This window comes from Phycodurus eques, chromosome 9 (genome assembly GCF_024500275.1).
Source record: "Phycodurus eques isolate BA_2022a chromosome 9, UOR_Pequ_1.1, whole genome shotgun sequence".
Taxonomy (NCBI): domain Eukaryota; kingdom Metazoa; phylum Chordata; class Actinopteri; order Syngnathiformes; family Syngnathidae; genus Phycodurus; species Phycodurus eques.
The window spans coordinates 17,461,051-17,605,229 of NC_084533.1; the positions used below are offsets into that span (position 1 = coordinate 17,461,051).

Consider the following 144,179-nt stretch of genomic DNA (forward strand, 5'->3'; position numbering starts at 1 on the left):
CACATTCTGTACAAATATAATGCAACAAACAATTTGTGCATTATGTATTTACATTTTATCATCTTTTGTTATAGTTTATTATTTGTCTAAAGAACAAATATGTGGTTAATTCCAAATAGTTACAAGATAATTACATTTTTAAATTGTAATTATAACCAACTACATTTCAAAAGAAATATATCCCCAACAATTGAGTAATAGGCGAAAAATTCTATACTCTATCCATCAATTTTCTTCCGCTTATCCTGGGTCAGGTCACTGATGATGATGGTCATTAACAAGGGGAGAAAATATACAATAGATACATTATTAAAAAAATGGTTTAAATCGTATTGATTAATGATTATACAACTTAATGGGAGACAACAACAGGTGACACCATAGAAGCTCTGGGGCACACTGACAAATGCAGGAACACACCTTTGCTTCTGTAAATATGAATATTTATCAAAATGTGAGCACTGACCCTGGAAATAAAGGGATCCCAGAGGGGGAACATTCAAAGTCTTGTCAAATATAATCTACTATCACCTTGCCTGTATATATATATATATATATATATATATATATATTTGTCTTGATTTCGAGAATATTGCGTGCTGAGGCAATCAATAGATTTTCTCACACCACCCTCAGTCTCAACCTGCTTTCTCCCACACACCTCCTCGCTTGTTGAGCATCAGCCTCGCTCAAGCAAGCCATTTGTTTTTACATTTCTCTACATGTACTTGGTGCTTTTTTTCTGTTTTTTTACGCTTTTCTGCAGCTCCGGTCTCTTTGCTCTTGTATCTCTCCCCACGCCTCCTCTCCTGCTTCCTCATCTATTATGTTGCTGCTTTGCTGTGTTTGCAGCCTATGCATTTTCTGGGCATGAATTCATTTACTGCCATTAGATGCCTCTCCACAGACCCTGCCCAGAACTCATAAAGAAGAGAAGACATTAAAACGGCATCGTTCAAAACACAGTGAGTAACGATGGAGCAGTAATGTGCTTTAATGCTGTCAACTATCAGTAGACAGTCTGGAAAGTGTGGACGCTCCAGTGTTGTTATCATTTCCACAGAATGTTCCAGTAAGCACTGCATTCTTGACATCAAAGTATTCCCCCGGCTAAAATGACACGTTCTGTGGGATTTAGGCTCCAACGTATGCTGCTGCTGCCTCCAAATGCAAATTCCCTCAGCGTTTAAACCTTTTTATCCAACTTCCCTTGATTTCCTGGCTTGCGTTTGACATCAGCATATTTCTGAAGTCACTGATCCAGCTTTCTATTTTATTTACACCCTCCTCTGTCCTCCAGTCTATCGCTCTTCCATCCGACTTCCCACACCCTCTGTCCTTCCTTTGTTATTTGCTGGTAAGACAAGCAATACATTGCACAGTGATTTCCTCCAGCCAAGGCATCAGATAGCTTTGTCACCTCAGTTAAGTCTTCATATCAGGTATCGCACACAGGTCTACTCATAAATATTAATTGGAAAATCAAACTGAAGGGCCTCCTCAGCTAGCCGTTAAGTTTGGCAGCGGTATTAATGGAAAGTCATTAACCTGCTAATGAATGCCATGGTGTAACAGTCAGTGAACTATCTTCTGCATGCATTTACTCATTTTGTGAGGTAGACATTTTTAAAAACATTTGAGAGACCTGAAACCTGCAAATTAGGAATGGGATTAAGAATTTGTTGAGCATTTTACAAAGTGTGCATAATTAATTGCAATTGTAAGTACTTTAATTTTGTTTTATGTGGCTGGTATTATGTGAAACGGTTTAGTTGTGTTTAGTGTTGTTTCTGTGGTGTTTTTTTTTTCAACAACAAAAATATTCCTTAGTATTTTCTGCAGTGTTGAAATCATATAGGCCACTTGTGTTTCCCAAAAACCAAACACCACATGCTTCATTCCTTCAGGGAGGAATGAAAATGAAACCGTTAAGATTTGTCCCTGGTTGTCATCGCTTCAAACTGCCTGGTCATTACTGCACCACAAGCTGCTTGGCTTAATGTCTTTTGACTTAACACTAATGACCAACTCTGCATCTGTCTCCGCAGGGAGGAGAGCAGACGAACACACAGCGACAAGTCACGCCAATGCTTATTTGCAACAATTAAGGCGGCGATTCTCATATCATCAGTTTTCCAAACGGATTTTCACTAGGAGGTTTCAGGTTCCATATGGCCCATTTCTAAGACATCATGTCCAATTAGAGTAGAGGAGACAGCCCTCTATTCCTTTTCTCATCCTCCCATCCCTATCGCTGCCCCTCTCCCTTCTTTCTTCAGCCCTTTCCTTCTCGATGTGCTGCAATGGATGGCTCCTGCATATTTAACATAGCTGCATCTTCAAAGCTAGGAACTTATTCATTAGCATTTAGACTGCTAATGAAAGCACACAGTGTGCTAGCACCCTTGCTGTTCCGCACACCTCCTCTTGACTCGTCTCATCCAACCCAATGCTGCATGCTACGACACTTCTTCCCCAACATGTCCAACCCCCTCTGTCTTCTTATCTGTTTTCCAGAGCACTCAGCACAATTACAGTAGATGAGCACATTTGAAACAAAGAAGAAGAATGTGTGGGAGAGCCACCTGCGTTTTCTCACTCCCGTTCTGACATCTATTGCCACCGCAAACATCCAAGGTACCTCTTCTTACCCTTATCTGTCTTTCCTTATTGATGTCTTCCTTCTTCTCCCGCTTCCATTGCTCCATCCAGATGCTTGAAAGGGGGTGTAAAGAGTTCCCCTGGGTCATGAAGATATGTTGTTTATTTCGTCTGTCTCCTTGATGCTTTAATATCGTCAGCTGAGCCTCCTGTTACACACTTAAAGAATAGACAGGAAGTGGTCAGACGCTTGGCAAACGGACCAGAAGGCAGTGTTTTCCCAGTGTTTTCTGGCTCAGTGTGTGAAAGAAGTGAGAAGTAGACGCCATTTCTTACAACGGTGCGAGCCAGATGGAGTGAAGCCTGTGGACTCAACACAATGTCAGAACAAAAAGGATGGTGGGACTTTGTTTCTGGCCCTCGATCAAGTCAAAACAAATATAACTATTGGACTGCAAATTAATTGTAACTTTTGCAGACTTTTTTGAAACAATTAGTTCTCAAACTAAAGTATCAATGGAACAAAAGCAGTACAGTAAACACCCGCCTATTCATGATTTACCTTTAACCTAACCAGCAGCTACTGTATTTGCTAAAAAAGATGTCCTATTCACGCTTTCTCTAATGCCCTAAAATGATGCCCATACACCCAAGTTACCATGTTAGCAGAGGAGTAGCAAGCGTTGGTCACCAACTGATAGCCAGCCATCTTGACAGCGAACAGCAGCATGATGGAACATTCCAGTAGAAGTCCGACACCTTGTGGGGTGGACCCGGAAAAGGCAGTGGTAGACGTCTCAAGATTACGCAGAGAAAGACCTGGATCGATATTGATGCTGCAGTAGTGAACAACAATCAAATCTGCCATTCTTAAGCAAAATCCTCGAAAAATAATTGTGTCCCAACCAGGATTATAATAGTTTGGGATTTGCCATTATACATTCGTTTTGACTTTTTTATTTTTTTTTTCAAATAATAATTAAAGTTTTTATTTTTCAAAAATGCTTTGTTTTAGTTTCGTTTTTATTAGTTTCAGTATTTTAGTTTTTTTATATTGGGTATTTGTTGGTGTGAGATAAAATAAATATCACAATAAGTATTGTGTAATAAACACTCAACCAAAAATACCGTTTCAAAATGTCTTACCCGACTAGCATATGAACAACCATCCACAAATCAAATACAGGTACTGTATAACAGTCAACAGAATTTGAACTGCAATAAGTGCAGTGCATAATACTGCTTTCTTAGGTTAAATAGCCTTCTGTCCGTTTTGTAAAAAAAAATTATTAATTAAATAAAAATAATTTAAAAAAGTGTTTATTTGCATATTTTATTTGCATAGCAGCCAGGACAGAGAGGCTTACAATCTAAGTGACAAGCCATTCTAACCTCAAAGGTACAATGATATCCCATTTTTTTCCCGACAGCTCACAACAGTCTCTGTCTTTGCTTTAGCAGCTTTCTGCTGCAACAACTTTCTACAATGCGAAACTACGGCGGTAATAACGCCGAAATCACACCTAAAGATTAATTGCCTTCACGATGAAATTCAGGGGTTGAGGCAGGCCTAATTGACGGTGAGCAGGAAGAGAGGACCTTGAGGGGTGGGGTTAATGATGTGAGGCAGTGGATGAATGAGCGAGAAGACAGACGCTAGAGATAGTGGGTGTTGTGTTTGACAAACTTGGTCTTGGATGAGAGAGTTAATCTGCAGAGGAGCAGATTGGCTACCCATTCCTTCAAAGCAAAGCACAAATTCAGCACTCCAGCACACACATGCCCATAAAAATACGTACGTACACAAAAATCTCATGGTCAATCCTCGGGCAAGTCTCTACTGAGAATAAACATGTTGAATGCACCCAATTTAATTGTCTGCTTCTACATCTCACATAGACATATGTATTCTTTTAATTGCTTGTTGCTACCCTTCCTTTTTGTCACAAACACAATTTAGGTGACCAGAGAATAGTCTTGGCCACTTGAGAGATATGGGTCAATAAAAACACAAGGGATGTTTTAACTTGAAAGAAAATTGATTTTGAGGCAGACTAAATGTGCTTTGACCTTCACAAAAACACGTAAACACTTCTCTTGAGGTTTTATGGGAATCGAGAAGTATTTGCTCCACAAGGTGTTTCAAATAAGTGCTGCTGCACACCTGAAAATAATCCGGACTCATTCACTCACAGGAGTTCAGTTGGCTTTACTGTAATGTAATGTATATGTATTTAAGGAGAGTATTAAATTGCATATTTTTGATTCAACCCAAGAGTATTTCATATTTTCAGGGTTGGCGAGTGGTTAGCAAAGGGGTTCAAGAGGAGCATGTGGCTCTTTCATCCTTCTGCTGTGGCTTTCTGTGACATTTTTAAAAACAGAGTACTAAAAAATAAACGACAACTTACCAAAATTACTAAAAGAACTTAGCCTCCAGTGCAATAAAGTTAAAATGAAAATACACTAAAATGCTTAGTCTTAAGGATGAGAAAAACAGAAAAGTTTTTAACCTGGATTTAAAAACATCCTGACTTTACTTCTGTTGGCAACCTATTCCATGTGTGTGCAGCATAACAGCTAAACGCTGCTTCACCATATTTGGTTTGGACCCTGTGCTCCACTATATCTGACCTGAGTCTTTAGAGCTCAGAGCCCAACTTGGTTTATATCCCATTAGCATTTCTTTAATGTATTCAGGACCTCAACTATTTAGTGATGCATAGAACTTTAAGTAGCAGAACTTTAATGTCTTTTCTATAGCTAGACTTAGTAGTCTATAGCATAGTGGTCAACAAATTTTTGTCCATCATGGACCGGTTAATATGTATGGGGAGGTGCTGACAGACATGTGGCCCAGTCCCAAAGGGCCTAGTGGTTGGTGAATGAGCAGCTGCAGCTGTTTAATGCTCTTTTGGGAAAATTCTGTCAGACGACCATTGCAATAGTCAAGTCTACTTGTGATACAAGCATGGATGAATTTTTCTGGTGTGCTTTGAACATGCAACCATTTACTCTGAATATGTTCTGCAGCAGGTAAAAGGCTGTGATTGATTTGATGTCACTTTGGAAAGTCAGATCGGAATCTATCAGCACAGCAAGGTTTCCAACTTGGTCTTTGGTATTTCAAGAGAGTGACTCTAGGTATTTACTGGGAGCAATTCTATTTTCTTTACTGCCCCCGGTTTTGTGGTAGTTTGATTGACGGATATTTTGGTTCATCCAGTTATTTGATTCAGATAGTGAGACAACACCCCGATTGAACTGTATTCATCTGGAGACACTGCTAAATATAACTGTGTCATCTGCATAGCTAAGATAGTCAACATTAAAAACCCAATGATCAGATAATCTGAGTGATTATCCTGTGCCGGCACGGTGGGCGACTGGTTAGCACATCTGCCTCACAGTTCTGGGGACCGGGGTTCCAATGGAGTTTGCTTGTTCTCCCCGTGCCTGGGTTGGTTTTCTCCGGGCACTCTGGTTTCCTCCCACATCTCAAAAACATGCGTGGTAGGTTGACTGAGGACTCTAAATTGCCCGTAGGTGTGAATGTGAGTGCGAATAGGTTGTTTGTTTCTATGTGCTCTGCGATTGGCTGGCGACCGGTTCACGGTGTACCCCGCCTCCCGCACGAAGATAGGTGGGATAGGCTCCAGCAGCCCGCAACCCTAGTGAGGATAAGCGGTAAAGAAAATGGATGGATGGATGGATGGAGGATTATCCTGTGGTGTGGTGTGTGTTAAAATGTTATTTTTTTCCTCCTAAACCTGCTCGGAAAAGAGTTGGGCCAACAATCCAAAATTTTAAACCTCAATATCTACAATTGTGAATACGTGTTTGGCCGACCCACAGGCTCCAAGATTATGATGTGAAACAGAGTGATAGCCAATAATAAAGTGACCTGAAGCTTGCACTGTTGCTGGACACAAATACAGTACAGGAGTGACTGGCTATGTTGAGTGTTTGTATAACATGTCTCCAAAGTCATTCACCACAATAAATTTGGCAAATAGTTACCAGATGAGCTAAATGTTAGCCTAGCTTCTTATATTTCTTCTTCTGGATGATTTGTTCCTGTTGTTCCATCTGTCTCGATGCTCTGTGGCACCATACTGCCTCTCACAGCTCAGTCTTGGTACTATGGCCGACATCTCATTCGTGGGAAGGGACTCGGTTGTTGTTGGACGGATCATTATCTGTGGATTGTGCTGGGTGATCATCTCGAGTACACCACAGAACGGAAGAGCAGTAAGAACATGCATGCAGATATTTTTTTGTCATGTGTGGGGTTTCCATTAAAATTGAATTAAATTTGCACGTGTATTTGCTTTACACTCAGTGTATGATGACTTCAGAGGTTACAGTGTTTGTTCTGTAATGGACAATTGACATTGCTGCGATTTATTTTGCATTGTTACTGGAAGACCACATTATACACAATATACACAAGCATAAACTAACAATATGACGAGTTCGTTACATTCTACTTTTACTGACCATCCTCATCAATTTAATGGAAAAGGATATTCTTAGATTGTAATTCAAGTATCATACATATCTGCTCTGTGTGGCATATCGATTATTAAAGGAAGGAAAGCAATGTCCAACAGAGCCACTGGAGTCATGCAGAAAATGGCTTTTAAACCTACGTGAAGAGTCAGTCCCAACGAAAGTTGTTTGTATTTGTTTACACTTTTGTTCCAGCTGCACTTGTACCATTGTATTATCCTGTATTTTTGGTGTGTGTTTTTTGTTCTGGTGTTACAGTAAATGTAAGCACAGTGATATTGGCTATTGGAAACTTGAAAATACATATATGAATTATACACAATTTGCCATACAAATGTACAACTACTGGTTTAGATAAAACGACCTGAGCCAAGACAGTCCTGTTTTCTCTATGGGTCATCAAATCTCCACAGCATCAGTTGTAGAATTTGATGAGGGTGTGCAGCCTCCCCTGGACAAGGCCCTATTTATTTGCCGAGATTTTTTTCATTTTACACCGGCCATTGTGAGGTTCTGTGGAATCTGTCCTCTGATGTTATCCTTCCTTTGAGCATACAGTTAAGTGGAACCTTGATGGACTAATATCCATCCATCCATTTTCTGTACCGCTTATGCTCACGATGGGCCGCGGGCATGCTGGAGCCTATCCCAGCTATCTTCGGCCGATAGGCAGGGCACACCCTGAAATGGTCGCCAGCCAATAGCAGGGGACATATAAACAAACAACCATTCACACTCACATTCATACCTACGGGCAATTTAGAGTCTTCAATCAACCTACCATGCATGTTTTTGGGATGCGGGAGGAAACCAGAGTGCCCGGAGAAAACCCATGCAGGCACGGGGAGAACATGCAAACTCCACACAGGCGGGCTGGGGATTTGAACCCCAGTCCTCAGAACTGTGAGGCAGATGTGCGAACCAGTCGTTTTCTCCGGGCACTCCGGTTTCCTCCCACATCCCAAAAATCATGCATGAATTGAAGACTCTAAATTGCCCGTAGGTGTGAATGTGAGTGCGAATGGTTGTTTGTTTGTATGTGCCCTGCGATTGGCTGGCAACCAGTTCAGGGTGTACCCGCCTCCTGCCCGATGATAGCTGGGATAGGCTCCAGCACGCCCGCGACCCTAGTGAGGAGAAGCGGCTCAGAAAATGGATGGATGGATTACCTCGTTTGCAAATTAAACTCCTGACCCAAGGTTCCACTGTACCAGCATATCTTTCCTGACTACCTGCCCGATTATGTGTGGTTGCAGAATAACCCTGGCATTATTGGACTATGAGGAAGGTGAACTTGGAGTGCTGGCTGCCTGTCATGATGAATGGGTGTGTAATAAAAGTGTCACAAATGTGTCTCACTCAATTTTTAGTATATTAAACTGTATCAAATGTGTAAAATTAACCAGCAATGTACTATAAAAATGGTAAAACAAGCTACATTTTGATAAGTGACAAGTATTGTATAATACAGTAGCAGCATACCATACGTGACCACCTACCTGTTAGTGCGAGCATCAGCTAACGTTATGGTGATCAGATGACTGGGTGTACACAAACACATCCACTTCTGCTGCATTTAATGTGAACATAATTTTTTTTTTAGCATTAAGGCCTTTGAGAGTGGAGATTACACCATATACATGAAATAAACATGATAAACCTTGAAACAAATAGCCCTGCAAAAAAGACACTGTTAACAATTTGCAGACATCCCCGTCCGTTTGCATACACCGTGTCGTGTCCTTTTCTTTGTTCTTCTTTTATATGTGTGTGACCTGGTTTGCTGACCCACAAACTGGTACCATGTTCACCTGCATTACTCATGCTTATGCAGCAGGACAGCTCAACAGTTCCTTTGCTGTCTCTTTTGCAAACCTCATCTCATTACCAGTTTTTACTGGAGACCTATGTCCAAGTTATTTTTAGTTACGAATGAGTCAGCTTGTGTAAGGGATGGTTATTCCATCTATCCATCATTTCTGTACACTGCTTTAACCTTAGCATGGTAGACTATCCCAGCAGCCAAAGAAAAGGTACAACTGCAGACAAATGCCCAGTCACTGCAAGACAGGGCTAAGTTAGGCGTTCGTCCTTGCTGAAATGTTCATTCACGGATCCATGCTCTTCCTTAGCAGTGGTGGGAAGTAATGAAGTATAAATATTTAATTACTGTACTAAAGTAGATTTTTCAGCTACAGTGTGTCTGTACTTTACTTGAGTATTTATTGTTCCATCCATCCATCCATTTTCTGAGTCGCTTATCCTCACTCGGGTCGCGGCAGTGCCGGAGCCTATCCCAGCTATCATCGGGCAAGAGGTGGGTACACCCTGAACTGGTTGCCAGCCAATCGCAGGGCACATATAAACCAACAACCATTCGCACTCACATTCACACCTACGGGCAATTTAGAGTTGTCAATTAACCTACCATGGTTTTTGGGATGTGGGAGGAAACCGGAGTGCCCGGATAAAACCCACGCAGGCACAGGGAGACCATGCAAACTCCACACAGGCGGGGCCGGGGATTGAACCCCGGTCCTCAGAACTGTGAGGCAGACGCTCTAACCAGTAGTCCACCGTGCCGCGTATTTATTGTTCTGACAAATATTTACTTTAATCCCTACATTTGAAAACAAATCTGTACTACCCCTTTGTCAAAATAATAATCTGCAAGTGACGACACGACAAAACAGAGTGGTAAAGTCAACCGCGCTTGAGAGCTTGATTGATTGATATCTTGGGGTCTGATAAAAACAGTTGCAGCAGCAACATGTAGGATCATAAACCAGGGAGCATTAACTATAATGATGCAATGGAGTTATAGAACCAAAAAAGACACCGTTTAAAATATGCCTAATCTGAAAAAACACACGCTCCTATTTTCAGAGACAGCGCAACATGCTCCGGAGCGCAAATGGTGGCGTACAGTATTTGGATTTTCTTACAACCTCAAGCCTCACTGGCATGTTTGCCAATTTGGCAGACCAGTCTGGGCCAAGATGGGCATACCGAGGCAACCAGGGTGTGTCCTTTCATATCAGCTAGGCGCATGTGACAATTTGGTGACTGGAAGTCGGCAGAAATGTACGGCTGTTCAGACCACTTATAACTTTTGGTACAGCTAGTCTAACGCGATCTTGGTGAATTTGATCGAGGTGCAAGCAGACAGATACGCATGCTGCGCGGACACGTGTGATGAATCAAACGTATTTCATTCATGAATATGTGAACAGCGGAAATCGAACCCTCTGAAATTTAGAAAGCAATGCATTGAAAACATTATTATGATTATCATCGTCATTATTATTTATTAAAACATTCCATTGGCCGGCAGGAAACTGTGGGAGGCAGGGTTGGGGGGTGAACAGGCTTGTTGGAGGGGATATAGATACATGAGGTCCAAGGACTCGTATTTAAGTCTCCAGCGGTTTTCACCAGCTCATCCTGTTTTGAATAAAGATACCCGCTAATTTACAATTCTTCACACACGGATCGCTGTATCTTCTTCTGCATATAGAGATGTCTGCTTTGATTCGACGGGATTGAAGTCGGTTGTGAGGACACCCACACCATTGCAGACAACCCACTTTCAACTGCGTTGGAGGTACGCTGGTCCACGAAAATACCAAAACCAGATCTTGCCCATCTCCTCGCAAAGTTACACCAAGCGCAGTGCTGGATTTGTGCTAGTCACGAAAATCGAGCCAAAAGAGGTAAGGTGTATTTTTTCATCCATCCATCCATTCTCTGTACCGCTTATCCTCACTAGGGTTGTAGGGGTGTCTATCCCAGCTGACTTTGGGCAAGAAGCAGGGTACACCCTGAATTGATCTCCAGCCAATCGCACATCACACTCACATTGAGACCTAAGGACAATTTAAAGTCTTCCCATCCATGTTTTTGGAATGTGGGAGGAAACCGGAGTACCCAGAGAAAACCCACTGCACGCACTGGGAGAACATGCAAACTTCACACAGGAAGTCCAGATTTGAACCAACAACATCTCAACTGTGAGGCGGATGTGCTAACCAGTCAACCACCGCGCGGCCTGTATTAGTTTTTTTTTCAGTACTTGCTAATTAATTATTCTTTTACTAATCATTTCATAACATCAAAGCAAGGGAACACATTTTGATAGCATAAAAGCCAGAGTTAAGGGGAAACTGTTGTGTGCAGATGCAGTTTTCGTTGAGCCAAGTTATCAAAATGAGTATGTATACAGTATAATTGATAGTAAAAATTAACTTTTACTTTTGTGGTTAAGTGCATTTTAGTGTCAGTACATTTTTGCCTTTACTTAAGCAAAAGGGTTGAATCAGTAATTTTACTTTTTTACACAAATATCTGTGCTCTACCTAAATACAGAATGTCCATGCTTTTGCCACCTCTGCCCCTTGACCTTTTCATCTCCTCTCTATCCTCATTTTCAGTGACTCCCTGTAAGTACAGAGTCAGTCAGGCGACGACTGAGCTTATTAAAGTTCTTGATTAAATGAGCTCATAGTGCTCATTGCAGCTGCAGCGGGAATGGTTTGTGGTGACATTAACATACATTCTCGCATCCAAATTGATCAACCACAATGATTTCCCAGGGCAAATATTTGATGCGTGGTTGCCTTCTTGGTGCTGCCAGCTCTAATACCAGCAAGGTACTGTATACTGTGACACATGAGCCATTATCTTTAACCATCTATGTATGTGTGAAGAAAAGCTTTTCAAATCAGATTCCAGAGTTCGGGTTATTGTGACAATAAATATTTAATGCCATAATTGGGCACATCTCTTCAGTCATCGGTTGTCAGCAATGTGTAAAGAAAATCAGCCAACGTTCACCAAGCATATAAAGGAGGGTTGACAGGTTGAGGTCCTGTTTACAGTATCATTGATTCTGCTTTGACTGCCCCATAAGTGTGTCTGAGCTCGTTTGCAGTGGCCTCGTTTGCCCCACAGAACTAATGTATTTACGTATACGATTGATTATTACTGAGATGCTTTTTTGAGGCAAAATTTTCAGACAGCTGTTGTACTGAAAAACACTACAACCCCAATACCAATGAAGTTGGGACATTGTGATAAACAAATAAAAACAGAATACAATGATTTGCAAATCGACCTATATTTAATTGAATACACGACAAAGACAATATATTTAATGTTCAAACTGATAAACTTTATTGTTTTTAGCAAATAATCATTAACTTAGAATTTAATGACTGCAACACGTTCCAAAAAAGCTGGGACAAGTGGCAAAAAAGACTGAGAAAGTCGAGGAATGCTCATCAAACACCTGTTTGGAACATCCCACGGGTGAACAGGCTAATTGGGAACAGGTGGATGCCATGATTGGGTATAAAAGCAGCTTCCCTGAATTGCTCAGTCATTCACAAGGAAAGATGGGGTGAGGTTCACTTCTTTGTGAACAAGTGTGTGAGAAAATAGCCGAACAGTTTAAGGACACTGTTCCTCAACGTACAATTGAAAGCAATTTAGGGATTTCATAATCTACGGTCCATCCGTAAGTGCAACTTGAAACTCTACAATGCAAAGCAAAAGCTATTTATCAACAACAATCAGAAATGCCGCCAACATTGATAAAAAAAAAAAAAAAAAAAAACTGATAACAAAAGTTTATCAGTTTGTACATTAAATGTCTTGTCTTTATAGTGTATTCAATTAAATATAGGTTGAACATGACTTGCAAATCATTGTATTCTGTTTTTATTTATGTTTTACACAGCGTCCCAATTTAATTGGAATTGGGATTGTAGATAAAGCGGCAGTAAAACATAATAATCAACTTACACAATCATAAAAGAAAAAGCTTTTGAGAAGTAACACAAATATAAATCTGTATTATGAAAACATTGTGATATTTGGGGCAGATTTAAATAAACAGCTGCTTTGATTCCTAATCATTTAACTTGATAAAAGATCGAAATATGTTTTTTTTTTTTTTTTTGGGGGGGCGGGGGGGGGGGGGGTGTTTGTAACACAAAACACTTATTTATTGACATAAAATTATATATTCAATTACTTTATGTACAGAATCAGATATGAAGGCATTACCTCTCAGCACTAGCAAAGCATCCAATGACATTGCTCTGATATCATGACTATATCGCTCACAGCATAGTATCTAGGGATTAATATTAACCAGCATTAAGCATTCACATTGGATTTGTAATTTTAATTTGCAATTTATTAATTACTTAAGCAAAACATCAAGGTGCCTATAAAGTGTTTACTTTCTCTTGAAAGTAAAAACAATTATATGCCTTAAGTCGTAAACAACACATAAGGGGACACTGGTTGACCTCCAATTTGTTCAGATGTTTCTTTTTTTTTTTTAATGAGTCCATGAATCAGTTAATGCTTTTATGCTGGGTTCCATTTATTTTATGTGGTCTATAACAGGTGAATGGGGTTCATTACTGTATTTGTTTTTTTGTTGTGGTTGTGTTGTTGTTAACAACAGTCAATTACCTGCCTCTAAATTGAGGCATTAGTTACTTACTTATGGAGTAATACAGCCGACTGTAAAACATTGTCCTTGCTGGAGTGACAAAAAAATCTCACTCTTCACTATTAAGTAGTCCAAATGACTTTGGTCTAATTTAAATTCACTTCTCTGACACAATTTGACATGGTACCACAAGTTCCATCTGTGTCATTCCCTCTGTCTCTCTATATTGTGAAGCAATTGATGCAAAAGGCTCTGTCTGGTTATATTGTATTGCCTGATGTTCTTTGCGGGTTCACAGGTATTCACAATATTTCCATTTTCCGTCAGGGATTAATCATGATGCCGACCGTTATAATTTGCTCAATGGTCTGGAACTGCACAAGTATCGACTCCATCAATCAGTATTACCCCAGTAACATTGTAAGAGGTCCACTTCCCCTGCGGCTTGTGGACGGGCAAGGCAATTATGCAGGAAGCACATGAAAGAGAACAGAGAATAGCCCTAAAAGGACAGTGAGGACAAAAACATGTTTATTCGTCACAGTATTCAAATTTTTTGAATACCTGATTTTGTGGGTTTTATGAGCTGGAATTCCCAAATTAGGTAAAAATTTACAAATATGTACTTGAAATTGTATTATTCAATTGTGGGCCCTGAATCTATAAACTAATAAAGTTTAAGTTTTTCAATGGAATTATGGAAATATATAAACTTTTCCATCATATAAATTTTTTTGGAAAGGGCCTGTAGAGTCCTTTTTTTTTTTTTTTTTTTCCGCAGGACATTGAGTATGTATAGTGGGAATGGGGTATTCTGAGGCAGGCTCTTCTATCTCTGGCATTGAAGTTAACGAGGTGGTTAAAAAGCTCCTCAGTGGCAGGATCCCTGGGTGGTTGAGATCTTCCTAGAATTCCTAAAGGCTCTGGATGTTGTGGGTCTGTCCTGGTTGACACGCCTCTGCATTATTACGGGACATTGAGCACAGTGCCTCTGGATTGGGAGACCGGGCTGGTGGTCCCCCTTTTTAAGAAAGTGTGTTCCAACTACTGTAAAGGGGATCACACTTCTCAGCCTCCCTGGCAAGGTCTTTTTGGGGGTATTGGAAAGGATGGTCCATCAGGAAGTCAAATCTCAGATTCAGGAGGAGCAGTGCGGTTTTCGTCCTGGCCATGGAACAGTGGACCCACTCTACACTGAGGCATTGTTTTGAAGGGTGCATGGGAGTTTGCCCAACCAGTTTACATGTGCTTTGTGGACTTGGAGAAGTCATTCGATTGTGTCCCTTGGGGTTGAAAAGGGTGGAGCGCTCTGTCCAAGTCAGGGATGAGATCCAGCCCCAAGTGGACGAGTTCAAGTATCTTGGGGTCTTGTTCGCGAGTGAGGGATGAATGGAGCAGGAACTCACCAGGCAAATTGGTACAGCTTCTACAATGATGGGGACTCAACATCAGTCTGTCGTGGTGAAGGAGTTGAGCCAAAAGCTTAAAAGCTCTTGATTTGGTGGTCGATCTACGTTCCAACCCTCACCCTTGGTCATGCGCTGTGGGTTGTGACGAAAAGAACAAGATCACGGATACAAGCGGCCAAAATTTGTTTTCTCCACAGGTTGTCTGGACTCTCCCTTAGTGAAGGGGTGAGAAACTTGGTCATCCGGGAAGGGCTCAGAGTAGAGCTCCGCCACATTGAGAGGAGCCAGATGAGGTGGCTTGGGCATCTGGTTAGAATGCCTCCTTGACACTTCTCCTGGTGACTTTTGCAGTTCCAGACCATGAACATTCAACAACTTTAGTGATGAGAAGCTTGTGATTTTATGCCAAATGGAAATTGTTTAAAAATACATCCGTCCATCTATTTTCTGTACCGCTTATCCTCACTAGTGTCACAGGTGTGCTGACTTTGGGCGAGAGGTGGGGTACACCCTGAACTGGTCACCAACCTATCATAGTGCACAAATAAAGTTTAACCATTCACACTCACATTCTCTATTGACAATTTAGTGTCTTCAATTAACCTACCATGCATGTTTTTGGAATGTGGGAGGAAACAGATCACACAGAAAAAAAAACATGCAGGCAAGGGGAGAAGCAAACTCCACACAGGAAGGTAGGATATGAACCCACAACGTCTGAACTGTGAGATGGACGTGTTAACCATTCGTCCACCGTGCCGATTGTAAAAAAGGAAAAATAAAGTTAGTCAAGCAGCACACTCTAAAAGATGAGCAGCTCCTTGCTCTGTTTTAAACAACTGTGCTATTAACGTTCTAAATACCTCAAGACATAGTCATTCTATCTTCCCAAACTTCCAAAAGACAGGCACCCTCACTGAAAAGAACTTCTGAATCAATTATAGGCATGACTAAATACTGTAAGAATGTCAATAACTCATGCCAATTAAGGTGCTGAGCAGAAATCAGACAAATCCACTGAGTCCAGGGCAGTCTGCTTCTTATTGATTTTGTGCTAATGTAGGGCATTTCTCCAAGACTGGTTTACGTCCACAATGTCTGTCAGTCAGGGAATGAGTGTTTGAGTCTGCAGATAAAGCACGTAATAAGCCCAAAGTGTTAAATCATTGCATATGGAAATGGATTTTCCTCATGTGATTGCTACATCACAAAGACACAGCAAAGAATTCTGAATAGGTAATGGCATAAAAAAATGGCCTGCTATAGCATCATTGGTTTCAGAGAATTGCTTGAAACCTGTGACATTTTTTTTGTCAAGAGTGAGCTGACTTTCGGTGGGAGGCAGGGTATACTATGGACAGGTCAGCAGCCAATCACAGGATATTAATTTTGTTGTTTTCTCTTTTATTTTTATTGCTTTTCATTTTCTGCAATTGTTCCAAAATGGTCAAGAAAATGTCAGAAAAAGGTCCACAAAAAGTTACAAAAGAGTCATCACATAATTTTAATTGCAAAAATATAGTTTTTAATTTTGGAATTGAAAAGTCTGGCACAAACAAAATACCAGTACTCATTCATTCCTTAATTTTCCGTACCGCATATCCTCAGTAGGGTCACGGGCATGCTGGAGCCTATCCCAGCTATCTTCGGGCGAGAGGTGGTTATCCTGTTCAAGGGGGAATGGTGAGAAAACCCACACAAGCACGGAGAAAACATGTAAACTACAAACAGATTAGCTAGAGCCAAGAAACATTTATTTTGAAGCAGACAACAGGGCCTAGTTGCAATTTTCCCCACATAATCTCATTGTTCTGATCAGTCATCAACTTACAACAATTTTCAATATAATGTTACTTTAACGCATACTTTGCGGTGCTTACAAGAACTACTTGTACTTTACTTTATTCCCTCAAGTATTTGCGTTGAATACCCCTGAAAATTACATGCAGTCCTCTGATCCTGATCTGCTTAAAGGTCCTGTAGAATAACTGAGCAAACCTTTGACAGTCATCTTGAATTGGATTGTAGCAAGTCGCTTCTTTTTCCTTCCACATGCTTACATTTGGTCTTCACCAGGTCAAATTCAGCAGGATCATCTGCTGTGATGTTTCTGACATCAGAATAATATTAGGCCTGAGTAGAGTGCACCAATATGGTTTCTAGAAATTTGAGCTGTCTTCCTAGCTTGACCTTCAGCTGCCAGTCCTGGGCTGATGCCATAAGCCCACCTGATGGGTTTGTGTGCCCTGTTGTGTGCTTCTCTATAACCTTGACCAAGATAATGAATAGCTTCACTGGATGTTACTGCCTACGCCGAGACATCCCAGTGGTCATGGTTTCCGCAGTACTTGGTTATACCACCACCACTAATGCCCTTCTCCTGGAGTTTTCAAGCATTAGTTTAATATGTGTGCCAGAGATCTGCTTCCATGGCACAGTGGGCATGTTAGATTTTCTGCTGTCCGCAGGAGATGAGTGTGGTTGAGCTCAGGAGAATGAGTGACTAAATGTTATCAACCTTAAGTCTGTGCTGGGCAGCAGAGTGGATGAGTCGTTAACACATCTACCTCACAGTTCTGAATTTGGGGTTCAAATCTGGGCTCTGGCCTTGTGCTTGCATTGGCTGCCTCTGGGTACTCCATCTTCATATGACATTCTACAAGCATGCGTGTTAGATTAATTGAAGGCTCTAGCTTGTCCTTAGGTGTGAATGTGAGTATGAATGCTTATTTTGCTGTTTTGTCTATGTTGCCCTGGGGTTGGCTGGCGACCAGTCCAGAGTGTGGCCTGCCTCTCACCTGAAGTCAAATGGGCTAGTGTCTATCTCACCCGGGACTCAAAAGTCTAAAGAGGGTGGACAGTATATAAAAAGGGTTGGAAGTCCATGCTGCTTGGTATTGTACTGCAAGCATTCTGACATTGGTTTCCTCCAACCCTGACTTGTTGCTGGATCACGTGGTGTCTCTCCTCTTCCTGGGCCTTGTTGTTATGCAGTCTTGGAAGCTGCCAAGTCCTGCTTGTCCTGGTGATACTACCCTCATCAGCAAATAATGCTGCAAACACGCTTCAGCCTGGTCAACAGTCTCCTCAGACCTCCACTTTTTAATGGCCCTCACCTCAATGCCAGCTGAAGAGATATTAATGTAACTTCAGTCACATAACCACCTAATCAAGAAGTGGTCAGAGAACTTGTTCCTGGATCCAGGCTTTGAACTTACCAAGAAATTGGATTTCACCACTCTAAGCCAGCCTCCACTAACTCTCTGCCAGTTTCTTCCCTCTTGGCTTCATTCCTTTGCGTGCCGTTGAAGACTTTCCTCCAGCTTTTGACTGACCTCTATGTAATTTAGACTCCTAATGGGGAGAAACAGAACCTGTTGATTTTCAACACAACCGGAGATCAGTACTTGGCCTTAAAGTCCGCCTGTGCCCCATTAATTCAAATACTGTACAGTGAACCCTTGCTATTCGCAGAGGATGTAGACTGAGCCCTGCCACAAAAACTGCTAAACTGCAAATAATTGATATAAATTCTCAACCAAGACAGCCCCACAACAACTTTATTGTCATTATTTCCATCATCACCTCCACCAGTTTGTTTTCCTCCAATTTTTTTCGGTTTTATGTCTTAGCCTATCTGATCAACACTTTTGTCCTGTACGATGTACATATTCTGAGAGCATGGGTCTAGTAATGGCTCAAATTAAAAGGAATAACATGTTTACGAGTTACTCTTACCCCCACTGGAGTGGAACCACAGGAAGTATTTTGATGGATTGGTTCATTATTTGCTTCACACAGACTTCTATTAAAAACCTCAGACAGACACTCACCTTGTGATCAATGACAAAGATATCGTTTGGTACTTTCCTTTCTGTCTTCTTGAGAAATTCTTAATGTAGAATAACAAGCAATTGCCAGTATTCTACCTCAGAATAGTTTGCCATCATTACTACTGTTATTCTAAGAGCTATTTGCATTAATTAGGCTTTAAAAAGCGGTTTCGTGGTGCTTGGCACACTCAGAAATAAACACTATGAAACCAGAATGTTTACATATGCATTATGCAAGCGTCTTGCATACAAAGAACAAAGCTAAACCCTTGTTTTTAGTACCCATCCCGCCACCATTCATCTACCTATCCATTGTCCGTACTGCTTATCTTCAGTAGGGTCGCGGGCGTGCTGGAGCCTATAAAAGCTAACTCTGGGCGAGAGGCAGGGTACATCCTGAACTGGTCGCATGCCAATCGCAGGCCACATATAGACAAACAACCATTCGCACACATATTCACACCTACGGGCAATTTAGAGTCTTCAGTTAACCTACCCTGCATGTTTTAGGGATGTGGGAGGAAACCGGAGTACCTGGAGAAAACATGTAAACTCCACACAGAGGAGACCAGATTTGCACCTGGATCCTCAGAACTGTTAGGCAGATGTGCTAGCCAGTCAGTTCAGCGTGCCGCTCCACTCGTCATAAAAAAAAAAAAATAATAATTAAAAAAAAAAAATATATATATATATATATATATATATATATACTTGCCACTTTGCTCCTGCATTATTATGCAGGAGGCCAGAGGTTAAGTTTTCTACTCATCTGGAAACAATAGAAATTCGCTTTAGGATATACGATTTAAATATTTTTATGTAAGTGTTGTCGTATCGCCGCTGTTGTGCAAGTAATAAGACAGGAAACCGATTCTAGATAAAGAAACCGTTCTACCTTTCTCTGACAAATCTTGCTTGTCTAACGCTCATTTTGTCTAAGTCACAATTTAAAACTTCGTTTTCCAAATAAGGACCAAGATATCACACCGCAGTGCAGTTTGCAATCAATCCCATGGGATGTTGACTCATTTTCCCGAGTGTACAAAAGCATGGGGGGCATGTACCTTTTCTTTCGGAGGTAATTGGCTGTAGCTGTCTGTAAATACATGGTTTAAATCATAAACCTTCCCTTATCAGCAGCTCACCAGTCCTGCTTGCTGCAAAGGGGAGGGGAGCATGCAGAGCAAAAGTCAGTATTTTAATATGTTGTATTTAAAAAGCACCAGTTTAAAGAGTGGACTCTTGCAATATTAAATCAATTCCTCCAGGGAATGTTTTCACCCCCCAAAAATCGTCTAAACCGGATTTACTTGCAATTCAAATGTTTCCAGGATATAAAATCTGTTTTCATTTCGGTGGCTTTTGATTTATTATGTTTAGCCTGCTGACCAAGCCATGGCAAGAATTACTCTTGTTTTTATTAGTGTCTTTAATTGCTGTTTTATCATGCAACAACTTTCACACCTTGAACCTCAAGGGATTTATGGGTTTTAACCCTTTAAGGCAATAGCAGTGATTCCCTTACTCTGCCGTGAGACATCATCAGGTATGCTGTCCTGAAAATGAATTATTTATTGACTACAGATGATGTATATTTGTTCAAAATATCTATACCAGCAGCGTATAGTGATTGGCAGAAGAATTAAATGCTCTCCCACTAGATGGCAGAAGGTACAATTAAACTTTGTATCCGTCTGTCGCCATTCAGAAAACTGAATACTGTCAGTCATGGCTTCCCTCAGTATATCAACTTTGTATTCAATCAAATAAGTCGAGTGTCATCATTATTTCAGTGTCAAGTTATATACTTTTTTTTTGACATTTTTTTTCTGGAGGTGTTTTCTGATGTAAAATATGTGCCTTGAGTTGACTCAATAAAGGTTAGCGGCATGGGAAAACATTGCTACATAGGACACTAATTGAAATATTTGTAACTTTAATTTAATTTCTTGCCAAATATGGGCTCCCTACGGAAAATACGTTATTCAAGCTTGAAGTCTGAAAAGCATAAGCTCCCCTTTCAAGATTGCCATTTGTTGATAGCCTTTCAACTCTGAATCCAAAAGCATTTAAAGTCCCAGCCGGGCAGTGTGAGCTCCTTATGATCAGAGTAAACAATTTTTTTTTTTGTCCCTGGGCGTGCACATTTTTTTGCAGCGCGCCCGGACGCTGAAGACATTCTCCATCACTACAACAGCAGCCAAGGACAAGAGAGCATCGGCAGATCGAGGGAGAGCAGGAGAGAGGAAGGTACCTCCTCTCGCCATTGCCACCGCCTTCATCCTCATCATCGTCGTCTCTGTCTCTCTCTTTGAGTCCATGGCGGTGAAGATGATGTTGCGCTAACGAGCAGCGGGTGGAGTGCTGGCGCACGGGAGGTGTTTTGAAGTTGAATACGCGGAGGAAACCTATGTATGCTCGGATTTCGGCTCTCTTCCCTTCGCCAATGCTAAAGGAAATATGCAGCGAAGCTTCACTATCCTCTTCACCAGTTTCCTGGGGATGTGCTCGGCTTCCAGCGCAAGTTTCCCAAGTAACATCAATATAGGTAAGAACGGTCCCGCAAACCCTTTTGTCTCCCCCTTAAAATGATCGCGCTGTCGCTCTCTTCCGGAGTAGCTCTTATGATTTCAGATTGGATTCCTAATAACGATTTGTGTTTGGTGCTCAACAGGAGGATTGTTCCCTACCGATTCCCATGAATATGAAGTGTTTCGCTTCGCCCTCTCGCACCACCAGGACATCCCCAAACTGGTGCCGCAGGTCGATATGGTCAAGATGGGAAATAGTTTTTCCATGACATATGCCTGTAAGTATGAATGCATTGTTGTCTTCTTCTTGTTTGCGGGTTGTCTGCAAAACTCTTTGCGTTGAGCCATAAAGGGATCGAGGCCGGATGAGTGTGTGTCTCGGAACTGTTGCGTGGGGACTTATTTTTCTCAATCTCTTGCTGCGCGTGAACACGGAGCGCTTTTTTTGCGCTCTGCGGGGGAACAGGCGTGCATGCGTGCTGCACATGTCTCAATGCTTTGTGAATCCTCTGACAGGCTGTCCCCAGAGCAAAATGGACCAGGAAAGGGGGGACAAAATGAACCAGCGTTTTAAAATGTAACCCTATAATATCATGTAAATGCAGAAATATACCAACTTTTCGCTCTGATCTTTATTAAAATAAATACATTCATTTAAAATAAAAGACACAACAACAATCTGAGCGATTTGGACTAGTCTGAAAGGGTGCGGAATTATTCCGGTGCCATTTTTATCACGATAATAGCAGGCCAGTCAGAGCAGTGGGGATGCTATTCTCCCGTGGCTCATAATGTGTGTCATAATGCCAGTCAGGGAACAAGTGCATGCCTCAAAGATACAAAGGAAATGTGTCACTAAATAGTTTCCTCTTTGTTACCCTATACTTAGCCACCCTTTGTTTTCTGACATGATTGCTTTGTTTTTTAGGCTTTTTGACAGAGTATCAAATTCTGTCCCACACACTCAACAGTGTTTTTTTTTTTTTTCTATTTTAACTATTCTGCATGTTTCCATGCATCAAGTAGGTTAGCTCAGAAGGTTACATGAACTTATACGTTTCCATACATTGCATTGACGACCTTGAGATATGCTCTGATATTATCTTAACAATGACAATAAATTGTTTTAATCACATCATATGTATGTAGCTGGGAAGCTGTATCCACTACATAAAGTGCATAAACAGAGTGACATCATATCATTGCGACACACTCTCACTGCAGAATTCAACAACAGCAACAAAAAGTGAAATATAGCAGTCTGGAATAATATGATAAATGATATGATAATATAATGCATTGTTTGATCTTTTTGGAAAGAAAACAAGTATTCTAAAGATGCAACAATTAATTGATTAATCAACAACTAATTCATTATCAAATTAATCAACATCTATTTTAATCAACGATTAATCATTGAGAGACCTTGTTTAACTTAAAATTGTCCAAATCCTTGGAATTTCAGCCTTTCAACAGTAAGTATTCTCAGATTTCTGCATGAAAGCAGACTGGTTATCATTGTGTTTAATCAGAACATGACATTGACTAACATCTGCATTTACTATAGAAACCGATGAACCGTTTTCCCTATTTTTATGACATGTTCCAGACCAAACCAGTTACTGAATCATAATCATTTTATGTTTGTGCATTTTTTTGCACTGTTAATTTGAAATAATATCCTGTTTGGGAAAAAAGAGATGGAATTTTAAAAGAAAGTATTGATTGAATTCATTGATTTATTGAAAAATAATCAACAGATTCATTAATTATTAAAGTAATTATTAGTTGCAGCCTGACAATCTTCCTTCAAGGGAAATGTGCATTTTGTTTTTATGGAGTCAGTTCTTATTATGGTACGACAATGACAAATATGGAGCTCATGGAACTTGGGGATAGGTGTGCAATTAAAAGTAGACAAACAAAACACTACCTCACTTATGGACATGTTTTTCCTCGCAGAATGGAATGCGATTTGAATTGGAAAGTCATGATGCGGACGACTTTCCGAAAGGTGCTCGTAGATCAAACACATCGTAATGCTTGTATGCAAGGCCTCAGTCTAGTTTTGACAGGGACATGTTGTTCAATTCAGCTTGCCATGTCTTTGTTTGGAATGCTAAACCCTGATCTGCCTTGTGTTTCAACTGCAGGGTGAGTACGCGGGACATTGTAGCTACCGTACTGCTTGCACGCATTATACTAATAACTTCCATCAAATATACTTTTTGTCTGAATGGTGCTTTTCGTGTTTATCGTATTTTGTTTCCCAGATCACTGATGGTGTAGCAGTATATTTGCCTGACTTCTGTGCAGGCCGCGTGCAGGGCCTGTCACCCATTAGGCGAGCTAAGCAGATGAGGGCGCCGTGGACTCTCGAGGGTGCCAGAAAATTATGTGAAAAATTATATTTAAAAAAATTATTACTCATAATTTCAAGTCAAAATGTTTCCACTTTAAGGAAAGGAAAGAGGAATAAATTGAAATTAATTCAAACAATTAAATTAAAGAAGAGTAGCAATGTGAACTATGGGCTGAAATATGTGCTTCCAGAAACTGAATCTGAATCATTTATATTTGTATTTGAATTGCTAAACTTTAATAATTGCATTAAAAAACTTATATAATATCACAATTTCAATTTATATTGTTTAGTTTCAATCATTGCATTGTAAAAACTCAATCTGAATAGTCCATCCATCCATCCATCCATTTTCTGAGACGCTTATACTCACAAGGGTCGCGGGAGTGCTGGAGCATATCCCAGCCATCATCGGGCAGGTGGCGGGGTACACCCTGAACAGGTTGCCAGCACACATAAACAAACAACATTTCACAATCACATTCACACCTATGGACAATTTAGAGCCTTCAATTAACCTGGCATGCATGTTTTTGGGATGTGGGAGGAAACCGGAGTGCCCGGAGAAAACCCACGCAGGCACGGGGAGAACATGCAAACTCCACACAGGCGGGCCCGGGGTTGAACCCCAGTCCTCAGAACTGTGAGGCAGACACTCTAACCAGTCATCCACCCTGCCGCCAATCTGAATAGTATACTTTGAAATGGAATTGATCAGCTATTCGACTTTTTTTGTACGCTTATGTAAATACCCTATAGAGGGGCGCAGCATGTAAAACCTTGCCTAGGGCGTCACATTGGCTACATGGGTTCAGTTCCACTCAGGTTTGTGTTTGACGAGCGACCAAGCCAGGGTGTCTTCTTTTTTTCTTATGTCAGTTGGAATAGGCTCAAGCTCTCTGCGGTCCTGAAACTGATAGAAAATGGATAGATGAATGGATCGATATTTTGTTTCCCCTGTCACACAGAAGTAATAATAAACAGAGTGCAGTGTCTTGATCCATCCTACCATTGTGTTACACCCCTGTGGCTGATATCCCAATGGATGGCTTCAGATTTGTATGGTACTGATTTGACCTCTTTACAATTTTTAATGCCCCCGAAAACTAGTACCATACCAAACTGAACAAAAGTAGTACTGCCCTTGTGGAAACAGGTGATTAAGTTAAATACTATTCATCAGATCCAAAATCCTGAAGACCAAATTTTGGAGCGTTCTAAGGAAGCTGCTTATTGCATTGTTTTATCCATGAGGACAGAAGAATAAGCCATTTGTCCTGTTTTAAACCTCTGTGCACCGCCATCAAATCTAACACATTTTCTTTATGGTGTCACGCTTGAGTCCATCACCATAAACTCGACCGGCTCAAGTGTGTCGCAGAAAGAAAAACTACATCTCTTCCTGTCTAAAATCTCTCAGTGAAGGCTGTAGAGACAGACATGTTTACGTCATAAGTCAGTGGCAAAAAGCAGCCTCTTCCTGGGTTCCTATTTAGTATGCCTAAGTAGATGAGCACGTGTGTGTTTGCATCTGGGTGCCCATTCTGACATCTGTGTAGGATGTCGTGAGTGAGTGACAGTTCACAGTGGAAAAGTGCCTGGGGGCTCTCAGGGTGCATGAGCGTGAAAAGCGCTGCTTGAATGAGCCCTTGTGCATAGGGCATGAATAGCGCTCCGGATGAGGGTGATACTCATCAGCTGGCTCTTATGACTAGCAACTTCCTCGAGAGGCGATCCCTCCCGTTGCGCGCACACACACACACACACACACACACACACGCACACACACACGTCCACCCGCTGGCACCTGCCCTGAAGGGCCTTGAATTTATCCTTACAATACCACTATTTGGCAACCTTTTGTTCTTCTGTAGTATGGTTTAAAAACTGGCCTTCAACACACTGCAGTCCATCAATTGGAGAATTGTCCCCTCCGTGCAAAACTGTCGAGAATGAGAGGAACATAAAGCCACATGCCATGAGGCAATAATACAAATTGTTGGATGTCTTCCATTGGTGTCCTTTGTTAACTGTGCCATTGTCCACTTTTTTGTTGAATTAATTACCACGTTGCACTGATGTGACAATACTGTTAACACAGCATATGCACATCCATAACACATACGCGCACACGCACACACACACACACACACACACACACACACACACGCACACACACACACACACACAAAATAGTAAACAAGTGAAAACATACAGTGCCTTTGTTTAATTGTTAAGGCTTCTCTCTCTCTCTCTCTCTCTTTCTCTCTCTCTCTCTCTCTTTCTTTCTCACTCTCTCTCACACACACACACACACACACACACACACACACACACACGCGTTAAACATTAAGCGTTACAGAAAGGTATGCAAAGAAAGGCATAACAGGTAAATTAAACACATCGCTTAGCTTTAGAAGAGTTGTAAGTGGTGAGTGGGAGATCGATATGCCTTCCAGTCTCACGATGGAACATATTACGTACCGTACAGGTTTAGTTGCGTGCACCCCTCTTTATTATGGCCGATTAGGTTTCTCGTCCGCACCGTTACTGCCGTGGTAAATTTTTTGACAGTTTAGAAATCTTGTCGGGCATTCACAGCAATCACGACCTGTCACTTTTGCCCATCCCATCTACCGTGTAGTCTCACGCCGTTCCTGTTTTGTCCACAGTGGCATGAAATGGGGCCGAAACATAGTGTTGAAAAAAAAATCACATGTATGTTTAGTTCATTGAGGACTCTAAATTGTCCTTAGGTTTGAATATGAGTGTGAATTGTTATTTGTTTATACAGTATGTGGCCTGCAAAGGGTTGATGACCTGTTTGTTCAAGGTGTACCTTGCCTCTACCAATTGTACAAATAATTAAAAACTTACTATGTTGAGATTAAATTGTGTCTTAACTGTACATAACTGATAAACAGATCACAAAGCCAAATTATTATTTACTTTTCCAGACCATACCACCTGGTGTTTAATATGGAGGTCAAGTGGGTATACATTTCAAAAGTCTGTCTGTGTATTCATCTGAAAAATAAAGATGGCAACGCCACTTCCATGTGATATTCAGCATTGCGGCTGATTTAGATTTCACTGTCTTCTTCCACCAAGTCATAAAGTGACACCAAGTAGTTGTATACGCATTTCAGCCTACTGGAAAGGCTTATTACATAGATGCTACTTCAGTGGGTCAAAATAACTGCCAGGGTTGCTGTATGTACATGGTGAATATTAGTCACTGTTCCCCTCAGTTAGATATCACATTACCATAATCTGCTATTGACTCGGTTTATAATAAGGACGAACTGAGTCGCAAGCTTCAAATCCTCTGCAGGCTCCTGCTTTCATGATCGACTTTTCTCTTTGATATCAGTGTGTGTGTGCGTGTGTGTGTGTGTGTGTGTGTCTGTGTGTGTGCAAGTGTGTGTGAGTGAGTGGGGGTTGGGGGATTTACTCCAGTCTTTAGCTATTTTAGGTAATATATCCTGCTTTTAAATGACAGAATATTGCGCCAGGTGCCAAGCCATAACGACGCTATTTAAATTGTACATCCAGCTTCAGGGTTACTAATGTGACTTTGATTTTGTGTCCAGTTCAGTCATTGTGGAAATAAACCTTTTGTTAAGACTAATTAGTGGTCATGGAAAAGACTATTTGTTTTGTCGCTGTGATGCAGGGAAATGTGTTTCATTGGGTCTCTGAGGCTAGCTCAAAGGGTGCTGGAAACGGGCCTACGAGGCAGCCATGATCAACGAGACCTGCCCAGCCAATCAATACAGAATAAGGGGGAGGGGTAGGGTCTGCCCCTCCTGGAAAACACCTGTCAAGTATTGGGGAAAGATAGGCTCCCTCTACACAAGATAGCAACTAATAGTAATGCCTCCTTTCTTGAATCATCACCATTAAACAATCATACAAAACCTGGAAAACCACTAACATTGAGAGCAAAATATGTTCATAGAACAAGAACTGGTGAGTCAATATCTATTACTATTGATCAAGAGTAATACTATAAATTTTAACAAGGTATAACCATGATGATAAGAACATTATTATTATCATTGCTTTGGAGGAGGCTTTAAGGAAAAGTGAAGTATTTGTCCACTGTTTGTTAGAAAAAGGGGAAGGGCAAATCAGCATCTTTTTGTTCAGGTGATCTACAACTTAGACAATCGCAGCAAACAAGGAATTGAACACGTTTAAGATATGGTTTGATTATAATAAAGTATCGCTAAATGTGAACGAAAAAAGTATGTTATTTGTAATTTACACTGTAAATACACAGATATATATAAAAATATTTATGGTTAAAATTGAAAGGGTGAAGGATAATAGCCTGTAGGGGCAGTGTTGTATCTGAACGAGTTCAGTGAATGAAAGTTCGAACATGGAATGAACATAGTTTATTGCTGCCCAATGAACATTTTTGAGAGCACGCTCATTCTGGCTCATTGTGGCTCATTTTGGCTCATTCTGGCGTCTTTGAAATTTTTTTTAACTGCAGTTCATTTTTTGTTCCAGAATGCCAGGTTTCCTTTCAACTCTGAACGGCGCAGCATTGCAGGGTTTACGGTAGTGACCAAACGTACAGACCAATTACATGCGAGTTAAGCCATCCCACGTGACCAGATGCGTCGAACAGGATAAAAACTTGACAATGACAAAGGACCCTGACAATTTTGGGGCCCCAGACCATCACACTACCAACACCATGTTTGACTGTTGGTGTGATGTACTTTTTCTGAAATGTTGTGTTACATTTACGCCAGATTAAACGAAACACACGCCTTCCAAAAAGTTTTACTTTTGTTTGTCATATTCTCCGAAATATCATAGGAATCATTCATAGATAGATAGATAGATAGATAGATAGATAGATAGATAGATAGAAACGGTAAAATGAGCATTTTTTTTCGGCTTGGTCGCTGCTGTGGGAGAGCCTTGGGGTGATGTACTATATTATGTTGGTTGTCTGTCAGATAGTGAGGTGCAACTTGGGTGACTGACATCTGCAGTCCTTTCATGATCAGAGGCATTACTTGGATGTGATATTGAAAAAGAATAGCAGGTCAGTGTTCCTACATGATGGTTATTTGTTCAGGGGAAAACAAAGAATTGAATGAGAAATAATAACATAAGAAGCTGGCAACGATTCTCTCAGGAGTGAGATTATGGCAGGTGCTGGTTTGATGAATGAGTAGCCAACATCGGGGATAGTGAATGGCCCATAGCAATCAATGTAGATCGGCCAAAAGTGCTCCCCAAGCAGCAGAGTGATGGAGCGCAGAGCAGGCGGAGGACACAGATTGTTTCTGTGTGCTGTGTCCATTTGTGTTGCTTTCTGCAAGAAAGGCAGAGGAATGTGCACATGGGGCAATAGAGGAGGAAAGAAATTGTTAGGCGGGAAGAACTACCCCACCTGTCATTTCATTTATTTTCTGATACTGTACAAGTAAAAAAAATAAAATAAAAAAATTGTGTAACCTCACTAAACCTTTGCTTCTTGCATAAGTGGATTCTCTAAATTCAACTTCAATTAATCTTGGGAGGTTGTAGGAAGGGGTGGGCTTTAATAATAATAATAATAATAATAACAGTGAATTTATTGAGGTTTTTTTGGGAGGTGGGGATTAACAAACTGTGAATTTTCTGAACTCCTGTCTTGATGCCAGTGCTGTACTGATAAATGCTTGCTTCACTTGCTTCACAATTATTAACTAATCAACTCGTCAATTCCACACAATCATCGATCATTTAATGGTCTGTTAATAATTCCCATAACAAATAATATAAATGTAATTAATAAAATGTTGCCATTTTTTTCTACCACCTTTACTAACAGTACAGATAATGTTTTAAGTTAATTGTCAAGTAACTGTGGTTGACAGTAAAACCTTAGAAAAATAAGAATAATAAATGGGTTACCATTCATGAGTACCCTATGAGTCCCCCTACCTTTTTTTGTTTTTTTATCTCTATTGCTACCATGATCAAGTTCTTTTTGACATAAAGCTAATCGCTGATACCCTTGCGGAAGGCTGTATACACACAAAAAAGACACAAATATGGACTGGTAAGCCTGGAACCAGTCCTGTCTAGTCTTTCCTTTAGTGGATTTTTGTTCATCTTTTGGATTTTATTTTCCTTTAACTTTTATGTGGAGTTTGGACATGTTTGTATTTGGATCGTCCACTGTAGCTGATGTCAGCTTCCTTGTCACTTCCCCTCATTGTATGCCAAAGGACTCTCGATGCTCATGCTGCTTTTTTGTATTCAAACATCCTTCCCAGTATTTAAAAGAAATCTTTCACCTCTGGAGGTACTGGCAGCTGGGATGTGGAGGTCTGAGCTTGTGATGTGTTGGGCGGGCAATTAGAAAACAATGTGCTCGGGGATGCAGAGTGAGCGCTCCATAATGGCAGCTGTCATGTTTTTGGTGGCAAAGACAGCAGTGAAGTTGTTCCTTTGTCATTGACTGCACATCTCAGGAGCCTTTGCGTAGTCTAATAAAGATCAAATTCTACAAGTATATTAAACAGTGTGACACACTGCAGCTGCTTTCGCCGCACAGGGACGTTCTCAGCCAAGACAAGATGCCTACTCCTGTGACAATGGATCACAGCCACGCCGTGTCGTCAGGCCTGAAACAGTTGAGGATTGTTGGAGCAGTGGAATACACATCCCACACACAAATTAGGTGTTACACACATGCAATATAATTTCTCTGCTTGAATGAGACTCCAGTGACTAGTAAGCAGCCAAGCCCATAAGCACTAACACATTGTAATTTGTGAATGCTAAAAAACGGCAACAAAGAAAAAGCGCTGAATGTCAAACACTTTTGACAATATTTGACAGCGGTGTGCGACTTTTCTCAGCAAAGTCTTATGAGTGCGGAATAACTTTTTCTGAATGACAATGGTGGCAATTGTTGCATTTACCAGAAGATACGTAGTGGATCGTTGTGATGCCATTCTCCTATTGGGCTACATTTGCATGGCTTCTGAAGTTTCATATTCTGTTATTTTGTGCTGTCTACACGAGTGTAATAGTCTTAAATTATATATATATTTTTTCTTTGGTATCTTTGGACACAATGGATAGTAATATGAAAAAGAATATCTGGAAGTATACATTCCATACATTCATCCATCCATGTTCTATCCCACTTTGTCCTCATGTTTGTCGATGAGCTGGAGACTATCCCAGCTCATTTTGGGCGAGAGTGGGGGTACATCCTGGACTGGTTGCCAATAAATCGCAGGGCAATTAAAAACAAACAGCCATTCACACTCACATTTACACCAATGGACAATTCAACCTAACATGCATTTTTTTGGAATGTGGGTGGAAGTCATAGTATCCACAAAAACCCTTGCAAGCACAGGAGGGGCATGCAAATTCCACACAAGAAGGCCCGATTGAAGATTCAAATCAAGAATGCCAGAAACGTGTGGCATTCTGTGTACCGTATATGCCCGGCAATTGGCTGGCGAACACTTCAGGCCATTAGCTCACCCTGCGAACCTAGTGAGGATAAGTTCCGATGGATGGATGAAACTTCCCAAAATCTATCTATCGTATTTATCCTGCCACTGTTTAAAAGGGAAACTGTACAAAAGGAAAAAGATTGTTTTGAGGTTTTTTTTAAGGTGGTTATAGATTTTATACTCTTATTTGAAAATAAACTGTCACCATCATTACTTACCTTCACATGTATCTACTCTACGCTCCTCTCCGAGCATGTCCACCGTAGGAAGCGTAGATGCCACTTCTTATAGTGTGTATATAGTACAGTTAAATTAAGGAGAGGTGGTGGTGGGCCACCTTTAGTCACTTGTGGGTGCCTGTAGTACACAGAAATTTTATTCTTTGACAGAGGTCCGTAAGCCTGCTTTAGTGGCAGTATGTGTACACCTCCCCATAGCAAAGATATCCTGGGCAATCTTGAGACTGATCATAGCCTTTAGGCAAGAGTTATCCTTCAACGCTTGCTGACCAAACAATATTGCATTGTGCCTTTTGACACACTGTACCAGCATCTCCACCCCTTCCTACTTTATAGTTGGCTTCTTCATCCGGCAAAAATCTTTTATATTCCTATACTTGAATCTGACTATACATGTCCAGTAACAAAGTATTACTAAGTTTTTAATCAGTTAAATTCAATCTAATGTGTGTGTGTATATTGATTTGTGACAAGTGAAGGTAATTAATTTTAATCCCAAACATGCATTTGGTCATAAGCATTGTGTTCTGATTGAATTACTTTTATTAGATTTATTTCATACAGAAAAAAAAACATTCTCTCCTTCTTAGTGTAAGGCTTTTTCAAATTAAAGTGTGCTTTATCTTTTTCCATGGAATTTAATGATATTCACAAGTCCAGGTAAACCCCTTGTTTAATGAATTCCAGACAGCCTTCAACGTCAGCAAATCATGCCTCTTTCGTAAGGCCGCCTTCATTCATAACTTATGTTTATTGGGTGTGTCTGAAGTCTGGATGGGAGAATCTGCGTAAATGGAAATTGCATATGTCCAGGAATTTAAAAAGGATTAGTGTGTGAACGAGGGAATTGTGCCCTTAGTGACTTTTATGTTTTTATTTATTTATTTATTTTTGGGCAATTTAAAAGAATTGTGATGAATGCTTCATCTAATAATTCCAAATGTCTGTAGTGTAGTGAAACTGAGGCTCAAATGGAAAATTATGGTATGGTATTGTCCATTGTATTACACAGTACTTAGTCATTTTGATGTTTGAATCGGTAATGACAAATGTATATCAGTTGTGTCTTTGTTTTCAGATAACTTTGGGTCTTAACACAAGTATAGTGCAATGGCCGGTCACTGACAAAAAAAAAGAGGAAACTTCCTCTTTTTTATGTTTTAAAGAGACTGAGAATTAAAATAAATAACAAAGGGTGCAGGACTTTTGCACAGGAGTGTACTATTGGATACAAATTCCTTAACATACCAGTCCATGAGTACCTACAACATTTGTCCACATGCCATTTTCTGAATGAATTAGCATGCTGCTCGTATGTTTACCTCCATCATTTCTTCTGTCAGAGAATTGAATCTGTAACATAAATTCCCCCCTCCCCCAACCCCACCCCTGCAAAAGGATTATTGTTAAGGACATAATTGGTACGTTTGTATTTCCGTACCCCATGATGGGAGATGGTCTCGGCTGGGGTTCTGACCTGCTGTCCAGGTATTTATTTAGCAGGTGGCAGGGCTGGGCTGCACACGACAGGGAATCAGTGAGGAGGAGAGACAATAGCCGAGCAGGGGCGGGTTAGAGAAGAAGGGAGCGAAACACCCGGTGCTGAGGCGAGTGTTCTTGCACTCTCGATTACCTGTCTAATGAGGCGATGCAGCACCATTGTTTTATTACTTAGAGGAAATGGGAGAAATCGAGATTTCATCCAGCAATCCCTATTTCCCACTGCTAGGCCGACATTTGTTTTCTCTGCGTGGTGCAGTCTCCCCCATTATCTCCTCTCACAAGCAATAACACATTAGTTTTTTCCCCTCTCCTACCCACCACTTTTGCACTTCCAGCATATAGTGTTGACACCTCAAGTATTAAGACATTCCTTCTTATTATTAACTACCCATTAGCCTAGTTAAACTGATGCAATCACCCATCTTACTACAAATTACAAAAGCTTGGCTGTAATTGCTGCTTTTTCTAAGCTTTTAGACATGTATTTTTTCCACCGTACCTTATGTACTTCATCTTTTCTTTTGATCGCCCCTCTTTTTTTCATCCATCTTTTTTGTGAAACACACACACGTACTGTACATACTCACACACAAATACCCATACAGAGATCAGGTACAGTAGTGTCATAAACACTGCTTCATTGCTCTTGCATAAGCTGCAAATCTCCCTTGAGCCAGAGGAGCTAAAGCAGTTTATACGGGGGACTAGCAAGCACACCTCCCTGGAGCACAACACTCCAGCGGGCATGCAGGACCTCGAGAGACTTGGGAAGGGCCAAATCATCAAACTCTTAAAAAATAGCACAACAGAAGCATGGATGGAATTTTTTTTTTCCCTCACACACTGAGAGGTGCTCTGAATCATTTTCTCTAAAAGACATCCCAACTCACCCACCCAGTCACTGATAGAGACATTCATGCAGAACCACGCTGGTGTTGTGTCCCTGTCCCTTGGGTCCCAGTCGAGTGCACACAGGGAGATTGATTGCATTGTGTGAGTCACGCTGTGTCAGAAGGCCGCCCATCACCTGAGGGTTTCTTCAACGGCTGGGTGTGTGAGATGCTCTGTGAATAAGGTATTGACTTCCTTTATTAGGCCTCTCATTAATGTAACTTATTATTCTCCACAAGAAGGGGGGGGGGGGGGGGTTATCATGCTCAGTTTTTATCACGCACTTCATCTGACAGTTTTCAGCCATGGGTGGCTGAGCGGAGCGTACGTCTTCTGGTGTCTGGTGTCAGATGTGTTTATCTCCCCTCAAAGTGCTCTGTGGTGGATTGAGTGACCCTTCACCCTTGTGGAGGTGGTATGTTTTGCCGACTGATGTGACAGGAGATGGCCTGCCCATGTCATTGTCTCCCCCTTAACCCTCAAACAAAAATTAAAACAATACAGCATCAATATGACTTTCAGCAATGGACAGACTGAATGTAGTTCAAAATGAACTAGCTATTTTACATGAATATCCACTTTAAAAAGCTATAATTAATCAATGCAATAACATTCTACAAAGTAATTTGGCAACTCAAAGATACTGATTGCTTTACCCAGTAATGTAAGAGCAAGTGACATTACAGGGTTTTCCTTGTCAGTTTTTGTTTTGCATTTTGCAACCTCTGGAGACTGAAAAAGAAATTAAGACTGGACATTTTCCGGCTTGAAAACATAATTATCTTTGGAATAGAGCATGACTATTAATGGAGAGACTGACCAAATTGTAGGCTAATGTGGAAGAATGTTGGCCATGGATTTAATATTACTGGTCCTTCTCTGGGCCTTTGTTCTCTTTTGTCTTGTTTCATTTTTTCCCACAACATAAAATACATAAGGAGTGATGTTGTAGCATCCTCATCAAACGCCCTATTTTGCGCGGTCACCTAGCATGTCAGTCTTCTGTCGAGAGGCCCCATAAAAAAAGGACCATTTTGGATGACTGAATAGGAGCTTTCCAATCAGTATTCTCTCTTTCCAGATGAACCTGACTTCTTTCGACTGTGAAATTTCCTCAGCTATTCTAACTTTAATGGTGCACATGATAATGGCAGGCAAGCCCTAGGGTAGGAAAATAGTCACGTGTTTCATCAGTGCATGTTCTGAGAAGGCATACTGTACAAAATGTTGGCTGTTTTGAGGAAATATACAGTAGATTGCATGTGGCTACAGTGAGTATGAGAGTCAACAGTGCGCATGATTTCACTGAGACTGCATCAGAGAAAAACATCCTTGTCGTGATTCTTCCCAATTATATTTATTTATTTATTTTATATTTATATATTGAATGTTCAAACTGATAAACGTGTTTGTTTTTAGCAAATAATCATTAACTAAAAATTTTATGGCTGCAACACGTTCCAAAAAAAGCTGGGACAGGTGGCAAAAAAGACTGAGAAAGTTGAGGAATGCTCATCAAACACCTGTTTGGAACATCCCACAGGTGAACAGGCTAATTGGGAACAGGTGGGTGCCATGATTGGGTATAACAGGAGCTTCCCTGAATTGCTCAGTTGTTCACAAGCAAAGATGGGGCGAGGTACACCTCTTTGTGAACATGATCCCTCAGGCGGCACTGCATCAAAAACCGACATCAATGTTTAAGGACAATGTTCCTCAACGTACAATTGCAAGCAATTTAGGGATTTCATAATCTACAGTCCATAATATCATCAGAAGGTTCAAAGAATCTGGAGAGATCACTGAATGTAAGTGGCAAGGCCGAAAACCAACATTGAATGCCCGTGACCTTCGATCCCTCACGCGGCACTGCATCAAAAACCGACTTCAATGTCCACATTTCAAATTGTTTTTGGAAATTGTGGACGTCGTGTCCTCTGGGCCAAAGAGTAAAAGAACCATCCGGACTTTTATGGACGCAAAGTTCAAAAGCCAGCATCTGTGATGGTATGGGGCTGTGTTAGTGCCAATGGCATGGGTAACTTGCACATCTGTGAATGCACCATTAATGCTGAAAGGTACATACAGGTTCTGGAGAAACATATGCTGTACATCAAGCAAGAATGGGTAAAAATTCCACCTACAAAGCTTCAACAATTAGTTTCCTCAGTTCCCAAACGTTTATTGAATGTTGTTAAAAGAAAAAGTGATGAAACACAGTGGGAATCATGACCCTGTCCCAACTTTTTTTGAACGTGTTGCAGCCATATAGTTCTAAGTTAATGATTATTTGCTAAAAACAATGTTCATCAGTTTGAACATTAAATATGTTGTCCTTGTAGTGTATTCAATTAAATATAGGTTGAACATGATTTGCAAATCATTGTATTCTGTTTTTATTTATGTTTATTCATTGGAATTGGGGTTGTATTGAAATGAATAATTACACACCTAATGGATGAGAATGTGAGACATTGATAGCCATGATGCCTCATGACACTTTATTGGTTGGCCGGATCTGCTATACATTAAATAATGTGTTGTTAAACAGACTGAATTTTTACATTTGACAGTGGTTAACGTCTTTTTAGACTTGTTTAAAATGACAAGAAATTACATGTATGACCATTAAAAAATATTCAAGTACTACAGGGTGAGGTTCCACTTGCGTTTTCAGGGCAGCATACCATCAGCATGTCTGGAATGTTTGTGGCGTACGTTGACAACCATTTTTGGGGAGGTGTCGTTACAGGGGAGGTACAGTGTTATCATAGACAGTTCAAGTCATCGTTACATTATTTTAGAGTAATTTATCACAGGACATTCTGGTTAATTTTAACAGAGCTAAAACAACTATTTAACTGAATAGTCAAATTTATGTTATTTTCCCCTCAATATTATTAATTAAATGAATTACTGTTCATGGTTTCAACTTTTTAGGTTTAGGTTAGAATTTTAGGTTTATTGCTGACCTGTCTACCATCTCCTAGCTAACGTCCTCCATGTATGAAATGAGATGCACTGGAAAAAAGAAAACAAAAAAAACTGTCACTAGCATGCCCTCCTTGTGCAGCCGACACAGACATTTCTGTCATTTTATATTGTGCAGCCGACACAGACATTTCTGTCATTTGATATTTGGCTCATGCTAAGGAGATGGACAGCTGAAGGCCTCAGGCAATCCTGAATAGGCAAGAACGTAACTTTGTGACTTGTTTTTGACGCACCTCCTGTTGTGTCCCTCTCTGATTTAAGAATTGGAACTCTTTGGCCTCAGCTGTTGCAAATCAATGTGCTGTTCCCTCATTGGAAATGGCTGGGAGGTGTTAGAAGTGCAAACACTCCATAAAGCATCTTTCTGCATAAAGCTGATGTTTTTGGGCGATGTTTGTTTGAAGTGGAAATGAAAATGTGACGCAGAAGTATTGTGAGTCAAATCATCTATTATTTCAGATATTTTCTCTGGATTTTGTGAAGCCAAGTCAGTTTGGCAATTTCACAAATTTCTGGAGATGAATCCTAATTATGACAAAACACTCAATTTTCAATCCTTCTTTCAAAGGTTTTAGTAACTGTGATTCCTCCCAGAGAAACCTAGTGGTGTTGCCATGACAGCTAACTGTGATTAGGAGACAGGTTGCTAGGACCATTTTTGGTCTCTGAGCCCCGCTTCTTCTGTTTTTACACATAAGGAACATCACTACGCTCCTCCTTTAAAAAGTCATATAAAGATTGTTGCTCATGTTGCACTGCTCAGGTAGTAGAGTGGTCGTTTCCCCAACCTGAACGTTGCAGGTTCAATCGTCACTGTCCCCCGTCACCATGTTGAAGTGTGTTACTGAACCCTCAGGTAATAATGATGACATCGGTATGTGAATGAGGAAACAGTCCTAAAGTACTTTCAGTATCTTTTACCCAATCCATTTACATGATTTCATTGTGTTCAGTTTTCCCCAAAAAAATCCCAGGTGGAGTGTTACTACTTAGCATGTTTTCAGTGTACATTCTTCACGTTCTTTTTTTTAAAGATGTGCTAGACCATCTTTTGGAATACGTGTTGCAAAAATAGTCAAAGAAAAGCTGAAAGAGGATATAGTGAAGACTTGTGAAATGTTGAAATCACACACGGTGACAGTTTGCCCGCACAGTTTTACGTGCAACTTTTGAGGCATCGTTTTCAGAATTGTATGAGCTTTAGTTTGTTCAAAATTGAAGGACCAGTGCCGCTGTATCGTCTGTGGTATGCTCACATCAGATTGAGACAACTTCATGCTTCTCTTACCAGCCTGAAACAGGTGGTCCGTACCAAATGGTTGCAGCTTTTTTTCTCTAGTCATACTTCAAAAAAGAATCATAAGAGACATTGTAGCAAGGAGAAATGAGTCATTTTTAAAGGTAATAGGCTAACAGGCTGTATTGTAAAGTAATGTTGCAGTGTAGAAAAAGTCAAACTGGCTTTCATTACCTTTCATACAGGCAGAACATTGAGGCTACCACAAAAATTGCATCTTGGTGAAAAGGCAACATATAGTAGTAAAATAGCTCAGAATGTGCATTTACAAGCCAGAGCATGTGCAGGCCATGAAGAAAAGAGTCAATGTGTTGAGGTGCAAAATGTCTATTTCAGGGCTTGCTTTAAGTAGGGTGAGTCACTGGGCTTTTGAGCACTCTAGGTTATGTGTGTGTGTGTGTGTGTGTGTGTGTGTGTGTGTGGACATGTATTTTCATGTGTATATCCCCTCACCCCTCCCAGCAGCACCCTCTGTCTTCGTCATTGGCATGAGCACACATTTGCCTGCCTGGAGGGTGCAGGTCTGTGACAGGTTAGGCGTTTTGGATACAGGCCATCCTCACTGTCTTTTCCCCGGCTTCTGGTTGTGAACTGGCTCTGGTGCAGGGGACATGCAGCAATATCAATCTGTTTGGTAAATACTAAGATCAGGGCCACCAATTGCCACAGCAGAACTGGCCCAGACAAAAAACTGCATGTGTGAATCTAGTACGCTACTAACGATGAGACTGTGAACATAAATTAGCTATTTTGGGATATTAGGGTGTGAATGAATTCAGCTTGACAGACAGAAAATGAGCGAAAGAGAGGTGGAGAGAGTGAGGGATAAAAGCAAATGATAGATGGAAGCCGCCCACTGCTGCCAGTGAAATGTCAGTGGAACCCCGGGGATACATTGATTAACCTCTCTACTCCTAATCTCCTTCAGCTCCTGCAGCTTTCACTGACGGTAAACAGACAGGCTGGTGGAAAACAAATGGATATGGTTCTGGTACGGTGCACACTTGCCCAACTGGAGCACCTGGTTTGGATGAATAGAAACCGTTTCAGTTTGAATACAAATATCTTCTGTTGCTCTCAAAAAGTCCAGCCATGTGCTGTGAACATGGTCTACCTTTTATCTTGCATGAGAAACCATCATTTTGTCTTGTACAATCACTAATCAAATCATGAATTGTACCTCAAACACTTTCTGTTCCCAAGAGGACATGATAGGATTTCATACAAAATATTAGACAACCAATGTATTAAGAAATGCTTTTATTTTTACATAAAATTTGTGCCTCTTTGTCCTTCTGTCTGTTCTGCGCCGCAGTCAGTGATTATTGCCTGAAATGCAGACTTGATGGGCTGAGTAAGGTAATGTGGGATGTTTTCGCATGTAATATGTGCGTTTTGTCACTCGCCTAACCACAACCGTAAAGTCTACAAGGGCGGCTTAAAATAGAATCTTTTTGGGCCGTATGTCTGGGTCCATATGGGACTGTTTCTGGGTCCACACCCGGACCGCGGTCCGCCCGTTAGTGAGTGTATCGTTTAAATCATCTATCCATCCATCCATTTTCTTCCGCTTATCCGAGGTCGGGTCACAGGGGCAGTAGCTTCAATAGGGTAGCCCAGACTTCCCTCTCCCCAGCCACTTCCTCCAGTTCTTCCGGGGGGATCCCGAGGCTTTCCCAGGCCAGCCGAAAGACATAGTCTCTCCAGCGTGTCCTGGGTCATCCCCGGTGTCTCCTCCCGGTGGGATGTGCCCGGAACACCTCACCAGGGTTGCATCCAGGAGGCATCCTAATCAGATGCCCGAGCCACCTCATCTGGCTCCTCTCAATGCGGAGGAGGAGCTGCTCGACTCTGAGCCCCTCCCGGATGACCGAGCTTCTCACCCTATCTCTAAGGGAGAGCCCGGACATCCTGCGGAGGAAATTCATTTCAGCCGCTTGTATCTGGGATCTTGTTCTTTCGGGCATGACCCACAGCTTGTGACCATAGGTGAGGGTAGGAATGTAGATCGACCGGTGAATTTAGAGCTTCGCCTTTCGGCTTAGCTCCTTTTTCACCACAACGGACCTATACAAAGTCCACATCACTGCAGATGCTGCACCGATCCGATGCTGCACCGATCTACTTGTCGAGCTCTCATTCCATTCTCCTCTTCACCTGTGAACAACTGAGCCTTTCTGGCAACCTCATTTTATTCCCAGTCATGACATTCACCTGTTTCCAATTAACCTGTTCACCTGTGAAATGTTCCAAACAAGTGCTTTTAGAGCATTCCTCAACTTTTCCAGTCTTTTGTTGCCCCTGAATATAAATATTTTAAAAAAGCTTGAAAATGTTTGAAAGTTTCACATTTTATAAATAAATTTACCACACCAGTGTGCTTGGTCATGGTGACATTGTTGAAGTACCGTACTCATTGTAGGTGAGTGGCTTTTATGGGCCACGAGGAATTACCGTGCTTTCTAGATCCAAATATGTTGCCAAAGGTCAACGGCTTGACAAAAAAAGCTGTTACTGTACCAAAAACAGCATGTTCCAGACTCCAAAGACTTGTTTTGTACTCCTCAGCTCTGCAGCCATGATGCGCTCTCTCTTCTCTATGCACAATAGACAACAGATATACCATCTTCACATGGCCGCCACATCAATGCACCACATTCAATATGGCCGCCACATAGGCCCGGGAGGAGCTAGTATTGTTGTATATCTGACCTGGAAATACGTCAGTCCCAATCTCTGCCTGCATTACGGCACAGCGCCAGTAAACGACAGCGGCCAATTCTGTAACTAACAGACTTTGTCAACGCCATTTTAGTGACAAATGGAAACTATTTTTGGACACACAGTTCAATCCCGACGGTCCGTTTCATCCAATATCCGTTTAACAAGGTTCCACTGTATACTAGTATTTTGTACACCTACATTTTGCTTGGGTAGTTTTGTTCATAACAAGGGATTATTAGAATTTTAAAAACATTGCTTTAAAAAACAAAACAACAACAACACAAAAGATTATTATTCATAATTTTTTTTTTTTTTTTTTTCTGCAGTCTGCTCCCAGTTCTCAAAGGGCGTGTATGCCATCATCGGCTTGTATGACAGGAAGACAGTCAACATGCTCATGTCGTTCTGCGGCGCTCTGCACGTCTGCTTCGTTACGCCGTCCTTCCCGATTGAGACGGCTAACCAGTTTGTCATCCAGCTGAGGCCCGAGCTGCAGGACGCTCTCGTGGGTGTGATCGAGTACTATGGCTGGAACAAGTTTGTCTACATGTACAGTTCAGACTCTGGTATGTATCTATCTATCTATCTATCTATCTCTCCATCCATCCATCTATTTATCCATTAATCATTACTCTGGACTCTTTATTAATAGATGATTGGGGGTGATGAATGACTGAAAAAAATATAAAGATGCAATAAGGGATGAAATTAATAGACACTTTGCTGGAATAATGATAAGTTTTGTAATTATTGACCACAAAATATGTGTATGTCGGCAATTGGTTAGTGAACAGTCCATGGCCCCCTTTGCCTTTCGCCCAAAGTAAACTGGGAAAGGCTCCAGCTCACCCACAACCTGAATGATGACAAGAAGTGTAGAAAGTGGATCGATGGAGCTTGTGTGTGTAGGTGTATAGCTAAATACTGTGGAGGCTCGCATAACTTGATTAGTATCCAACTGCATTAGACAATAACAGAGCATCCTAATTTCATATGAATTCACGAGCTTAACAGTATATGTTTTAATAAAGACATCTTTACGGACAGAGGCCACATCGGTCGTGCAGCCTGCTTGGTCTTCACATCATCATGGAGACGGCAATGGGGTGTATGAATGAGGAACTGTCTGGCCATTTTAAACTGTGTAATTGTCTTTATACTGGGCTAGAAAACTGAAAAGAAAAAAATCCCCAGCACTGACTGGCAGATAAATCACTCAATATAACTAAAGATTCAGCTTTTCATTGTGCTCATCTCAGCAGGCATTTCTGATGCTTGAAAACACACAGACAGAACGAAAGAAGTCATCCTCATGTTTCCTGATTTTCTTCCATGTTGCTAGAGCCTGTCTCAGGTGTTTTGTTGCATGACCACAAATCGGGGGCTTTGTGTGGCCAAAGCATCCATGCACTATTTTGTATGTACGTATGAGAAAATGCACCTGTAAACAAGCTTACCGTAACTTTAAAGGGGCGAGATTATGTCTCTTTTGCACAATTGAAAACATTCCTCAGGTGTATCTTCAGGATCAAGACTTATGGACTCTTTACACCATCCCATATGTTGTCTTACTAAATTCAATCAATCAATCAAACTTTATTTATATACAACCAGTCAAACTTTATTTATATAGCGATTTTCATACATAAAATGCAACTCAAAGTCCTTTACATGGATTAGAATAAACCCCTCCTCCCACTTGTCCATAAAGACACCGACACACACACACACACACAGACACAAACATATATACACTTAATTTAGCCCATTTTAGGGTTTGGCCCTGTTTAATGCAAGTGAGTGACTGGACACCCCGCCCTATACAGTATACTGCTGGGCCAATGGCGAGTAGCAATCAGAATCAGAATCATCTTTATTTTGCCAAGTATGTCCAAAAAAAAACCACACAAGGAATTTGTCTCCCGTAGTTGGAGCTGCTCTTGTATGACAACAGACAGTCAATTGACAGGGAATACTTTTGAGACATAAAGACATTGAGAAAAACAGTCGCTGAGCAATAAAGGGTTGCTAGTAATCTGGTAATGCTGGTACAATTTATTTATTGTTTTGACAATTATGCAAAAAGATGCAGATGATTTCATTATTCTGACAACTGAGGGCAGAGCTGAGTGGTTGAATGATGGAAAAATGGCTGCTATTTGTGGATTTGGAGCCCAGAGTGTGGAAAACAAGTTATGAAGACAACAAAAGCATTTTCATTCGTGGAGTCACCACTTCATCGCCGAGCTGGTAAATAACTTGACTATTATTGTTCCCATACTGCATTTTGTGATGTCACCGAACACCAAAAATACCACCTCTCCCAGCCTCACCATATCAATCTTGACTCTGATCCCCTCCCAGATGACCGAGCTTCTCAGCCTAGAATGGCTCACTCACAGACACAAAATAGGCAGATAACAAAAGGTGGACTTGGTTGTTTAATTTCACACTGGTGGGCAGGCACTCCATTCAGCCAACTATTTGAATACAAGCAAATAAAAAGTCAATTTTCACAATACAGCATGTACCCTTTAAAAGACAGATTCCACGATACTACACTGCTAAGCTTCCTGATGAGCAGTGACAGTAAAAATGTCATCCTCTTCTTTTGCCCTCTTGATGCATGATGGCCTTTGTGCTACGCATGTCGCTAAAGATTGTTTTGAATGTCTTGTGATCCCTTCATCATCCATTCACTGTGTGTTCATGTTTGTTCACTGTATGAATACTTGGTCACCCCCGTGCAATGGACTGGTAGGATTGAGTTGGTGAAATCCATATCAGAAGTCATCTGTCTGCCTGGATACAACATTGCAGTCACCTACATCTGCAAGGTTATTTTAAGACTTTGATGTTAGATCTAATTTACTGAGTTACAACTAGTTTGACGTGTGTGGTTTTGTATTTCATCACATCTAATCTGAGCATTTATATTAAATATGTGTCGGTCATTAACTTTTCAAAGTATTTTCTTCAGGAAATAAAATACAAGTTTACTGTGTGCATTCAAAGGTGTCAATTCTGAAATATGGTCCCGTCATTTCACAAAGCAGCAGCAACAAATACATATTGTTTTCTTTTACAAAAGCTAAGATTAGTGAAAACAGATTTGATAGGCCATTAAACTAAAAATATCAATGGTTTCCTCAAGGGTTATTTCTCTATTCTCAATTGCCTGGTGCTCAATGGTGCTTGTGGGAGCTACAGTAGATTCCATTAAGATATTATTCTCATTTATGATGCCTTGAAAGGACCGTTTTACTTTGGCTTGTCCTATGAGGCCCTTTGTCAGCCTCTTTCTAAATCATTGGGGTGCATCAGGTTCTTTTCTTCATCTAAAATAGGATTTTCACAGAAGGGAACATGAGCGAAAATGGAGGGGAGGGGAATAAATATGAATAAAATTAACAAAAACAATTGGACTGTGTAATAGACAAAAACACTTTGAAACTCATCAGAAAAACAAATGTATTTATATAGAGCATTTCATACACAAGGTAACAATGTGCTTTACATGATCAGAAGCATTTTAAAAATAAAGAGGGGGAAAAAAAGCAGTTTAAAAACATTTTAAAAACAAAGAGAACAAATAAAATTAAAAACAACGTTCAGTGCAGGAAAGATTATGAAGCATGAGAAAAAAGAAGACTTAACCTAGACCTAAAGACATTGACTCTTGGGGCTGATTTCATTTGTATTGGCAACTTACTCCATTTGCCTGCAGCTTAGCAGCTAAAAGCTGCTTCACCATGTTTGCTTTGGACTCTGTGCTTCATTATCTAATCTGAGTCAGCAGATATCAGAGCCCTACTGGGTTTCTATTCCATTAGCATGTCTGTAATGTATTCAGGACCTAAACCATTTATAGACCAGGAGCTGAAGTTTAAAGTCAATTCTAAAGCTGACTGGGAGCCAGTGTAGAGACTTTAGAATTCAAGTAATATGTTCTGATCTGGGCCGCACGGTGAAAAATGATGATCAAAAATAGCCAATTCCTTAATGTCAACTGATGAAATTTCAACATCCGTATAGATGGCCATGTCTAATATGTGGGCTTGGGTGTGGGTTGGACTCTTTATATGTTGAGAGAGGTCAAATGTGTGCAGTAAAGCAGAGAGGTTTTTTTTCCCCCATGCTATTGTTAACATGAATGTTAAAGTCTCCCGTTATGACAGAATAGTTGTAGACAGTACAGATCACTGACACCAGCTCTCAAAATTCCTTCATACATTTTCCATTGTACCTTGGAGGTCTGTAATATATTAAAGCAATAACCATTGGATCACCTTTTACAAAAAAAAATGACATTAAAAAGAGCTAAATCACCCAGTATCATTTCTTTTACACTGAAATAATGATTTTAAAATTAGCAATTAATATGATTAAAACACTGCCTTTACCATTTTCATGAGTAATGTAAGAGCTAATTCTGTGGAACAAATGAAAAACTGTAACAACAAAAAACTCCCAAAATAAAAATGCAAAATACAAATGAAAAATTATAAGACAATGTATTATTGGTCTCTTTGTAATTTTTACTGTATATATAGTATGCTGCATTTACATTTACAGGAGTTAGACCACACTGAAAACAACAACAAAAAGCAGTTATATGTATTGACTTGTAATCATATGAGCAAAAAAGAAAGCCTAAAGTTAAATCCAACTGAGACCAGGAACCACTGCCTTTTTCTTGAAATATTCCATATGTTTATTGAGTAATCATTAAATATTTGTGATAAACATTTTTTTTTTGGGATGATACAGCAAATGTGTGTTCACTGTGTTTAGTTCTTTCATTCATTTCATTTCATTTTCATATTTTATTAAACTTACACCAAAGTGTCACAAGCTACTCAACTGTCCACGTTAATGCAGTTAGGAATGCGTTGTGTGGTGAAAGACCATCAGGGGTGCCGTTGGAAATTATTTCATTTGTCCGAAAATTATTATTATTAATTACAAATATGTGTTTGTTCATCTATCAATGCCAACGACATATAGTGATAGGAGGAACAATTAAATGGTCTGAGATCATCAATATTTAAGTATTCATGGTTTATGTGAAATTTTTGTTTGGTGGTGTGCCATGAGAGTTTTCGGATGTAAAATGGGGGCCTTTGCTGAATAAAGGCTGCAAAACACTAAAAACTAGTGTAGCAGTTACAACAAAGTCTGATGATGGCCAAAGGCCTGGAAATTCGTATATAGTATTAGTTATTGCATTTTACTTTTACACAGTTAATACACTAGTTCCTTCAAATGTAAACTGCATGGCTCCTGTCCTTGGTGCTTCACGGTGACTTTGGAGGGTAATGTTTTTCTTCGCAAGCCTTGATCGACAGCATCCTATGTCACCATTGCACACATCAGTTTCAGTGTTGAATCTGTTAGTAAAAAGCTCGATTAGATTTCCCTTTGCTTCGGTTTGCAAGGTCTCCCCGCTGAAGTGCATCGCTTCTCATCTATGCCTTCCGCTTTCCTGGCTGTCTTATTTATTTACTCATATTGTGATTATTTATGGCGGTCGAACGTCATCCATCCTTTTGTTACTTAATGACTTGGCGTCAAATAGGCAGCATAAATTGCCTGGAGAGCAGCTGGTGTGCATTGAAATATAGCCAAGGCATCATTTTGCAGAGGCAGTGACTGCCTTTCTCATTTTTCTTTGACAGATTGTTTTTGTTGATGTGGATAAGCCATTTTTACATTTCCTAAAAGTGTATCAAATGCCTGAACGGACATGGCCAACTGAGCATGGGGGTATGCAGAAACATCGTCTGTAGGCCCCAAAAACAGCTATATATTTGATCACATTTCTAAATGTCATATGTATTATTATTATCATTATTTGGGTAACAGCTGCCAGCCTATTGCTACAGTGAAATAATTACATTTTCTCACTGGAATGTTTGTGGCTCCCAGCTTGAGTGGCTGACTTCCAAGCAAAGAGGAGCAAAAAGCAATGAATTAGAGCGTTGTGTGTTTTCATATCACATTTTATTTCCTGTTTTACCAAGAGTTCTTCTCTCACTGGCTGCTCTTGCTCTCCATCCATGGTGCTCCAGTGTCCAGGCAACAGTGTACTGTGGCAGTGTCACTTGTAATTGGTGCTTGGAGGATGTAAACCGGGGTGTGATGCTGTCTTTGTGCTGTGATGCATGGGCTTACTGTTTGTTGGTGTAGAAGTGGTCATTATTTAGGCCGGCACACTTGGAAGTGTCAACGTACTGAATGGACTCAACCACTCATTACACTTTATCACTGAAGCTACAGGGGAAGTTCTGATGGATGGGCTTCATTCCTTGCCCTTGTTTCTTTCCTTAAATGTTTCTACTACTGTTAAGGAAAAGCAGAGGAACCAATGATATGACTGGACAATAACTATGCAATATTCGGTATATTGGAGCAAAATCACCTGCAATTAACCACTGTCCTGTAGATGTGCCACAATCTTGGTGGATACCTAACAACTAATTCATTTCAATGAGTGAACATAAAAATACACTTTAGCTCATAATAGTTTCCATTGTAATAGTCTGAAATGTTTAACTTTTTTTTTTCTGTGCAAGAAAAAAGTACTCACAGCCAAGTATTTTATGAAAATACAACACAAACAGTTAATTCTCTCTCATCATTGTATAATTGAATGATATAATATGATTTCATCAAACGGTTATCAAAATGCATGTGTGTTTTGTCTAAACAACAATAAGCTCTTGTCTTGTCCTCAAAACTAAGTGAAACTAACATTTAGTAGCGGAGCAAGCGACTATTAAAAAGCACAACATACCGAGGCATTTTCTTATGCAGTGTGGACAGTACAAAAAGAACAATAGCGAGATTCTCTATTAAAAAGTAAAAGCTGTCACTGAGTGCACAAATTCTTGTGTGTATTGATATCGTATAGTGACAAATATTGATCGCGATCAGCTTGAAATCTATATTCTGTCCCACACTTTAGTTTTTCTAGACAATGTATACAATCAACATGCCTCATCCTTAAGGCCATTCTGAATAATATTAGCATGTTTAGATGACTCTTCTTCCAAATTTGTCACATTTTTCTTTTGTTTCTCCACCTCTGTCCAGGGCTGTCTGTGCTCCAGAAGGTTTTGGACACAGCAGCAGAAAGGAACTGGCTGGTGACCTCGGTCAATGTGGAGACCATGACGGAGGCGTCTTTCTTGAAAGTGTTCCAGGATTTGGACAAGAGGAAGGAGGGGCAAATTATCATCGATTGTGAGACAGAGAGGCTCACTGGCATCCTTAAAAAGGTAAAGAGCTTTTCACTCCAATACAATTACGATCCATTGTGTGCTTTAATGATGTTAAAACCTTAAAGGAAAATCAAGTCCATCTGTTTGGTTGTATTCCCTTTGGGCACATGAGATTTATTTTGAGCAATTAGCTTCCTCGAAGGAGTTAGGAAGAAGTGATTTTGTATACTCGGGCTTTGCATGGTTTAACAAGATGAAGAGAAGCGGCGATGCAGAACAGAAAAGGATGTGCAGGTAGTGACAGCATTTGTTGGTCTCCTGTTATGTGCAGTCTCCAAGCATCAAAGACAAATATGATAAACAACACATGTTATGCATTTAGATCCAGCAATTCTCCTGTGACAGGATGAGCTCTCACAGCAGCGTTGCTCAAACAAAAATGATCCCGGAATCATAATTGACAGTTCAAAAGATATACTTTCACGGCTCACACTTCCCTTTAAAATCAGAACTGTTTGTTTTGTCATCGACAACCAACATTTGGCCAGTCTTCTTCCAAAGTATCTCGTTGCTAGAGTCAGCTGTTTAAAAATGATAAAACCCTTTTAGATGTAAGAGTACATCCAGTTGCTTTCTTGCAACACTTGAAATGTACATCAGTAGAGATGGATTGTAATACATACCTAATTATACTTATTAAATATACTGTATGTTGGTCTCCAAAAATTAAATGCGTAATAAAAACTGTATAATGATCCTAACTAGATTGTCAATACCCTTTAACCAAATGCATATTTCCTTCATTCACAGAGCAAGGAAGGGAGGATAAATAGGTTTATCCTAGGTGTGAAGTGTGTCTACAATATGGAACACTAATAAAATACTTTGTATTGACATTATCAGATTTTTTTTTCTTTTTTATATAACTGCCAATATATTTTATGGGAATCTACCTTTTATATCATTAGGGTTGGGCATCAAGAATCGAGAACCGATTGGAACCAGGACTAACATTCCGGTTAGCTTAAAGCTTAACATTGAGCTAAAACTTCACCGTAGCAACTTTACATCACAATGAATTGGAACAAAATTCACATAAACATTGTCTCATAGTATCACAAACAGTAACCTTGTGCCTCATCGGTGGGTAGGGAAAGGAATCAGCGTTTTATAGTATTTTGTTCCATCCATAATAAAAAAAAATAAAAATAAATCACCAGTGTCGTATGAAGTTACTTATCGTGCCAAAATGCTGAGTTTCGGTGCATACCCTTCAAAATAAAAGGCTACAAGCTTCAAACAGGAAGTCAAGTTAAAACTTGCACATATAAACCATTTGACATGATAAAACAGTCCCAAATAATTTGAACAATGCTACATTTAACTTTTAGCTGAAACATTAATTAATGAATATTAAGTCAATTGGGTTATTTCCGCACACATTGCCTTTTAGTTCATAGGTTTGGTGTTGATACTTTTAAAGAACCCCGAGTCAAATGTTAATTTTAGTCTATGCTGCGGGCTGCTAAGAAAATGGATGTTCATAATTTGGGCACCCTTTATTTAAACCATGCAGACTTTTTTGACCGAGCCCTCTTAAAGAATCGAAATCGAGAATCGTTTGGAACCGGGATCGAAATAAGGAACCATAATCGGGACCGTAATCGCTCAGATTCAAACGATGCCCAACCCTATACACTGTATATCAGACAAGGTTTGTACAGTTTACAATTTGGACAGTAAACACGTTTGTAATGTTAATTTTTGCAGCAACAACCCATGAATCATACGTTCACACCCACACTCATACACACACATAGAGTGGAGACTATTTTAGCTTGACGTGAATGTTATTGATGGCCTGGTCAACATTTAAGGTTATTGCATCAGCTCTCACAGCGTTCCAGGAGCCCGTACTAAGAAGTTTTCCATTCAGACAGCTACCATCAATCACCCACATCTGCTCCCCGTATCCACGCTGACCTGCTTGTGCACCCACACAGTATCTGACACTCGTATGCGGCTGTGCGCACACATATGCACGAATACACACCAGTCTGCCTTTCGCCCTTTAAACTCCCGTATTCGTCTCACTCATCTCTTGCAGTACACAGATTCGCTTACGATAATGTCACTGGCAGTAACCTAAGGGTGACTTCTCAGCGAAGCTAAATGTTAACGTAGTCTCCTTGGAGAACATCTGTGGTGACAGAGGTGTTACAAGAAAAATATTACGGCGCTCATTTTCATGCAGAGACGTGAGAAGTGGCCCTTTCTCTTGGGGGCTAAAGTCCGAATGGCACAAATTTGCATGTGTAATTAATGGGCACTCATATCCAAATCATTTGCATTTTGTGGCCCACTGTGGTGGCGGTGCATTGGTAGTAGTGTGTGTGTGTGTGTGTGTGTGTGTGTGTGTGATTTTACGAGTGTATTCCTCTTGCTTTTCCTTGCCAGAGGCTTGACCGCAGGGCCTGTCTTGTGCTCGGGTCACCATTAATAACAAATGCCACCTTCTGCTGTGACCAGCAGCATTATTACGCACACACAACATACACACAGAAAACATAAAACAAATGCTCATGCCTTCGGGAGAAAATGCTGAGAGGGCGAGGGGAGCAACAATGTGTGATCTCCTGTACACTGGCTGAGCATAGACCCATGAATGAGCTGCCTATCCACTGTTAAGCATATTAATAGGATGTTGCGTGACTTTAGACCAGTTCTTCCCGCTCAGGCTTAATTTATGTGACTTCTCAGAGTGCTTTGTTGACAAAGTTTACACTCAGTTGTTGTACAGTAAAATTATGTCTTTATTTAGGCAAGAGAGTTGCCTTAAGCGCTACAATGAGGCGTGTGGGGAGAGGGCAGCCAATTTAAATGTCAGTCAAAGTGGGGCCAAAGTACATTTTTTATTTATGAATAAATTGATGCTGGCACTTTACTCCACACCTCTTGACATTTTACTCCATCCGGCCTGACCCTTGGGGGTGGGCTGACCGGTCAGCAGTCAAGACAAGATAGTCATTATACTGTGTCTTGCTATGGCAATGAGCAATGAATACTGTGCTTTCTTATATTTTGTGTTATTGTAGGTTATTTTTTATTTATTTTTATTTATTTTTGGGATGTTCCACTGATTTTTATCTGATTCATATACACATCAGAGATCAAAAGAGAGCTCTCAGTGAAACAATATTAAAAGAAATAGGAAGAGGGTTGTTTTTTTTGTTGTTGTAAAACTTCACAAAACAGTTCCACACATTTCAGTTTTTCATGATTGAGCAAAATAATTGTTTATTTTCTACGTGAAGCAACTTGATTTGGGGGCACCATCACTGTTAGGTAACAGCTATCAAAGAGTCAAAGTCAAATTACGAGTTAGAGTGGTGAGATTGTGTTAATGATCTCAGATCCTAAGCATATCAAGGTTGTACTGGTGAATTCAACAAAAATGATTTAAAAAAATGTAGAAAGTTGACCTTGCTTTTCATTTAGTGCCATTGCTCTAATTTCTATGGACCTACTGACTTGTACTGTTTTTTCTAGGTATAGTTTACTGCTTTGAAAGTGTCTCACACTCTCACTCACGCACACACACACGCACACAGCACATTGTTGTGTCAAGGTCAATTTATGCTTTATTCTTCCTTTTCTCTTCTCTAGATCGTTGAACAAGGAAAGAATGCAAAGAGTTACCACTACATCTTGGCTAACCTGGTAAGCATTTATCTTCTTCTACTTTCCCAAATGAATGTTCTAATTCAGCACTTTCGAATGTTAAACCTTACTGGACATCATCATTTAACATCAACCAACTGACAGATTGAAGTGTGTCTGTATGTCGGCCAAAATGTTGGGCAATACAGATCATTCTGAAACCCTTCACAAAACATTTAACACTGGAAACAAAATGGAGCTTGGCCTCGAAATGTGTCTCAGAATGTCACTCATCTGAGTCAAATAAACATTCGGGAACGATTTAGCCTCATCAAGTGACATAGCGAGACACTGTGAGCAGATCGACAGTGACAAAGGTCAGACAGTCAATGTACTCTAAGATTAGATCCATTAGCTCAATTTGACTACTGCCATTTTCTACATGAAATTTCTCTGCAACCTACACTACAGTATTCTTCACATTCACTCAGTGACGCAGAAGAAGAGGACTTTGACATTGTAGTAATAACAGCATTAATATGCTGCAGCTTGAACATTTCTCTCACCGCTGTGGTTATTAGAGTGACTCAATCTTGCTTGTCTGCCCCGAATGGATGAGTTCATTTTAAATGATAACGCTGGGACATTTTTTTCAATAGGCACGCAAGGGTATAAAAGTCATTTTCAAATACAGGCCATTAAAAAGTTCATATGTTACTTCTGTTTTCCATATACTTGTACTGACAAGAATTATATGAGCCAGTCTCTTGGGTATTGGAGATAGTGAACTGTGTGTTTCACCACCATTTGTGGGAGGTGTTTAATGAATTTTGAAAATGTAGCATATATATATATATATATATATATATATATACAACCCCAATTCCAATGAAGTTGGGACGTTGTGTTAAACAAAAATAAAAAGAGAATACAATGATTTGCAAATCATGTTCAACCTACACTTAATTGAATACACGACAAAGACAAGATATTTAATGTTCAAACTGATAAACTGATAGTCACGTGTTTCATCAGTGCATGTTCTGAGAAGGCATACTGTACAAAATGTTGGCTGTTTTGAGGACATATACAGTAGATTGCATGTGGCTACAGTGAGTATGAGAGTCAACAGTGCGGATGATTTCGCTGAGACTGCATCAGAGAAAAACATCCTTGTCGTGATTCTTCCCAATTATATTTATTTATTTATTTTATATTTATATATTTAATGTTCAAACTGATAAACTTGATTGTTTTTATCAAATAATCATTAACTTAGAATTTCATGGCTGCAACACGTTCCAAAAAAGCTGGGACAGGTGGCAAAAAAGACTGAGAAAGTTGAGGAATGTTCATCAAACACCTGTTTGGAACATCCCACAGGTGAACAGGCTAATTGGGAACAGGTGGGTGCCATGATTGGGTATAAAAGGAGCTTCCCTGAATTGCTCAGTCATTCACAAACAAAGATGGGGCGAGGTTCACCCCTTTGTGAACAAGTGCGTGAGAAAATAGTCGAACAGTTTAAGGACAATGTTCCTCAATGTACAATTGCAAGCAATTAAGGGATTTCATAATCTACAGTCCATAATATCATCAAAAGGTTCAAAGAATCTGGAGAGATCACTGCATGTAAGTGGCAAGGCCGAAAACCAACATTGAATGCCCGTGACCTTCGATCCCTCAGGCGGCACTGCATCAAAAACCGACTTCAATGTGTAAAGGATATCACCACATGGGCTCAGGAACACTTCAGAAAACCAATGCCAGTAAATACATTTCGGCGCTACATCTGTAAGTGCAACTTGAAACTCTACTATACAAAGCAAAAGCCATTTATCAACAACACCCAGAAACGCCGCCGGCTTCTCTGGGCCCAAGGTCATCGAAGATGGACTGATGCAAAGTGGAAAAGTGTTCTGTGGTCCAACGAGTCCACATTTCAAATTGTTTTTGGAAATTGTGGACGTTGTGTCCTCCGGGCCAAAGAGGAAAAGAACCATCCGGACTGTTATGGACGTGAAGTTCAAAAAGCCAGCATTTGTGATGGTATGGGGTTGTGTTAGTGCCAATGGCATGGGTAACTTACACATCTGTGAATGCACCATTAATGCTGAAAGGTACATACAGGTTTTGGAGAAACATATGCTGTCATCCAAGCAACGTCTTTTTCATGGACGCCCCTGCTTATTTCAGCAAGACAATGCCAAACCACATTCTGCATGTGTTGCAACAGCATGGCTTTGTAGTAAAGGAGTGCGGGTACTAGACTGGCCTGCCTGCAGTCCAGACCTGTCTCTCATTGAAAATGTGTGGCGCATTATGAAGCATAAAATACGACAACGGAGACCCCGGACTGTTGAACAGCTGAAGCTGTACATCAAGCAAGAATGGGAAAGAATTCCACCGACAAAGTTTCAACAATTAGTGTTCTCAGTTCCCAAATGTTTATTGAATGTTGTTAAAAGAAAAGGTGATATAAGACAGTGGTAAACATGACCTTGTCCCAGCTGTTTTGGAACGTGTTGCAGCCATAAAATTCAAAGTTAATGATTATTTGCTAAAAACAAATTTTATCAGTTTGAACATTAAATATCTTGTCTTTGTAGTGTATTCAATGAAATATAAATCGAACATGATTTGCAAATCATTGTATTATGTTTTTATGTTTAACACAACATCCCAACTTCATTGGAATTGGGGTTGTGTGTGTGTGTATATATATATATATATATATATATATATATATATATATATATATATATATATATATATATAGTAGCACATTTTAACAAAGATTAGGTTTATTAGCAACTTTGTCACAGTAAAGTTTTATTGTAAAATCTCTTCACCAGGAAAACAACAGTATTTTCATTAATGTCTGGTTTGACATGCTTTTTTTTTTAATTGCAATTTGTGTTATACGTAATAAACATCAGAAATCGAGGCGGATTCACGATAAATACTGCAAACCATCATTATATGTAAATACACAAGTATACAGTGCATTAGGTTGGTCGTTATATAGACGTGGTTCTTTTAACCTTGTTGGAGGTACTGAACATTGCAAGTTTCATATGCTTTGTAATTGGAAAAATAAAATGCGGTTTATTTTAAATCCAAAACAAGTGTTTATTTTATTCATGCACAAAAAGAACTATGCATCATTTGCACGCAAAATCAATGTGTTCAAAGAACAAAACCAACAAAACATGAATTTCACGCAAAAACGTAATTGAATTCAATGAAACTCTACTGTATTAATGTGAATTTAGCTGTCGCCTTTCACCTTGGCAAGTGCTACTCTAATATTGTTTTCACAACAAAGAATTTACTTTTTCTTTGTTTTGATGTGTATACAATCCTCGAAAAAAAATTGTTCGCCAAGATACATCTGGTGCAAGCGTGCCCAAAGTGGTTGAAGTAGCATGGATGATTTTCCTGCTTTTTGGTCTGTTGCTGTCAAAGATATGAACAATAGATGAATACAACACACCCTTTTGAACTGTGTGCCTCTGGCGACTTTAAGCTAATAAGGGAAAAGTGCATTTCATGATTGTGGACGGCACGAAAACCAAAATAACAAGGATTGCTCGGTAGCTGCTTGAGCTCAAAGCTATTTTACTATAGCATGATGATAAAATACTGTTTTGGTGATCAGCATCAGGGATCTGCGCCAGTGGTCCTGGGAAACTTGCAGTATTGTTTCTGTTCCTCGTTATCGGTCAACAAGGAGTAACTCCTTATTGAGAGTGACACCACTCTTAGCCGAATCACAGCATCATTGACAACCTTCAGGCTGTGTGTGAGTGAGCATGCAATCTCATAGGCTTCTCAGGAGTCCCACAGACTGTATCAGAGTCAGCCTGGCGAAAGTCTGTGGTTAAGCCCAAACATCTGCATGAAGTCTCGGGTGTTTTTGGTCACATACTGTGTCAGAGACGCTTGTTGGAAAGATTTGATGGCGATTTGTATGTCCTTTGCGCCTATTGGTGAACTGGTGACTCCTTTCGCTGCAACAATCGCTTGATTCATTTGGTGATGCAGATAAACCACTACACTGGTCCACAATAATAAATGCACATTGACTGCTTGGTTAAACAAGTCCACTGCTGGAATGAACACACATTTTTTTAATGATGATACATTTTAGCACAATGTGTCACATAACACGGAAAAACTCCTGAATAATATGCATAGTATACATGTGTAAAATTCCAAAGGTCTTGAGCAACCTCTTAATATTGATTATAATTGATGAAATTTTCCCCATTTTCCATCCATCAACCCATTTTCTGTACCACTTATCCTCACTAGGGTCTCAAGTATGCTGGAGCTTATCCTAGCTATCTGCGGCGAATAATATATATATATATATATATATATATATATATATATATATATATATATATATATATATATATATATATATATATATATATATGTATATATATATATATAAGGTGGCACTGTGGGTGACTGGTTAGCACATCTGCCTCACAGTTCTGAGGACCTGTGTGGAGTTTGGATGTTCTACCCGTGGGTTTTCTCCGGGCACTCCGGTTTCCTCCCACATCCCAAAAACACGCATGGTAGATTGATTGAAGACTCTAAATTGCCCGTGGGTGTGAATGTGAGTGCGAATGTTTGTTTGTTTATATGTGCCCTGCGATTGGCTGGCGACCAGTTCAGAGTGTACCCCGCCTCCCGCCCGATCATAACTGGGATAGGCTACAGCATGCCCGCGACCCTAGTGAGGATAAGCGGTTCGGAAAATGAATGAATATATATATATGTATATATATAGGTGAGCTGAGAGCATGAACCTTTAAAATTAAAATAAGGATCACCCTAGTATACATCCACGCATTAATGACACCTTCAAATCACTGCTCACTGTTCTGCATTAAATACATAGATGGCATCAAAATCACGCTGTTCACAGGTGCCCATTTAATATATTCAACCATATTTTAAGATCACTTATCTGTTTTAAATGTGAAAGACTGACTTGCCACTGGTTCTTAAGCTGATTGTGTTTCCCCAGTCTTCTTTTTAAAGTAGCACCATGGTAGGTAGCAGGTGGTGACATTTGCTTCTATTGAAGCAGGAACTGGCTTTTATGTTGCAGTTGTTGCCATGCCAACATTCACGAGACCCAGACGTTTGTGGGAAATCAAAAATCTAATCAGTAAGCCAGCTCTACTGGCTTAAGGACAATGATCAATCGTTTACTTACTGTCTGGACTGGGAAGTAGTTATGTTAGGCATGTGGCCATGTGACAGGAAGAGCCAAGGAAAGCTTTACATGATATTTGGGGAAAAAAAAAAAATAAGATCACAGTATAGAGGGAAAATGGAAATATTTTCTGTCAGATTATCCAGAGAAGCACCGTCTCCTCTCATCATCAAAATTCTTGTCTCTTGCTGTCTGGACTTCCCACCCAATCACAACTGCCTGCCTCTTTGTGACAGGCACACTGCCTTGCCTTTGTCCCTTTTGCTAAAATAGCCTTCTTCACATAAAAGGGAGGAAGTACAAGTTGGACATATCATTATGTTCTGACTGAAAACACTGCTTACTTTTTGTGCACTTTTTGTGTCCTGTAAGGTTTGGATCTTTTTTAAAAGTTGCTAACTCTGTCAGTTCCTCTTGAGGACTCTGATTTTTAATTGTATTTTCTCACGACTTTTGTCCCTCAGGAGAGACAATGAGTCTCTTACATGAGCTTGCAAGGGTAAAACAGGTGTGTGTCATTTTCAGGATGCTATTAATGATAGCTTTGATGCAATGAGGTATTGCAATATTGAACTCCATCTTCTATTTTACAGTTTTAGCTTTCCAAGACACACTGCATTTGCTCTTTTTCAACTTTTTTTTTTTTTTTACTGATTTTAATGTATTTTGTTTTATCATCTACACACAGTTCAGGTTTAACAAGGTTGGTGTAGTCTGTGTGTAAAAGTTTGTCCCAGGATGACTGTTTAGCAACACAAGATGATTACGTTGATAAAGGAGACGTTTGTATTTTCAATAGTGCACAGTGTGGACAGCAACATACGTAAAATGCACATGGAATGTTGGTGTTGACCCCTTATTTAACCATCTGATCAACTTTAGCTTACAGGATGACTTATTACAGATTTCGGAATTTAAATGGCATATATGGGTAATTTTCATATACTTCATGAATAATGGTAAAGACATTTTTTTTAAATTGCGGCCTTGATTTGATATATATAAATGACTTCCGTCCTGAAACACAGCCATGCTTCAAGTCCTCCTTTCAAAAAGTTGTTGATGAGTTAAAATATTAGGCCATAATAGTAAAGACAATCAAGAGCTCAATACAATAATTTCATTGCAGTCCAATTTTGGCGGTTGACTGTGTTTATATGGAGCATTTTTCTTAGGTTTGGGCTTTATTGGAATACAAGGCTCCATGTAAAACAGGCTACTGATGCTAGTGATTCATGAACGTCTTGTTTGTGATCGAAAGAAGACCAACACGAAGTACTGTACAGCATACGGGAATTTGCACTACATCCACTTAGACTTCAGCGATAGTACAACTCCTCAATACACCACTGGTATCGAAGTAGGAGTCCAGGACATTCAGTTAAATCTCCTCCATACTATTCAAACAAATTAACTGATTAAATGATCGCTAATGTTTGACCTAGTGATTCAAGGGATTCAACTCCAATGCCCATTCCTAATGTATACATTTACCAAATATTGGGCCCTTCTGCACATTGGATGCAAACTACAAAGAAATTACTGAACACACATACGTACCTTTACCGTACATATAGTACATAATTAATTACCACCCTGACAAGAGCTGAATTATCAGTTTTGAGGTGGCAGAATTGTTAGTACAGCTATTCCATGACTGAATTGTGGAGGTGTATATAATATTGCGGCCAGTGAGCGTACAGTCTCTTGCCTGTGGCTCTCACTCTCCCTGCCTGTCCACCTCCTCTCACAGGGTTTCCTGGACATTGACCTGACAGACCTGCGGAAGGGTGGAGCGAATATTACCGGCTTCCAGCTCGTCAACAATTCAGAGCCCAGCATTAGTAGAGTCGTCCAGCAATGGATGGAATTTGACAACAAAGATTCCAAAATGCCCAAGAGTGGACTCAAAGTAATTACATTTCTTACAATGTTTACATTTGTTCGCCATCTGCAATTGGAGTGCTGGTGTATTATAATCCACTGATGATAATGAAGAGGGTCCTCAGGATTCTATGTGATTATGCAGGAGATTTGTAATCTTCGCTACTTTTTGTGGCTGTCGAGAAGTCGTGAAACAGTCAAACTGGGTGTCAGGTTACATTTGTATGATCCTATCACATTTTGATAATTAAAATGCTGCTGTTTTACAATACAGTTACCTGATAATGGATCTATCCAGCAAGTAAAGTAAGTGTGAAGCAATTAACTCGGGTTGCAAATGGAAGAATAGATATGATAGTGATCATCTAGTTACTTCAGGTGCATAATTCGACAAATATTTTTGATATTCTGAACACTGTTCACTCTCATATCACAGTCAATAACATTGTCTGCCTTTATTTCTCTATGTTTGCAGTACACTGGCGCTTTGACATATGATGGTGTAAAAGTCATGTCAACAGCGTTCCAGAATTTAAGGAGACAAAGGATAGACATCTCACGCAGGGGCAACGCTGGGGAATGTCTTGCCAACCCACCAGCTCCATGGGGTCAGGGCATAGACATACAAAGAGCCTTGCAGCAGGTCTGTGCACACACAGAGAAGCCTTGTATCCAAACACACGAACATCGAGTGTCGTACAGCCATGCCTGGGTGGCGCATGGATAACAGCTCCTGAGTTGGGGCTGGCTGAGCAAATTAGGTCTCGTTCTGTCATGTAAAGTTCACATGAAGTCGTAAGAAAGTCCCCAATATCAAAAGTGACATCCAGGCTGGTAAACAATGTCTGCAGGCAATAACACTCAGCTGTGATCATCATGGAAAATGACATCAGCAATTGAGTTTAGAAATCTGGCAATAGGAAGCAATGCACTTTCTATGAGACTTCTTGAAGCCTGAAACAGACACACACACATACACCCGAGTATTATTTAGTCTTATCAAGAAGCAGAGACAATTCCTCAAATAAACAACAACTGACTAAAAATGTCTTTTGAAATTATCCATCCATCCATCCATTTTCTGAGCCGCTTCACCCCACTAGGGTCGTGGGCGTGCTGGAGCCTATCCCAGCTATCATCGGGCAGAAGGCGGGGTACACCCTGAACTGGTTGCCAGCCAATCGCAGGGCACATATAAACAAACAACCATTCGCACTCACATTCACACCTACGGGCAATTTAGAGTCTTCAATTAACCTACCATGCATGTTTTTGGGATGTGGGATGAAAACGGAGTGCCCGGAGAAAACATGCAAACTCCACACAGGTGGGGCCGGTCCTCAGAACTGTGAGGCAGACGCTCTAACCAGTCGCCCTCCGTGCCGCCCTTTTGAAATTAATTGCTTAATTTTCTCCGGAACTCATAATGGATTTGATTATCATGTAGAACATAATAATGTAATAGCATGGATGTACACAGGCACCCCGAGGCTCCGTCTGCAGGATGGCTGTGCAGAGGCCCACTCGGTGTCAATCTAGCCATCTGCCTTCAGATAGACTGTGGAATGAAGCTGTGTTCGCTCAATTAACTCCATCTTGCTGCCAATACAAACACTGCATTGTATATGGACACACGCCCCATATGTCAGTTACCTCCGTAGGGATGTCGACACCGCGGTCTCAAGTGTATGCTACACAAACACAAAGAACTATGCGACATACTGTACATCAAGTGCACGTGTGATAAACAAATAATTGTGTAGTATTGTTCGTGGAGAAAATGGCTCATATATAGTTTTGTGCTTCTATCTACATCTAACAATTTTTTTATGCCAATTACTGACTCAATATATCCAACTTAGGTACGTATCGATGGACTGACTGGTCACATTCAATTCAATGAGAAAGGCCGCAGAACTAACTACACTGTTAGCGTCATGGAACTTGCTCCATCGGGACCCAAAAAGGTGAGAAAGATGTGTTCAGTTTGTTGGCTTGCTTATTTTTGCTCCAAGAACAAGGCTCCAGAACTGTTCTGCAAGTTTAAAACCCTAAGGACTAATATTGGCAGGGGTGCCCATAACAATTTTGGTCTGGTACTCAAAGGAGCACCAGAGGTTGTTGGTTTTTTTGGGGGGTTTTTTTCATGACGTACCGACCTCACTGGATGGGCTTATGTCCGTCTGTAGAAAAACACCCTATTTGTTACTTACTTATTTTCTGTACAAATAAAGGAATACAACTTGATTTTTTTGTTTGTTTAATGACCCTGTAACATTTTTCTTTCCTTTTAGGTCTTATTGCATGTGCTTTACATTTTTTTAGTCTTAGTCTGAGCCAGTTCACAGCCTGTACATACATACCCATTGCAATAGATATTCATTGAGACACATTGCATATTATTTAATACACATTCCCATTCTGTATATACCCGAAGTTATAGATAGATATTTTATAATCCTGTGAGGATTTTTTCATGTTATTTCTTTCTAATTTATGGCAATAGGGGGATGGCTGTGGTTGTGCCAGCCCACAAATGGCATTAGTAATGATGATGAAGATGAAGATGATTGACGGGGATCGCGTAGGGTGCCATTCAAGCTATCACCCCTACTGCTTACAACATGAGACCGCGTGATCAGCTGATTTGGCGCAGTTCTCTAAAGCAGTGATCCCCAATCTTTTTTTCATCACAATCCAGTTTCACGTAAAGACATAATTTGATGGACCGTCGTAAATGCTTTGCCATGAGACCGATACGTCCACACCCCACAGAGCCCGCCGCTTCATTGGCAGCCAATGCGAGCACTCAGCCACCATCACCGCCCACGAGTGGCACCGGTTGCGAGCAACTTTCTTGTGCAGCACAGGCTCGCCGCTGATCTCAACTAAACTGAGAAAGGAACAAATTAGTTTATGAAGTGATTCCATTCCATATGTTTACTGTTCGTGAATGACAACACTACTCGAGCCCTGTCTACCGCTGTGCCCCCCTCCCCTGGTTATAGGACAACGTTTTCTATACTTTTCAAAATGTGCAGTAATTCACCATCCTTTTTATAGGTTGGCTACTGGAATGAAGATGAAAAGTATGTGACCACTGCAAGCTTCATGAGAGGCAGCAATGATACCTATGGCCTTCAGAACCGAACTTACATTGTCACTACTATCTTGGTGAGTCTGTGTAAAATATAAACAGAACTTGCATTTTTACCTTCAAGAACCTGGGCTTACAGGCATGTCGATGCCGAACAGACATGCACTACTGTGATTATTGTAGCAACATCCTGAAAGGATCAACTGCTGCCTCTGTGAATACATGCATTGGGAAAATTGGTGATTATACAGAAGAAAGAATGATATTACTCCTAACCCACCAGCAGCCAAAAGTGGTATTTCCCTGTGTGATGTCCTGAGAAGGATATGTTGCAACATTGTAACTCTATCTATCATGTCAACTTGGAGCAAAATCTCTGAGGAAAGCTTCCAGCAACTTGTTGATTCAGTATCACAAAGATTTAAGATAGTTCTAGAGGAAAGTGTGCATCCAACAATATCTAGTAAAGATGTCAGCTAGTGTACAAACTGTCTAGAATTATGTTCTTGACATGCATTCTGTAATTTTGGATTGGTATCAGCTTGTTCATTGCAACTTGGTAGTTTTGATTGTCCTTGTCTATGTAAGAGATAAAGCTGCAGCTGGTGTCATTCTAGTAGTTTGGTTTGTGAATAAAGCACCCAATTCATCTAACAGCAAAGGTATTAAATTTAAGAGCATTACTGAGAACACCTGGTTTATATACAGAAGAGAGCAATTAAGATATCATTCTATCTTTGCAGGCACAGGATGTTCTCAGGTTCTGCCTTGTGTGGAAAATTTGATATCAGAGAATAAATTCATTGTTGAAGTTTTTTTTTTAATCTCTGGGCATCAGTGCATGTATTATCATTGGACTAGGATGGATCTAACCTTCCATTTTCAGCTTTGCATCTGATCTCTGCTGTGCAGGTTGATGGATTGAATGATTTTGAGTTTACCTTAAGAGAAATTTGACAGAATGAAATCGTGATGTACAGTCGTGCTCACCATTACTGGCACCCATGAAGTTTAAAGTACTAAATATGGAATATCTCCTGAAGAAAATTAATCAAGTGAAACTGCATTTTCTATAGAGAACTTGTAAAACAAAAGATCAAATGATAAACAATATTTTATGGAAAGATGGAACTAAAATACAACCGGTCAGGGTGTACCCCGCCTCCTGCCCGCTGATAGCTGGGATAGGCAGGCTCCGGCACTGCCGCAACCCCTGTGCGGATAAGCAGCTCAGAAAATGTATGTATGGATGGATGGATGGCTGGATGGAACTAAAATAGAGCTTTTTAGCAATGTACACAAACAGAATGTTAACAAACAGTGGAATGAAACCTTTTAAGGAAAATAACACCCTGCCAACAGTCAAGCATGGTGGAGGATCCATAATGCTGTGGGGCTGCTTTTCTACATCTGGTATTGGAGGCCTTGACTGTGTCACAGGCATCATGAAATAAGAAAATTATCAAGAGATTTTAGAGCCAAATGTCTTACCCAATGTAAGAAAACTTGGTTTGAGTCGAAGATTATGGGTCCTCCAGCAAGACAAAGACCCAAAGCACCAGAGGTGGGTTGTAACACTTACATTTACTCAAGTAACATTTTCCATATACTGTACTTGTCAGAGTACTTTAAATGCACCGTACTTTTTACTTTTATTTGAGTATTTATGTGAAGAAGGATCGATACTTTTACTCCGTTACAATGATCGACATGCCGTTCGCTACTTTTATTTATTCATTCTTGTGTGTGCATGTCGTCTTTTAGACTCCATCTTCGACTTCCGCATAGGGTGCTTGTTGCGCCAATCAAACGCGATCACCAATGTCATTTGACTCCAATTCACCAATCAGATGACACAAGGCAGTCACATGACCTCACAAATAGCCTTCGCGAGCCAATCAAAATGACTCATTGTGGGGGGAAAACAGCTTTTATTTTACAGACTCCAAAAAACAACAGCTTTATCGTGCAGCTCTTCAATTGTGACTGCCCAAACTTGGATATTTCAGGCCACTTCAAACAAGCAAACAGCTACTTCATGAAGTCATCAAAGCAAATGAAGCGAATAATGTTTCTGTAGTGTATGTGTTGTTGGTTTTTGGGCAGTTAAAAATTTAAATGGTGTCGACTCCCATACATTATATATATTTTTTTAAATTTGATGTTATTATTATTATTTGTATTATTATTATTATTCAGCCATCCATCCATTTTCTGAGCCGCTTCTCCTCACTAGGGTCGCAGGCGTGCTGGAGCCTGTCCCAGCTGTCATCGGGCAGGGGGCTGGGTACACCCTGAACTGATTGCCAGCCTATCGCAGGGCACATACAAACAAACAAACAACCAGTCGCACTCACAGTCACACCTACAGGCAATTTAGAGTCTCCAATTAATGCATGTTTTTGGGATGTGGGAGGAAGCCGGAGTGCCCGGAGAAGACCCACGTAGGCACGGGGAGAACATGCAAACTCCACACAGGTGGGGCCGGGGATTGAACCCGGGTCCTCAGACCTGTGAGGCTGACGCTCTAACCAGTCGCCCACCGTGCCGCCCATCCATCCATCCATCCATTTTCTGAGGCGCTTCTCCTCACGGGTCGCGGGCGTGCTGGAGCCTATCCCAGCTATTATCGGCAAATCTGCCATTGGTGCCATTGGAACCCTGCAAATGTTCCATAGCTTGAGCAAATTGCAAAGTGGAAGGAAATACTGTACCACCTGAGAAGTGCAAAAAGCCTATAGATGGATACAAGAAACATTTGGAGGCTGTCATCACTGCCAAAGGGTGTGCAACCAAATATTGAGGGGTGCCAATATTGCCATACATGCTGTGTTCATTTTTTTTAATTTTTTTTTAATTACAATATCTAAATTGAAAAAAGAAATTCTCTTATAATTACTTTGGACCTCCAATTCAAAGATCCTGATGATATAGGTTTGGTACATTTCTATTTATATCTGAAGATATACAAATTATGCAAAAAATGAAAGGGTGCCAAATAATTCTGAGCACAACTGTAGGTGTAGGGAGCTACGAGGCAATATGAATTAACTAGAAAACAGAAGCGCATTTGAAAGATGCTGTGTTGTTTCAGGCAGCAATTGAACACATTTATTATGACACATGCATGTGTTATCTATTGTCTTACAGTTGGGGAGACAAAAGATTTGTGCTTAAAATGCTACAAAGTTTCTTATGCTACAAAAATAGTTCAACCTATTTCGCTTAATCACAGGGAACTTAGTTACATAGGAAAACCCTCTTTAAAGCACAAAGAGTCACTCAAGAGTACAGACCCAAAATAAGTCTCTTTGACATAATCTCCTATCAGTGTACCATTTTCTGGAAAGATAAATTGGTTCTCTGCCTCGAAACCAAAGAGAGGATATTATGTGTTAACATTTATTAGGCTGAGGGGGGTTGCAGCGCGGAGCTTTTACACCTTTTAACTTTTTTGCTGGCTGAGCTGTTGCTTGAGGCAGGTGTAACTTTGTGCCTGACTACAATGCGGCAGGTTGCAGCCAGAGCAAACAGGCTGTGCGAGCAGGAGATCTGGAGGAGGGAAGCAGACTGACTTTTAATGCAACACCAGCACTCGGCCTCTTTATGAGTTTGCTTCCACTCTGAAGTTGCACCATGGATTTTTGTTTGTTTGTTTTTGTTTTGTTATTTGTGTTGTTCAAGAGTTGATCTTTAGTAATAAATAGCCGGAGCCACACATAGATTTGGTGGATAGTTGGTGACAAAAGTCGCTAAATGTATCACTAGAAGCTTTTAAAAAAATATTCACTCAAGGATTTAGAAAAGTTGCAAAATATAATCACTAAGTTGGCAACACTGACTGTACTGTATGTGTTTATACAGGTGTATTCTCAAGAGTGCCATGTCTGTCATTCCAAGTGCACTTGACCATGGCCTGCTTTATTTTCTTCCTCGAGTGCTGATATGTTACCAGTAGGCTAACGATGATCACCTCATCCATAAAGAACAGGAGAAGCCAGCCAACATACAAAGGAATACCACCTTCCTTCTTTATGTGAAATATGACAGCAGCATTTTTTTTTCATCTCAGTGCAATAACTTATGGGAATTGTGGTCATTGCAATCCTAAGTGACAATACCTCTCATATCTGGAAATCTATGTGAAATGCATTTTTTGGGAAAGGCGAAGTGGGGCCCCAGGTGTAAAGGCAGCAGTAGAATCTCATGTCACCCAATCAGTGTGAGGTGCACAAATGTGGTTATGATATAGTTACTAGTACAGACAGATGTAGGAACAGGGGTCAGGCAGGCTGCACACACCCATACATACACGCACACACACACACACACACAAATACATGCTGACACACACATACCTGCTCAGACTCTAACCTTTTTTTTTCAAAGTCCAAGGCTAATCATCTATGTCGTCTTCCTCCCCTTCCTCACTGTCCCCTCTGGTCTATGTGTCAATGTTGTCATACTAATCGTTTGCAGCTGAATTACACACCTTATCGTCAAAGGATACAGCCCAATTGACATTATGTAATCTCATCTATGTTGCTTTCAAATTCTTGCAGTACAACAAATGCATTTTCATCTCAGTAATATGCTTTTCCAAACAACAAGATTTCAGATGGATTATTGTGCTGCGTAAACAGCACCCAGCTTTAATATGAACCATAATGCTGTCACTGCTTTAATTAACTTGACAAACTGTCCTGCTGTACAGAACCTAAAGTGTGCTCACAGTAGCTTGGGTCATAGCCATACATCTAGCGACTTTTTTGTATGGGTATTGGGTTTTTATTTTTATGTTTTTCATACACATTTCAGTCATATTTCATTGGTTTTTATTCTCTATATTTTTCAGGAATCACCATATGTGATGCTTAAGAAGAATCATGAGCAGCTTGTTGGAAATGATAAGTACGAAGGCTACATTGTCGAGCTGGCTGCAGAGATAGCCAAACATGTCGGCTACCAGTACAAACTGAAAATTGTTTCAGATGGCAAGTATGGAGCCAGAGACTCTGACACCAAAATGTGGAATGGCATGGTTGGAGAACTTGTGTATGGGGTGAGTGTACTGCTTTGTATGGGGTTTTATCTGTTTCTCGAGACAAAGGGGGTTACAGCTGGAAGTGTGTTGTGTTGAATTGAGGAAACATATTTTGTAAACTTGTTTTTTTCTGTTATTTTAGTAATGTGACTGGATGCACAGCAGGTATCATCACTGACAAAGATTTTTTTTTAAATAACAATAATTGCAAGATACAAGTTAATAATGGGTGGCACGCTGGCCAACTGGTTAGAGCGTCTGCCTCACAGTTCTGAGGACTGGGGTTCAATCCCCGGCCCCACCTGTGTGGAGTTTGCATGTTTTCTCCGTGCACTCCGGTTTCCTCCCACATCCCAAAAACATGCATGGTAGGTTCATTGAAGACTCTAAATTGCCCGTAGGTGTGAATGTGAGTGCGAATGGTTGTTTGTTTATATGTGCCCTGCGATTGTCTGGCAACCAGTTCAGGGTGTACCCCGCCTCCTGCCCGATGATAGCTCGGATTGGCTCCAGCACTCCCACGACCCTTGCGAGGATAAGCGGCTCAGAAAATGGATGGATGGATGGATGGAAATTAATAATGCTCTCTAATGCTAATAACGCACAGAACAAGCACTTTAGCAAATGTTTATACCCTTCTATTAAAGAAATAAAAACCCACAGTGGTCATTGATAGGTATAACTTGAAACTGACAAAAATCATAACAATAAAATATTGAAACAAAATATAGAAAATTAGTTCATGAAAATCAGGCATTGATTTTGAATTGTCATTGAAAAAAAATAACAAAACAACAACAACAACAAATGAAACTGGTCTGTAAAAAAAAAATGCAGCTAGCCTTACCTTAAACGACCTCTCCACTGCTGGGAACATTGGCAGTTCTTCCATAGTTTTGGACCTAAAAACAATGTCTGCAGAAAAGAAGTGCCCCAAAATAGACTAATGTACTAATTTTAGGCTCATTTTCTTGTGAAATACAGTATTTGATTTTGAGCCAGATTTTGGCCCACGGATATTTAGATCAAAATCCTGCGAGTGAAAATAATGAGGTTAGATACATTTTAATAGGCTTGTTTTTTTTAAAATCGATCGCTGTTATGCTTCATTGCAGAAGGAAGGCAGACACATGGGGTGAGTCCATACACATTCATTTCCATGCAATACATGGGTTTTGCCAGCTCAATGTTTTATTGATTTCATCCCTCATGGTTTAGACCTTTGAAAATGAGTTTGGGTGGATAATGCAACACAAGCCTTTGCTTTAAAAGGCTTTTTGTAAGGTGGTGGGGTCATGTGACACAGGCAGACTTTGATGGCCACAACTTGCTGGCCCCATGTTTGTACAAAGTTTAATCAATGACATTTAAATAAATTTGCATTTTTTAAAGCATATTACATTTGTGATTGAACATAATTTTGGGTTGCTGTTATGTTCATGTGAGAGTGCAACAGTATATGGCAGCAATATTAGGTATAACACAACTTGAATAAAAGCGGTGTTTGGAAATTCAAGCAAGGTGTTTATTATTTGTTTGTTTGTTTTTTTAATTTCCTGAAAATTGTCATTTTGGTTTTGTGGATTACGTCCGACAGCGACAATATATAAATCCATAAATTTTCCTTACCGCTTTATCCTCATTAGGGTCGCGGGCGTGCTGGAGCGTATCCCAGCTGACTCTCGGTGATAGGCGGGGTACACCCTGAACTGGTCGCCAGCAAATTGCAGGTCACAGATAGACAAACAACCATTCACACTCACATTCACACCTACGGGCAATTTTGAGACTTCGATACACCTAACACGTGTGTTTTGGGGATTTCGGAGGAAACTGGAGTACCCGGAGAAAACCCATATGCAGGCATGAGGAGAACATGCACACTCCACACAGGCAAGGCTGGAATTGAACCCGGGTCCTCAGAACTGTGAGGCAGATGTGCTAACCAGTCTTTCACCGTGCCACCACGATCTACTGAATAAAATATGACTAAATACTGTCACTTTATAGTATAGTACATTTGCACACAAGGGAGCCAGTGAATTTGGTCTCCTGCTCCATCACTGATGTCACACCAAGACATGGTGGCGTATCAATTTCTGTGATGAAAAAGGAGCATTCCCAGTGCAATTACTCATTTAATTATGATTGCCCTGAAACTGAATGATATTATTGGAAATGTTTCATTTTCCTGAGAAATAAATACATAAAAATAACTTGTTTGGGAAATCTGGATGCTATAGGTCCTTTAATATTTTATTACGCGCCCTTTTGTGGCAATTAAACCATTTCTGCAACTGTATGTAATTGGCAGACTCCTCGTGAAGAAATTACAACAGCTGTCTCAGGTTTGAAGTCTAACCTTTCCAGACTGCATGGTCCAACTACTTCCACAAATGTTCAATAGGATTTAAATAAGGGTTAGGACGACTGGTTATCACATCTGCCTCACAGGACCTGGGTTCAAATCCGGCCTCGCTTGTGTGGAGTTTGCATGTTCTCCCCGTGCCTGCGTGGGTTTTCTCCGGGTACTCCGGTTTCCTCCCACATCCCAAAAACATGCATGATAGGTTAATTGAAGACTCTAATTTGTCCATAGGTGTGAATGTGAGTGTGACTGCTTGTTTGTTTATATGTGCCCTGCGATTGGCTGGCGACCAGTTTAGGGTGTATCCCGCCTCTGTCCACTTATAGGCTCCAGCACGCCCGCGACCCTTGTGAGGATAAGTGCTGTGGAAAATGAATGGATGGATGGAAATAGGTGTATAATCTCTCTCTCTAGCTCTATATATATATATATATATATATATATATATATATATATATATATATATATAAAACATAACATGACAAATACAAAAGTATTGTAATGTTGCCCATATTATCTTGTAATTCATGAAATTAAATAAGTATGCAGTTTGTATTTTCTCTCCCTTAGAAAGCAGACGTGGCTGTGGCTCCTTTGACCATCACACTCGTCCGAGAGGAGGTTATCGACTTCTCAAAGCCCTTCATGTCACTGGGTATTTCCATCATGATCAAGAAACCTACCAAATCCAAACCCGGAGTGTTCTCCTTCCTGGACCCCCTCGCTTACGAGATCTGGATGTGCATTGTGTTTGCTTACATTGGCGTCAGCGTCGTACTGTTCCTTGTGAGTCGCTTCAGCCCATACGAGTGGCATGCTGACGACTACGAGGAAGGAGGCGAGCCACAGAGCCCCACTCAGGCGTCGGCCTCCAATGGATTGCAGCAGGGCCAGACAACGAACCAGCAGAACACAAACCAGCAAAGTCTGGAGCAGACCAATGAGTTTGGTATCTTCAACTCCCTGTGGTTCTCACTGGGGGCATTCATGCAGCAAGGATGTGATATCTCACCACGGTAAGAGCACTCTTTTAGATCAGTGTATGTGTTAGCTGGATCCAAATCTGTCTTTCACTTAAACTAATCAACCGCTCAATTGAGCTTTTGCTTTTCTGTAAATCTTTGAAAGGTGATCATGAAAGATCCCGATGGGAGTATTGAATGTTCTGTCTGCTCCCATTAGTGCTCTCATATGCAGCGCCAAGAAACCATTCTCAAAAGGTCACCAATTAAAAATCTCATTAAGTGTCTGAAATTAGAGACACTGAGGTCAACTTTCTGAGCTTTCCAGAGATACCCAAAGGAGAAAATGAAAGTATTGTTAATATTATCACTGTTTTTATGACTGACCTAGGTCAAGGCCTTCGTGTCTCTTTAAACATTAACACACGTGCATTATTTATAAATGAAAAATTGGATATATGTACTTGTACATATAATTTATCTATAATGCAGCCCTGTTCTGAGCAAAAGGGCCACGCTGTTGCTTTGAGTGTTTCTAAGGTTTGCATGAAATATTGCTCTTCTAGACATTGTTCAACTTAGCAATGTAGGGAAAGTATTAATTAAAGGTAGTTTTAAAAAAACTTCCATGATCTGTTAACATATTCTATTTTTGTTTGAGACTTATGAATTTAACTATCCATATATTTGATCTGTGAGCTTAAGCTCATAACAAAACAAAAAAATCTAGTTCGTTAAATGGCATCTCATTAAATTTCACACCATGCATCGTCTCAGCTGTAAATAGTGACAGTAGAAGCCAGTGGTTTTCATCTCAAACCGTCAAGCTATATATAGAAGAATTTTGTGCAACATTTTCTGACTTTCATCTTGTGCTGCACTTTGCAAATAGTTTTGGGAGGGTGAGACAGGGTATCTGTGTACCTGTATAATTGTCTGGAGACTTCTGTTCGTCATGCTTGATGTAGTTTATTGTCTGACTGTTGACAGTGAATGTGTCAGATTTCTCTGCCATGTGTTTTGCGAGGACAGTTTCACCATCCTCTCTCAGTCCCTTTCATTTCTGGTTACATGCACAAAAACATGCGTCTGTCTGTTTCTGACTGCGCACTCGCTTGGTCCCCTTTTGCAAAGTGTTAGTGTGTCTTTGATTTTAACAAGAAGTATGAAATCCACTAAAACACACTGGGATCAAGCAGGTGCAATACAGTGGAGTCCAATATAAGAGGGTGGCCACTGCTATGTGTGCTCGAATATCAGCACAGTGAATGTTTCACCCCATTCAGTATTGCCCTGAGGGAATCGCCCTCCCCTTAAACATTTGGGTGACCCAGTTACTGCAGTTAGCACGGCTCTTATTCACACAGAGGTGAGTGTAGTTGGAGCCCCTAAAGTGCTATGAGCACTCCTACATGATTTCAAGTGTTTTTTTTTTGGTTTTGTCTGTAGTTATACAAACTTGCATATTCATTTCTCAAAGCTTTTCCTCAACAGGCCCACGAAGTGTGTGAACTAATGGGGAAGTGCTATAGTTTATTTTCACAGCAATATTCTTTGTAAGATCTCGTAAGGTGCTGCATGTTTTTTTTTTATTTTTTTATTTATTTAAGGACTACTTTTTGGAAGGTTGACAATGTCATGTTGGCTGTGGTAGGTTGGGTTAAAGGTTAGATAATAAAAATATTGTCACCTCTTTACTGGTCAGTTTTGAATCGTATGTTAATGATATCAATAATTCTTTGGTTTAGCTAGGGTTAAAGGTTTGATTGACATTATTTTCTGTGAGCACTTATGACTTTCAACCAAAATGTAGTCACTTTTCCCGTTTTCTGTTATGTTACTTGAATATATGTAATATCCTATGCAGTTTGTAATGTCCTAGTTTAATTAACAATAAATAATGTGGATCTATAAATACATCTAGTTTCATTTCTACAATGGTATATTGCTGGCATCGTTTCCAAATTTGATGAGTTTAATATTTTTCAACAAATCGATACGATCGGTCAGTGCCCACGTGGGTATATTATTTGACCGATATAAAGTGTTGAGAATGGCATGCTTTCTTTGATGATGCAATATCAACAGCTCAACAAACATGCTGGTTTTTTTGGTTTTCCGAAACGTGATGGTTTTGGAGATGCAAGGTTTCAGCGCGATGCCAACGATATAACGTAAGTAGGCAAATGTGAAAAGCAGCACACGTCCCTGTTCCAGCTAATTTACTCATTGTTTACAGTAAGCTTGTTTAATTGATAATATATGCACTCCGAATTGAAATAATGTACAGAGCTTTCTATCAGAAGCCTGACTGCAATTTCGAACTGTTCATAATTCCTTCCACCCCATTTCCAGTTCATTTGGTAAAAAGCATAGGTGTGTTTTTTTATTTTTATTTTTTTCGCCAAAACTAACTTTTGGAATTATGGCCAAGATCAACCTTGATAATATCGGACTAAAACACATTTTCCCACATGTATTTGGAAGATTTTGTTGGTGGAAAAAAAGTGGAAAAAAAGTTTTTTTATATCATCAAAATTTTTTATATCATCAAAATCTGACATTTGAACAGGGGTTTTTCTGCTTTTTATAGCCTATTAATGGCACTAATATTTCCCTCATAAATATAATAAATGACAATTACAAAATCTTACATAATCACAATGTTTGAGTAAGTTCTTTCCACCACTAATTATGGCCATGTGATGTTACAGTACATCTTGCACAGCATAAAAAATTAACACATTTAATGTCAGAGGCAGTGTGCGTGTAGGTGCACGCAAAGCACTGTTCTTTTGGCTCTAATAGGCAATGACAGAATGTTCTGGAGGTGCACTGAGCTCAGAATAAGCCTTTCACTGTTCCATCTAATCAGAAACAAAAGGACAATAAACAGTATTGGGCATCTTCTCTGTTTTAGAGCGATAGTGGTGTGTTGAATTCCCTCGACCGCTCACGTGTGGGTGCGTGCGGGTGCATGTGTGTATGTATGTGTGTGTTTGCATGCATACATACTTGTGTGTGTGTAGATGTGTGTGGTGTGTGTGGTGTGTGTGTATATACTCATACTCTATGATGAGTGTGTTTACACATGCTTGTAACGGTGTTGCATAGTCATACACTAAGGTGATACAGGAATGTGTACAGTGTGTATGCATGTGTTTTTATTAGACACTGCTCCTATTGCTATTTATTCTCAGTCAACTGTGCTCTTTCTAAATGTCAGCATTGTCAGTCAGGCCTCCCATAGGCCGCGGTCCACGCTGGTGGGTCCTCCTATTTATCTCTCCAGATGGCTGAATTCTCTCCACAAAAACACAACGCCATCCATCCATCAATCTGTCTTTCAAAATCAGTCTGTAGATCCCTTTTTCTGTCAGTCTATCCAACCATCAATTTCTCTGACTTACACCAGTTGTGATAGGTTTTTAATTGTTTAAGTAGGCTTTCCATCTGCCCCTCATGCCTGACTCACTTTCTTGTTGAACCTGTTCACCTCTGCGTGCCAAGAGAATTACTTTATTATTTTCATGCAGGCTTATGCATTATGCATGATTTGTCAACAAAGTGAAGCTCAGCTGAGTCGAAAAACCAAACTGCACACAGACGATTACCCCATGTGCCCCTTTTGGCCTTTGTGTTTACAGGAACATGGCCATGTTAAAGACCTTCACAAAGAGATGTTGTAATATACAGTACATGGTGCTTGTCATACATTCATGACAACTGTTCCCGCTTCCTTTTACCATATTCTCCCAGGAGGCAGTGAGATCCTATTATGCTTTCTCCTCATACGTTGTCTGTATTGCTCCACTTTTATGACTCGAGACTGAAATTAATGAGTTATGTCACTCACACTCCAGCCCGGTGGTAAAGGATTTATCAGATATAATATGGTAACCGTGGGAGGATGGTGTATGTGATATGTTAGTTAGTTTGATGTTTTCTCTTTGAACGTACCTACCACAAGAAGGTAAAAAGAAAAGAAAAAAACACTTACCACCCTCAGCTTCTACATTCATATTCTTGTGTTAAACTGTAACTTGAACCCAGCATGTCGAGCATATATATATGTATATATATATTTTTAAATGAGCAGTACTTTTGCCTTCAAGGACGAGCTGAAATCAGCTCAGCTGAATTAATTTGAGTAGGTGGCTCCAGCCATAATCAAATCCAAATGTTTGAATAATAATGTTCCACTACATACATACACCAACTACAACAGTAGGTACACTTGCATAATCTAGTTTGGATTTTTTTATTTTTTTTTTGTTTGGTTTTTTTTGTTGGGGGAGGGGGGGTTCCAACCAACTTGTAATATGTTGCAGTGCAATTACACATCACTGCGAACTACAACCATCATAATCAAAATATTGGTCTATCAATTCAACTATGACACGCCAGCATTATTTTATTTTTGAATTTATTTTTTTAAAGCCAGCATTATCATTGTTGTAAAGGATGTGTTCAGTGACTGCATCAAACTTATTTGTCATTCACATACTGCTGAAACATTCCAGTAATAAACAAAAACGTTTGTGTTTGTGTTTGTGTTTCTCTATTTTAACAATACTTTTTTTCATTTTTGCTATAAACCCTGTAAAATTTGCCATACCTTAACTAGTTAAGAGTCACTGATGGTGTAGTGGTACACTCGTCTGACTTTGGTGCAGGCAGTGTGGGTTCAGTTCCCACTCAGTGACGTTGTGAATGTGAGTGTGAATGGTTGTCTGTGTCTATATGTGCCCTGCGACTGACTGGCGACCAGTTCAGGGTGTAGTCCGCCTTTCGCCTGAAGTCAGCTGGGATAGGCTCCAGCGTCCCGTGACCCTAACCAGGATAAGCTGGTGTTGAAAATGGATGGATTAACTAGTTAAGCCAAACATTTATTCTGATGTTGCTGTTGACTCCTGTTTATTGTTTTTTGGTGAACTTGTTGACTGAACTCATATAACAGTAACAAGGTAGAAACAAGACATATTGGCAAATTTGTAATTTATTCTTGTAACAAAAGATTAGCAGTCTCAGTAGTAAGCTATTTGGAAAAACCAGACAGAGCTGAAAAAGCCAGGCACCTCCGCCTCATACTGGTCACCAGCCTTATAACACTCAAACAGGAATTATTGTAAAGTCTGGTTCACACATTATGATTTTTTTTTTAAAACAGATCTTTTGAATGTGAAAGACCCCACACGTCACAAGGAAAAATCGACGTGTGCTTACTGCTCTTATAGTGTGTGGTGTACTCGAGATGCCCAAACATAGCACACAGTAAAAATACATCCACCAACAACTACGATTACCAAGACTGACCTCAGAGAGGCAGCACAGTGCCAAAGAGCATCCCTTTAAAAAAAAAGTTATTCTTATTATCCAGACAAAAACAGTAGCAATAGAAGAAGAAATAGAAGAAGCTAAGTTAACTGTGAGCTTATCTAGTACCTACAGTACATTGCAGTTGCAAACTCCTCCTTCTAATTTTTTATGTTGGTGAATTACTGTACGTGGGGGAGAAAGTTATATAAACACTTAACACAACCAGTTGCTTCTTTATTTGTGTCGAGCTACAATCCAAGCTTCAGGTCACTCTCTAAGTCTATGTTCATGACAAGTATCTACATTTTTTCTTCATGTCAGTGTGAACAGTGGCAAAAACAAGATGCTTTAGAACTAATGAATATAATACATAATCCTTGAAATTGGCACAAATGCGTCAGGACTGAAACTTACACGCGGGCCATATTTACTTCCTAAACACACTGCGCCTCATGTTTGTGCGCATATGCAACATGATGTTGTGTTATGTGCGCATGCATGTCTCTTCACCAACTCATTCTGTTCACATTAGAAGTTGCGTTTGTTTTTGTAATTTGAACGACTATATAAAAAGATTGGATTTAACAGAAAATCTGAATTGGGTGTGATGCCCTGCAGTGTGAATGTAGCCAAACTGATTATCATTCGGTTTCCAGTCACAATCACAGAGACCGTGGAGAGTCAACTCAGAGTCAACCACACACATGAGGATTTGCAATTAAAAATGTACTCATTAATTTATTCAAACCTTTATTTAAATCTCCAGCGATCATTGAGGCCAAGCCCACATTTTCAGTGAGGTTGAAACGACATAGGACAGAACCAAAATAACAATAGAGCAAACATTATTAAAAGGTGTAACGTTAAAAAGCCGAAACCTCCTGTGTCTAAATTAGGTTAATTTCATATTTGTTCACAAATCAATATATATTGGTCACTCCCCATGTAGTTACCGTAATTTCTCGTGTATAATCCGCACCCATGTATAATACGCACCCGCAAAATTGACCTCAAAATTCTGGAAAACCCTTCTTCCCATGTGTTATGCATTTTTACAATGCATGATTTTGCTTCTACACATATGATCAAAACATGAAGTATTATCTGCATTTTGTTAGTTTTTTCAAATAATTATTCTGAAGTTAACCACTTTATGTGAACACATAATACTTTATTTACTTGCTCTTATTTTGAAATTCACAGCCTTACTTTTATTTCGTAAATGAGAAAACACACAGTTGTGCTCATATGTTTGATTGCCCAGGCAGAATTTGTAAGATGGGCACAATTCTTTGAAGAAAACATGAAGGGCCAGGCGAAACACATTTAATTTTATTGTAATGGGATTCAAATCAAACTGTCATCCATTTCAGAAAACCATTATCATTAAACAATACATGACAATAAAGAAATTAATAATGGTTGTTGTTCAGTCATCAGTCATATTTAAAAAAAAAAAAACAACATTTCACAAATTCTGCCATGGTATGTAAACTCATGAGCACAACTGTACATATATGTAGTTATACGGACCCCTGTCATATTCGAATGAAAGTGTAGGTTACACCTTTTTCATAAGCTCTAGGTGGCGGTGGCATATTAGAATGAAAGTATACACCTTTCTCGTAACCTCAAGGTGGCGGTGGCGTATTGCAATGAAAGTGTACACCTTACTGATAGCCTCTAGGTGGTGGTGGCATATTGGAATGAAAGTGTACAGCTTTTTCATAACCTGTAGATGGCAACATACATTTATAAAATCTACTTTTGACAATATTTGGGGTGTAAAAATGCACATTATACACGGGAAATTACGGTATGTATACAAATCACTGACCAATGTAAGGTGTTGAAAATGGCTTACTGTCTTACCGCCAAAGGATAATCGATCAAGATGATTATTTAGAGACATCCAACTATCGGGCCTTTGGGTGACTTCATTCTAAAAAGAGGGCATCGGGATCAAAATCATCCAGATTATAGGCATGTGTGTACCAGGCTTCACAAGGCCAACGCTTTAGTGTTGGTCCCCCAGCACAAACAGCACACTCTAGCTGATCCCATAAGTGTGCAGTTGGCTTGAGGTAGTAGTAGTCTCTGATGATCTCCACTCTGTGGGGGCAAGGGCCGAGCGGCGTCATTTTGTTTTTTTCACAGAAAACATCATTGCAACAACGAAATTTCCCGAAAACACATTTCCAAACAATTTATTTTATGTTTTAAATGAATGCGGCGTTTAACACACTTTTATTCAGGTAAAGCACTACAGTACATGTTATTAATTTTTACTAGACTGCTTGAAGCGGCACGGTGGCCAACTGGTTAGAGCGTCAGCCTTACAGTTCTGAGGACCTGGGTTCAATCCCCGGCCCCACCTGTGTGGAGTTTGCATGTTCTCCCCGTGCCTGCGTGGGTTTTCTCCGGGCACTCCCGTTTCCTCCCACATCCCAAAAACGTGTTAATTGGAGACTCTAAATTGCCTGTAGGCATGACTGTGAGTGTGAATGGTTGTTTGTTTCGATGTGCCCTGCGATTGGCTGGCAACCAGTTCAGGGTGTACCCCGCCTCCTGCCCGATGACAGCTGGGATAGGCTCCAGCACGCCTGCGACCTTTGTGAGGAGAAGCGGCTCAGAAAATTGATGGATGGATAGACTGCTTGATTATCAGGTTTTCTATTTAATGCATTATTTGTTAAAAGTTTAAAATGACATTAGGATGTGTTTAATTTACTGACTGTATAAAACGCTGCAATGGTTGACTGCACTATAATACAATAATTGAACGAAAGGAGAACTGCACTTTTGCTTGATTGAACTGCATATACTAACGCATATTCTGAAGGCTAGGTCACAAACAATCTCTTTACATCATGGCCATCACTTTTATTTCTCTTGAAATATGAAGAAACAATCACAGTGATGAAAAATGACGAACACACCACTAGTAACGCAAGGAATCTTTAACTCTCTTCATCTTGATCTTATTGGTAACCAGATTGATATGGTATCCAATTTGAAATAATGTTTATGCATATTTCATCTGTTGCCGATTTATTTCAAGGTACTAACCTACCAAACTTTTACAGTCATGTGAGAAAACAGTACGGGTTGTACATGCTCAACAACAAATGTTTACTGCCTGTCAGTAAATTGAGAAGAGCAAATTGTATTTTCAATCAAGAGAATTGGTCAGTATGCACAAATGTTATTGTTTACGGTATCATTAAAATTAACAACAATATGTTAGACCGTGTTACATTTTACTGAGTTGCATAATTGTGGCATTTGCGAGCTGCTGTCACAGCGATTGGGGGAGGAATGATTTATTCATACAGAGAGTTCATTTTGGTTCACAGCATCACTTGTGTTTTATTTATCTGAAAAAACTCATGCAGGCAACTTTTGATCATACATGCACGCACGCTCACAACCAGAAACCATTGCGGCACACAAACGAGATGCACAAACCCCAATGGTATCGCAATGGGGTTTTCATACTTTATACATAGACAAAGATGACGTCTCAGATGTACACAATTGTACGTCAAATTTGCATTTAAAACACAATTACACTCTTGTTTAAGGCAGCAGAGGGGTTTGCTGCAATCAACTTTGATGGCATGTGAATGACAAGTCAGTCAATCCTGCATCTGTTAGCCATTGATTTAAGAGCAGACCTAATGAGGGTTTTCCCAGCGTAATGGCCATTCCGTCGCACATGGTGAATGGTTGCTCTCGCAGAGAGCGAGGCAGAAAAATTAGATCACTGCAGACTCTCTCAGCTCAGCTGTACTGTTTGGAGTGCAGAGTGTGCTACCATAGCAACGGGAAAAATATATTCTTCGCAGAGCAGTGCAAGCTTTTCTCCAAATGTATGAAATTACAACTCTACTCCTACCGATCTATTTGTGTGATTATTTGATATAGTTGAGTGAACTACTTAATGGTATTGTTTTGTTTTTGTTTGTTCTGTAATGTTTTGCATATGAATGTTGGAACTCCATGTAGAGCTTCCATTATCAGAAAAGTTGAACATCTATAGCTCATCTCGGTTATAATTCTCAAACACAATTGAAAAAAAAATAAGTCCAGTTACCATCTTTTGGTGCCGCTGCAGCATGCTGGCAGCAACATTTTCATATTCTGTTTTCAATGCAGTAATATGCTCATATTGACCTTTAGATGGCTGAGATGAGGGGATGTTTAAGAAATCATTATTTCTCTTACCAGCTCAAGTTTGCAGATTAGTCTTGTCTTAAAGATAAAAGCTCTGCTGTAGTTGTAATACCATAGCAATCCCAAATACGTGAGTAGCCAAGCAAAATAATCTCTTACTATTGTCATTATGTAATTTTTATCCTTCTGTGTCTCCAATAATTTGTGTGGTTTGCCTCTACTGCAAAAGCTTGTTTTACGACCTTACATTCCTCAGAGGAAGAAAAAAAAAAAGATCGCTTCATTAATCACCAAAAGCATTGTGTTGCACAAACTAATATGCCGTGCCATTTCAGAGTCTGATGATTTTTATTTTTTTTTTTGAACCACAGCAGAGAAACAAAATTTATTTTTATGAAAGTCACACGATGATTAGATTCTGTTTCATTCTCATTTAAAACTTGAATTCCTGTCTGTTTGTAATGTGTCTGATTTCGAAAAGTTATTAGTGACTGCTTATTACCATATCTTATGGAAGAAGCCGACTCTGGCAATTCTCGTTCTGGTAGTGTGAAATAATTCTCTTCTTTCTGCTTCTGAAGAGAAATGCTGAGCACACACATACCAAGTGTGCCAGAAATGTTGTAATGTCACAAAAGATGTATTTCAAATCCAAACTACAGTTTTTTTTCCCCTACAAACACCTCTTCCCAGCCTTCTCTGCCATGCCTTTATCCACTCCTGGAAGGATTTTTTTCCTGGATTTTCTTCAGCTCTGTCATCACAGCCATCATGATATCATCCACTTCTTCAAAATGGGTCACTTTGATGACCTCCTTGAGCTTGGGAAAGAGGAAATATAATATAATTCAATTAAAATCACACAGAGCCAGCTCAGGTGAGTAGGGAGTTTGCTCCAGCACGGCGATGTTCTCATCGGCCAGGAACTGTCAGATGCTCACGGCATTGTGAGCAGGCGCATTGTCATGGTGAAGAAGCTGCGAGTTGTCCTGCCACAACTCTTGCCTCTTCTCCTACACTAAATGAAGCAAACGCCACAGGGTCTATGTGTGGACCTGCTGGTTGACCACCTGGCCCACACTGATGGGGAAAACTCATAATTTGTAGTTTGGGTTTGAAATGAATCTTTTGTGACACCAGTCCTGGAACTTTTCTGAGGCACCTTGTACCTTCAGGATTATTGTTGCTGAAGAAAGTCTTGTGAGACCTTTTTAGCATGCTGTACATACATATTAGACTGTAAAAGCCACACTGTCAGAAACAGGAGTACAGTTTCAGTCCATAGCTGTTCTGTTCCACAACGTACATGTAAAACAAACAGTATGTTCCCAAGCTTTTAAAAGTCAAGCCTCAAGAGTACAAAGGCAGTCAGGTTTTAGGGAAAATAATATGAATTTCAATTTGCAACTGAATAATTGCATAATTAAATGGAAGTGATGACTTTTGTATTGGTTTCCCTCCCCCCTCCCCCCCTTATCCACGCAGAGCAAAAAAGATCAAGCAACATATACTATATTAAAGTGATAATGCAATTATCCCTTGTGTTACAGTCACAGATCCTTTATAGTGACCGAACAGTGCCTCTTGAGAGTGACGGCGTTATTACCAAACAAGGCTTACTGGCAGTTGGAGGCCAGAATGCTCCCCTCATAAATTGCTTGCACAAAGAAGCACTTTTTTTTGTTTTTATTGCCCTCTTAACATTCCCAATTTACTATCCTTGAATATATGGAATGCCTTCTACGTGACTTAGCAATTAATCATTCCATCCTTTATCATCCACAACTGTGTTCACGTAAACAGTACACAGGCTGTTCTCCTATCACCATTTCTTTTCGCTATTCAATGAAATAGCAATAGCGGGAGGCTGAATGAATAATTGATTAATCATAGCCTTTACAAGGCTTAGAAATTACAGTCTACTTGGAGGTACTTTCTTACAGTAATGAGACAGTTTAGTTTTACCAGGGCTTTTCGGTAGGCCACTGCTGCACTAATGTTTGATGAGAGCAAAAGAGCCTCCATTGAATGGGGTTCGGGAAGAAACAAAAAGGAACAAACAGGTCTGGGTGTGCCAGGTGCTCTGCTCTTTGAGCATGGAGGACTGCTGTCACACACACACTCACACGTACACACACATTATATACACACGATGGAAACGGTGACCTGGTTGTTCTCTCCCAGTGACAAAATTTACTTGCAAGCACACTCCAACTGGGAGAGAGTGTCTGCACACTTGAAGGCCTCAGTGTCTGTGCCAAGGTGTGGACCACAACAAAGTCCTGTCAGCCCCCCAGCACATGAGGAGACAGGGAGGGGCGGGCACAGTGGAAATTGTGGGTGGATGGAGGGAAGAGCATAAGAAATAACAAGATAGAAAGAGGACAATTGAAGGAGAAGGATTAGACAGCTGTTTACTGGAGCCTAGCAGCAGCAGCAGCAGTTTACTTTTAATCTCTGTCATTTCTCCCTCAGTCTGTCTGTCTCTCAAGCAAACCACCCCCTCGTTTGGGCTTTCTTCTCCAACTTATTTTGTCACACTCTTCATCTGTTCACTTAACAGAAGTGTTAATCACTTTCTGTGCCTTAATAAAAAATAATTTAACAGTTCTTCAGACTCCCCCGACTCATAAGATCTACTCCTTGTTATTAATCAGGTAAGGGTGGGTTTTTGGTGAGATTTTAGCTTCATCTAACATACATTCACTGCCCACAACATAGCACAATCTAATGAGACTATAGCGCTACAATCATATAATTTTTCATGACTTTAAAAAGTAGAATACTGCCCAGTTTTGAATTTCATTGTAGGTTTTATTTTGCAATATGTTTATTTATTTTAATTGCCCTTGCACTGTTGCTATGCCTGTCTTATGATCATTGAAGCATCCCGGTGGTACATAAAATTTTAACAAACTAAATGTTCTCAACTAAACATGAAATGTATCACTCATTGCACGTATCCTTCACCTTCCCTTTGACGTAAACATTGTTTTATAACAGCTCAGTTGCAAGAGGTTGAGTTATTTTAACAATCTATTTCGAGATTATATTTAGTTTTACACTATGCAGTCACATTTATGAATCTTCAATTTAGTCATTGTCCAGGTAAAAACAAATAAAACATTTGTTATTTTCTAAGAACATTCAATTTTGATTGACACTGCCAGAGAGGTATTCATTCGTTAATGTGTTAATGTGTAGCTGTAATGAATGTGTTTGTTATGCATATTATATAGTAATTAATGTATTATCATCAAAGCTGTCTCTGTTCATTTGTAGCCCTATATATAAGGTCACCAAATTATTTGAAACGTCTTTCAGTATTAGGATTCTTCAGTGTTTCCCAACCTTTATTGAGCCAAGGCACCTAATTTACATTAGAAAAATTTCATGGTACTCCACCAAGCAAAGAAATGTCACAAAACGTAGATATTCTGAAATAATGATAATCTCGCCTCAATTTACTTCCAAATTTACTTGCTCAGTGTGAAATATGGGCCTGTTTAATTGAACAAAAAGCTGCTATACTTGCAGGAATTGAAGAAAGGCACAGAGATCTTAGACAATACTGCAATTTTCAGACAAATTAAGTTAAATAAATTCCTTGTGCACACCTGATGACATAAATATTATTTGAATGTTTATTGTTTTTTTAAATTTGTTTTGTTGGGTTTTTTTTGCATCTTAATTTTCATTTTAGATTTACTTTTTGAAAAACTCATGCAAATTAGAACCAAAGAGGTAGAGAGGGTTTTAAATAAAGTAACATACTTTAAATAGTGATTTTATTTATTTATTTTTATTTTTTTTTAATTGTCGAAGTTTAGAAAGCTAAGAGCGACATCCCCCATAGAATCACACGCTGTGCAGACAGCTCTGTATTCTCCACACTGCAATTTTCAAAGCCTCGGCAATGGCATACACTGACTGTATGTCTCCACTAGCTGCTCTTTCATCATCTGGCCGTCATCTAGAAAGCCTCTAAAATGGTTACATTTTAGCCTTTCACTCTTTTCCTGCTTAATCTCTCCCTCATGTTCATACTCAATTTAGCGTGATACAAAGGTGCCTTTTATTTCAGATTCATGTCATTTTCATCGCAACAGTTCTGCCGCTCTGTGCTGTGGCGCTTGACAGAAACCAAAGTGGAATGTAGTACATTTTCAAGTGTTTCTGTTCAAGATGGCTTCTAATGGAGAGATGTGCCGCAAAGAAATGCAGCGATTTCACTCGGGCGGTTTTATTCAAATCATGTAATCTCAGTTTCAGATTTTTGTTTTGCCTTTGAAGACTACATTTATACTAGTTAAAGGTGTAACAAACATGAACAGCAGAGGGCTGTCTATGAATGAAAAGCAAGCAAATGTAAAGCTGAAAGCGTACGGAAAATCGGGAAACAACCATTTGGAATGCCTTGAAGAAGAGATAAACCCCCGGTGCACTAAGTAACAGAAGTCTAAAGGAAAACAAAAAGCCGTTACCGGCACAAACGTTTTGAAAGCTGTAACGAAAGACCCTAAAAAAACTGTTAAATGACATTAGCAGCATCCGACAACAAAAGGGAAGACACAAGTAGATCCAAAGTACTCATTGGCAAGAACAATAGGAAGGCTCAGCTGAAATTTGTCAAAAACGTAAAGGAACTCACGACAAGACAAAACCCAATGGAGGTTATGTCATCGTTTGGGCTTCAATGAATGAATTAATCTTCACTGGTGAGCAAAATGATGGCAGCAGCCGAATGAAAATAAGGGTGTCTACAGAAACATGTTGTCTGGCAATTTAAAGAAAAATAACACCAAACTAATTAGGAGATTCTTCATCATGCATCAAGATAATAATCCAAAACGCACTGTCAAAACAACAAAGTAGTTCATGAGTGGAAAGGAGTGGTAGGTCAAGTCAATCTCTAGACTTAAACCGTATAGAGCATGTATTTTTAAATGTATGTATTTTATTTCATCACGAAAGGCAGAAGGCAGAAGTTTGGTAATGTGAATGGGTCATAGACTTGATGCAGTTATTGCAAGTAAAGGGCTTGCAAAGAAAATATTAAGTTTTAATCACTTTAATCTATTTTAAATGTATGCTTTCCAATACTTTTTTGTCACCTAAATGTGATGATTTGTTACAAATAATTCCATTTTAAGTTTTGCTGCTGATCCAGATTCCAGCTAAATACCTGAAATTAAAAGATGAACTATTGCTCTTTTATCTCATATCCATATTTTGATGTCCAACCCAAATGTCTACAATCTACAGGGAGGAAAAAAGTTGCCTCACTGTTTTAGGCAGAAAGCTGAGTGGTTTATCTTTTTCTTTACACGTGGCTAAGCTGTCCACGTCTTTTCAAATGATGATGTACAGCAGGAATGTACGTGATGCAATATACTGTGGGGCATCACGATGGCTTGAAGTATTTTCTAAGTTTTCATGACGAAAATTCAAATGTTGCATATTGAAACCTTCTATGTCATTTAATGAAGACTTTTGACCACACGGTGATGTCATCCCTCTCGTTTTAGCTCTTTGTCTGGCCGCATTGTTGGGGGTGTCTGGTGGTTCTTCACCCTCATCATTATCTCATCCTATACTGCCAACTTGGCTGCATTCCTGACAGTGGAAAGGATGGTGTCTCCTATTGAGAGTGCTGAAGATTTGGCCAAGCAGACAGAGATTGCTTATGGAACGCTCGATGCTGGCTCAACAAAAGAGTTTTTTCGGGTGAGAACTTTCAAAAAGAACGAACACACATTTTCATGTCTTCTGTTTCCACAGGGTACTGTTTTTCGTGTTTTTTTTTGTGTTATTTAGTGAGAATAACTTTATTTCTTCTTTCTCTAACTTTTTTTTTAAATCATTATAAAGCTAATATTCATTAACACAAGTCAGTTGACCCTAATTTGCATTGTTAATGACCCCTGGTGACATTCAGTGGTTTTCTTACCTTGGATTTGTTCTTATCCTAAAAGCCTGCGCTACATGATCTTTTAAGCCACATTGCACGACGTGAAATGGGTCGATCGTCAATTCACTACATGTTCACACTGTGCTAGGGAATTAAGGTCTTGATTTGTAAAAACAATATAAAAAGTGAATCAGACTTAGAATAACTCTCCCTTAATGTCTGAAAAAATAAGATACAGTGAAACCCTGCTATTGGCAGGTGAGAGGGACAGTGCTGGACTGCAAACAGCAACAATCCATGGATAATCAACATCCAGTTTAATTGCATTTTTTTTAAACCTCAAAAATTCTTGAATAAGCATTTGTAGAAACAGTTCTCCCCAAAAAGGAAAAAACAAAAAGAAAAAAGAAAAAAAATTAATGAGCGAATAGGTGACTCTGCGCTCTTCTCTGGTTACCACAACTTCCTTTCACATTCCAAAAAACATGCAAGTTAGGTTAATTGAAGACTCTAAATCATCCATATGTGTGACTGTGAATGTGAATAGTTGTTGTTCTATAAAGTATTGCTGGCGACCAGTCTACCACGCCTCTTGCCCAAAATCAGCTGGGATAGGCTCCAGCTCACCCATGACCCTAATGAGGATAAAGTAGAATAGAAACTTGATGAATAGGTGGGGACTTTGTTATATTTGTACAGTATATTCACCCCAAATTGGCAAAGGTAGGAAATTTTAATTAACTAATATTTTTAACAACAACGCACAAGACAGTAATTTCCATAAGCATGTTGCATGCAAATGTGCTGAAGAGGATTTTAAGAGCAACATTGTGTTCGCGTTAGAAAAGACCCATTGATGAATGCCATATGTCAAGTCTGGAAAATCTTCTCTGACTTTGTATGCTTCCCCTAATTAACACTCATTTCATCATTTCCATCAGCGATCTAAAATCGCTGTGTTTGAGAAGATGTGGTCCTACATGAAGGCAGCTGACCCGTCCGTGTTTGTCAAGACCACTGATGAGGGCGTCATAAGAGTTCGTAAATCCAAGGGAAAGTATGCCTACCTGCTGGAATCCACCATGAATGAGTACATAGAACAGAGGAAACCCTGTGACACTATGAAAGTAGGAGGGAATCTGGACTCTAAAGGTTATGGCATTGCCACTCCAAAGGGATCCCCACTCAGGTAAAACCCAGACATTGTAAAGATGGATTAAAACTTGCTTTTATGACACAATGTGCATGAGCGGAATCATGTCTTCTTTTATTTTTCCATAATTCTTTTTGTTTTGCTTTATTCTTTTTTTAATTTGCATTATTATAACATCTTTATGCACGTTTTAAGTTAGCTCACGTGAAACATAGCGTTAATTATGTTTCGGTCTGTCACTTCTTTAAACAGTTTGTTGTGTCTTTATGAAATAATACACTCAAACTTGTGAGCACCTGCTTAGGTGTCGTTGAGCAATCCTATGATTCATCACATGATGTAACTTTTCTTGATGAGCAGTGATAGAATCTGGTGGCTTTGAGAATGAATCATCCTCTCAATGCAACCACTTTCACATATATCACATGTCAAATAATGCAACCATACTCAATGCACAGGAAAACACATGCAAACATGTCGACTAGGCCCTAAAGCAGGAGGCCAGTGTAGCGGGGCACATCCGACACGGCCACCTACCCACTTAAATCAGGGCTCACAATTATGAGTGCGGAGGCAACCAAATTGAATATGTGCATTATTAAGTGTGATCATTGATGTAACTAATGATAATGTATACTGAATGCTCTTCTGCCATCGACAGTCCAAGTGCAGCAGCTGCCATTTTGAATTACATCAACAACCATTCATGCTTCTGCTGCTACAGAGGGGGAGAGCTGAAGACGGTGGTATCTGAAGCCTTTAATCCATAACTAATAAGGCTCATTCATTTTAATGAAAGGAGCCATATGGTGAGATTTCATTCAAAATTGCAGAGGATTCATTTGGGCTTCCACCTTGATTTACAGCCAAAGGTCAGATAACACTGACTCGAAATGCTTCCAGTGGTTCAATCACGGCGTCTTTAAATTAGACTAAAATGAGATTCAGTAGTGCAGTCAAGTGTTGAAATCTTCTTCAAAGTCATAAAGTCATTTAGATCTAGAAGTGCATTGAAAAAACAAAAACTGCTGAGGACCTCGAGAAGCTCTCTTTCTATGTGGTATTTAATCGTTTTGATTTTAAGGTGACACTAACAGATTTTTGATACCTTGCTTTAACAACACATGACCAATATACATTATTTGAATTTGTGTTTTTTTAGTTGCTGTTTTCTGGATGATGGACAACAAATGTTTTATGAAAAGTTTTGCGGTGCACACTTAGACTTTGTTGAAACATCACTGTGATTTGAAATGCATGTATTATTTTCTATTTATCTGAAAAACAACAACACAAATAACTGTTTTTCAGATCAAACAGAAGCATTCAGATCCATGGTTTTCTTTGGAATCTATTGATGGGCATAATCAAATTAAATAATTTTGATTGTTGTCAGAATTGTGCTACTTCGCTCCAGCCAGCAGAAACGCTTATAATTTATTCCCAACTAGTAACCTATAGAATGTTTACCAACATACAAGCGGACTTCTGCTATGCAACTCCTTGCGGCAGCATTATTCCGTTGAATACATAATACACAAAAAGGAGCTCCAAAAATTCAGCGAGACAATCTCCATCTCATTAAAATAATATGATAATAAAATTATTATTAATTGATTGCAGGAAAATTCAAATGCCCATCTCTGTTAGAAAGATACAGTATGTAAAAAGCACAAATCGTTGCCCAGATGACATCTCTTGTTTTTACAGAAGGTGCTGACTGCTTTTCTTCTAAAGATGCAGTATATGTTGTATTTGTTTTTTAACGTCCCCTTATTCATTTTTAGCATGTACTGTACGTTCTTGTGCCAGCACCATGCCATCCCACCTGCCTGTATCAACATCAGCTGGTCTTGAACCAAGTGACCAAAACTAACTTCCTGACCATCCATGTGCATGCACTTCGACTTCTTTCTTTCTGTCTGAGAGCTAGGCTGAGAAAGAATTCAAAGGTTTTACCAGCTCAGAGGATACTGTACCTGTGTTCCCTACAGCTGTTTTATATACTTACGGTTGGGAATAAAGACTTTCCTGCATTCAGTTAGAGGAAGAATTCTATTGGGGAAAAAACAAAATAAAAAAAATCTCACTGCATTGAGAGCTGATTCAATAATAATTTTATGGAAAATCTGGCAAAGGTTCATGTCACATTCAAATTCTGTTTGCAGATTCTTGTTTTTGCTATGATTTGTGAATGGGGAGTGTCCTTTGTACGCAGTCGTCAGCTTTAGGAAATACACGCTCACTCACCAGAGGGAGGGTGTAGCCACGTCGGAGATGATTTGGATGGGGATGACGTTCGATGTTGAAAACATAACCTATATGTGGTTACATAATTTTCTTGCAGCATTTGTAGAAGTAAAAAACAAACGGTATAAACATCTTTCTCAGGACTGCAACTACATTTGACTTTGCTGACAAATGAATCAGTATGAGTTTCAATTCACCAAGAGGCTGTTTTGGGTCTAATATTGATATGTCAGTTACCATAGCGATCTCTATGCTGTCGTCGCTGAAAGGAAATTGCCATCTGTAGACAGACTTCCGCATCCAAGGCATCTCCATTTATAGTGTCTGCTGTGTCTCCCTCTGAGGTCGCTCCTTGGTAAAACCTGACTCGATTGTTTTATGGGCATCCAGCATTTCAGCCCATTGCAGATGTACAACTAACATATGTCAAACACGTGCATCTTAAAGCCACGGCTCCTGCTTCATATCAGTAGCTCTATGCAGGAGTTTCAATTAATAAGTCAGTGTTGTCATAATCACCACCACCGTGATATTTACCTCGTTATATCTGTCACACAGAGTGTCTCCTAATGGCTATCGTTTTATATTATTTTCAAGAAACCCTGTAAACCTGGCAGTGTTAAAACTGAACGAGCAGGGCCTCTTGGACAAATTGAAAAACAAGTGGTGGTACGACAAGGGAGAGTGCGGCAGCGGGGGCGGGGACTCCAAGGTCAGAGCCAGTTTGATAAACCCTGCGGGTAACCCACCACCACCACCACTGGGTGTGTGGTGGGTGTGTGGGCAGGGGGGTAATCGGCAGACCCACACTGTGACACCAGTCCAGCATAAAAAAAAAAAAGGAAATGACAATGTGCTCTATCTTCGAGTTTAGTGCAACTTTTGTATGTATTTATTTCCTGTTCAAAAACTATTTGATTAAAGTGCAACTACAACAATAGTGATGCACAAGGGAGGGTGTGCAGTGTGCCGGTTACCCAAAGTGATATAGTAATACACATCTACTGCCTTAGGGAGCAAGCACAACAAGCTAGATGGAGTATTAATGCATATCACTTTGATTCTAAAGTTCCTAATGATGTTTATGCCATCTGTATTTATGTGTGGGTGTGTGGGTGTTAGTGTGCATGTGTGTGATGTGATACTTTCTCCTTTCTTTAACCATAGCCCAGCTCAAGTATTAATGTGTGAATGTTTTTTGCTATGTTTCTGAATCAATAACATAAAATAACATGGTATAATATGTTATTTATGTTATTTCTTTGTGGTTGGAAGAATCCCAGTAAACCTAGCGGTGTTGAAACTCAATGAGCAAGCCGTCTTAGACAAACTGAAAAACAAATGGTGGTACGATAAAGGGGAATGTGGCAACAAGGACTCCGGAAGAAAGGTTAGTCTCCATTATGATTCTGTCTCCTCACAGCACCTACAAACCTGAACTGATCCTAGACCAACCCAAAGTCCAGGCCTAGAGGCCTCTCATACTGTATATTGAGCATCAGCCCAATGTGACTCTAGCATAGCTACTACTATATATTAGCCCGAATATAAGACTATAGTCATATAAAAAAGATACAGTAGCTTAACTATAGTATTTATTAAAAGTTCATCATTTGTTTATTTATCCTAAAGTAACTAAACTTTCAGATTTCTCTATGACAATATTTTAAGTGAAATTTATCAATATAGATAAATACATAAATAAATAAATAAATAAATGGGGGGTATACATACATCCATCTGTCCATTTTTATACCGCTTATCCCGTTCAGGGTTAAAAGGGGTAGAATAGTATATATTTATTTATTTTTTATCCTAAATACAATTCGAGCCAAATGTGTGGTTTGAAGCAAATTCATATTGTAATGCCGTGAAGCTCATTTTGGGGAAATTATCTGGTTAAAGCTGTATATAATTAAAAAAAAAAAAAAAGTCAAATTAATCTATTTATTTGTTAGTTTTTGTTTGTCCAGAGAGTGGGAACATCCCTAAATTCTTTTCAGCCATGCTAAATCATATGGCAATTTGTTATACTTGCACAATACAAATAAACATGATTTCCTTTATTATTTTAATTTATTTTGATTATTTTAAAAAGGTAGTTAGGTTTGCATCAAGATTACTATCTTCCAATTCTATAAAAATAAATAGATGATCGTGAGTTTGAAGAATAGCTCAAAGTGCCAAAAGACCAGATGATTAACCTTCTGGACCACCGAACAAAATTGTGCATAATCTGTAAACTCAAACCTGAGTCACATCAAGTCAGCCACATTTGCGGTTTGCTTTCTGTCTTAGCAAGAGGTCTGTTTTCAGAAGAATTTGGTAGTATTTCATGAAAATGCCTCAGAGATTATTTGTTTTCTAGCTTGCATTTCAGTATAGTACTTCTTTAAAAGCAGTTTGTCTTGTTGTTGGCAAACAACCTGGCAATCAGCATAATGTTGAGAAATAAACACCATTATTCGAAACAAAGTTAGACAGAACATTTATTTTTAAGATTTTTCTGAGGATTTGGCCACAGGGACAAACCTTTAGAGGTTTTTAAATGCCCATGATGATTTGGTGAGCATAGATTTTGCCGGACAAGAGGAATTAGTCTCTGAAATCATCACGTTGCTACAATTCAGACTGATAACCTGCAGCCTGTCATGCCTTCAGAACACATTTAACACCCACCTTGAGATACAAATCTTAGCTACATTATATAGTGCCTCCATATACATTACAATACTGCTCAGCCATAAAATAGAACAATTATAGTGTAAACGCAAATGTGTATGGGGTGGTTAAAACTAAATGTCTATGATTTAATAAGCAATTCCCAGCAATTTGTAAAATTAATATATTAATTTATATTATATAAACATACTATGAATAGACATCAAAACTGTCACTAGAAGTACAGACTATCAATATACATATATACATATAATACCAAATCTTTATTTTGCTGTTGTGGGAATTGCTTATTAAATCATAGATTTAATAAGCATTTAATAAGCTTTTTTCTTTTTACTGTATGCATCTTGGGGGATTCACTGTAGAATATGAGATGCCTTTAATGTCAATATAAATACTTAGGCAATTCAGAGATATTAGTAATGAGTATTTTAGAAAATACAAGATATGTACATTACTTAAATATGTGTGGCCTGTGTCATGAAACCAGTTCAACATAATTACTTAATTTACTTCAGTATCTCTGGATAACTGATCTCACAAAACTTATAATTTGTATTTCACCAATATGGCTATATGTGATTTTGTGTGATGTTGCACAGCATGGTGGTTGTGGCACATGTGGATCTGATATGTGTTTATGAAGTCCAACTATGCGGTCAATATCTTGGCTTTTGTTAACACTAGTATGATTACAACAAGTTGAACTATTACATGGATCTTGTACAGATGACCCCCCTGTGGTTCTAATTGCAGTTATTTTTCCTTGATTGGGTCTGTGTTTTTCATACTCAAAACAATAGAACTGAAGCTACCTTATCTTTGTGTGATAAATTATTAAAGTTATCCAGTTAATTTGTGTGACTGTGCTTCGTGAGACAGGCCTTGAACATGTTTTTATTGTAATAGATGTGTGTTTGTTTGTGTGTGCGTGCTTGTGTGAATTCCATTTACTCTTGATTTGTCAAGCTCATCTACATTATTTGTGTATCTCTAGTCTGTATGAATGAATAAATGTACATTTTCACTGGTCACAACATTAGGTGCACGTGGCCATTAAATGCAAACGCTGTAATATAAAGGTAACTTTTAAAAGATGGTTAGTAGTTATTCATTGTGTTTAGAGTTGAATCATGCAGTGGTGAACAAGCATTGTAAGAACAAAATCTTTGTAGGCCTACAGCTTTGCATTGGCTCTGTAATGTGTCCCTGATAAAGTGTTCTTAATGAAGTGTCCCAAATGTTGTGGCCATTTAATATAGTCCATGATAATGTGATTATGTATAGGGATGTGTGTTATGTTGTAGAGGTATTTTTGCACTTCACTGTATATGGATCTACACTATATTTCCAAAAGTATTTGCTCACCTGCCTTGACTCACATATGATTTTAAGTGATATTCCATTCTAAATCCAATATGGTTTAATATGATGTTGATCTACCCTTTGCAGCTGTAACAGCTGCAACTCTTGTGGGAAGGCTTTCAACAAGGTTTAAGAGTGAGTTTATGGGAATTCTAGACCATTCCTCTGTTGTGTCTCGAATTGTCGCTTTCTTTGTCGGGTGTCACCCTTCTGGTGAGTCGTTGTCCCCGGCCTCCTTCTGCACCCCGGGCTGCTTCTCCTCAGAAGATGGTGGTCAAATGATGGACGTGAATTTGAATTTAGCTCTCAAAGTTTTAAGAAGTAAACTTAGACTAAGACTTAGAAAAAGAAAAAGACAAAAGCTGGAGCTAATCACTGAATGTTTATTCGAGGCCTCAAACAAACACAACAAGTCGCCAGGATGATGAAAATACTGAACAATCACAATGAAACATGCGTTTAAATACACTCCATCCGGGACTTGCCCACCTTATTCTAAAACCCACCTCCTGGTATTGATTGGCTCAAACCAAGTTTTCCCTAAAATGGCAGAGTTTCTAATCGTGTCACAGCAGATCCAATATCCCGTTACCCCAAGTTGTTGGTTTATAATCGTGTCTCAGCATCCTTATTGATATTTTTTTAATATAATCACGTCATGCAATATAACCATATGTATTGTTAGTTTTTTAATGGTATCTGGTGTTATTTTAATGTAAGATACAACTAGTTATTAAATGTTTCTTGCTTCCTAATGGTGTCTGCAGCTATAAGGTAGTTATGGCATTTATCTCCCTCTTGGAGGCACCCTTAGTTCATCGTGCTAGGCCGGCGAGTGTTTAGTAATGCCAAGCGTCTTTGGGTGATCCAGCTGGCAATCGTAAACCATTAAGGTTTGACATCCATCCATCCATCAATTTTCTGAGCCGCTTCTCCTCACTAGGGTCGCGGGCGTGCTGGAGCCTATCCCAGCTATCATCGGGCAGGAGGCGGGGTACATCCTGAACTAGTTGCCAGCCAATCGCCGGGCACATACAAACAAACAACCATTCGCACGTACAGTCACACCTACGGGCAATTTAGAGTCTTCAATTAATGCATGTTTTTTAGGATGTGGGAGGAAACCGGAGTGCCCGGAGAAAACCCACGCAGGCACGGGGAGAACATGCAAACTCCACACAGGCGGGGCCGGGGAGTGAACCCGGGTCCTCAGAACTGTGAGGCTGACGCTCTAAGCAGTCGGCCACCGTGCCGCCTAAGGTTTGACAGGTCTTCCCAAATTAAAACCTATGCAATTGACTTGTTGGCTACTTTCCGGCTTCTTTCAGCTACACAGTTGTCCGCTGACATTCATCATGTGTCACCCTCTGTTATCGGAGTAAAGTCCCCCAAACACATATTTCCGGCTTCCCAAAAGTAGCCTGCGAGAGGCCAGCATATTTCATAATTCAGCTTACTAGAACACCACTAAAGAACAAATCATAATATTAATTACTTACAATACTAATACTCCACACCTCCAGGAGCATATTTGTGAAGTCACACACTATGTTGAACGAGAAGGCCTGGCTCACTGTCCACTCGAAATCAACCCAAGTGTGTTCTATCAGTGTGGTCTATCAGGTTCTATGAGGACTCTATGCAGGCCATTCAGGTTCATCCATAACAAATTTTCTGATCCATGTCTTTATGGACCTTGCTTGGTGCACTGGTGCACAGACATGTTGGAACAGGAAGGGGTAATCCCCAAACTGTTTGACTCTCCAAAAGCTCTTAGAATGATAAATCATTCAGAGTTCCTTTCACTGGAGCTCAGGGGCTAATATTTTGGACATTTCCTACTTTGTGGGAACAGTTTAGAGATGGGCTCTTCCTGTTACAACATTATTGTGCATCAGTGCGCAAATCAAGGTTCACAAAGACATGGATGAGAGAATTTGATGTGGATGAACTTGAATGGCCTGCACAATCCTGATCTCAAACCTATAGAACACTTTTGGATGAATTAGAGTGGAAACTGAGAGCCATGCCTTTTCGTCCAACATCAGTGTGTAACCTCACAAATGTGCTTCTGGAAAAATTGTCATAAATGCCCATAAACACACTCCTAAACCTTGTGGAAAGACTTTCCATTAGAAATTAAAATCTTATAATTGCAGAGGGTGGACCGGTGGCATATTAAACCCTACGGATTAAGAATGGGATGTCACTTAAATTTATATCTGAGTCAAGGCAAGTGAGCGAATACTTTTTGCAATATAGTGTATGTGTGAATGGGAAAATCCTCAGTCAATCATGAGTGTGTAAATGTAAATGTTGTCTGTTACTATGCTCCAAAATCTCTGCTCACCGATTGGCTCCCCACTCCTGTCACTCCCTCCAGGACAAGACAAGCGCTCTGAGCCTCAGCAACGTGGCCGGAGTCTTCTACATCCTGATCGGTGGCCTGGGCCTGGCCATGCTTGTGGCGCTGGTGGAGTTCTGCTACAAATCCAGGACCGAGTCACGCCGAATGAAGGTGTCAACTGCACGAGCCGCTGCTGCCTCAGCTGCTCAGGCCTTTCACTGCTCAGCCTTAGACAGTGGTGCTAGCGCCCCCTACACAGAGCTGCAGAGCTACGGCCTGTACGCCAACAACACTGTTAAGATATAAGAGCACAGCCACGGGGTAGGAAACGCTGTAATCAAGCCATGATGATGATGATGATGATGATGATGATGATGATGATGATGCCATCCGCCTCCTCATCCCCCGCCCATCTAACCGTGGCCACAGCAGGGCTTTTCACGGCTTCCACCACAGTGCAAATGCTCTCCTGTACCTCTCTCTCCTTCTCTCACTCCCTCGCTAAGTTTTCGTGTTACTGATGGCCTGCAGATGTTCTCGATCACTTAATTCTAAATTGCCCTCATACCTGTTTAACTTTCAGCACCAAACAAAGTATTTCCAAATACAACATGATTTATATCCTAACTAAACTTCCAGTTTTCCATCAACTAGGCCAAATCAAAACCTGAACCGGGCTCACTTAAAGGTCATTATGAAGGCATTCATTTCTTAATCAACCCACATTGTCAGAATCCAAAAGCCCTGTAGGAAAGTCTAAAATTTGATTCCAATCGCATCATCCATTGGGATAAACACATGGATAGTACACTAGTTATACTTGCACAATCTAATGAAATACACTTCATGAGCTGTATCCAATATTGTTATCTTAGAGATAGATCGACTGGCAATCAGAGTGCTGACCTCCACCAAGGCAGAACAATACAGATTTTGATTAGCACCAAAATTAAAATTAGATACATACTGTCTGTGTGTATGAATAAATTTTGATTTTAAGATATATACTATGCATCATTAAGTGAAATTCAGGGAAATTATTACTCAGAAATGCACACGTCTGGCAAGATTACCTTGACAATACTCCACTCACGCAAAGAACGCTGCGATTACGCATCGTCCACAGCCGTACAGAGACTCATTGTGCCACATTTAAAGGGAATGAGAGGAGCTGCTTTGATTGCCGGCAAATAAAGTTGGCTGTAAACACACCCACAGTGGCGCAGCCCACCCAGTCTGCTCTACGAAATCACCAACACAGGTCTGACCAACCCCCGGCGCACAGTTGCGCCACCCGCCGCGTGAGATTTGCGAAAATAGGCCCCATAGACAGACGCTCATGTTGGAGTACAAGTATAAAGGCAATTGGAATTACAGTGATGCATCTATCTACCTCTGTCACTCTGAACCTGTCGTCGCCTGCTCCTTCTGCTCTTTTACTGACTGTCTTGCAAAGCAGCGCCCATTGTGGTGAACATCTTTTATATGTATACCATAAGGCAGGCCTGTGTTCCATGACTGCTCTAACGTAGAACTTTCTAATTCCAAATCTTGCATTTCAGAAGTCTCAAAGTATGGATTTGTTTTAAAAAGTTTCCCTTTGTGCAGTTTAAAATATTAGTCATTTAATTCAGGAATCAATCAACAACCTGATTCGTCTTTCGACATCAATCACTTCTCTGGGCTCACTGATGCTCTTCCTCTTTTAAACAAGAGAAGGCACAACAGAGCCAACATGAGGAGGGGTCTTATTCATGGGTGTCTTTTCTAATTTATCTATTTTTAATCAGCGTACAAACACACAATCAGTATGCTGATGAAACTAGCGAGGAGTTGCGGTGCCTTTATGCTGTTTGACTTGAAAGACAACAATGCTGTTCCAATTATCTTGATTCTCAAATTGCAGCGCACCACTCAGAGGTTACTCCAGATCACGTGTGTTTGTCTAAAATTAATCCGCTTTTGAATTGTCAGCAGCAGCCACAGATTTCTGTTTTACTGCTTCTGCCTAATAGAGGAAATACACAAATGAATGAAGCCTTAGCTTACTTTATGCATACCACACTTGGTTCTGCCCTGTTTCAACTAAACTTTGATTCCCAGCCAGCATCAATGGTTTAACTCCCCAATTCTCAATAAACAAATCAGATTGACATCAATACACATGGACAAGTGTTGTGACACTTGAAATTGAACTCGGATACTTCTTGAAAGTACGATATAATACCTGTATTCTAATTGGTATATGTGTATGAAACAAGGCATTGGTCATCACCTGCCCTATACTACGTAATGGTTGTCCTTCTGGACCATCAGATCCTTGGTCTCCTTGGTCTGAAATCTTTGACATTTAAGAGACTACTATGCTACTTTAAAAATACAAATATGTATAATATACTGTTGCTTTGCCATCTGCCAGCACCACGTTCAGAGAGTCAGAAATCCACCTACACACAGACATTCTCATGGTTGCGTTAGCTATTGTATATGTTCTCTTATCTAATAGTCCAAGCATGTGAAATAATTTTAATTTGCAGTCTGATTGTAATGTGTTATTGTCCAACAGCAATCCATTAACGACGCCATGCGCTGCTCCACCCTGACCAGGATGAGCGGTAACGGGAGCGGAGGAGAGAATGGACGACTCCTCACCCATGACTTCCCCAAGACCATTCAAACACTCCCATGCATGAGCCACACTGCTAGCATGGGACTGGGTGCCTCAGGAATGTGATCACATGACTTTGGGAGAGGGAGTGGGGGCAGGAACAAGGCAGGGTGGAACAGGAGGAGCACAAGACTCTGGTGACCTCCCCAAAAAATTGTGGCTGTGTGGTTTGACCCATCAATTCTTCTGGCTGTGCCCAACTGGAACAAGACTTAACTTACTGCCAAAATGCACTCTTCAAATGCTTCTTACAAGCTACAGAGACTCATGACATTTTTAATATGTGGATATTTGAAAAAAAAAAAAAAAAGAAAAACAGTGAGAGAAAAAGAACACAGGAAGTGTGCTGCAATAAAGAATCCGGATTTGATTTTGCAACTTTTTTTTTACCTTGTTATTTTCTGTTAGGCAAAAAAAATAAGAACTTTATTCTTAAGCGTGCCACCTGCGTTGTGCCATTGCAATGGAGTTGTTGACGTTAGTCTGCGTGTGCAATACTTTCATCTCTACTGCTTACCCTATACTTCCTAGATGCTTTGTGGTGGCTGCGGGTGTCTTTGCACTGATGTGGTGATGAGGACAAACACTTGTGACTGCTACAAATATTTCCTTTTGTGTTTTGGGAACATGCCTGCACGCTTTCACGCTTCTGCTTATATGTTGAGAGGACGAAGTGCTCTGTGTAGCATAGGCAGTTTTAAGTATATGATTTGCACTGATGTAATTTAAAGAGTGTGGCTGAGTTGATTCACTCACGATTAAAGGCTGATGCTGTTTGACACAGTGCTTGTCAAGGCTACAAAAAACATGCATTACTGCTACACCTCATATAACACATCATGCCTTGTTTTTGTGCCATAGCACCATGATTTGTCTGCACAAAGTTGTTCTGCGTTATTCAGAAACTGACCTCTTGAGATCGAAAAGGCACACTGACGCAATATAGTGACTATGTGTGACCTTCCATTCTGCTGCTGTGAGACTTCCAGTGTGTGCCGCTGCTATATTCTGAAATGTATTTCAATCACATTTTAAAGAGCAAGAAATCTACTGGCAAAGGGTTCCTGAAATTAGAGGTGGAGTCCTCGCTCTTCTTCATTTCTGCGACTCATATGTGCTTTGATTTTCAATGTATTCAGTTTTAATGAATTGGCCCGAAGATAGCTGGGATAGGCTCCAGCAGCCCTCGACTCTAGTGAGGATAAGCGGTAAAGAAAATGGATGGATGGATGGATGGATGGATGGACGGATGGCCCGAAGATAGCTGGAATAGGCTCCAGCAGCCCGCGACCCTGGTGAGGAAAAGCGGTCCAGAAAATGGATGGATGGATGGGCAGTGATGCTATTCACACACAATTTCCTGAGAGTGACTCATTAGCCAATAACACCCTTTAAAAGAATTTAATGAAAAGTACAGTAAAGGTGAAGTACTTGCATAATTTTTTGGGGGGTAAATATTTCAATCCTGTGAACGTTTATTGTTTTAGTACAGTTTGAAAACAAAATAACAGGCGAAATATAATGTTTAAGTACGGTTCAAGCTAATTAAATGAACATAAAATGCTCCTCCGTTTTTCAGTGCTCTTCAGGTTTATCCAATGTGATTAGGTATTAATCATATCATAGGATTTTTCCACAAAATAGTGATTTTAACATCCTTAAAATATTTGTCATTAGCTCTATTGACATTATACACATTGATAGATAGCAATAGGTTAAATGGAGACAAATCAACAGTTAACTGAAGACGATATATTGTCCATAGGTGTGAATCTGAATGCGAATGGCTGTTTATATGTGCCCTGCAATTGGCTGGCGACCAGTTCACGGTGTGTACCCCGCCTCTCAGCTAGGATAGGCGCCAGCACACCCCCGACCGTAGTGAGAATGAAGCGGTTCAGTGAATGGATGGTTGGATGGACCAAACAACAGAAATATACATAAATTATATCATTTTGGCTCATGTGAAGTAGAAATTACCCATGCAGGTGACACATTCTATATGCAGTGTATTACAGTCGGAAGCTGTATTTTTTTTATTTTGGGGGGGGCGGTCAGAATGAACATTTAACTATTTTACGCTCCCCTTATCGCATGTCCTCTCTCCACTTGAACAGTTACTGCAGTGGAATGTCAGACAATGAAAGCAAAGGTGTGAACATAAAAACATGAAGTTACAGTTATTTATAACCCCACTATCCCTGGAATACATTGTAGCTTGCAAATTATTCCTACCTAAAGCTGTGATTTTACCTGAAGGTGACTGGAAGGTTGTGGCTACACGTATTATCGGATGTCTGCTGCCCCATCATTTACAGTACCGCCGACTTATACCGTCACATTTTCCAAGATCTCTATTGTTTTGCTCTTCCTTTTCTGCTTTCCAAACTATGGTACAAAATGTAATACTTAACATCTTAAATTGCTTCCTTTTCATGATAATAGGTAAAGTTTACCAAAATCATACATATCAGCACCTATTTTGTACATAAAAGCGATTTCCTCTCTCAAACGTTTGTTTTGCAGTCGCGCCTCTGTGTACCTGAACTACGTGTATACTTTACATCCATCAAACTGTGCTGTTGTATTAGGACACAGCACAGCACTCTTCAGAGGAGGCTTCACATTCAGAGGTTTTATATGCCATAACAGATTTATAAGAAAAAAATATATATAAATAAAAAACACACTAAATGTTTGTATTATAGAGAACTGTTGGGTTGCCAGTGTATTACACTTTGAATGGTGTAGAAAGAAAAAAAAATAACATGCCGATGTGGAAAATGTGTTGAAACTAATGTTTAAATCCAGTTTTATTTTTCATTTTATTGTTGAGGTTTAAAAATTATTTCCTGTCTGTATTTTTAAGTGCAACTAATTTAACACAATTTGAATATCTCCATGTTGTTTTCCTTTTTCACAGTATTTTACTATTAGAATCTAATTACAGTTTAATAACAAAAAAGTGTTGTTTATTTTTTTTTTTGGTTTGTTTTCTATTTAACTACAGAAGGGGTGTCTAAAAATCTAAAACTCAAACAATGGTTAGTATGTTTAATGGACGAGGGGGAGGGGAATATTTTTTTTCTAGCCAAAGTGTCCTGGAAGGAAGTCATTGTGCTTTTTTAACAGAATAAAGGAATAAACTGCATATATTTGTTCATGGACATTTGTGTTATTTCAGTGATTCGCACACACTGTATGACACTCGCTGCTTTGTGCAAATGGGATGTTTGCTAATAATGTGTCTGGCTCAGAAAGGATGCAGTGATCCAAAAAATAATCTATGACATTCTGTCTGACATAAAAGTAGGGAAAAAATCTGGACTGGCAAGGCAGCCCTGGAAAAAAAGAGATATGAATTTAATGGTCCCCATCACAGTGATAAAGATGACAGAGTACAACCAACATTTAATTTCACTGCACCTTTACATAAATCTACTATTGTATAATTTGAATATATTATGATGAGTGGTAGTGGTACTTATTGTTTTTATATATTTCTTCTCCACTCTTGTTTTGCTCCTGCTGAGACATCGTATGTACTGAAAGTATGTACTGAAATTAGAAAATATAATGTAATGTAATGCATTTAATAATGCCAAATGCATCATATTTGATACAAGCATATACACTCTGTTGCTCATCGTCTCCCCCCTGGTGGATACTCCTTTTGCTACAACAATTACGACAGTAAATGGGACTATCCGAGATTGCCAGTTTCAAAGAGTCCCTAACTTGTTGGATCAAGGTAAAGAAAATTGTTTGAAAAACTGTAGAGCCTGATATTTTTGTTGTATCGCCAGAACTGCATGTCATGCGTGATTTATCTTTTACAATACAAATGGAAAAACATAACGTAATTTCTAGTGTGTAATATTTTTCGTCTAACAAAAATCATCCAGTCGATAGAGCGTGTAATACATAGGTATGAGGAAGATGTGGAAAAAATAAATTTTATAAATGTATACTGGCAGGGTCGTGCACAGAAAGACCTAAAGTGGCACTCAAGCACAAGCCCTTTTGCCCTTAGCAAAAAAAAAGTGTCCTTTTTGGTGCAGCACTTGTGCTTTTGCCAAGGGCAATTTTCATTGTCATGTATTTTTATAGCACCCCCCAGTCGACAATGTTACCATTAGCGTTAAGCTTTAGGTAATTGATTTGCAGTGAGCATGGCATTGTTAAAAGGCGCTTTGCAAATAAGTTAACTTATAAAATAAATTACTGGTTGTGCCTTGCTGTGATCAAATGGGTATTTGTATAGTCTATGATGTTACCAGTATGAGCTGCCTGAAAATTCCAAAACAAGTTTGGATGCTGTTGCAAGACAGCAACAATGCTCTAAATTGACACAAGGTGGGCTTTTGCTTTGCAGATTATCGTGGGCCGTTTAGTTGCACGGAAACACTTTGTGGATGCAATATTTTTATCAATCCATCTCTTTTTGAATACCACTTTTCCTAATTAGGGTTGTGGATGAGCTGGAGCCTCTCCCAACTGACTTTGGAAGAGAGGAACGATATGCCCTGAACTGGTCGCAGGTAAATTCAGTCACCCCAATTCCACAGCTCAGTTGCCTTTCACTCAGCATGTCCACTTTTATCATTATACCGTATATTTTTTATTGTATTATGTATATTGGGTTAACATGCAAAATGCCTATTATTTTATTCATAGTCTTTGGCCACTCTCATGTAACTAAGACAACTCAAATATTAGAAAGACGACTCACTACAAAGCAAAGCAAAACCATTATAATAATTAGTTATTGATTTCTAAATATTAATTGTTCTTTTTTTTAGACACGAGTGAACAAAGGCTCTCGTTTCTTTTCATGTTTGATCAACTATGACCTCTAAAAATTGTGCCCTCAACACAAATGTATGGAGTGGCGATGGGTGGTTTATATGTATGAGTACACGCTGACACCTACACACACACACACAAACACATTAGTACACACAAGCCAAAGATTCTGCAAGTGTGGCACCTCATTCATTGGCATCTTACATCTCATGTCTCTCAGCATCTATGCCTCAGGCTGTTTCCCTAAGGGGCCTGAGGGAAAGGCAGAGGCCAGAAGAGTAGATAACAGCATTCACATTTCACTGAGGTGAGAGCTGTTCAAGTTGAAATCCCCACAGCTACAATTTAAAGTAATGGAATCTCCATTGGAACATATCTGTGTGGAGTTTGCATGTTCCCCCGTGCTTGCGTGGGTACTCCTGGTTCCACTCACATCACATGCTTCTCAGGTTAACTGCAGACTCTTAATTGCCCGTAGGCGGTAATGTAATTAATACATGCCTTGCGATTGACTACTGACCATTCCAAGATGTACCCCACTTCTCGCCCTAAATCAGCTGGGATAGGCTCCAGCTCACCCGCAACCCTAATGAGGACATGCACTATTGAAAATGGATAGATGGAACTATAGACTTGTAAATGTAATGTAAATTAGACTAAATAGTTTATATTCGATATTTAATATTAAATGTTGTAATATAAATAATAATAATGATATTTTTATTAATTATTGTGTTCAGATAAATAAATAAATAACAAAATAATAATTACATTCCGGCATGGTGGATGACTGTTTAGCACATCCGCCTCACAGTTCTGAGGACCGGGGTTCACCGGTCCTCAGAACTGAGGTCCTCAGAAACCCACGCAGACCGGGGGCCTGCGTGGGTTTTCTCCGGGTACTCCGGTTTCCTCCCACATCCCAAAAACATGCATGGTAGGTTAATTGAAGATTCTAAATTGCCCATAGTTGTGAATGTGAGTGCGAATGGTTGTTTGTTTATGTGCCCTGCGATTGGCTGGTGACCAGTTCAAGGTGTTCCCCGCCTTTTGCCCAAAGGTAGTTGGGATAGGCTCCAGCACGCCCGCGACCCTAGTGAGGATAAGCGGAAGGGAAGAAGAATGAATGAATGAATAATAACTACATTTTAATCAACCAATTTTAGTGGGAAAACTGCTAAATGAATGCAACAAATATTACAGGACTCTTGATATGAATGCTCGGTGCGCTAGATTAAGGAACGGAGGGGGCCGTATTTAACCCGCGGGCCATAGTTTCCCTAACCCTGGGCATAAAAACGGACTACGTTATTGGGAACACCTGCATAATCTTTTGAGCTTTCATAAAAGAACAGTTTTTGTTTTGGGGTTTGTTTTGCTTTTTTAAAGGATATTTTGGCAAAAGTGGGACCTGAATTGAAAGGGGAAAAAAACTCAGTGCAAGCACAGCCAAAATGTAATGATCATCTATTATGGCATTAGGGCCTGATTCATTCTCTGCCTCAAAGAAGTACACATTAATGGTGAAAAACATGTGGATGCAAAGTATTTGCACTGCAATAAAAGTTTTTTTTTAAACGGCGGCTCGGTGTACGACTGGTTGCCACATCTCCCTCACAGTTCTGGGGACGGGAGTTCAAATCCCGGCCCTGCCTGTGTAGAGTTTGCATGTTCTCCCCGTACCTGCGTGAGTTTTTTCCGGGCACTCCGGTTTCCTCCTACATCCCAAAAACATGCATGGTAGGTTGATTGGCGACTCTAAATTGCCCATAGGTGTGAATGTGAGTGCGACTGGTTGTTTGTTTCTATGTGCCCTGCGATTGGCTGGCAACCAGTTCAGGGTGTACCCCGCGAAGATAGCTGGGATAGGCTACAGCAGCCCGTGACCCTAGTGAGGAGAAGCGGTATAGAAAATGTCTTCAGCACCACAGTGGTTCAATGCACACATCGAGGCCTACAGTTTCAGACTTCACTTTCCCTATTAACTGCTGATATATAAGAAGTGATCCAGTTATATTGCTCTGTAAATGAAATTGTATTAGATTAGAATGAATAATTGTCCAATTGGAACTTTATGGGCCCCTTCATATTTTTGAGGATGACCCTTTTTATAAATAGGTTGTCCCCAAATTTTATTGGGCCTTGTTCTTTGGTTCCTAATGAAAAAAGTTGTTTTGCTGCTTCTCTTCCTCTATTTTCCATCTGTCCATCGTGGTGGTTGGTGGCTTGGAATGCCGTGTGAGGAAGATGAATGGAGGTAGTAAACCCGGGCTGGAGACAGAAAGTGAGTGGAGGAGAGATGTATGGCAGCCCACATCACCTCAGACAGAATGATAGATGAGGGGATTATAAAGCAGGGCCACTTTCAACAGTGATCAAAGTTAGAGCGCTTCCCTGCACATAGCAGCCAGACTGGTGCACGGGCCAAAAAATGTGAAGCGGGGTGGACCCTCGACTTTGGGAAATTCCATTTTTACTGTGAGTAATACATGTACAGAACTGTATATCACTCTGTTGGTTGGAATTGCGGGCCGTGGGTGGGTGATACTCTTGTTTCTTTGTTTGCTCCAGTCATCGGTCACTTAAAATACAATGACATCACAACGGAAACATTACCTAAAAATGTTTTCACTGCGGCAATGACACATTTCTCCAATGCATTTATCTACGCATGTCTTCAACATGATACAGAATTTATGTATACCTGAGCGCATTCCAGGTGTATGCATTAGTGCGTAAAGCATTTGGTGCGATTGTGATTTCGGCAAACATGAGTGAATACAGGTAAAAGCTGAATAATGGATTCAGCCGTAGTAAGAGTAATCAGTGAACCCTGAGCTCAGCCTATTGAAGTTTAATAACATTCTGAATGTCAGAACACATGACAGCAGAGAAACATAATCCCCTCTCCCTGAAGAGAGAGGCTACAAGCGCTCTCTCTCTTTCTCCCTATCTCTTTCTCTCTCTCTGTCTCTTTCTCTCTCTCTCACTCTCTCTCTCTCTCTCTCTCTCTTGCTCACTCTTGCTCTCTTTCTCAGTCTCGCTCTCTTTCACCGTCTCTCATTCTCACTCTCTCTTTCTCTATCTGTCTCGCTCTCTCTTTCTCTCTCTCTCTCCCTCTGTCTGTCTCTCTTTTGCTCTCTCTGGCTCTCTCTCTCTCTCTCTCTCTCTCTTTCTCTCTCTCACTCGCTTTCTCTCTCACTCTCTCTCTCTCTCGTTTTCTCTCTTTCTCTCGCTCTCTCTCTCACTCTAACTCCATTCTTTTATTCCTCTCTTCCTCTGCTAAATAAACAACGCACACACACGCCATAACAACATCAACAAAGGCTTTCAGATTAGCCATACTGATTTAAACTGCATTTAAAGAGCTGCAAATGAGGGAGTGTCAATGTGCCTTGTGGGGTTTTGTCACTTTATCACATCCAGGTTTATTTGTGTTAAGGACTGCATCTTGTGTTTTGCTCTGTGTAACTACGCCTATTTGTGTGACTTGTTTGTCACCATTGTCAATATTATTCGCTTCGTTTCGCTTTCCCAAAGTCAGCACCTTGAAATACATCACTGGTTTCTATTTGTCTCTCTGTTGCAAATTTAACAACAAACAAATTTAAGTCATTATTTGCTCTGATTACACTGGGTTACCCCAGCCATTCAAAGAGGCTCTCTTCATAGCAAAAATAATGTGTCGTAAATATGAAATCAACGGCAACATCCCTTTTATATTAATGCTTATTTGTACAATTTGTATCCCACAGCGAACTGTAATCTTTGAAATTGGCTCGTCACACTAACCTCTGGAACCTAAATTATGTTTATTTGCCCCTGCATGAAAAATAACACTTTTTGGTTCCTGTTGTCTTATCATGTTTGTCCCAACAAAAAAAAGAAAGAAAGAAAAACTTACAACTTGCATATTCAACCTGTTGATCATTAAACTGCAAGCAGAGAGAATTTGCATCTATCAAGACCTGAAGTATTTAGCTGCTAACCTCCAGTACAGCAAATGTAGGCATATCACTATGAGCTCGATGTGAGTTTTTCAATGTGTGGATTTGAATTTATCCATGCATACAAACAATGTTGAATTTATAGTGCACAGTATTTGGTTTAGTGTTGCACCTCTTATGGAAAGCAATATGAGTATATACAGAGTGTAAATGTTACATTAACATTTGATAAAGACTTCGATTTGAACTTGTAACTTGCTGATTTCCAAATGCAACTCATTTGTCACATTATCAGTCAGTCACTGAAGTTATAGGAATGGCTGTATGTGAATGCCTCATTATCATAACTTTGCCTTAATGTAGTTATTGGATGCCTCATTGTGCATCTCTATTTATTTCTGTCTCCTGTGAACTTCCACTCTGTCACATCTTTGACACTTACGCGCCACACTCCCCCCATCTTCACGTTTTCTCACTGTCCCTCTCTAATCTGTAAAACCGGCACATTTGGCTCGCTAAAGTGATGGGAGGAAATGTCGTATTTCTCTGCGAGCAACAGACCATCAAAACGGAATGTCAATTAATTCGCTCTTGTCGCTGTGGATGGAGGGATGACTGGCCTTAGGAAGGGAGGATCACAGGAGCAGCCGTGGCCTATTGTGTGTGTTTTTATAAGACACGGCGTTTTTCTGATGATTATTCTAATCCCACCAAGGATTTGTCAGGCCGAAGTGGGTGTCTTATCGTCGCGCCACAGTCATTCTCTCATTAAAACACAATCACAGGCCACCAACTCCAATAAAACTTCAACTTGCTTTTTGAAAAAAGACAGCGGCATTGTGAGGAGGCGGAGGGACTGCTGGAAATGCAGATTACAGCAGGTTCGTCCGTCCATGATAGTAAGCAGGAGTGCTGTCACTAATCACTTCTAAAAAAGACTGCATTTGATGACTTGTTTTAAAATCTATTTTAATAAAAGTGTTACTATTAAATAAAAGGCTGTGGAAATAAAATAAGACCTTGTGGGATTTACAATGTCAGCACTTGATTGCTTTTGGTGGTATCAACAAAAAATGCTTGGTATGAATTAACAAATTAAACATTTTGGACCCAGTTCCTTTTCATTATCCATCGGTGATCAATTGGTGGGACGCAATTGTGTCCCACAAAAGGCTGAAAAGAAAGCTTGCGTAATGATGGACACTGGTGATGCATAGGACCAAATCCTTATTTTTTTCTTGAATATTTATTCTTTTAGTAACAGAAAATAAGTAGACCACTTATTATTTTCTTATAGTTGTTATTATTACCAAGTTGGCTTGAAAACCTTGCACTACAACTACTTAACTGCCTATTTAATTTAGATAGGATTTTTTTGGCACCTTTTGTAGTTTAGTTTTGTAGTTATAAATAAATATAATAGTTAGTTATAGTTAACGTTATAAATATATATATATATATATTGTTGGATGTATACTGTTACTGCAATTCATTACAAAGGTAAGACCAATTTAAAAATAAGATAAATCACAGGTATTAATGTGATGAGTTATTACATTAATTTGGATGTACTTTGAGAGTCTTGACCCTGTTTTTGAGGTTTAAAGTAATTTGGTGGGACACATCATGAAAATGTGATAATATGAAGGAACGGAAGAAATGAAATGTGGTTTATCCGTCTGCAACAGGGCTTGCAGTCTCTCAACATGATAGAATAGACTATAATTTATCTATCAACACTGTGGTTTAAAATACATCTGATGTCCTTATACCAGAATATTTCAGTGCATTTAGTGTATTAATATACTAACACTACATTACTGTATATTGTAAAGAGGTAATATACAGTATATACTGCTACAGAAGTCATTTATATAGTCACAACTGTTTACACACTACACGACTGTATGCACTTAATGTCTGTGTAATGTAGTGCCTATATACAGTAGTATATGCACTAAATACGCGATATACACTGAAATATTGTGGTATATTATTTTAAGCACATAGCACACAACCTAAATTACAGCAGACTAGCAGAAACAATAGCGTCAAATAATCGTCCCCATTACAGCAGTCAGCAATGTTTCACCATACATAAATTCGGCGGACGAAGTTAACAGTCGTTAAGACTCGACTACCAAATCAGCACAGAAAACGACGGCACTCATGATCCATGTCCTAGTCCGACACTGCGAGAGAATGCATTCCAAGGCCAAGCCCTGATGGTTCGACACAGACAAACCATATTTTCATACATTTCATGATTCCCAGCAACAATTTTGTACTATTGACTTGCACAGTTGCAACATCTCTATTTGTATATTGTGTTCCCATGAGCCACGGCCCATGTAAATATTTCATTCTGTCCTATTATGATTCGCATATATGTGAAAAAATATATGGATGATGGATAGATGGTGATGGATAGGCTGACAGATGAGTTTACACTGGAATCCCCGTGGACCATGATGTTCGCAGATGACATTGTGATCTGCAATGAAATCAGGGAGCAGGTGGAGGAACAGTTAGAAAGGTGGAGGCATGCACTGGAAAGGAGAGGAATGAAGATTAGCTGAAGTAAAACAGAATATATGTGCATGAATGAGAGGGATGGAGGGGGAAGAGTGAGGCTACAGGGAGAAGAGATAGCAAGGGTGGAGGACTTCAAATACTTGGGGTTAAATGTTGAGTGTTGTAAGTAAGTGAAGAAACGAGTCCAAGCAGGTGGATGAAAGTGCCGGGTGTGTTATGTGGTGACCCCTAATGGGACAAACCGAAAGTAACAGCTTAATGGCATTACATAAACATTTGTGTCTGTTCCTGAGCTGAGTTTGTTTGATCATCTGAACAGAAATATTTCAACAAATATTAATTAGCCATCGGCACGGTGGGTGACTGGTTAGAGCCTCAGCCTCACAGTTCTGATGACCCGGGTTCAATCCCCGGCCCCGCCTGTGTGGAGTTTGCATGTTCTCCCCGTGCCTGCGTGGGTTTTCTCCGGGCACTCCGGTTTCCTCCCACATCCCAAAAACATGCATTAATTGGAGACTCTAAATTGCCCGTAGGTGTGACTGTGAGTGTGAATGGTTGGTTGTTTGTATGTGCCCTGCGATTGGCTGGCAACCATTTAAGGTGTACCCCGCCTCCTGCTCAATGATAGCTGGGATAGGCTCCAGCACGCCCGCGACCTTAGTGAGGAGAAGCGGCTCAGAAAATGGATGGATGGATGGATTAATTAGCCATTCATATGTGGTAGGTTTCAAAACATAGATGATGGCTGCTGCTACTTTCTCAGTTCTCATACTATAACAACTTCACGTTTGTCTCTCTCATAATTTTACTTTTTTCTGTTTAAAATGGCACCTTCATTTTATTCAAATTATTCTTATTATTATTATTGTTATTATTATTAAAATGACAAAAAATAAGCAAAATATTGAAATAAAATATAAATGTTTAAATAGTACATTCTTATTTCATTTGCAGCATCTCACATTCCATTCTTAATAATTCAATGTGGTTACAATGAATTCCTTTGTTTTTAAGTGCAGTCGTCTGTTCAAGAAGGACTGATATGTTTGTTTTTTTAATCAGAAGTCACTTTCTTGTAGTCCAACAAACAAATACCAATTAGGAATGCCTGACAAATACAATGGAATTGTTTTTACCTTTGCAGCTGTAACAGCTAACACTGTTCTGGGATTTTATATAATACGCTGTAATCGGCACAATGGATTTGAAATAAAAACCATAAAGATGTCAAAAATATGCCATTCACCATTTCGGAATTATAATTATTTTATGCAGTGTATCTTGATTTTCTTTGTCTCAAAAGCATTTGGACATTTGGCAACTGTAAAATACTCTTGTTAATGATTTGCAGTCAATGAGCATGATGAAATTTCCCTGGAGATGCTATGCCAGGCCCTCAGCGCATCCACCTTCACAATCACCTGTTCGTGATTCATGCTGCCTGTATTCCTCTTCGTCTTCAGTTACTGAAACGCCTGCTCTGTTCCGTTAAGATCAGACCGCTAACTTGACTATTAAGGATATTCCCTTTCTTTGCTCTCAATATGTATTGAGTTCCTTTTCATTTTAGACAATTACAGTGGATGATGGCAGAATCCTTTCCTCAATGAAGACATATCCCATCACGTCAGCAGAAGTCAAGAACACTAGGGAGAAGGTAGACGTACCGTTGTTCAAATCTATAATCAAGAGTTCGAAATACAGAAAGTTTTCAACAAAGTGCAAACCACTGGGAACATTCATGCACAGGAAAGCCAGATTTGACTTTGCCACAACAATTTGACATTTATTTTTCCCATTCTATCACCAAATTCAGAGTTTCCTCCCTGGAAACGATTTGTTTCACTGTAGTCTCCTTCACTATTCAATATTTATAATTATGTCAATTACTACTTCTTAAAGTTGAGAATCTACACTTGAATTACATCTTGAAAAAATATTAAATGTGCTTATGCTTTTGCAACTAACTACAACATTTCGGGAGGTGTGAGGTCCAATGTCACTGATGTTGGACCTGAGAGAAGCCCTGGTTGGCGATTTCTGTTCTAGTGCATTGTGAAGGTGTTTTGCTGATGTTGAAGACCTCGACATCACCTATGGATTCACAGACTTTTCTCTACCTTCCACAAAGTTGGATCCATATGATTGTCCGAAGTTGGATCCATATGATTGTCCAAAGTATGTTTTTAAGATGAAGTTAAGATAATCGATTGATTTATGGGCATCTGGCACAACCTGACTGAACGCTTAATTGATTAGAAGTTGTGTCTATACTTTTGCCCATAAAGTCTAAGTGCATATTATGAGGATTGATAATGTCAGCATTCGACAGCAGGCAAAAGGTCAAGTTTGCAAACAATTCAATAAACTCTTTGTGTGTAAAATGTCAACCATTTTATTGGTCTTTTGGATTTATATTTTTGAGGAGAAACCTTTACAGCGAAATTGTATTAGAAAAAATGACAGTGTTATTAGTCATATGATTGTGTTAGTCAAATATAATACATGACTTATTAAAAAGACATGTACAATTGTTGTTTTGTTTATATTTTTTTAAACAAATTGAGCTTGCCAGACAGTTCTCCATTCCTTAGGCAGTTCATATAATCAAGTGTTTTTGTGTGTTTTTTGTTTTTTTGGGGGGGTGGAGACACCCACCATCATTCATTAACTCTGGAAATTGTTTTGACACATTTCAAACTTTTCACATGGAGTCAATCTTATTACATTGGGCTACCTCTGCTTCTTTGCCCTTCAGATACATTATTTGGCAACACACACACACACAAAGACACACACACAGACCATTTGATACTGATTGTACAAGTGAGATTTCTTAGTGAAAGAAGCCCAACAGCCAGGTTTGTGTCACCGCAGGCGGTAACGCTATGAACCAGTGAGCCGGTTGCATGACATCATGTCTCCAGCAGAGCCCCACTGCTTCCTGTTTCCCCTTCACTCCGTCTCTCAGCAGGTGAGCTTGATCAGCCACTTTTTTTTTTGTTTGTTTGTTTTTTTTAAATCAGGATAAATCCGAACTTGTTTATTTTTTTAAATCCCTTTAGCTCACATACCCTGAGTCAATGTTGCTGCAGTGGTTTATTTTGTATATCAAAGAGGCAAATAGTTTCCCTCACTGCAAAATAAAGCATGTGTAGCCATCCCATCACTCTGTTAATCAAACATTAATTATTTAGTTATTGCGCCTCAGCAAATCATGTTTCTGTGTCTTTGTAGGGGAAAGGAACAGCTTTGGAACTCCCCAAAAATATGTCCCAAATGTTGCACAAAAACTTTAGGCTTGAACCATCCTCATGTGTGATGTCATGATTTAAAATTTTGTGAGACTTCACCTCACTGGGCATCTCACAAGGATTGACTCACAAGGTGTTTTGCTTTTTATTTGGCTTTTTTAGTTGTTGGTTTGTTTGTTTGTTTGTTTTTAAGTAATACCACCACCACCAGAAGGGTATGGCAAAGAGGAAAAGTTTATGATGACCATAGTATCGGAAATTGAACTTTTTGTGTACACGTCTCTGTCCTGGCTGCACAGTATAATATGAACAATACTGTACAGTAAAGTGAATATCAATCTTAAGGAAAAAAATGCATATTACTGAAAGCATAATGAATAATGACTTATACATTTTTAATTTGCACTGAAAACATGTATTATGTTTTTATTTCTCAACCAACAAATTTGATTTTGTTTCCAAAAAACTTACTTACTGTATGTGCAAATACTGCCTGCCTACAGACAAACCAGTACTGTACTGTATATACAAATTGGCTCATGACTTTGTGTTTTGTGACAGTATCGCTTTGCAAACATACCAATGTAGATACAATAAACAAATTGATTTTTTTTTTAGATTATAGATACCATATCTAATCATTTTAACAAATGTAGCAACTTTTAGCTTACAAACAAAAAACAAACATCAGCCTAAACTGAGCTTCTTCCTCCACATTTAATCATCGTCACCTTCATTGCTGAAAAAGGGTCAAATGATTCTCACTTCAAATACAAAGTTTGTGAATTGTTTAATTTTGAACTCACGCTTGATATTCAAGCAAAGATGTGTTCCAATTACAAGAGTTTAATAAATAAAAAAAATCTTATCTCAGAGAACAAACTCATCTATTTCCGTAGACAGACCCCAGTGAGTTATGCCATAATTACAAAGAATAATAATTCAATATTCCTTTACTTTTCAAACCGCTATTAAAACAATCTCCTGCAATTCTCAAGTCTGACATTTATCAAACACTGCCACCCACAAATTCCATCCCAATCCAAAATATACCCTCTCGGAAGGATTTCGTCATCATTTCTGTCTCAGTGAGCAAATGTCAGCTGTTTAACAGCAGGAATGTAACAACACCCAAACACATACATGCACACACAGTCACAGTCAGTTCCCCTTTTACAATAACTCCTACAAAGCGCCTGTCATCCTGAGTCATAACCATACACAAGCAGGGAGTCAGCACAAGCCCATGGATCATTTTAGTGGAGAAAACCTGTTGCTTTCTTCTAATGTAATGGCCTTTGATGTCGACGCTGAGCTGCTTTACAGAACCTCATTGAAGCCACTGACACCTCTTTGTCATTTGCCTGCTTCCTATGCAGAGGATGTTGGCTGAAAACACTTGTGCTGTACTGCTTTGCTCCTTGTGTGGCTCATGCACACCTACTCACATCTTCTTCACTCTTAATATGGTAATTGCACCCTCAAAAAGAGTTATATTCTAGCTTTGTGTAATTGATACTCTTCCTGTTGGCGAAATTTCAATGACACAAAGCCATTTCAGCTCAGAAAAGCCACACATTGATATTAGGTGGTTTTCTGTTTATAATGTATGATTGATGACAATGTATGACATATGACTATTCTTTCAAAGCTACAGAGTGCCCCCTGGTGGAAGAATGGCTTGAGTAAAATTATGTGACCCTTTCCAAATAGTTGTGGGTTGTGATTACCAAATAACTCATAGTAATTGCCAGATTCAGTAATTACCAGATTCATATTAAAACCAATAAAAGGAGATAATTTGGGAGCATGACTAGCTAAAAAATACCACATTTGTCTTTGCAATAAGGGTTTTATCAGTCATTCTACAACTATGGATTATCCAATCAGTCTTTATTCAACTATAGCCGCTGTAATCATGCTAATTTTAATTTCCTGTCACGAGAAATTATATGATTCTCGTTGTTTTACTCTTCTGCAGCTGAAGAACTTCACAGTTCTCTCAATAATAGTTTCCATGGTGATCTGTGAGAGGCTTTTTGCGCTGCCATCAGTCCTCAGCTGCACCAAATGATGCGGTGTACTGCAAAAGAGCACACTATTTCCATTTGGCTTGTAATAAAAAAAACTAATACCCTCCACCCCCTGGGAAAAAATGCCACTGAGCTCTTAAAAGCTTTATTTATAACATTGAAAAAGTTATCAAATGGGATGTTAGACAAATATTACCCAGAGAAAACATCTTTAGCCAGTTTGGTTTTGGGGTGGACGGATGGATACAAATTGGACAGAAATTCACAAAATTGATTAGCACTGTAATTTGACATACTGCATGTTACCAACATAAACTGGGGCACACTGTGAGCAACTCATATCTCTGAGAAGGCAAACTGACCATTAAACCACATTACCCACAATTTATTGTCAAACATTCCTGGGAAGAAATCCCCAGCGCGCTTTCCCCTAAAAAGGAAAATTACATTTACAGACACTGATTTAGGGGGAAATACATTTCGTTTACAACTTTGTGAGAGGACTTTTGCTAGTTCATAGTTCTGTTACAGGGGAGTTCATGGTTGCCTGTTAAGGTAGAGCAGGGCAAGAGTCTTTCTAAAATTACAATTAATGACTGCAGTGGAATGCAATGGCACCAAAAGCCTATTAAAGGGGGATACATATTAAACTGATAAATATCTGGATAACAAGTCAATGTGTGTAATTGCTGATCTAAATAGGCAAAATATCCTACACAGTTCAAAGGCGTTTTTCAACGGCAATGGAAACTGGTACTACTACATATAAGACTCATAAACAAAACACAAAGTGTAATGAAATAAAGCTGACTCGATTGGTTGGCAAAAATGGACTAAACTGTGTTGCCAGGTGTCAGGTGAAGCTGCCAAGGAATGATTGCCATCAGAACTATTACTTTTGCACCGGGACCAATGTTATAGATGGCTTCAAAACCCAAGGGGGACTGTGGTTGCTGCATAAGAAGTGGTACATTTTCCCAGCCCAGCAGAAAAAAAGTTACCCAGTTGTGCCGTACAATTGTAATGGGTCATCATTTCGTGGGATATGCTATATTAATGTAGCTCAGATGTTTCTTTTATATATACATGACCAATTTTTACACTTGTAGATCTATAACAATGTAAAAAGTGACCCTGGAAGTGTGATTCACCATACAAAGCTCAGGATTTAAACATTTAATTTTAATTTAAACTTTGTTACAAAACAGACACAAACCCGGTAAGTACTTTTATAAATCACACAATGAATGGCACATTTGAGGTTAAAACAACAAAGAAAACAAAAATGTGTCGTTTTACACAGTTAAGCCTGTTCTGAATTAAAAATGTAAAACATGCAGCTTTGGGAATTCATGGGATGTAGCACTTAATCCATATTAAATGATGCCAGAAATGATGCCGTTGTCATTACGATAAAGACACCGCAAGACTTTTTTTTTTAAACACTCAAAAGGCACTCAAGCAATATGACTGATGACAGAGGAGATCCCACAAAAGCACTGGGACAATTGTTGGGCCACAGGTACTGTATGCAGTATTGTAGATTAACATAGTGGGGATTTATCCCTACTTAAACAATGGCCATATCATTTTTCAGTTTTCCCTCAGGACAAGATGCTGAGCACTGGATTTTGAATGCACCGAGATGGAGCTGACATGATGATGTGTGCGTTGCCATACCAACAAAAGGTTTTCAAACAATGTAGACATACAAATATTTATCCTTATTACAGATGACACAAACAATGACACCTGTACCTGCCTGTCCACTGGCAATGCATGCACATAAATAAAAGTTGGCCAACTCAGCTGCTGAAACATCCATCCATCCATCCATTTTATGAGCCGCTTCTCCTCACTAGGGTCGCGGGCGGGCTGGAGCCTATCCCAGCTATCATCGAGCAGGCGGCGGGGTACACCCTGAACTGGTTGCCAGCCAATCGCAGGGCACATACAAACAACCATTCGCACTCACGGGCAATTTAGAGTCTCCAATTCATGCGTTTTTGGGATGTGGGAGGAAACCGGAGTGCCCGGAGAAAACCCACGCAGGCACGGGGAGAACATGCAAACTCCACACAGGCATGGCCGGGACTTGAACCGCGGTCCTCAGAACTGTGAGGTAGACGCTCTATAACCAGTCGCCCACCGTGCCGCTGCTGCTGAAACAATCCAACAAATACCAATCCTACCACAAGGTGACCATCAATAGTTAACAACCAGGTTGTTGGCTTTCCTTTGATGCGAACATTGCCTTCAAGTAGGTGCAAGTTTACACATGACGCAAAATTATTATTGTAACAATCACTAATCGAAAACATGGGTATTTCGATGTTCAAAAGTATTAAATGAGCCATACCAAATGGCTGCCATGGCCCAAAAATAGAAGCAAGAAATAAACATGAGCATAGGACAATTAGTCTGCAAAGCCCAAAAATTATCTGGCAATGAATTTTTTTTATTTTCCAAATCTCATTTTGCATAGTCCTGAATAAACGTGTCTTCTTTCATCTGCTACTGAATTCCACTGTAATTTTAATTATGATTAGGAAATGTAATTCATGACATTCAAACTTTCTGGTTTGCCAGTTGACAGAAGTCATTGTGTCGTTGTGGACAAGCAGCAGGAGGGAGCGATTTTAATTCATGTAAAGTACTTAGAGTTGCATTAAATTTATGAAAGGTGCTGTGCAAATGAAGTTTGATTGATTAATTGATTTGCATGAAAAGGAAAGAGGACACAGCGACCTCTAGAGCTTTTTGTTTTTCCTGATATGGTACCTTGAAAATTTAACTGTTGTCTACATATTTTAAGCCTCAGATTATTCATAAAATGGGTTCATTTTCATTTGCTCTATGGCTATGGTTTAGCTGGAAATGACAAGAATGTGCCAAAGACACTGTGCAGGCTTGCAAGTGTGTGTTGAAATTATTCTTATTTATATTTTAAAAAAAAGGAAAGGAAAAAAAAAGGATTGATACAATTAGCAAGTAAAACACAAAGCCCAGCTTTAAATAACTTTTTCAGGTTTTGTTATAAAATTTGTATTTTATGGTTTTGTCCATATGATTTGGCTTTGAGCAGTGATATTAAAACAGTCCCTTTGTATTTCAGAGTAGTTAATCCCAAAAATTGTGACAAAAGTGAACTCAGTACTTCTTAGCTTCACTCAAGTATTTTGTAAGTATTGTACATAATATTTGACCCTCAGCATTTTATCTCAGTAATTCCACCACAATGCTGTGTTTAGCTCTGAGAGAAGTACTCGAGGATGAGGCGTAGGTGACCTAGACGGTCTTTTAACGAGGAGAGGGAGAGGACTGTGGTTTGATATGCAGGGTCCAGCTGGAGGACAGACAGCAGCCACCAGCACCAGGCTGGACCATTGGATGAGGCCTGGAAAAATATAATAAATACATCATATGTCATGTAATGCGCACACAATGTGTATAACCTGGGGTGAAAAGATACAAGCACTTGAGCATCAATTACTATACATAAACAATACCAAAAGATCTAAGCAATTACAATTATGCATCATTCATTTCTTAATTTGGCAAGAGCAGAAGAATCCTTATACCATTGAGACATTTTTGTCAGTATTATTCATGGTCTGAGTTATACTGTATGATAATATTTCTAATACTTTGCTCCACTAGGGAATAAATACCTTGCTGACAGTGTCAGTTATAGGCAGATATTGGAATACAGCTTTTACATTTAAGACCTAAATTATTCATCTGCTGGCGACGTTGAGTTGAAGTGAATTTGTTAAATGGGTATCTTGTGGCTGAATTGACACAAGATTCTCATTTCAGCCTGTCGACAGTAAATCAGGTCCTTGATGAGGTCCTCGATGAAAGCAAACTGAATATCTTTGTGTTGAATCAAAACAAGACTTTTGCAAACATCTGCTTTTACATTGGAAAATAAATGTTTTTTCCTATCTTCTATTATGGAGCAAACCAGTAATTGAATCAAATCAATTTACATTTGTGCATTTTCTGCACTGTCAATTTGAAATAATGTCCTGTTTTTGAACAATGGGGTGTATTTTTTTTCCATCCAATTCATCAATTAATGGACAAACTAAATTGACAGATTGACCAATTATTAAAATAATCATTATTTGCAGCCCTACTGAAAACAAAGCATTCTACTCTTACGTAAGAACATTGGTTATGCCTGTATTGAGAAAGAGTTCGAATAAATTCAGTCATAGAAGCTTTTTGTCCATATAGTATGTATAAATTAATGAAAACCTCATAACAATTTAATACTTATAACACAATATCTTACATGCCTTTTGTCACTTCCGTGTATAAACATTCATTTAATAAAAATGCCTTTTAACTCAATATTTGGACACGGTATGAACAATTGTAGCCTGTTAATCAAACTATATTGGATGGGTTGTATGGTACAGAACAGTACCTTACGAAATGTTCAGTGAATGTAGATTCACACTTACGTCGAAAGCTCCTACCTGAATGTTCTCCTCAATACTAGGCATGGTACCATACTGCCTGTTGATCTGCTCTTTCATGCGGCTGCCAAGACGCTGATACCAGTCCTGAGCCTGTTGATAGACACTGTCGTGGAGACGCTGCAGGAGTTCCAATTCACTCCCTTCGACCTGAATAAAAGTGCAAGTGATATACAGTAGTTGAGCCATAAATTCTGAGCATAGAACAAGAACTCGTTGAGCAAGTCATACCTTGATATCCTCAAGATATTCAATATCAGCAGTGTGGTAGCCATCCCTTAGGCCTCTTTTTAAGACTCTGAACCTGTTGCTCCCCACACTGTCCACATAGGACCGCCCATCAGGCAGTAGTTCCAGGCTAAGAATTTCCAGCATGCAACCATAGTCTGCAAACCTTTGAAAAAGCAAAGGAGAGATGGTGAATATTCTGTAGTGAATATATTCATCTTATTTTTGGAGCGATTCAAGTACAACCCCAATTCCACTGAAGTTGGGACATTGTGTTAAACATAAATAAAAACAGAATACAATGATTTGCAAATCATGTTCAACCTATATTTAATTGAATACACTATAAAGACAAGACAAATTAATGTTCAAACTGATCAACTTTATTGTTTTCAGCAAATAATCATTAACTTGGAATTTTATGGCTGCAACACGTTCCAAAAAAGCTGGGACAGGGTCATATTTACCACTGTTACATCACCTTCATTCAATAAACGTTTGGGAACTGAGGACACTAATTGTTAAAGCTTTGTAAGGTGGAATTCTTTCCCATTCTTGCTTGATGTACAGCTTCAGCTGTTCAACAGTCCGATGTCTCCGTTGTCGTATTTTACGTTTTATAATGCGCCACACATTTTCAATGGGAGACAGGCCTGGACTGCAGGCAGGCCAGTCTACTACCCGCACTCTTTCACTACCAAGCCACGCTGTTGTAACATGTGCAGAATGTGGTTTGGCATTGTCAGGAGGGGTGTCCAAAGGACGTTGCTTGGATGGCAGCATATGTTTCTCCAAAACCTCTATGTACCTTTCAGCATTAATGGTGCCTTCACAGATGTGTAAGTTACCCATGCCGTTGGCACTGATTAAGCCCCATACCATCACAGATGCTGGCTTTTGAACTTTACGTCTATAACAGTTCGGATGGTTCCTTTTCTCTTTGGCCTGGAGGACACCACGCCCACAATATCCAAACACAATTTGAAATGTGGACTCGTCAGACCACAGAACACTTTTCCACTTTGCATCAGTCCATCTTAGATGAGCTCAGGCCCAGAGAAGTCGGCAGCGTTTCTGGGTATTGTTGACAAATGGTTTTTGCTTTGCATAGTCGAGTTTGAAGTTGCACATACAGATGTAGCGCCGAACTGTATTTACTGATATTGTTTTTCGTAAGTGTTCCTGAGCCCATGTGGTTATATCCTTTCCACATTGATGTCGGTTTTTGATGCAGTGCTGCCTGAGGGATCGAAGGTCACGGGCATTCAATGTCGGTTTTTGGCCTTGCCGCTTACATGCAGTGATTTCTCCAGATTCTCTGAACCTTTTGATGATATTATGGACCGTAGATTATGAAATCCCTAAATTCCTTGCAATTGTACGTTGAGGAACATTGTCCTTAAACTGTTCGACTATTTTCTCACGCAGTTGTTCACAAAGAGGTGAACCTCGTCCCTTCTTTGCTTGTGAATGACTGAGCAATTAAGGGAAGCTCCTTTTATGCCCAATCATGGCACCCACCTGTTCCCAATGAGACTGTTCACCTGTGGAATGTTCCAAACAGGTGAGATGAGCATTCATCAACTTTCTCAGTCTTTTTTGCCACATGTCCTAGCTTTTTTGGAACTTGTTGCAGCCATAAAATTTTACGTTAATGATTATTTGCTAAAAACAATAAAGTTTATCAGTTTGAACATTAAATATCTTGGCTTTGTAGTGTATTCAATTAAATATAGGTTGAACATGATTTGCAAATCATTGTATTCTGTTTTTATTTATGTTTAACACAACGTCCCAACTTCATTGGAATTGGGGTTGTAATATAAATGATTCTGTACAAAAGAGTGCTTGCTCTTAATACAAGCACTTCCCCTTTGTCCCTTTGTACTGTACACATGTACCCAAACTGAGTCTGGGAGTGCAACATGAACACATCTTGAGCAATTGTGTCCACTTTCTGTAACAAAGTGTCACACCCAAAAAAATAGAGCCCCACAAAAAGTTTGGGAACCACTTTTTTAACATAGCTAAAGATAGACAGAGCTGAAAAGTTTAGATAAAGCTTCTCAAAACAAGCAACAGTTGTGTGGGCTTCAACAATAAAAAAGGCAGATAAAGGGTATGATGATGAAATGACACAATGGATGGGGGCTTTCAGGGAAATAATTGTTTCTTATCAAATCAATTTCAAATATAAAATTGGCATTACAGTAGCGCACGTGGTTAGCACGACTGGCTCACAGCCAGATGGTTCTGGGTTCAGATCATGGCTCTGGCTTACTCCTTCGACACTATGCTAGCGCCAGTATTGGTTTGGAGCAACAGCTAAAATTAGCACTGGTTATTTGATTTTTGACTGGCACTTCTTTGGCAAGAAGCCAACAAACATGCGCTCTACTTTGTAAACTGAGAAACAAACAGTGGTATACAGTAGAGACATGAAATTACTAACGTAGCTCTGGACTGGCTGTTTGTCAGTGTGAAGCCGAACTGGCATTTAGGAATGCGCAACTTGAACCAAACTGAGCACTGGCACTAACACCAAACCAACACCGAAATCGGCTCAGATTGAAAGGGGTATTCCGAGTGTGTTTGCATTAACTCCCTACGCTTGTGACAGTTTCCGCCCACAATCTAAAAACAGTTAGGTTAATTGTAGACTCTTAAATGCCTGTAGGTGTGAATATTTGTTTGTCTAAATGTGCCCTGTGAGTGACTAGAAACCAGTTCCGTGTGGAATTGGCCTTTCACCCAACATTAGTAGAAGAGGTTCCGGTTCACCCATGACCATGAACATGAGCGGGTAAAAATTGGATTTGCCATTCTACCGTTATACAATATTACTAGTTAGTTTTTTTTAAGGAACAGAATAGAAAATGTTCTCAATAATTCTCCTTCTGAAATTGCTATTTTGCCTTGTCCATTTTTAAGATCAGTCAATACATTCAACAGGAAGTAAATATTTATCTCGGTGCTTATAAAATATCTGTTGAACTCCATTTTTAATCACATTAATCATGTTAGTACAGTGCAGTGAATGTATGGTATGTACGCGTTATTAACTCTGCTACTGTGTTGAGCAGGACAAAACGCTGAAGAAAATTGGGCCTCATTCACCATTAAATTCGTAGAAATGTTGTTAGTCTGCACACAAGTTGAGCGTATATGCAAAATCACCATCAGATTCATGACACAGGCGTACCGGCCAATTTTCATCGCACACCGTGCGTATGTTTTAACCAGCTACATTGCGATATATAACGTTACTGTGAAGGGATTATTAATTTCATGTCGCCCAGCCCTAAATTGTAATTAATCAAATACATGAAATTAGCGTTGAAGCAACAGAAAATATATGAGCCATATGCCGATCAGCATGTTCTCTCGCTACATCGCGGTTCACCTATTTCGTTTGTTTTCTTATTTAGGACTTAGTGCATTGTGAATTGTTTTTCATATTCGTAGCCCGCATAAAATAAATTGCAGGATTTTGAGAGAATGCAGTAATTTTTTGTGGCAAAATAAATGCTTCTTAGCCTAAAGCATTAAAACGGTATCAAGAAAATGTCATTAAAGCATACATTACACTGAATAAAATGCACATAGTGTCCAATAAAACTGTGCATTTCTGTATGTTTAAGAGTTTAAAAGTTGCTTACCGGGTAAGAGGATGGACAGTGTTTATAAGAGTATGGAAGAGGTTACTTGGAAGTGCAGGGAAGATTAATACCAGTCTGTGGAGGATTATACATCTTTAAAATATCTATGAATAATCTCCAAAATATGTGGGCATTACTTCACCGATTTCACCTATTGTGGGGGTGGTCCGGAACCTAACCCCCGCGATAAACGAGGGATTACTTTATGTCACAAATCAACCACGCCACCGGCGGTGTGTGAGCAAATAGATCAATTTACATCACATATACTCATGCAGAATCACAGAAAAATATATAAATCAGATTTTCGAAGAGGCGGCACGGTGGATGACTGGTTACCACATCTGCCTCATAGTTCTGAGGACCTGGGTTCAAATCCGGCCTCATCTGTGTGAAGTTTGCATGTTTTCCCCATGTCTGCGTGGGTTTTCTCCAGATACTCTGGTTTCCTCCCACATCCCAAAAACATGCATGGTAGGTTAATTGAAGACTCTCAATTGCCCATCGGTATGAATGTGAGTGAGAATGGTTGTTTGTTTGTGCCCTGCATTTAGCTAGCGCCAGTTCAGGGTGTGCCCCACCTCTGGCGAAGATACCTGGTATAGGCTCAACGCATTAGCAAATTCCTGGTTTGAGTTATTATCGTGAAAGTAATTATTGTTTTTATCAATGACTGTAGTTCCAACACATTGTCCAACTTGGGTAAAAGATGTCTGTCTGACATTTTTTCAAAAGCTGATCCTACATTTGTGCATACACATGGTCTGAGGAGGTTCTAAACTTGTTTGCAGAGTACAAACAAAAACAAGTACGAACATATTGATGAATCATATATTTGTGCTTCAAACGTGCGTATGCACGATTTAAGCACAAATCTGTGCTTATGCAGTTATTGAATGAGGCCCAATGAGTCTTTCCTTTGAAAATTTAACAAATAGGAATGCATTTCAATTCTCTTGTTGAGGGAGATCAAGGCTGAACCTTTCCGTAGCCACAATATACTGTAAACTGTAGATAGAAATGAAAAAAAAAATTGAATTAAAAAATTGTTGCTTGTTTATTTTTCAGATTGTGATTCCTATTCCATTCTTGTGAGCAAAGTAAAACTAGCGGAATATTTGTGAGGGATGCAAAAGCATAGCAGATCGCTTAGCAGATTGGTTAGCCTGCTGCTATTTTCCACCCCCTCAGGGTCACATATGACTGGTTTAAATGTTGCCCACTGTGCTGTCTGCGTGCATATCACTGACAGGCATTATTTAGCCTCTATCTCCAACTGTTGTGCTTTACTGTGAGTATAAAGAAGAATAAAAGTGTTCTTAAATGTTACGGTTAAAATAGTGAATTTGTGTGTTTGGCATACATACCCCTTGCCATGTTCGTAACTGCACATGCCAAACTTCTTAGTTCCTGTCTCCATGCAGCGACGCATCATCAGTCGGTATCGAGGCTCAAAGATGTGTAGCGGGCACGGCACACCTGGGTAGGCCACAGTGCAAACAAATATAGGGATGTCCTTTGTCAGGCTGTAAAGGAAAGGATAGATTAGAGAGAGAGGCAACAATAACTTGACAACATCACATGTGAGAAAAAGTGTTAAGAAGTAAATTTGTATCTGGGATCAGTTTAAAATGCAGATTATACGATATTCTATGAGGTTTCATTCAATGGTAACTACTTTGACAGTTCAGCCATCTCAGCCTCATGGATTTGTTTCCTTTCAGCCAACTGTGAGGGGAAAAGGCAGTCCATGATGTCCAGAACCACAACTGTGACGTTGTACTTCCTATTTTTCAAGTACTGCAAATAAATGAAAAGAGAAGAATGATAGTTATTTTGACCGATGTTTAGGTCTCAAGTGCTGTTAAAAAACATACATAATGAAAGTAAACTAAGACAGCAATGTATACGGTACATTATCGTTACCTCTTGTAGCGGCTGCTTACAGAGTGGACAGCGGAGGTTGTGGTCCAGACTCCTCTCTATGCAGTTTTTACAGAAAGTGTGACCACATGGAGTGGTAACTGGCTCATGAAACAACCTTTAAAATACATACCACACTTTCAATGAAGTTGGGATGTAGTGTAAAACGTAAATAAAACAGAATACAAATTTGCAAATTCTTTTCAACCTATATTCAATTAAATGTACTACAAAAATTAGATATTTAATGTTCAAACTGATAAACTCTGGGTTTCTTAGCAAATATTCACTCATTTTTAATTAGATGCCTACAACAACTTCCAAAAAAGCTGGCAGAGGGGCACGTTTACCACTTTGTTACATCACCTTTCCATTTAACAACACTCAATAAGCATTTGGAAACTCAGGGCACTAATTGTTGTATTGCTTGGATGGCAGCATGTTGCTCCAAAACCTGTCCTCCAGCCCAGAGAACACAACGTCCATGATTTCCATAAATAATTTGAAATGTGCACTAGTCAGACCCACAGCACACTTTTCGTCAGTCCATCTCAGATTGAGCTCAGGCCCAGAGAAGCTGGTGGCATTTCTGGATGTTGTTAAAATATTGCTTTCACTTTGCATGGTAGAGTTTTACCTTGCAGTTGTAGATATAGCAATGAACTGTGTAAACTGACAAGTTTTCTCAAGTGTTCCTGAGCCCACGTGGCAATAACCTTCACGCAATGATGCTGGTTTTTAATGCAGTGCCGCCTGAAGGATCGAGGTCACGGGCATTCAATGTTAGTGTTTGGCCTTGCCGCTTATATGCAGAGTTCGCCAGATTTTCAAAATCGTTTGATGGTATGAGCCTTTCTTGGATGCTCCTTTTATACTCAATCATGACACTCACCTGTTCCCAATTAACCTGTTCACCTGTGGAATGTTTTTGGGGAATTCCTTAACTTTTGCTCCCCCAGTCCCGGCTTATTTGGAACATGTAGCATGCATCAAATATAAAATGAGTGAATATTTGCAAAAAAACAACAACATTCGTCAGTGTGATCACTAAATACCTTTTCTTTATACTGTACTGTATTGAATATAGGCTGAAGAGGATTTGCTCATCGTTGTATTTTGTTTTTAATTTACATTTTAAACAATGTCCCAACTTCATTAGAATTGGGTTTCGTATACAAATATATAAAATCATCAAAACACACGGTCTATAGAGAGAAATTATATTATCTACTTGACAGACAACCATGAGACTAACATTATTTTGAGAGAACAGGACGCTGACCTGATGCAGAGAGGGCACTCAAAGTCTGACACAGTCAGTACGCTCAGAGTTTTATCTCTGCGGTGTAAACTGGCACCTGAGATGAAAGTTTATGCACCAAGAAACATAAATTACTATTTGTAGTGAATTTTAACAAAAATACACAATTTCTGAATGCCGTACGTTTTGGGTCATAAAGCAATGAATCTTGATGATTAAGATGTCAAATGAGACAGACTGTGTTTACTGTAGTTGCCACTCTACCTGTGCAATTCACATCCTCCTTTGTTTTCATAATTTCCTTATCATCTTCACTGGCGGGGAGGAAGGAGACAGCTTGGCAGAGGCTCAGGCAGCACTCGTTGCTGGTGTCGTGCTTCGCTTTGGAGCTCTAAAGAAACCGTTTTACAACTTCAAGATTGCAAGCAAACACCTCCCACCATGCAAGCATTCTTCTCCTCATCCCATCTGCAGCACACACCTGGGATGAGTCTCTCCTCTCTTTGCCCTCTGCATCACCATGTGGATGTTTGAGACCCTCAGGGTGTGTTACCTGGGTGCCACTGAGGCTTGCAATGGGGTAGGAAGCCTTCAAGTAATCAGTCAACACCTGCATGATGCGGGATACTTCCTCTGGCACCGAGATGCCCTCTGCCTCCAAGATCTGCAATTTTAATACATATACTATTACAGCTACATCACATTTTGAGACTGGACAATACAAAAAAAAGTGTATGACAAATTACAAAATATATCCTAGGTCCACAACAGTATGTACGACTGCAAATAATTTTAATGTTTGTTTGTGGTCTTGGCTACAAGGCAGGGATGGAAAGATAGGTTCAATACTAAGAATTTATGGCTCCACTATCGTCTAAAATATTGCACATTCAATAGTTTAAACATGAAGATCGACATTATGAAAATTGTGGTTTATGCTCATTTATGAGTTTTACTTTACATAGTAACGGGTGGGGTGAACAACCTTTTTGATCTGATTCTTAGCAGGAAAAAAGTCAGCTTGAAGTTTGAGGCAATGGTGAAACTGAATGAGGGATTCTGTCTGCTGAGCCATTTCCAACAGTATGTTCCCTTTACGAAAAAAGCCCTGTGGACACAGAAGATCATGATCAGCGTATCACTGCCTGCAAAAGTGAATTACTGTATTACAGGTTCTCATTGCAGTGGTTTGGCATGTGACTCAAGGAAATTATATAATCCATTTAACAAAAAAAAAGACTGATTACACAAAACATTTCCCCCCACCGCATATGAGGTTGTGAAATGAGCAGCTGTTTGCATACCGTCAGTGACAAAAGGAAACAATAGTAACATTAGAAAAATATTAAACTAGAGAGAAATAAACAAGACTATGTCTTCTTTTTGAGTGGAAAAACACACATAGAACAAAACATTAGGAACATATCTGGAAAAACCAGTGAGATCCAAAGCATGAGCTACAGTATCTCAAATTGGATGACTTTACAAGGATCATCATGAAAACTTTTCATTTTAACATATGCAATTATTTTTAGATGTACCATTATTATTCAGTGTGGTAGTTTTTACAACCGCGCTGCATAATACCATCATATTTTGTCTACCTCATCTAGCTACAAAAGAGGGGCATACCTCAGAATGATGCAGATAAATCCTATGCCACGACAAACCACAAGCACAATAATAAACCTATTGTCAAACTAATGCTGTACCTCTCTGACAGTATCAATCAAAAACTAAGCATTATCATCTTTCATCTATTATCTTTGTAAAGGCAGACTTTTTATTTAGTTCTTTCTACTGGTTTTCACCAGATTTTGCCAGGGAAGGTGATATCCATGTCACCTCAGTCCATTTCGGCCGAAGACAGCAGAGGTAGTCAAGGTCTGCCAGAGCATCAGAGAAATGCAGTAGGCCACAGTTGGCTTCAGCTCTGTAGAACTTCAGACTCAGGTCTTCTGGAACTAAAGATGAAAAGAGTGACATATTAGAGCAAGGGGAAAAAAAAAATAATAATAAATAAAATTAATAAACATTTCTTTACACATTGTGATGTGCAAACCTGGTTGCACATGTTAAAGAGCTACAGACATGTTGTTTTGCTTCATTCTTATCAAGCAAATACAATGAGGTTACAAATACATTTTCAAATAGGAAACTGAATTTCCAACATTTTACGAATTAAATATAATTGGTCATTTAGATTGAAATATTCTGTCTGTAAGCACTATTCGAGTCTGCAATCAGACTCCATAATGTGCTGGTGATATAAAAGTTTTCCTTTGACATACCAAGCGAGTGATGCACTCTGATATAAAAATATTTACACAACAATAAAGCGTTATGCATCAACTGAAAAATCCAGAAGACCAGCATCTTAACCCTTTTAAGACGAGGAGGAACACTGGTGACACCACGGCGCATGTGTATTTCAAATTATCTTAACTCCTCGCTACTTTGTGCAATTTTAATCATTCAAACTGCCCCTGAAAGCAGTGAAACTAATAAATATATCTATTATTATGGTGCGAAAAGGGTTAAAACGCATTGTAGAGAGTGAGGCACAAGTATGTGAACCCTCTTAAACTTCTGCATAAATTTGTCATGTAGTCTGATCTTCATCTAAATCACAAGAGTAAACAGTCTACTGAGGCTAATACCACACAAACTAGTCTATGTTTTCATATTTTTATTAAAAATAACATAAACATTCACATGACAGGGAGGAAAAGTAACCCCCGGATATAATTACTGATTGACCAGTTCAACAAGGTTCCTGGGACATCTGGTGTGAATAGCTCACTTTTTCCTCCCATTGTACAATTGTTACTTAAGGGCTGCCATATAAGTCATGTGGCTATTACTCAAGTTATATAATGTAGTAGGTCCCACCCACACTTTGCAATTATACATACAATACATAACTGCTCATGATGTAGAAATCAGGATTACGAAAGAAAGAAAACTTGCATTAGATTTTCGCAAGAAGGAGAGTCAAGCATAACCAGTGCCTGATATGATATCGGAGCCAAGTAGACAATTATTATTATTATTATTATTATTATTACTAATTGCCTTGCGATTACCTGGCGACCAGTTTAGGGTGTACCCCGCCTCTCGCCCAGAGTCAGCTGGGATAGGCTCCAGTACGCCCACGACCCTAGTGAGGATAAGCAGTACGGAAAATGAATGAATTACTATTATTATTATTATCCATCCATCCATTTTCTGAGCCGCTTATCATCACTAGGGTCGCGGGCGTGCTGGAGCCTATCCCAGCTTTCATCGGGCAGGAGGCGGGGTACACCCTGAACTGGTTGCCAGCCAATCGCAGGGCACATGCAAACAGACAACCATTCGCACTCATTCGCATGCATGTTTTTGGGATGTGGGAGGAAACCGGAGTGCCCGGAGAAAACCCACGCAGGCACGGGGAGAACATGCAAACTCCACACAGTCGGGGCCGGGGATTGAACCCCGGTCCTCAGAACTGTGAGGCTGACGCTCTAACCAGCCGTCCACCGTGCCGCCTTATTATTATTATTATTATTATTATTTAACTGGACCTACAAACGTGTTCATTCATTGCCATGCTGAGGCCAAAACAGTAGGTGAAATGATGGTGGAGGTTGCCCCTATATAGGCCTCCTTCATTACTGGTGAATAAAATACATTGACTTTAAACATGAGATGTGAAAGATTTCCCCAACCCCAAAATCTGAAAAATGTCAGATTATATAGTCTATGAGCTCTGCATCATAGCAGTGTTTTAGGATGGCATGTTTTGGTTATTTAGCACCTCGAGGCAAAAATGATGTGCGCTTTGAGTTGTTGTCCTGTAATGTGAAACTGTGATGCTTTGATGAGCGCTATTGTATGGGACTTTTTAAAGACAGGCTAAAGTTCAGAAAGCAAATAATGACCCCAAAAGTTAAGAGTGTTGCAAAGTATATATGCCTTACCTTGCTGTAATCCGTCGTTGGCGACGCGTAAAGCTTCCTTATACTGCTTTGCACGAAGTTTCTCCTGCAAGTGACGCTTAATATTTGCATCGTCTGGGCAGCACTTTTCAATGACACGGATGAGCAAAACGTTGTTCTTTGCGTTTCTCATGTCTCTCTGTTTGAACCTCTCTTTGCAGGCTGGGCATTTAGACGGCAGGTAGGTCCCCGCGCACCTCCTGCAGAAGGTGTGACCGCAGGTAATGGTCACCGGCTCCCACATCGGGAAGAGGCAGATTCGGCACTCCAGCAGCTCCATCGTGTTGCTGTTGTGTCAGCACAATATCCCGCTGCGATAAATGCTCTTCCTCTTAAAGCCTAGCACACGGGAAGACTTTCCTCCTCGAGTGTCTGTCATTCACCATATGACTATCACGGCCAACGGCTACCTTGAACCCGTTAGCTGGGCTCGATTTAGCCACTAGTTTATCGCCGCTGCAAACATCGTCTTTGGTTATCTAACGATGCCGTTCTCAGCCAACTCGTCCACGTTGATATAATATTACAGTATTTGCCAACCATGAACTGTTTCCCTCTCCATCAGGTAAAGACAAAACTCAGCCTCTTTTGAGTGCGCCGCTTCTACCACCGATACAAAAGCAACCAACGACTCCACAAACCGACCGGAATATGTTCGGTATTGTACTCGTGGGCGCCTCGATCCGCGAATTAACCCCTTTTACTCAATACTACGGACACAGAACACAATTTCAGGTTACTGTGTTACACCATTACATTACATAAATAATGACCACGTGACTTTGCAGCGAAGGTGCTGATTGGCTAAGCAGCTCGACGTCATCCCTGTTGTGAAACCCTTCGCAGCCGAGTTTCATAACATAGCTTATAGGATAATTTTGATTGAATACTGAAGACCTAGGGACTATACATGTGATCATAGTCGCATGCGTTTTGTCAATTCTGGTGAAAGGTTATTCCTTTAAACCTCAAGCGTGTTGTGTGTGCGACACAGTGGAGGGAATTCCCAAACCAAGATATATCCCCGAGGGGGTGGAATGGCAGACTCAACATGAAAACCTGATTTGTTATAGCTCTAACCTACCGTTAGCGAGGTCTGCTGTGACCTTAAGTAACACGTCTGTATTTAGGTCATCATTGAAAAGGTGGAGAATAGAGCATTACAAAAACAAAAACAAACAGAGAAATTTGTTGCCTATCTGGCGGAACTCGTCTGATCGACAACCTACTATATTGGATTTGAGAATGAGTCAGTACACAACAGTAGTTACTCTTACACGATCGAAAAAGAGGGCTGCATCAAATATTCTCATTGTTTAATACTGACTGAGGGGCTTGTCTGTATTTATGTATTTTCTGTGGGTTGCCTAGTAAAGAAAAAATAGAAACCCTTCTGAGAAGGACGGAGTGTTACTCTACATAACTTCAAACTACACGCAGTCATAATATACATTGGGAGGAAAAAGTATGTGAAGGAATTGGAATTTCGTAAATGTACGCATGAACTTGTCATAAAATGTAGTCTGATCTTCATCTAAATAAGAATAAACAGTCTGTTTAAACCAATAGCACACAATTTTACATTTATATAGCGCATAACTAACGATTCACAGGACAGGGAGAAAAAAGTAAGTGAACCCTTAGGTTTAATAACTGCTCGATCCTCCTTTGGTAGCAATAACATCAACCAAACGTTTCCTGTAGTTGCAGATCAGATGTGCTGCAGGATGAATTTTGGACCATTCCTCTTTACAAAACAGTTGCAGTTCAGCAAGATTCCTGGGATGTCTGGTGTGAATAGCTCTCTTGAGGTCATACCACAGCATTTCACAGATTTTTTCCTCCCACTGTAAACAAATATAAGAATATCAATCTGACAGCATCAATCAAACCTGTGCTTGACTTTGAAAAACAAGCATAATGTATGTTGTTCCAGATCTCAATCCATATCAGGGAAGCTCATCTGCATGCTCATTGGCCACATCAGGGTTTTGGGGACGTGTAGTCAGGGGAGGCAGAGCCTAAACCTGCATGTGAAGAGTAAAAAAAATAAATATGATTAAAAAAAAAATTTCATTCTCTGATCTGTGCATATTTATTTTCTGTTTTAAATCAAGTAATGTCCATGATTTCATCGCAACAATTGCTTAATTTAGAGCGGCAGCAAGCAGCCACCCTTGCTTTATGCATCCCACTAAAATTCTAGGAAGGATAACGGCAGGCTACACAGATGTAACGAGATGAGCATTCCAAATATCTATCACATTTGTACAAAATAATAATCAAGTTTGTTATGGTAAAGGCCTTTTCACACTGTGCTTAGCAACACGCAGCACATCGTCAACGAACCCATTCATTATTGTGTAGGCTATGTGCTGCAAGGGCGCGAGGACGGAATGTTATGTCACACAAGGTCACCTTAAAATTGAATAATGATCATCAAGACAGACTTAAGTGGGCTCACATTCAATGGCATCAGGGACTTTGAAGGGGTTTTGTCTTCACGGTTAAATCCCGGTCTTCACTGGACTAGTAGATAGTATCGTAAAGGTGAACAATTTCCTGATGTCATTGTTGTGGGTCAGGTGGCCCGTGGTGGCCATTGGGTTAAGATATGACCAGGTCTATGTTACTGACAATGAACATAGGTGTATTTCATTGATAGCATTTTGAATGCACTGTGATACATGATGAGATCCTGAGGCCCATTGTTGCGCCATTCATTCGCAGCCTTCGCCTAATGTTGCTACATGATAATGCACAACAACATTGGAAGAATTTGTTCATGCAAAACATCCTGGCTCTTGCATGGTCAGCATACTCACCAGACATGTCACCCATTGGGCATGTTTGGGATGCTCTGGATGAACAACTTTGCACAGCCAGTGAAGGGCCAACACTCATGGGGAACAATCAACAAAAACCAAGGAGATGTGTTGCACTGTGGCCCTTGTGGGCAGCCTAGGGCACACCTGTGTAATATCGATGCTGTCAAAACAACATCTTGATATGGCCACACCTATGATGTATACAAAGCAAGAACTTTACAAAAAACACCAGTATAGCAAATTTGAGACAAGCAGTGGATGACTGGAACCCCTGTCAGACGCTAATGACTTTTCCATTGCGGTCAACAGGATCCTTAGCCAAATGATGATTCTCTACATACATAAAACAAACATATTCTTTATGACATTGATGGTTTGGACAGTTCAGAAAGCAGAAAATATCTTTATTAGATTACAAAAAAATTAAGTTGGCTATGCATGCTATTTCTTGTTTCCTCCACAGTCCTGCCCTGGATGATCATTTGCAAATGCAAGGATGGATTGAAAAGTCTTTCCTGAGGTCATAAAATACATACAAAGCTTTTAAATAATTCAAATCAAATGGGTCTTTTAGTAGAATGACAACAGAACCAACCTCTTTGCACAAAACCTTAAAACATTGCAGTATAGCTAGTAAGAGAATACTAGGCAATTTTGTCAATGATACTGCACATGGCCGCATCTTTGTCCCACATTTTGTCCTTTTTTATTGTAGGTGTACTCTTGTTCTGGTGACCTGCAGCCATACAACTTGTTCCTGCTTCCTCTAGATCCATAGGTTCTGTTTTCAGCCTTGGGGCCTGCCCAGAAGTACAGACACTGCTCCCATCGAGCCCAGTTCTTGTTCCATCTCCAGCACTGTCAGGGCCCTCCAACTGTGGTAAGTCATCAGGCAGGGAGGCAAGGCAACCCTGGATCATCTCAACTACCCGCTCCAAGTGCTTTTGGAACCTCTCTGCTGTATCTAGTCTCTGTCGTTTCTGAACCTCCATCATAACTCGCAAAGTTTCCCGGGCTTGATGTGGCCTATATTCATTTATAAGATGGTGCATGTGGACAAATAAAAGTTTCAAGTCCTCCAGCTTTTCTTCTCGCTTTATACTGCCAGGGCTCTTGATGAGGATGTCCAGAAGGTCTAAAAAGTTTACCAGGATAGACATGTTAAGCTTCTTGAGCTCACGTTTATGGTCAAACTGCACAGGATGGAGTCTCTCAATGCCTTGGCTCTCCAAAGGCCGAATGATCAGATCATCACATTGGAACTGGTTGCCAAACATCATGTAGCTGTCTCTGATAGGTGGTGGTGGTTTAGGAGCAAAACCCTTGCTAATATTTTCATCTGTGTACTCTTTGATGTACTGCATAGGTGGAGGAGGCAGGGCGCTAACCTGCTGTGGTTCACCCATGATGGTGGTCTGAAAGAAAAATAATGGCTCTCATTAACAGAGAAGTGGTATTGTCAAATCGCCAGCCAATCACAGGACATAAACAAACAACCACTCGCACTCACATTCACACCTACGGGCAATTTAGAGTTTTTCAATTAACCTACCATGCATGTTTTTGGGATGTGGGAAGAAACCGGAGTACCCGGAGAAAAGACAGCCACAGGGAGAACATGCAAACTCCACACAGGCGAGGCTGGATTTCCCCAGAACTGTGAGGAAGACATGCTAACCAGTCGTCCACCGTGCCGATGATGTGTAATAAATTAACGCATCAACCAATACTTTGCGATTCACAGGGTTTTTCCTGAACATACCTGCATAGAATATTTGGAACCAGCCACCTCTGGGGCGAAAAGCTTTGACATCATGAAAACTGTTATTATCTAACCAGTGTTACACAAGTTAGGTGTTTTTTTTAACTGCAATTACAGTAGTACGCTGTGCTTATGGGGTAGCCCTGTGTCTGAAACAGAAGTCTCTCCTAAAACCTTCCAAGACGTTTGGAGCTCCAAATGACACATTCTCCATTCTACTGCTGTTCAGAACAAAGCTGCTCGCCTTATACTGAGATGTTCATATACTACCAATGTTATTTATATGTATCACACTTTATGGTTTTTAATCAATGTTAAAATGCAATATAATTTATTGATATTTCTTAAGAAAATTATTTTAGCACATTTTATGAAAACATTCAGATTCACTCATATAATACTCGACCTCCGACCAACTTTAATTTGGTTATTAATTGTCCCAGCACAACTTTTGTTAAAACAAAGTTCTGTCTTTTATAGATCTGTTCAGGTGTGGAATTAATTGCGCAAAAAATTGAAGAACTTACCAACTTTACACAGTTTTACAAGCACTATAAAATCTTATTTTAACATCATGTATTGTTCAACAGATGAAAATATATATGACTTGTACCTTCTTATGTTTCATAAATCTCTGAATAGATTTTTTTCTCTGTCTCTGTATTGTATATTCAAAGGCATTGAGTTTTTAGTTTAGTTTATTATTCAGACCCCAGGAAGATTAAGAGACTACCACGGTGGGCGCAAATGGGGATCCTATTTACAAATTAACAAATAAATAAACTGCAAATGTGTTGAACAATTGTGACTTTTTAAACAATGATTGCTTCTTTTGTAACCAACCATAAGTGATTTCTCAGGGCATTACACCTATTTTTTAGCTTTTCAGAGATAATCTCAATAATACAGAAAATAGTTTCGCTTGAGCAAGTATAGATGTCGTACATACGCGTGCCAATGATCAAAAATTGTAGCGTCCTTTCCTTAATTGTAGCCAGGAAAAAAAAAAAGATTAATGGTGATAAAAATATATTTATACATATTTGAGTTGATGGTGGGATCATTGGAAATTATATAGCCCTAAAGAGATAATGGTATATCATAGATAATGGTATATCATAGAAAATAAATAAATAATAATGGTATATCATAGAAAATAAACATGAGAAACACAGTTTGGCGTTACAATTCTAATTTTAATATTTCAAGGGTTGTTGTTTTTTTTTTTATGTATTGATCGAGCAATGAGTACATTCATTAAAAGATCGATTATAATTTTGAAAGACGAATACTGTTTATGAATTATATATAAACTTTCAGCTTTCTTATGCATTTTGTTTTAGCAAGAAACTCGTTATGTAAACTGCAGTGCTGTCAAACGACTTATTTGTCGTTGAACGTAACAAGGCCATCTAGTAGTTTATTTGAAACATACAAAGCGTACAATGCATTATAGAGTGGCAAGCAAGTTACACGGAGCAAAGTTATCTGTCTTCGTTAAATCATCTATCCGACACCCAAACTGTTTGAACGTACCCGGCTCAGCAAACGAAGCTAGCTTTAGCAGCCACATACACGCAAGTTGCTACTTCAAAACTACGTCTGACCATAAAATTAATGAATAACTCCCGTGATGAAAATGATCAGTTAGCGGTAACTCTACTTGCCTCCTAAGTAGCTCTTCGAGTCCGATAAATGTGATGCTTTGATGGAAATTTAAGGACAGGATATATGACAGGATAGATAGCACTTTGCTCCCTTACGTTACACGGACATGGCGAATGGTTGTGTTCTGATTCCATTGGCTGAGAAATTCTCGTGATTCCGTTTCGTTGTTTGAATTGGTCAGCCTGTTCGTGAAGTTCTGAAGCCGTCATTGGTTGTTATTATTGACACGTGACTATTGACCCCTAAAATGTCATATCCAATACAGAAGTGTTTTGGAACCCTTTTTTGAGGGGGGCAAGACGTACGCTGTAGTTTACATTAGAACAAACTCGACGAATATACACAAAAAGTACTGTTTACTGAAATAATAATCACCTCGTCTCAATTCAATCATAAACTTACTCAGTTTGAAATCGGTGTCTGTAGGTGAAATGAAAAGATAACATTTTGTTGGATGATTGGTTAATTGGAGCCTTCCTTCTGCCATTTAGTGAAAGAACATTTAATAATTCTCTCTGTCACTATACGTCGCTAGCACAGATACATATATAAAGATACATTATAGTAATGAAATTATAATTTTTGGACCAATCAAGTGAAATTGGATAATTTTTCGATGATGAGAGGCTGTTGATGCTTTTAAAAGGAGGCTCAATACTCACCTGTTTAGTTTTTAACTGATTTCTTTATCTGATTGTCTACTGTTTCATTCATGTATCTATTTTTTTTTTGTAATTCTGATTGTCCTTCAGTTTATATCCTGTTCTAATGTATTTTAGTCTTTTTAAGTTTAACTCCAGTGTCTCCTCATGGGAGCCTCTACACTGGGAGGTGTGTTCGGTCTGCCGCGGCGATGTCATCCTGCAGATACCCCAGTCGGGCCACTGGGGGGCTCTGCACAATGTGGAGTGTCCACCCTGGTCTACCCGGGTCGTGGTGGTCAGCCGTGGCAACATCATCTGTGGCTTCAGGCTGTGGCACCTTGATGTGGATGGTTCCCACAGGTTGTCTTTACCCACCTGGATCCTCAGTGCCATGCCACATTTCCAGAGCTATATATAAATGTGATTTTATTTTATTTGATCTTCCATCCTCACAGTTCTGTGGTCCGGGGTTCAATCCCCGGCCCCGTCTGTGTGGAGTTTGCATGTTCTCCCCATGCCTGCGTGGGTTTTCTCCGGGCACTCCGGTTTCCTCCCACATCCCAAAAACATGCATGGTAGGTTAATTGACAACTCTAAATTGCCCGTAGGTGTGGATGTGAGTGCGAATGGTTGTTTGTTTGTATGTGGCCTGCGATTGGCTGGCAACCAGTTCAGGGTGTACCCCGCCTCCTGCCCGATGATAGCTGGGATAGGCTCCAGCACGCCCGCGACCCTAATGAGGAGAAGCGGCTCAGAAAATGGATGGATGGATGGCACAGTGTTTGGGAATCATGGAAGTACAGCATTTACAAAGATGATGTTGCACAGTACCTGAGTTGCAAATTACTGTTCTACTCATTTATTTTATGAATATTTTTCAATCAGTGCTCCCTTTTCAATTTCTCCAAATAGCATTTTCCAAAGCAACATAACCACAAACTACAGAACTTAGTGTGAGTAGATATCGGGCACTTGACCGTGTGAACAAAACGGTTTAAGTTTAATAACATAATGCAATGACTTGTTAAAGTATATGAAATAAAAGTGTTTGTGCAAGCATATGATGATTTCATGTAGTTGAAGTTCATGCGGGTATATGTGCAATCTGCACCTCTTGGAGTCAGGATGTGGTCTACTAACCTCAGCAACCGGAAACTTCATGGTATATTTTCTTCTGTCACAGTCTCACTCAGTGTTTCTTGTTTCTTGTTGTTAATGTTATCATGTTCTCTAGAGTAATTCTGGATGGTACAATGATCAAAAAATCTCAGCAAAAGAAAAGAACATCACCATGCAATTACAAGGAGAGATTTTTTGTATTGGACTCACAGGAATTGAAGTATTCTGAGCGTCGTCCTGGAGTAAGTATTCATATAGAGTAACTATTTTAAATAGTACTTCTGATCAGTTGAATCATTCCAAGCTTTGGGGTGGCCTCCTTACAATCGATTGTAATTGCAATCAAATTTTCAGTGGGCTTAAAAAGTAAAGTTATTTTTGTTTCAGAGAAAGCCTATACTAAAAGGTTGCATCAAGTTATGCAGCATTAAGTGTGTGGATACAGTCTTTACCGATCTCCCCATTCCATGTGACTACAAGTATCCCTTCCAGGTGAGGTTCACATTTGTCAAATCATCACTTAAATAGCAGAATTACTTTGAAACAAATGCATAACACCAACAACTCAAATATCTACAGGTTTTTCATAGCAACCATTTCCTCTACATTTTTGCCCCAGACAATGATTGTCGTCTGAGGTGGGTGCACGCTCTTAAAGAAGGTGAGCAGGTTTCGAATCAGATTTTCACACTCCCAAATCAGGCTTTAAGACAATACAATTAATCTTGACCTTGTTTAATCTATATTGTCGCTGATATAGAGACGAAGAATAACAATTTGGTTGAAAAATACCACCCACAATTTTGGATGGCTGGAAAATGGAGATGTTGCGAGCAGTCAGAGAAACTTGCAATGGGCTGTCATGTGTATGATCCAGTCGGTTACGGTTTGTATAACCCTTTTCTTTTCTACTGAAGTTAAGGACAATTATGTAGTTTATAGTTATTCTATTATTAATGAAAAATCTACCTTGAAATTAAAAGTAGGTAAACACTTACACACACTTGTGGACAGACCTCAATGCTGTTAGTGTTTAACCATTTAATTTATAAACATTTTGCCCAATGGACTAGAATTGGGTATCTGGGATTTGTAAGATATACTACAATTGATAATACAACAAGTAAATATCATATTTTTGATTTCTCCTCAGGTTCTAAAAAACCACTACCTGAGATCCCAAACTCAGAGGTAACCCTCTATTACAATACCAGATCTCTGCTTTTGTTGTTGGTGGTGGTGGTGGTGGAGGTCTTTGCGTTGTTTTTTATTCCCCTTACAGTTTAAACTGATGGAGCATTTTCATGAATAGATATAGTTCATAATTTTCTCTTATTGAGGGGAAATGTTTGCGACATGGTGGACCAACTGGTTAGCACATCTGTCTCACAGTTCTGAGGACCGGGGTTCGAATCCCGGCCCCGCCTGTGTGGAGTTTGCATGTTCTCCCCGTGCCTGCATGGGTTTTCTCCGGGCACTCCGGTTTCCTCCCACATCACAAAAACATGCAGGGTAGGTTAATTGAACACTCTAAATTTCCCGTAGGTGTGAATGTGAGTGCGAACGGTTGGTTGTTTATATGTGCCTTGCGATTGCCTGGCGACCAGTTCAGGGTGTACCCCGCCTCTCGCCTGAAGATAGCTGGGATAGGTTCCAGCACGCCTGTGACCCTAGTGAGGATAAGCGGAATGGAAGGAAAGGGGGGAAATGTTTTTTTTTTTTTTTTTTTAATTTTATGAATACCAAATTCAGCATTTTATTTTCTTTGAATAATAACTATTAAAGGTGAGTGAAGACTGTTATTTGGACCCACAATCTGTCAGTACAATGTGTCCGTAAGAATTGATCAATTCTTGAGACCTGGCACGTGTTTAGATGATCTGCTCACTAGATATACTTAAAGTGTGTTTTTGTAATTGTGTACATGTTAACTGACATGTATGTTGTGAGTTAACTCATGAAGCTCAAAATATGTTTTCCATTAGACAGCATTGCATGACACAGTGCATAGGATGGTTATTGCAATGCAGAACTACACTCCATTTGGAGACAGAGACTTGGCACTTCAGAAAGACAAGGAGTACACCCTGACAGACAGTTCCCACCCTGACTGGTGGAGTGTTCGAGATGAAAGGGGGTAAAACACAACTATTCCGGTTTCATTTTGCAATTGAGATCACGGTGCAAATGATTTCATCTATAAAAAGAACATATTCCCTCCCTGTCATCACAGGAACACTGGGTTCGTTCCTAGAACACACGTAGCCGAAAAATCAGGAAACGACTTTGAGAGATTTGAGTAAGTTAACATTTAATCCACTGCAAATGTTACATGTTATGTATGTTAGATTTATTTCTGGCATTTATTCCTTATTGTGTGCATATTAATTGGTTACTGAATTGCATGTGTGTGTATATCTGGACTATGTTAATATATTTCACTATATGTAAAGCTATATATACAATATATATATATATATATATATATATATATATATATATATATATATATATACACATACATACATATATACTGCTACTACTATAGCATACACTATATATACTATATACTAGATATGATATAGATTTTAAAAATATGGATTTTGTTTCTTCTTATGTGTCCTTTCAAAGATGGTATAACAAGAACATTGCCAGAGGGGACGCAGAAGATGTGTTGATCAAAGAGGTAAAAATTTAATTTATTCATACTAGGGCAGCATGGTGGAAGAGTGGTCTGGACACATCTGCCTCACTTTTAAGAGCTTCTGGGTTTGAATCTCAGCCCATGCCCTACTGTATGGAGTTTGCATGTTCTCCCTGTACATGCTTGTTTTTTTCCTGGGTTTTCTACATTACAAAAACACGCAGGTTAGAGTTTTAGACTTCAAACAAATCGGCTGGATAAGTTATAGACTCTAATTTGTCAGGTTAGAATGAATGTAAATGGTTGTTTGTATATTTGTGTCCTGCGATTGAGTGGCGACCAGTCCAGAGTGTACCCCACCACTCGGATAGGGTCAAGCTTAAGCGCAACTCAAATGAGGACAAGAGGGGTAGAAAATAAATGGAATTGTTCATGCTGTCTTCATATACTGTATTTGGTGGAAACTAAAGTTTGGCTTCAACACCTTCAGTAAGTGTTGCATGGGCAAAATAAACCTGCACCGTGAGAATTAGACATGACACAGTGCATGATGTTTTCACTCTTGAATTTCCTGCTGTGAAGTTTTGTAAGCATGACTGTATCTACCTTTATTATTTGCCAATGGCTGAGTCAGACTTACTGTGAAGTGAAAACTGTTATGGCATAACAATAGTACTCGTGCTGTTTACAGTCAAAGTACGGAATAGTCCTGAATTACATAATTTTCAGTTTTGTTGTTGTATATGTTTAGGGAAAAGAGGGTGCATTCATGGTTCGAAACTCAAGACAGACAGGCGTCTACACAGTCTCAGTCTTCACCAAAGCACTGGGGTAATTCCCCTTTACTATATAAACAGTATAATCATCATAACTTCATTCCACTGCAATACTGTACACATAAATGCAATGGATCTCACCTGCAGACCTAATGGGGAGAAACCACCATGTGTGAAACATTACCAAATCAGGCGGACAGAAACAGGGGAATCTTCTTTTTACTTGGCAGAGAAGTATCTGTTCCGCACCATTCCTGAGCTGATCTGTTACCACCAACACAATGCTGCGGGTAATTGCTCAGTTTGCTCAGGAGGGAAACTGTATTAACATGAAATGTTGGAACAGTTATGCAGAATGGGTAAAGCTGATTATGTTTCATGTTACTTGGTAGGTCTAATAACACGTCTCAGACACCCTGTCACTCAAAGAGGCAGCTGCTCCCAGGAAATCGCTGGCCCATCCAAAGGTAATATCGTATTGTAAAGTGTAATCAATTCCAGGAAAATAATCTTTACATCCAAGTTTTGCTTTTGCTGCTTTGAGCCTCCAATATGAACAGGGTCACGGAGATCTAGTCACTGATGCGTGGTGTGGAAAATACTCAATGGCTCAAGTACTGCACATAAATATACATTCTAACTGTGAATATTCCATTGAGGTTACATTATACTGCACAGAATCATCATCTTCGATATGATATTATCAGATGTGGGTAGTAACGGGCTACATTTACTCAAGTAACATTTTCGATAAACTATAATTGTCGGAGTACTATAAATCCACTGTACTTTTTACTTTTACTTGAGTATTTATGTGAAGGATCGATACTTTTACTCCGTTACAATGATCAACATGCCGTTCGCTACTTTTATTTATACATTCATGCGTGTGAGCATCTATTTTTAGACTCCATCTTCGACTTCCGCATTGGGCACCCGTTGCGCCACTCAAACGTGAACACTAATATCATTTGACTCCAATTCACCAATCAGACGACACAAGGTAGTCACATGACCGCGCACGTAGCCTTCAAGAGCCAATCAAAATGATTCATTTTGGGACACAAAAAAACAAATCAACAAAAACCAGCTGCGACCAAACAACAACAGCTTTGTCATGCAGGTCTGCATTGTGACTGCCCAAACATGGGTATTTTAGCCCACTTCTAACTTGAGAAAACAACTGCAGCTGTTTTGGCTGTTGTTTTGGCAGTGGATATGGCAACATTAGCACTATCCTATGGTGTTGAACACATGCACACACAATCACTAAGTCTGGTCAGCAAACAGTTTCTTCATGAAGTCATTGACGTGAATAAAGCAAATAATGTTTCTGTAGGGCCCAATGCATGTGTTGTTGTTTTTTTGGCAGTTAAAAATTTAAATGGTGGCAGGTGTGTGTCGACTCCCATATATTATTTTTTTTAGTTGACGTTCATGCTCTGATTTAAAAAAATAAAAAATACAAAATCAGAAGTTGTTTCCAAATTACTCTTTAATTGAGTAGTTTTTTTTATTGAGTACTTTTTTACTCTTACTCAAGTAAATATTTGGAGGACTACTTTTTACTTTTACTTGAGTCATATAATTTTAAAGTAACAGTACTCTTACTTGAGTACAATATTTGGCTACTCTACCCACCTCTGATTATTATATAGGCTATTAGCCATTAGATGGGCTTCAATTAGGGTGACCCGTTTCTATTACTTTATTTGTTCATTATTGTTGTTATTATTGTATTTGAACATATCACAATATTAGAAACACTTAGTACGATACATAGCACTTCTCCACTACACACTTCAACCACAATAAGAAGTGTACTGTTAGATTTATTGCTGTTTAAAAGTTTCAATCAAAGCTAGGTATGATACTGTATGTCTTTGTAAGGGCTGGATGTTTGATACAGATCATTTACTGGGTGTTAGTAAATCGTGTAGGCATACCTAATGTTGTGGCTGGTGTGTATGGGATAAAGGGAACTATAGTCTGGGTTTGACGCTGCATGGATATCTTGTCAAAGAGGCCATTGACTCTAAATAATCGCAATATCTGCAAAGCGATGGGGCTTTTTGTTGTAAATCAGTTGCCACTTGTGAAATGTTTTAGTAGGTTTATTGTCTAGAGTTGTCTACAAAAACAAAAATACATAGGCCTAACCCAACATTAAACAAACAGTAGAAGGGGAGCCCTACAGATTTTATTTGGTCTGGAATGGTTGGCCCTCTTGAGGTAAAAGGTCAGAGTAGTGAATACATCTTTCAGCAGGATTTTGATGGGCACATTGGGCACTGTTATGCACAATGGTTGAGGGAGTTGAGGTCTAAAGTTCAAACCAGTCATTTTTCTTTTTGCCTGTGACAGTGCAAGGGATCCTTACTTTTCAACCATATTAGCTCATACATAATAACCAATTATTATTATTATT

At 39.6% G+C, this 144,179-nt stretch overlaps 4 protein-coding genes across 4 annotated transcripts in view; 2 read left to right on the forward strand and 2 right to left on the reverse strand.

Moving 5' to 3' along the window:
• The first annotated feature begins 21,028 nt into the window (after nt 1-21,028).
• On the forward strand, nt 21,029-101,093 carry gria1a (glutamate receptor, ionotropic, AMPA 1a). The gene is given in 19 exon segments (XM_061685273.1): nt 21,029-21,366; nt 21,493-21,627; nt 41,176-41,415; nt 47,945-48,129; nt 51,739-51,792; nt 58,725-58,883; nt 59,331-59,498; nt 60,718-60,822; nt 61,919-62,029; nt 66,808-67,014; nt 69,935-70,380; nt 85,350-85,548; nt 86,674-86,921; nt 89,733-89,847; nt 95,566-95,700; nt 98,096-98,257; nt 98,259-98,311; nt 98,313-98,343; nt 98,345-101,093. Coding segments are annotated over 19 exon segments (2,910 nt in total). The 5' UTR covers nt 21,029-21,278; the 3' UTR covers nt 98,414-101,093.
• A 13,810-nt stretch (nt 101,094-114,903) lies between these two features.
• On the reverse strand, nt 114,904-131,080 carry lonrf4 (LON peptidase N-terminal domain and ring finger 4). The gene is made up of 12 exons (XM_061686244.1): nt 130,293-131,080; nt 128,176-128,294; nt 127,316-127,438; nt 126,812-126,994; nt 126,595-126,721; nt 126,352-126,427; nt 125,073-125,187; nt 124,825-124,946; nt 124,514-124,672; nt 119,491-119,653; nt 119,260-119,409; nt 114,904-118,169 (listed from the first exon to the last, which is right to left on the reverse strand). The coding sequence occupies exons 1-12, from the start codon at nt 130,588-130,590 to the stop codon at nt 118,020-118,022; spliced, it is 1,785 nt and encodes a 594-aa protein (XP_061542228.1). The 5' UTR covers nt 130,591-131,080; the 3' UTR covers nt 114,904-118,019.
• A 2,441-nt stretch (nt 131,081-133,521) lies between these two features.
• Nucleotides 133,522-136,669, reverse strand: med7 (mediator complex subunit 7). Its single transcript, XM_061686045.1, has 2 exons — nt 136,568-136,669; nt 133,522-134,553 (listed from the first exon to the last, which is right to left on the reverse strand). Exon 2 carries the CDS (start codon nt 134,542-134,544, stop codon nt 133,783-133,785), a length of 762 nt encoding a protein of 253 aa, XP_061542029.1. The 5' UTR covers nt 134,545-134,553; nt 136,568-136,669; the 3' UTR covers nt 133,522-133,782.
• A 1,729-nt stretch (nt 136,670-138,398) lies between these two features.
• Nucleotides 138,399-144,179, forward strand: part of itk (IL2 inducible T cell kinase) — a 7,526-nt gene continuing 1,745 nt past the window's right edge. Inside the window, exons 1-11 of the mRNA XM_061686224.1 lie at nt 138,399-138,573; nt 138,719-138,823; nt 138,911-138,992; nt 139,092-139,217; nt 139,485-139,522; nt 140,317-140,468; nt 140,565-140,630; nt 140,963-141,017; nt 141,727-141,806; nt 141,899-142,041; nt 142,144-142,218. Of these exons, the coding sequence (XP_061542208.1) occupies nt 138,436-138,573; nt 138,719-138,823; nt 138,911-138,992; nt 139,092-139,217; nt 139,485-139,522; nt 140,317-140,468; nt 140,565-140,630; nt 140,963-141,017; nt 141,727-141,806; nt 141,899-142,041; nt 142,144-142,218 (1,060 nt within the window). The 5' untranslated portion in view covers nt 138,399-138,435. The remainder of the gene's footprint in view (nt 138,574-138,718; nt 138,824-138,910; nt 138,993-139,091; nt 139,218-139,484; nt 139,523-140,316; nt 140,469-140,564; nt 140,631-140,962; nt 141,018-141,726; nt 141,807-141,898; nt 142,042-142,143; nt 142,219-144,179) is intronic.

Bases quoted from the DNA above. Each gene is read 5' to 3' on its own strand.
- lonrf4 (XM_061686244.1), bottom strand. From the start codon at position 130,590: ATGGAGCTGCTGGAGTGCCGAATCTGCCTCTTCCCGATGTGGGAGCCG. The intron at 128,295-130,292 runs GTAAGGCATATA...TTTCATCTTTAG, and splicing joins CAACGACGGATTACAGCAAG to TTCCAGAAGACCTGAGTCTG. The intron at 119,654-124,513 runs GTATGTATGCCA...GCTTTTTCAAAG, and splicing joins AGTTACGAACATGGCAAGGG to GTTTGCAGACTATGGTTGCA.
- med7 (XM_061686045.1), bottom strand. From the start codon at position 134,544: ATGGGTGAACCACAGCAGGTTAGCGCCCTGCCTCCTCCACCTATGCAG.